Raw genomic sequence first — 144179 nt, 5'->3', positions numbered from 1 at the left:
AGAGACAGACGGACTGACTGACTGACGGACGGATAGATAGAGCGAGAGAGAGAAGTCATGGCGATGATGATTGATAGATGGATGGATGGATGGATGGATGAATGGATGGATGGATGGATTTAGAGATAAAGAAAGAGCGAGGGAAAGGAAAAGAGAGTAAAAAAAAAATCTGTTTTTAACAAATACAAGTCTATAAACAAAATTATTGCATGTCCGCTGGATCCCTTCCCAGTGTATCAAAGTCTTAAACTCTTTGGTTTATACGTCAATAGATTAAAACTCTTTGTTTTATAAGTCAATATATTAAAACTCTTTGGTTTTTAAGTCAATAGATTAAAACTCTTTGGTTTATTAGTCAATAGATTAAAACTCTTTGTTTTAGAAGTCAACAGATTAAAACTCTTTGGTTTATATGTCAATAGATTTAAACTCTTTGGTTTATTAGTCAATAGATTAAAACTCTTTGATTTAGAAGTCAATAGATTAAAACTCTTTGGTTTATTAGTCAATAAATTAAAGCTCTTTGATTTAGAAGTCAATAGATTAAAGCTCTTTGATTTAGAAGTCAATAGATTAAAACTCTTTGGTATAGAAGTCAATAGATTAAAACTCCTCTCCTAATTTCTTAGATATTCAAGAGTTAAGATTTTTTAACCCTAAACTTGGACTACACTCTATCAATGTATGCCGTTGTCTAGTATTTAGTGCTTTCTGTACTCAGTGTTTGAGTCTTTCACCCATTCGATCACTGGCCAGCGTTGACGCCTTCGACTTGACAAGGACGCCAAAAAAAAAGTGCGATGTCCACATGGTCAATGAGTCTTGAAATCCCATACTTGGGTCGAATTAGAAGCAGGAGAACCGAGTCTTGAAGTGACCATCGGTCAGAACCTGATTCAATTAAGTGTGTCCCCAGTGCTCACCATGGTGGCAGGAAGACCAAACGAAAAAAAGAAGGGTTTGGGGGAGGGGGAGAGACGAAAAGACGGAGAAAGTTAGCGTGAGTAAAGGAATGGATGAGAAAGTTTGGGGCACGACTTGGAGGGCGAGGAGGGTCTGCTTAGACGATATTTATAAAAAGATGAAGCATTTAATGTTTACGTTTGCTCATAAAAAAACAACGTATGTTTGGTGTGTATGCTTATAGTTGAGGTTGTATCTGTGTGTTGAAGGGTTGGAGAGAAGTCATTGCTCTACTCTGTTATGTGATTTTTTAAAATCTGAATTTAGTCACCTAGGCATTCCACTTTTGCACCTTTGTACCTCTCTGTGGTCGGTGAGACGGAATAGGCCCAAAAAATTTCTAGTTACCTGCATTTCTGAATAGGTGTCATGGTTGCCCTTTGGTCCTCTTAAGGTAGTAAGTAGTTGATAACACTTGGTGTATCTATAGTATTAATAGCGTTTCTAGGGTTTGTGTATTAAAATATTATAATCTCTTTTGATCAAACGTCTGTATTTATAAGAAAGTGACGCTGTCTTGTTGTAATTCATATTGTATGTGTATACATATAGATATTTTAATAATATAGTTGGCTGCTCATGTAGATCCGCGGCCTGATTTTTTAATTTTTTGCGTCTTATAGTATTTGTGTGAAAATGTGTAATTACATCTGACCCACAGTGGCAGCCCACGAGTTTGTGTGTACCACACACTCACTTTATTATCATATTGTTTTATTTCCTTCTCTTGATTGGACCAAAGAGCGTGACCCATCTACCCGCATCTCCATTCAAACTACTTCTCTCTCCTTTTTTTTTTTTTTATTGTTGCAAGGCCATCGGTCGTGACCTAAAAGGTTTTTCGGGAATTTCCAATGACTACTTAAACAAACATCCGGCGCGTGCCGGAGCAGACGTCTGGGAGGGTTACAGAGAGCCGATGTAACAATTTTCACAATGGTCCGAGAAACACTCCTGGAAAGCCCAAAAAGAAGTCTGAAAACACAAAGGCGTAACAAAGTTTGGTCTGGTCGCTCGTTGAAATGAGAACAAAGTTTAGACGTTTGTAGCTTTTCGGAATTGGGGGGGGGGGGGGGGTGTGAATTGATGAAATGACTTGACACTATAAAGATCAGTTTGTTGTGTTTTTGTTGCCTCTTGAGGCGTGTTTTCATTTCGCTAAACTAGTATTAGAACTGTTGGTGACGTAATTGGTTCATTACATTTAGTGACAGGGGCAAAACGAGTTAAACAGGAAAGCACTTCGTTGGACGAAATAGAAACATTTGCATTATTGAAGTCTGAAGTTGAAGCACAAGAATGAAATATCAATGGAATGTTCTTCAGAAAGATTACGAGATAAATACGTTTAACTTCAACTTGAGCATGAATTAAAAAACCTTAGATCTAGGTTTTTCTCTTGTTCTGTAAAACTAGATATTTCAACAGAAAAATACACAGTAGTGATTTTTTTTCTTACCAGCTTTTTTTTTGTTTTTGTTCATTGTGTTGATTGTCTACCAACGAAAAAAAAATTAATATCCAGAAATAATGCTCCAAATAATTCACAAAAAAACTGCAATGCTCCAAATAATTCACAAAAACTGTAATGATCCAAATAATTCACAAAAAGCTGCAATGCTCCAAATAATTAACAAAAAGCTGTAATGATCCAAATAATTCACGAAAAGCTGCAATGCTCCAAATAATTCACAAAAAACTGCAATACTCCAAATAATTCACAAAAAACTTAGGTAGCTTAGCAGCTTCTACCACTCAACCACGACCTATTTCAACTTTTGTTGTTCGTATGTACAATGTTTGTTATAAAATGGTTTTCATGTTTCGGATGTTCCTTCAGGGTTGAAGTTAATCTACTTCCTAGTCCAAACCACTTGCAGGACGACGGGGGATGGGAGCTGGCAGGGTATGAACCATCGAAATGACCGAACGTTAGTCCAGCGCACATATTGACCAGGCACTGAGCCTTTTTAACTGAATGTTTTGGTCATCCAGGCAAAGTCATTGCACCTTAGTGCTCTATGGTCACTGAGCTGTCTATACTTACAGAGACGTGATGGGCATAGAAAAGTTCTCCGTATATGCACTTCGGGGAATTCTCTAGAGATATGTTTTATCTAGTTTACACATGTTTACACAAATATATTTCAAAACAAGAAATACATTAAAAAAAATTTTTTTTAAAGCTAATAACCGATCTGTGAGATCGGGTCTCAAACAAGGAAATCCTATGCCGAACTGGGAGTCGAACACTTAGTGAGGTTATGACTGAGCGTCGGATGAGGTTTGCGGGACATGTTCTACGTCAAAATGAATTACGCACACCAAGAGTTGTGATAACATGGAAGCCAAAACGAGGAAAGCGCAAACAGGGACTTGGCGACACACCTTCATGGAGGACCTCAGAACAGTGGACACCAGATGGGAGGAGGCTTCAGACATTGCCAGTGACAGATCTTTATGGAGACAGCTTGCCGCCCAATGCGCCGAACGGCGCGGGAGGACCTAAGTCTAAGTAAGTAAGTCAAGCTAATACAATGTGTAATTGTATCAGTTAGTTTGGGTCAGTCGTACACATTTGTAATAGACAATAATAAATCTGTGAGATTTAAGAATATTTTTACAATTGTTTTTGTTTAGCGCTATTTCAGGTTTTTCTCCATATACTATGATCCTATCCACACCAGTTGAGACAAATGAGGGGGGGGGGAGTAAGTGATATCTGGCTGTATTTTATCGTAATTTATTTTTAAAAACATTTACAAAAGAAAAAAAAAAGTAAACGACCTGAATTCGAACTCGTGACCCTCGCCTCCTCGGACAGACGTAAAAAGCACCCTGTAATGAGGTACTTAAAACCGAAGACGATGGTATAGTTATATATTGTTTCTTTCAATTTAGAGCGGCGATCTGTTAAGGAGACTTATTCAGCTAATACCACCACTTTAGTCAAGTACTATTTCTTTACCTTGTTTGAGTTACTAAACAAAATAATTTATTGCCAGTAGTTAATTAACTGAGTGGTCTTTTTTTAAATTGATTATTGTGTAGTCAGGTAAAACGAAATAATTGTGTACATTTTCAGCTTGATCCGAGAGTGGGTAACGAAGAAATAACGTGTACAAACGTTTGGCCAGACAGACAGACAGACAGACAGAGTTTTTATAACCTTTGTAAAAAAAAAAATAATCGTTGTAATGCGAATATGTTTTCATGTTAAAATAAATCCGTTCCTCTTAAATGTACGCTATGTGTGATGTCATTGTCAGATGTTACTAAGGACCCATATACTTCCTAAGATACAAGTCCTATCTGTAAAATCTTAACATATGCACGCGCGCTCACTCATGCCACACGAGCCAGCAACATTCTGAAACAATGTGTAACAGACTATTGTCCCTCTTTAACTTTTCTAAATCCCTTTCCTTTTTTTCTTTTGCTTCCCCGTGCGTGTTGCCTCAGGCCAGCGTGAGTATTTTCCTGATCGGAACTCAAGGCTCACTCCGGTCTAGGGCGGGCATTATTCTCAAATCTTCTCTTTGATGTACAGGCATTTTTTCTTTTTCCTTTTCTTTTCCACGCACTGAAAGCGGAAATAAATTTCTGAGACCTGATGAATGCCCTTAAGAAACAAATCATCATTAAAAGATTTTTTCTTTCGTTGGGTATTAGGGGGAAAAAACAGTTAATTACGTAGAGAATAAATGTGAAGTAGAAAGTGGCGCTAAAACACGAGCAACTGAAATAGTTTGACTGTACACGTTTAGCTTGTTCAGAGAAAACAGTTCATACGACTGAAAGACTCAAATACCTAATTGTTATTCTAGATGACAAGTTAACAAGGAGTCCCTATGTTAACTCAATTCAAGCTAATATTCCTTCACCTCATCTATCTCGTAGTCTCGTTGGGGCACCACACAAGATCTGTTGACCGTCTTTCTCCATTCCTCTCTGTCTTTTGCCATGAACAAAATCTCCCTCAATGGCAAGCCTGTCCATATATATCATTATAGTTATATAGTTATAGCTATAGTTATAGACAATTATAGTTATAGACGGTTATATTTGTAGTTATAGTTATAGCTATAGTTATAGTTATTAGTTTTATTTAAAAGATAGAAAAAAATCCACCTTAAAAGCATAAGCAGTGTTCAACTGAATACTCAGAATGTGCGAATCGCTTCATTATGGAAAAGTTTGGTAAACACTAGTCTACGGAAACAAAAGCAACTCATGCACTAATGTAAACTGTTATATAGAGTCCATCCAGCTCTTAAGGGTATCAGGCATAAACAAATGTTATTCTCGGAGAGTTAACACCGTCAAGCAGTGATACTCAGCCTATGGCTCGCATGTAATATCGGGGCCGTTACACTGTGTTATCCGGACACTCAAAACTTCTGTCACAGCGCACAATAAAGCCGCAGAGGCTGCCTTCTAATAACCTCGACGATTTTTTTGGAGGCGATGCTTCCCATGACACGCCTTGTCGGAAATGTATAGTGCCCCCCCCCTCTCCTAATCCATAACAAAAAGTTGGGCATCACTGCTATAGACTAAAAGTTTGGAACCACTGTTCTAGACAAAATTTCGGATACACTGTTATAGGCAAACGTTGGGCACCACTGTAATAGACACATCAATTCCTCCTTTTGTGTGTGTGTGTTTCTCCAGTGGACAGTTCTATGTGATAACGACCCTTCCAGACCAACAATTTTTTTTTATGTTTAAAATATTCTTGGGGTGTTCTTGTTGACAATCGATGACTATTGTCATTTAAAATGGATTTAAAAACATGACTGCTAAATCAGGACAGAAGAAAAATAAACAACACAAAACGAATAAAAAAAAATTATTTTTTTTCACGAACACTTTAATGTCAGATTTAGCACGTTTTGAAGTTGGCAGGTCAGGACTTAAACTAACAGCTACTGTGACAAACAGGGAGACTTTGTTTGATTTTCTGACTTCCATGGGAAACCAAGAGAACCTCTGCCTCTTTCTCGATACGAGCAATTCTCTCACCCTCTCCCGCTCAGCCTTTATTTCAAGTTTTTTAGCCAAGAAACACATTTTCAGAATAGCGCAATTTATTTACCGAGATTGTTTTCGTGTGAATAGTCAGTTTAGAAGTGAGTTAGGAAGTAGGATATTATCAAACACAAAAGTTAGGCCTACTCTCAATTCCCTTGAACAAACGTTCGTTATCGTGACTTGTGATGTTGTTGTTATTTAGGCATGAAAGAGTTAAGTTTTATTTGTTTATGTATTACCAGGGTATAAATGGCAAACAACATCAACGTTGTGTGAAATGAATAGTATGAGTTATCTGAATGATAAGTCAAAGTTTTAAAGGTTTTTAGTGTTTTCCTGGAGTAAAATAAGACAGTCACTTAGCTGCAGCTGTGTTGTTGTTTTTTGTGTGGTTTTTTTTGTGTTTGTTTGTATTTAAAAATAAAGTTATTCTTTTCATGTGTATCATTAATCATTATATATTTATTTGTGATTTATCATTCTGGATCGTTGTCGGAATTTACATAAGACATTGGTTCTTTAAACCAGGTTTCTGGGAGCGCGGTGGTTGAGTGGTTAAGTGCTTGGTTTCCGAACCTTGGATCCTGGGTTCTAATCACGGTGAAGACTGGGATTTTGAATTTCGGGATTTTAAGGGCGCCTCTGAGTTTACCCAATTCTACTGGGTACCTGACTTAAGTTGGAGAAAGGCGTTAACCCTGGGCCAAAGAAACAGATGACCTTAACAGCATCTGCCCTATTGATCCCAAAGTCTGAAAGGGAAACTTCACTTTTTTTTTCTTTACTATACCAAATTTTTAATCTTTACTCCAGTGCTCATGTGGCCTGGTGACATATTCTCAATCGGAATATCTGAAGTAGATGTTGTCTTTATAGATCGACATCGTCAAGTTCTTTGAATCTTCTTGTTGAGCTGTATAAAGACACAGATCACTTAGATCCATTGTTGACTAAGTTTTTACAAACACTTAATTCTTATTTGCATTTATTCTGTAGACTAATCGACGCAACTAAAACGAGTTAGAGCGCGTAGAGAAAAAAAAAAGGAACATCTATTTATATAACTATCGCTTTGATTGCCACCATTATTCAGTGCAGACTCCATGTCACTTGAGCCTAACCAGCAGATGTTTAGGGAATTCCTGACAGCCCGTCCGCCCCACAAAGACGCATGTGCTCAAATTTAACCAAGGCACCTTTTTTTTTTCCTTCTGACATAACTATCAGCATGCCAAAAGGCGCGACCATCTGCCGTGAGGCGTGAGAATTCTTCCGGGAATCACACAAATATTTTTTTTTATTCTAATAGTTTTTAATTGATTTGTAGGATTCGGATATGAAATTGTGACAGTAATGAAATAATTGGTTGGAATAATTTCTGTACTGCGTTGAACGAACAATCAGTAAAATTAGAAACGTTATTTCCCTTGTTTTAGCAGTTGGTAGAGGATACTCACTCTACCAATAGCCCACTATGTATACCAGGAACACATGTGCTTCAGACTCTTATCTACCAACAGCCCACTATGTATACCAGGAACACATGTGCTTCAGACTCTTATCTACCAACAGCCCACTATGTACACCAGGAAGACATGTGCTTCAGACACTTATCTACCAACAGCCCACTATGTACACCAGGAACACATGTGCTTCAGACACTTATCTACCAACAGCCCACTATGTACACCAGGAAGACATGTGCTTCAGACACTTATCTACCAACAGCCCACTATGTACACCAGGAACACATGTGCTTCAGACACTTATCTACCAACAGCCCACTATGTACACCAGGAACACATGTGCTTCAGACACTTATCTACCAACAGCCCACTATGTACACCAGGAACACATGTGCTTCAGACACTTATCTACCAACAGCCCACTATGTACACCAGGAAGACATGTGCTTCAGACACTTATCTACCAACAGCCCACTATGTATACCAGGAAGACATGTGCTTCAGACACTTATCTACCAACAGCCCACTATGTATACCAGGAAGACATGTGCTTCAGACACTTATCTACCAACAGCCCACTATGTATACCAGGAAGACATGTGCTTCAGACACTTATCTACCAACAGCCCACTATGTATACCAGGAAGACATGTGCTTCAGACACTTATCTACCAACAGCCCACTATGTACACCAGGAAGACATGTGCTTCAGACACTTATCTACCAACAGCCCACTATGTACACCAGGAAGACATGTGCTTCAGACTCTTATCTTCCAACAGCCCACTATGTACACCAGGAAGACATGTGCTTCAGACTCTTATCTACCAACAGCCCACTATGTATACCAGGAAGACATGTGCTTCAGACTCTTATCTACCAACAGCCCACTATGTACACCAGGAAGACATGTGCTTCAGACTCTTATCTACCAACAGCCCACTATGTACACCAGGAAGACATGTGCTTCAGACTCTTATCTACCAACAGCCTACTATGTACACCAGGAACACATGTGCTTCAGCCTCTTATCTACCAACAGCCCACTATGTACACCAGGAAGACATGTGCTTCAGACACTTATCTACCAACAGCCCACTATGTACACCAGGAAGACATGTGCTTCAGACACTTATCTACCAACAGCCCACTATGTACACCAGGAACACATGTGCTTCAGACACTTATCTACCAACAGCCCACTATGTACACCAGGAACACATGTGCTTCAGACACTTATCTACCAACAGCCCACTATGTACACCAGGAACACATGTGCTTCAGACACTTATCTACCAACAGCCCACTATGTACACCAGGAAGACATGTGCTTCAGACACTTATCTACCAACAGCCCACTATGTACACCAGGAAGACATGTGCTTCAGACACTTATCTACCAACAGCCCACTATGTACACCAGGAAGACATGTGCTTCAGACACTTATCTACCAACAGCCCACTATGTACACCAGGAAGACATGTGCTTCAGACTCTTATCTACCAACAGCCCACTATGTATACCAGGAAGACATGTGCTTCAGACTCGTATCTACCAACAGCACACTATGTATACCAGGAAGACATGTGCTTCAGCCTCTTATCTACCAACAGCCCACTATGTATACCAGGAAGACATGTGCTTCAGACTCTTATCTACCAACAGCCCACTATGTACACCAGGAAGACATGTGCTTCAGACACTTATCTACCAACAGCCCACTATGTATACCAGGAAGACATGTGCTTCAGCCTCTTATCTACCAACAGCCCACTATGTATACCAGGAAGACATGTGCTTCAGACTCTTATCTACCAACAGCCCACTATGTATACCAGGAAGACATGTGCTTCAGCCTCTTATCTACCAACAGCCCACTATGTATACCAGGAAGACATGTGCTTCAGACTCTTATCTATCAACAGCCCACTATGTACACCAGGAAGACATGTGCTTCAGCCTCTTATCTACCAACAGCCCACTATGTATACCAGGAACACATGTGCTTCAGACTCTTATCTACCAACAGCCCACTATGTATACCAGGAAGACATGTGCTTCAGACACTTATCTACCAACAGCCCACTATGTACACCAGGAAGACATGTGCTTCAGACACTTATCTACCAACAGCCCACTATGTACACCAGGAAGACATGTGCTTCAGACACTTATCTACCAACAGCCCACTATGTACACCAGGAAGACATGTGCTTCAGACACTTATCTACCAACAGCCCACTATGTACACCAGGAAGACATGTGCTTCAGACTCTTATCTACCAACAGCCTACTATGTACACCAGGAAGACATGTGCTTCAGACTCTTATCTACCAACAGCCCACTATGTACACCAGGAAGACATGTACTTCAGACTCTTATCTACCAACAGCCCACTATGTACACCAGGAAGACATGTGCTTCAGACACTTATCTACCAACAGCCCACTATGTACACCAGGAAGACATGTGCTTCAGACACTTATCTACCAATAGCCCACTATGTACACCAGGAAGACATGTGCTTCAGACTCTTATCTACCAACAGCCCACTATGTATACCAGGAACACATGTGCTTCAGACTCTTATCTACCAACAGCCCACTATGTATACCAGGAAGACATGTGCTTCAGACACTTATCTACCAACAGCCCACTATGTACACCAGGAAGACATGTGCTTCAGACACTTATCTACCAACAGCCCTCTATGTACACCAGGAAGACATGTGCTTCAGACACTTATCTACCAACAGCCCACTATGTACACCAGGAAGACATGTGCTTCAGACACTTATCTACCAACAGCCCACTATGTACACCAGGAAGACATGTGCTTCAGACACTTATCTACCAACAGCCCACTATGTACACCAGGAAGACATGTGCTTCAGACACTTATCTACCAACAGCCCACTATGTACACCAGGAACACATGTGCTTCAGACACTTATCTACCAACAGCCCACTATGTATACCAGGAAGACATGTGCTTCAGACTCTTATCTACCAACAGCCCACTATGTACACCAGGAAGACATGTGCTTCAGACACTTATCTACCAACAGCCCACTATGTACACCAGGAAGACATGTGCTTCAGACTCTTATCTACCAACAGCCCACTATGTACACCAGGAAGACATGTGCTTCAGACTCTTATCTACCAACAGCCTACTATGTACACCAGGAACACATGTGCTTCAGCCTCTTATCTACCAACAGCCCACTATGATACCAGGAAGACATGTGCTTCAGACACTTATCTACCAACAGCCCACTATGTACACCAGGAAGACATGTGCTTCAGATACTTATCTACCAACAGCCCACTATGTACACCAGGAACACATGTGCTTCAGACACTTATCTACCAACAGCCCACTATGTACACCAGGAACACATGTGCTTCAGACACTTATCTACCAACAGCCCACTATGTACACCAGGAAGACATGTGCTTCAGACACTTATCTACCAACAGCCCACTATGTACACCAGGAAGACGTGTGCTTAAGACACTTATCTACCAACAGCCCACTATGTACACCAGGAACACATGTGCTTCAGACACTTATCTACCAACAGCCCACTATGTATACCAGGAACACATGTGCTTCAGACACTTATCTACCAACAGCCCACTATGTACACCAGGAACACATGTGCTTCAGACACTTATCTACCAACAGCCCACTATGTACACCAGGAAGACATGTGCTTCAGACTCTTATCTACCAACAGCCCACTATGTATACCAGGAACACATGTGCTTAAGACTCTTATTTACCAACAGCCCACTATGTATACCAGGAAGACATGTGCTTCAGACACTTATCTACCAACAGCCCACTATGTACACCAGGAAGACATGTGCTTCAGACACTTATCTACCAACAGCCCACTATGTACACCAGGAAGACATGTGCTTCAGACACTTATCTACCAACAGCCCACTATGTACACCAGGAAGACATGTGCTTCAGACACTTATCTACCAATAGCCCACTATGTACACCAGGAAGACATGTGCTTCAGACTCTTATCTACCAACAGCCCACTATGTACACCAGGAAGACATGTGCTTCAGACACTTATCTACCAACAGCCCACTATGTACACCAGGAAGACATGTGCTTCAGACACTTATCTACCAACAGCCCACTATGTACACCAGGAAGACATGTGCTTCAGACACTTATCTACCAACAGCCCACTATGTACACCAGGAAGACATGTGCTTCAGACTCTTATCTACCAACAGCCCACTATGTACACCAGGAAGACATGTGCTTCAGACACTTATCTACCAACAGCCCACTATGTACACCAGGAAGACATGTGCTTCAGACACTTATCTACCAACAGCCCACTATGTACACCAGGAAGACATGTGCTTCAGACACTTATCTACCAACAGCCCACTATGTACACCAGGAACACATGTACTTCAGACACTTATCTACCAACAGCCTACTATGTACACCAGGAAGACATGTACTTCAGACTCTTATCTACCAACAGCCCACTATGTACACCAGGAAGACATGTGCTTCAGACTCTTATCTACCAACAGCCCACTATGTACACCAGGAAGACATGTGCTTCAGACTCTTATCTACCAACAGCCCACTATGTACACCAGGAAGACATGTGCTTCAGACTCTTATCTACCAACAGCCCACTATGTACACCAGGAACACATGTACTTCAGACACTTATCTACCAACAGCCCACTATGTACACCAGGAAGACATGTGCATCAGACTCTTATCTGTGCGAGAGTAGGCCTCAATCTGAAGACTGTCTTTTTAGCTGTGTGTGTCGCTGTCGGTCTTTCTTTGTGTTTTAGAACCTAGCAGATTGCATTTTTTTGTACTCTGTTGTAAATGTTGTTGTGGACTTCTGATGAGTTTATGAACAGGAACCTCGCCGGAGAAATCTAAATGGAAAGATGTGTTTAAATTTGCATCTATCTATCTACCATCTATCTATCTGTATATCTACCTGTCTAGCCATCTATCTGTCTATCCATCTATCTGTCTATCCATCTGTCTATTTATCTATTCATTTATCTAAGTATTTATCTATCTATGAATCTTAGGATAAAGCTATAAATAGATCGTTCTATCTTTTTCGAAATTCAAATGTACTTTCTAAGTTTATTTATTTATAGCCTAAATAGAACAAAAAAATTTTTTCAAGTTTTATAATTACGACAAAAGTAAATGTCACGAGCTCATTAAAATAAAAAAGAGAAACGACACGTCACCACTAGACAAATGTTTGAATCAATGCGAAAGTCTTACCTACCCAGTGATTAAAGATTCATTGGACAACTTTAAGTACTCTCAAACATTAATAGTCTACACACTCACACACACATACACACACATGTTCAAGCAGAAAATGGATTTTTTCACCAAAATATCTTCTTATCTTGTCACTTGGCTTTTAATTACTCTAACAGTAAGGAGTTGAGGGGGGGGGGGAGAACGATGGAGAAACTGAGATGGAGAGAAGACTAAAAGAGAAAGAGAGAAAACAAGAGAAGTTGAGAGATAAGAGACAGAGATTTATAGCGAAATAAAGAGAATATAAGACTGAGAGAAAACGAGAGTATGAAAGAGACGGCAAGAAAGAGAGAGAGAGAGAATAATGACATTGAGAGAGAGAGAGAGAGCAATGACATTTGTGAGAGAGAGAGAGAAAGAAAAAAAGAAAGAAAAGAACACGAGAAAAGGAGAGAAAAAGAAACAGGGAGATATAAGAGAGAAAGAAAGAGAGAGAGAGAGAGAGACGGTCATTAAGTGGTCCGTGAAGGAAAAAATTTGAGAACTACGGATCTAGGGATTACCAACTACGCCCTAAACGCAGTTAAAATATGAACATGAAAAAAAAAATTATCGCAATTTGGCTTCATCATTTGAACATAGTTAATTCATTCATCTCACAGCACTAATAAAATTGTTATCGGTTCTGTTATTTATTTTTCAAAAGTACATTTAGTTACTTTAGACATATCACGTTAGACTTGTCACTAAAGACGTCGCTTTAGACTTGTCACTTTTGAATTGTCACTTTAGATTTGTTACTTTAAACTTTAGACTTTAGACATATTAGGACCTACCTCAGACCGTTGTGACGTTACCTCCATACCTACTCCCACTCCTTAACACACAAGTCACTTGAGCTACTGCGTTCATTTCAATAGTAAGAAACACAAAGACCTGCCAAATCCATGACCTCAAATGCAAGCAGTTGGGTCAGACGTTAAAACAAAATAACTTAAATAAGATTCAAAGCTCAGGTAAGGCTCGCCAATGAGTTGACAAACACACACACACATTTAAAACACGTTAAAAACAAAACCACGAACACAGAAATCAGAATTGAATAGATCTATAGTATTGAAGAAATTGATGAGATGAAGTAAAAAAAGAGACGCCTTCATTAGCTGTAATTTTGTTCCATTATTTACGTGGACGCGCTGGCCGTGATCGTATAGTGGTTAGTACTTCGCGTTGTGGCCGCGACAACCCAGGTTCGAATCCTGGTCACGGCATGTTGCTGTGTGGTCTCGCACTGCCAAGTTCACTTTATTTTTTATTTGTTTTGTTTAAATATTATATTTGTATATTTTAAGTTCTTTCTTTTTTTTTATTTATTAATTAAATTTATTAATTTATTACATTTATTACTTTTTTTACTCGCAAAAGTCGCCTGTTCGGCCAGTAGACCCTAATATAATTCCTTAACTTTTGAGTGGGGCCAACTTTTCTTTGTCCAGGGGAGGAAGACCTTCTATTCAGATCTTGCTGGACAAAAACACGGCTTGGATAGTTATCTAAAATTTTCATCGACCGACTATTGCCATCCAAAAACAAAACGATTGTCGCATAAAGTTTTTACAAAATCGGATTGATAGATCTAGAACCAATAAACTGCTGATAGTTTGTTTTTGTTTGTTTGTTTTTGTTGTAGTTTTTTTTTTTTTTTTTTTGCTAAGCTTTTATTAACTCTGTCTGTCTGGTAAATGTTTGTACACATTATTTCTCCCACAGCCATTCTGTCCGCCCGTTTGACTAGAAAATATATTGAAAATCAAAAGTTTTGAGGTCGAAATAATCAAACAAGAGGCTTGAAGTCCTATAAAAGAGACGTACGCACAAAAATGTTTTACAAAATTTACTAAATATATTTTTTAGGTGTAGAGTGGAACTTTATGTTATATTGATTTGTTTCTGTTATAACAAGAAGTTTATTGTTATTAATAATTGGTTTAAAAGAGAACGCATGCCATTTGTATCTATATATAAGTCTAAAGAATTTGTATCAACTTTTAACACTATTTTAAGCACTAATTACATTGTTATAAAGTATCAAATGCATACAGACTGGGGCCTTAAATGATCTGCTTTTACACAACCATCAATAAGATAATCTTTCTATAACATCAGTTACCCCAGGTTCACTCTAAACAGTATACCTATAACATACTGTTCATTGAATACATATGAATATTAACAATGTATTTAAAATAACGTAAATAAATCTATATACCGTCAGTCGACCTAACAAGTCACTAATATCGGCAACACTTTCGATAGGTAGGCTACTTCTGATTGTATTGTTGGAGGATGAAATGTGGTTGTTGAGAGTTTTTTTAGTTCATAGCTTCTGATATTCATGCAGAAAATATTGAGAGCTGCCTTTAAAGCGGCCTGAAAGTTTCCACACAAACTCCTTATGGTCTGTGTTTGTCCCCGGACATGGAGTCAGAATTGTGTATTTATGTTAATTAGATATATACTGGAATTGGGAATTTCAGACTAAAAGTTAATCACAATAATCTGCTCTTTATTTACACTTGATTTTTGAAGGTCCCGTTTACATTCTTTAAGCAATAAAATCCAGTAAGAAAAAAAAAGAGTAAAGGATATAAAGAAATGTGGTGGCAATATAATGGAAGCTAAGGAAAATGTAAGACAATAAATAGAGCAAGATTCGTAGAAAGTTAGAAAGAAATAGACAATTAAAAAAATGTCAAGTAGGGCATAATGAGATGTGACTGCTTAGAACTTACTACTAAGAATTAATTTGCATTACAAGTGAAAGAGATTTGTGTGTTCATTTTTCAGTGCTGAAAAGTTCAGAAATATTATTGTATCGCTGATTGAAACACTTCGCAAAGTTCACTTATTAAAACTTCTGTATTCTGTACACCTGGAGACACCAAAAAGAAATTGCTATTCTAGTATTTGCCTCCATTTATGAAAATTTTGAATCTTTCAAAACAGTGCTATTTTTTTTATAATTTATTTATGTTTATGTTTTGTTTGTTTTTTTCCAAATATTTCAGAGTTATGGATCCCTCACCCCACCTGGAAATAATGAAAACTTTATTTTTTTATTATAACTGCTACCCGTACACTTTTTATGAAGCAATAAATAAAAAAAAATATGGAATAATTTAAGATGTTATTATAAATATTTAAAAAATAAGTGAATAAAAAATTATGAGCTTGGCAGTGCGAGACCACACAGCAACATGCCGTGACCAGGATTCGAACCTGGGTTGTCGCGGCCACAACGCGAAGTACTAACCACTATACGATCACGGCCAGCGCGCTCACATTGACCATGCGAACAGAACGCCTAGATATGAATGTGTCTATTTATAGATCTATAAATTTTTTTTAAACACTTTTTTTTCACATTTATTTCACCTGTCCTGAAGATTACTTGACAATTGTGTTGGTCTACCTACCACAAAGTGATCTGCTGTCCGGCTTCCTCAATCCTTTTTTTTTCACTGTCCATTGTTTTGTCTTTTTCCGTGGCTGCAGTTCTTTCCATCCTAAATTTTAAAAACATTTTAACTCTTACAACACTGTTCCTAGAAAGGCCCTACAAATGCGAAGTATAACAGCATTTTTTACAAAGCTTATATCAGCTCACTTTGTCTGCCTGTGTGTCTGTATGGTAAAAAAGCTTGTACACGTTATTTCTCCGGCACCCAATCTCAGATCAATCTGAAATTTTGCACAATTATGTCTTTAACCTTACAACACAAGAATCAACAATTTAAAAAAAACACATTTAGTTAATTAACTATTGCCAATTTTTTTGTTTGGTATGTTGAACAAGGGAAAGAAATTGTACTTGAATGAATTGGTGGTATAAGCTGAATTAGTCCTCTTTATAGGTCAAGGTCGCTGCTCTAGATTGAAAGAAACCATATATAACTATACCATCGTCTCCGGTTACAAGTACCTCACTAGCAGAGTGGTTTGCACATCTGCTAGAGGAGGGGAGAGCCACGAGTTCAAATTCAGGCCATTCTTCGTTTTTTTTTTTAATTCTTTTAAAACCAATTACGGTAAAAAAAAAATCCACCCAGGTATTCCTTTCTCCCCCTCCTTAATTTTCAGAACTGGTCCAGATAAGTGATAGGATCATAGCGTATTGGGAATGCTATAATCATGAGACAGTGCTCATCAAAAACATTTGGTAAAAATATTATTAATCGCAGAGATTTATTATTGTTGATATAGAACTAGATCTATAACATATTTAATTACATGACTGATCCAAACTAACTGATACAATTACACTTCGTATACGCTTTTTTTTTTTTTAAAGTATTTTTATGTTTTTCTTGTTACAAAAACTGACTGAGTTTTGTGTTTGTGTCTGATCTCCTTTATGGAACGTTGTTGTTGTTTTTTAATTTGAAAAAAAAAACATTTTTTTTTTGTAATCGCAACGAATTTTGGAATTAATAAGGCAGATAGTCTTGGTTTTAGAGGGTGAAAAACAAAATGGCGTTCTTTGTTTTGTAAGACCTTTAACTAACTTTGCAATGACTCATGGTACTTAGCAGACGACCACTTTGACTCACAAGTCTCCTTCTCATCATATTAGACGCGCCTGAGACTTTAACGAGATTTGCTGCTGCATTGATTACACTTCGTCCGACTGTCTGTTGCAGACGATCTGTCGTGTCATGTTTTCTGGGCTATTGGCTTTGACCGTCCTGTCGTGACATTCATCGGTTGGTGATGAGCGACTGATGATTTGTATCTGGGCTGCGACTGATGATTTGTATCTGGGCTGTTTCTTAGTAAAGTCAGTCATCAATTCAAAATGGATATTGACTATATCATCACAAAGATGAATTCCGTCTTGTACAGTCGAGTGTGCGAACGCGCGGTCTCTTAAAACACAATCGCTTACTTACTGATGGCATGGCAATAAATAATAACTCTACAATTCTGTCACTTGTGTTCCTCATTTTGTGAGACGTTTATTTTAGACCTGTATAAACATAGTACTATAACATTTTTATAAAATTCTGTTCTATTATATATTAAAACTCTGTGACATTTGTATGCTGCCTATTTTTTCGAAGGCGTCACTTTTATCATTCAATACAAAATAGCACAATATGTGTCTGTCACTGTCACTGTCTCTCTCATTCTCTGATACATTACTTTACCTTTACCTATCCCTTAGTCTGTTGAACCGTTGGGGCAGCATGCATGATTCGTCGACCGTCTTTCTCCATTCCTCTCTGTCTTTCGCCTTAGTTAGAACCTCTTTCAATGAAAAGCCCGGCCATTCTTTTATGTTGTCCTCCTATCGATTTCTCTGTCTCTTCTTCTTTTTCCTGGTACTGTTCCCTGAAGGAAGGTCTTTGCGAGCCCCGAAGATCTTGTAATATGGCCATAGATTTTTAGCTTGCGTTTTTTTTTACGATAGCCAGCAGGTCATCATGGGGTCCAATCGCGGCAGTCTCCAATCTCTCGGCTTGTGCTGCGGTCTTTCAGATATTCATTTTTTTTTCTTTCTCGCTCAATCACGCTTTCCCTCTCCAAAATTTAATTTTCTCTCTCTCTCTCTCGCTCTTTCTCTCTCTCTCTCTTTCTCTCAATTATCTTTCGCCCTCCTACACACACGTAAATATATACAAACACATCGACGCTCGAGTCACAAATCACATGTCAGCCACGCCCTGACCCCCAGACTCACAAACAATATCACAAACACCCTCCCCACGTCTACCAACCACTCATCCCTCCGGGGGGTTTGAAAGGTTCCCCCTCAAGTGACCATCATCAACGCTGCCCGGCGCTTTGGCGCCCAACCAGCCCAGCACACAGTCGGGCGAGCGGACCTTTTAGTGACCTGTAGCCGTCACCTGAGCACACAATCACACGCGCGCGCACGTCATTGACCTGCCTAACATGACATCCACGCGCTGACATCTGTGAATTACCGTTGGACTACTTCAATGACCATTCCCTGACCACTGCCCTCTAACACTACTGGAGCCACACTGAATACATCAAATCTTCAAGATTAATTCCAGTTTGATGAGTTTAACTGACATTCATACTCAGCTGCTCTACGTCTCTCGGCGGGAAACACAAAATCAATATCACTGTTTTATTTCTACTTGTGTTCAACTTAAACACAAAGTCAGAACGGTCATACGATAAAAGAAATTCGAAGTAATTTATACATTTATTTAAAAAGTTGCTGATTTTATTCCGCTCTATGACTTTAGAGTAAATCCTCTGAGTTATTTATTGACATGCCAATGAGCTTTAAATAAATTAATCCAATACATATTATCATACATTTTTCTAACAGTTTATTTGTTGTTGTCTTAAATTTTTTAAATTTAAAAAAAATTGATTAATTTTTATTATAATAGCGTATTGGCTAAATGTTTACTGTTTGGGACAATTCCTTTATATTTAATTAGTTTGCTGATATTGATTAAAGAAATACATAATTGTGAAAATACTTAATCCAAGAAAAAATATACATGAAATTAAAATGAAATCTGTTTATTAAAATATGAAAAAGGCATTATGTTGTATTCCGAAGTGAAGGATGAATACAGTATTTCACACGATAACCCAGTTGCAACCTCCATCATTTTTTACATCTAATGCAGACAAAGCTATGGCTCTCTCTGGCGTAGAGGATAGAAGATAGACTCTAAAAGAAACAAATGGAGAGTTCTCACACAGGTAACGGGAAATATATTTCAGACCTAAAGACGAACCCTGCTGGTGAAACGAAACTTTTTAGTATAATAATATACCAAATAAACAATAAATTTTGTTACTGTAATCTACACATTTCCAGTAACACACCGTTTCCAATATGTGTTATAAATATGTTCTATGTATCTGTGGTAGGAACATTTCACATACTAAATATACAAATGTAATTCTGCATCTCTCCACTTTCTGTGGAGTACCAATAGGGAACTACATGTAGCACCCTAACCTTAACTTTAGAAATACAAAACCCTTCCTCTAGAAATACCCAACCATTCCTCTAGAAATACCCAACCATTCCTCTAGAAATACACAACCATTCCTCTAGAAATACACAACCATTCCTCTAGAAATACCCAACCATTCCTCTAGAAATACCCAACCCTTCCTCTAGAAATACCCAACCATTCCTCTAGAAATACCCAACCATTCCTCTAGAAATACACAACCATTCCTCTAGAAATACCCAACCATTCCTCTAGAAATACCCAACCATTCCTCTAGAAATACCCAACCATTCCTCTAGAAATACCCAACCATTCCTCTAGAAATACCCAACTATTCCTCTAGAAATACCCAACTATTCCTCTAGAAATACCCAACCATTCCTCTAGTAATACACAACCATTCCTCTAGAAATACCCAACCATTCCTCTAGAAATACACAACCTTTCCTCTAGAAATACACAAAAATTCCTCTAGAAATACACAACCATTCCTCTAGAAATACCCAACCATTCTTTAAAAATACAAAACTCGTCCTCTAGAAATGATTTCCACTTTTATCTTAGGAGGAAGTTAAAAAAACAGATTGTTCCCCTCCAAATCTGACTTCAGTATGAGTGCAAAGATCTTTAAATTGTTTAGATTTCAACTTAATCCTTTCAAGAGGCTAGTTCCGTCTGGAAACAGATTTCCTTTCAAGTCACTGGTTGACGTCTGCGGGATAGCCGGAGTGTAGGACCAAAGGGGAGGTAAGAATAGACCTCGTCTAGTGGCTCTTATTAATTCCCTTTTGATGACTCAGACTCGTGTATAAAATTAGAGATGTTTTGTGCGCTTCTTCGGGGGTGTGAGTGATAGTGATAGTGATATGTGCGCGTGTGTGTGAGTGAATGTGTGTGAATGAGTGAATCGAGTGGTGTGGTTGACAGCGCGGGGATACAGTAGGACTAAAGAAAAAGTTTGCAGTGATGGAGAAAAAAATGGTATGTGCGTGTGTGTGAAGGACGAGGAAGTGAGAAGGCTAGGGAGGGGTTGATGTGGAAGCGGTTCAAAAGAGAATATGGAGAGACGTCTGTTTAATATTCGACCTTGCCACGTCCTGACCAGTCGAATCTTCAACGGCTTCTAGACTTCTTACTAACGTCTCCGTTTGGCCATGTCTTTAGGTGGAGGAGGGGGGGGGGCGGCACACATGGAAAAAAAAGGAGGGGGGAGGAAATGAAAGAAAAACAGAGAGAGAGGTAAAGGGTTGGGGTGAAAAGTAGAACATTGACTGAACACAAAGGGAGCCTAGTCGAAGAAAGTAATAGACCGGAAGCTCGTCCATTCTCCAATTTACTTCATAGCAAGGGAATATCACCCAAACGATCCTAATCAAATATGTCGTCTGCTCCTGTGACTTCCCTTTTTGGCATATCACGTGATCATAATATGCTAATATAAAAAAAAATGCAAACTATATGAAACTAAGCAGTGCTGGACTAAGAGGTACATGATCGAAAATCTCTTGGACCAGAGTGGGAGGGGGAGGGTTATGCAGCGCATTGACCGGACGACTGACCCATTTACCTGACATTTATTACACGTAGATCTGACAAAGTAGTTAATTTTATACTTTATTACACACACACAGTGACACACACACACACACACACATGCACACAAATGCCCTAAGTTGAAATACAACTCCTGTATTCTTAATCCAAATAGGAAAGTACCATGGTTCAACAATGGGACATAATTGTTTTGTTTAATGGAGATAGGGGTGTAGCATTTCTGTTTTCTGCACAGAGCTGAACAATTTTTTTTTTTTTGGTCACATTGTGCTAATAAAATCCAAACAAATAGTTTTAAAGAAAAATTATCATTGACTTTATCCGTATGGCTGCACTTTTTTTTTTCTTTGCCCACTTTTAAGACTAAGACAAGACTAAGACTAAGACTGTCTTATTGAACCTTATTGGGGATTTGTTTACATAACTAGAACTGTAACTCCCCTTTCTAATGAAAAATTATGACAACATTCAACAAAAAGAGAACAGACAGAAGACACAGAGAAGCTCATACTGGGACCACACAAGACCGTCTTGACTTTGTTCATGTCCCCTGATCAAAGAGTTGCGCCGCAACGGTCTGACCGTTATAAAAAAGGATTAATTAGCATTTCAATAATTTATATTTCATTATATATTGCATATCAATAAATGCATCTCCATATATTTCAATAATACGAATGCATTTAATTGCATGTTGACTCATGAGATTACAATACAATAAATACATCACAATGAGGGTCCACTGCATTTCACTACCGTAAATTACCTTTGAATATATCCCTCTACATTTCATTTCATTTCAAACTATTCATCTCTTTACCTTACGTTCCAAAATCTGCATACTGAATGGGTTCTATGACATCTAATATAGGAAGCAGAAAGTATATAGTTGTATATTTGTAAAGACTACCTTCAAATTGAAGGCTTCAACATTCCAGCTGGTTCTAGAAGTGAATACTAGATACTATGTACCAAGGAAATTTTTAAAAAGTTGGCATCTTGAACTTAAAATATGTTTAGAACAGTAAAGTAACAACAATACAAGAAACAGAGAGAAATATTCGTTTCTGGTGGAATAAAAGATACATAACTATCGCGGATATTAGATCAGAGGTTCTCAAACTGTGGTACACGGACCCTCAGGGGTCCTCGACACTACCGTAGGGGGGTCCGCAGAAAGAAGAGAAAATTGTATATAAAAGCTTTTTTTGCTAAAAACCAGTTTATCCGGTCGATAATCTAAATAATAACCAGCTCGCCTCGCTCTATTGTTTCATATGTCTATTATTCATCTATGAACTAAAAATTCTTGTTTCAAAAATAGATTTCAATTTTATATCCAGCATTATGGGTACAGAAGTTGTTGATTGCTTTCGCGTCTTCTTATTAGCTGAAATGTGGATTTATAGCAGTCAGAAACCTTATCACAACTAAAAGAAACCGACTAGAAATGTGTTCTTTTTAAGATTTGCGGTCGCTAATTACAAACATTGTGCCGGACCTACATTCATAAACTTTTATCAACAATAACTTTTTAACTAATTCATTAATTTTTTATAATTTTATTTTAAACAAAAGTTATAATCTCATAATCACTCCTTCAAAAAATGTGTTGTTTTTTTTTTGTTTTTTGTTTTGTTTTGTTGTTTTTTTTTGTTTTTTTGTTTGTTTGTTTGTTTTTTTTTTTACATTTGTAATACATTTACTATATAAGGTCTTTTTCACTTATGGGTCCTTGGGAAAATGTAGACTATATAAAGGGGTACCCAAGTAAAAAAATGTTTGAGAACCTCTACATTAGGTGTACTGTAATAAGCAAATATTTCGAGCAGTTTAATTCAGCTCAAGTGCTAATTCTTCTCTAGTGCTATTAGAGCTTGGAATTGGTTGTCTGGATCAGCCAGGAGAACCAATGACTTGGAAGATTGAACTCACTGATTAACATGCATGACTAGATTGACACATGGATACGTGTGGGACGTAATTATCTTTTTTTTGAAGTAGCGCTTGGAATTTATAAGACAAGATAAGAGCCTTTTTTGTGTGTGGCTTACGGTACACGCTTTACGTATACGACTCACGTTATAAGCCTCCTAGTATGAGCCTTAGAGTGAGGGCCTCACGGTGTTGTCGTCACGGCGTTGGACTCATTGGGCCTCTGGGTATTAATCTTGCGATAAGGGTATCGAGTTACTTTGTATCACGTTTAAATCTTAGGTTTTAGAAATGTGGCTGCACACACACCCAGGACACAAACATAGATACATCGATTCACTAAGTTGCTCAGTCATTGCTCACTAGACCTTTTTTTTTTCTACTTTCAACTAGTATTTACTTTGAATCGGTGTATAACAGACGTGTCTCTGACTATATACAACTATCTTTATTGCATGTTCGATTGCTTCGCAATCTTCCACTTTTTTTCTGTTCACACATAAATGAATAAATGATGATATTCTTTTTATTTTCATAAATTAGCGTACATTAGAAATGCCCATAAAATATAATGATGAATATTTTCTTTCATCTAACAAACACTACATTTTTTAATGTTCTCTATCGAATTAAATTCTTTCAGGAAATTAATGCATTCGGCTATTAAAGCGAGTTGGGTTTTTTTTTAGTAAAAGGGAGGTAAATTAAATTTTGAAGTAGCGATATCAAATGAAGTATTAACCGGTGGTTCTTTCCCTTGTTCATGGGGGAAAAATTCTTTGATGAAGAGAAATGGAAGGGGGGGGGGGGAGTAATCAAAGGGCTGCTACTCAAGTCAAACGCTTTTTTTTTCTTTAATGGCGGCAGGAGACGTACATTGCCAGTTATTGAGGCTCAAGACAGAGGCGTTTTCAAGTGTGGCTTTTTACAGAGCTCCACTTTCTTGACCGAGGTGAAGCATAGAAAAAAAAAAGCGAGTGTGTGAAGATGGACAATTACTGACCTTTACCAATACAGCATCCTGCACGATGGATGGTAATTGCGACTAAAGAACAGCGCAAAGTTCAATATGGCCTTGCTTACCATGTCTAGTTGGGTTGAATGGGATAGAAACTGGAGATTTAAAAACCAACTTGAATCGACTCAAAGAGACGTTTATTTCTTAAGAAACACATCATTTTAAGTTGCTCAACTTTCACCAAACGCAATTATTTTTATTGAGAGAAACAATTATCATTGAGCGCAGCCATTTTCACTACGCAGTATGTTACAGGCTTTACTGATTTCTGTTGCGTTTTTTTGAGTTCAGTTGATGGAGCAGGAAGAAAGGATCGTCAGGAGAAACGCTGGCTGGACAATGTAAAAGAATGGACTGGCCTCTCACTTGATATCCTCCTGCTAAGCTGCTGACCGGAACAAAAATGGAGGGATTTGGTTACACGAACTGTCACAGCAACACTACGACGAAAGTTAAGGGACAGATGAGGATGATGATGCAGTGGCGTAGCTAGGGTGGGGGGTCCAAATTAGAAAGTCCCGCAAATAAACGTACTAATTTTTTTTTTTACTTTAAATATTAAATATAACGCCACTGCCATGTAATCTTGCTATTAGCGTGAAGTCAAAAATACTAGACAGTATTGATCTAGATGATGTTATAGATATCATTGCTGCACAGAAAGCACGACGTGAGGCGATATGAATTGAGATGTGTCCCTTGTGCATGACCTCGCCAATAAACAACGGTAGTATGCATTAAAAGAGTCTTAATGATTATTTTTTTGTTAAGTTTACTTATATACTGTAGTAATAGTAATTGAGACATATATTTATTAAGTACATTATCTCATGTCATGATGTCGAATGTCAGAATGCAGGGGGGGGGGCTAAAAAGGTAAAGTTCCCCTGGGCCCCAAATCTCTATCTACGCTACTGTGATGATAATTGATTCAAGAAGTATGTTCATTGTTAATTCCTCTGAACATTTTTGTTTGTGGTTGATTTCTGCGGTGTATTACTCTGTTATTGATATGTTCAGTGATTCTAACCTCACCAAAGTACATTGTGAAAAATTTTATGAAATTGTAATTAAATACAGAAATAAAATTAGGAGAGAAAAACACGATCACAGAATGTCAATGTATAAGGAAAAACATAATGGGTCTGACTTTACAGGGCAAATCAATAAAAACAAAATAATGCTGTTTTTTTAATTTTTTTTTTATTGTTTGTTTTTGTCTTTTGTTGTTGTCAGGGGCGGACTGGCTGTCAAAATCAGCCCGGGCATTTCTATACAATCTAGCCCACAAATTGTATATCATGTGATGGGCATCCATTTATAGGCCTACCTGTGCTCAAAATCATTATGTTTGATGATGTATCGATATGCATGCATAAAGTCAACTCTTTATCTTTATGAGAAAAATAGGCCTTATATTGCTTTTTAATCACTAGGTATGTAGGCCTTAAGCCCTAAAAGAATGAATACTACTAGTAGCACTGTCTACAAATGAAGGCTATTACATTATTTTGGAAAAAAATGTTTAATTAAAATAGTATTGCACTGTAGAGTCTGTGAAAGATGTGTAAACACGAAGGCCTTTTTATAAGAGAATATTATAAAACCTTTAATAATTTCATATGTGCCATAGTGACATCGCTGCGGCCATTTCGGTGGTCCTACCTGTCCATTTGGGTACCGGCCCACAGGGCATTTGCCCAAATGCCAATAAAGCCAGTCTGCCTCTGGTTACTGGGTGTTTATTTTTTGCCTTAAAATTAAGGCTATTTTTAAGTCAGTAGATATTTTTAGGTATTCGCGCTTAAAGATCAATAAATCTTAACCTTTTTTTTTAATGGAAGCCATACATTTTTATCTAACTGTTTATTGTCTGCGTATATCTTAATATGAAAATAAAATATTAAAAAATACGTTTTAAAAATCAAATCTTATCTGGCGGTCAGAACCGCAAAATCACAGCTATATCTCCCAATACTGCAAGGTTTAACTCCCTTTTCTATATTAAACAAAATTAATTAATTACCACTAATTGATAATTTCATTGGTTTTTTTTTTTATGAGTTCATGTTTTGTCATTGACAATAAATAAGTTACACAATTTCAATCATATCTTATAAAGGGAAGTGAGAAAAAAGGTATACACCATATATAAATGTACCAGACAGACAGTTGGAGTTAATATAAACTTTGTAAAGACAAAAACACAATCTCAAAAATACTTTGAATAGCGACATAATGAAACAAAGAAACAAAATGTCTCATGTCGTCCATGTGTTTCTTTTTATACTGTGTTAGTCAATAAGTCATTCTCAATCAGCTGAATATCTAATTAGATACACTCAACTGGTCATGCGGTATGCGCTCGGGACTGTGGTCTCGGTGATTCCGGGGTCGAAACCTGTCCGACGCCATCACATGCCATCCTGGGAGAGGTTTGGGCGATTGGGCTACGATTTAAAAAAAAAAATCAACTTCGAAGGATCATCCAGAGCTTGTAGGGCAAATACAAGAAGACTCTCTTACTTTTACAAACAAACATGATGAAACTAGAGGAAAGTGACGAGGACATTATGTAGAAAATAAAAATAATAAATAAATAAACAATATCAAACATTTGTAACTTCTATAAAACAACATTTTTCAGGACAAACATCAAAAGTTCTATTAATTTTTTTGGCTACATTATAAATATTTAATGTCAATTTGGCAACCTCATCTGGATTGTTTGATTTTTGTTTTTCCCATTTGCCAGGTTTCTTTCAAATTTGCAGCCTGTATTGCATTTTAATTAGCTTAATGCAATGCTTCCCAAACTGTGTTCCGCGAGGCCTGAACAGGTGTTAACAGACCACTGGAGTAATTAACTAATAGGTTACCACTATAATTAATCTCTCGAAAAAAAAAGCAAAGCATTTTAGGAAAAAGTTGAGAACCACTTGGATTTTTTCTTAACACAGTGATGCAATCGGAAAAGTGTGTGTGTTTGTGTGAGGTGAGAAAATAAAGAAATCTTAGATCAATAATGGAGAAGATTCATTCTATTTAAATTGTTTCACTTAACTCCTGAAGTCGTGAGTTCTATTTTGTCTTATCAATCAAGGTGTTAAATAGTAGTATAGTAAGAGGTACTGTATTTATAAATACATTATAATACATAGAACATTGACAGAAGAGCGAAAAGAAAGATTTTTTTTTAAAAAACGTGGTTCAACACTAATTTCATTTTTTGAGATGTTCGTGTGTACATTTATTTACATTAATTTAAAATAAATTTAACATATTAAAAAATAACGATTTATAAATTGAAACTGAGAAGGGAAGCAACTGATATAATTAATTTAAATGTTTTTGGAACAGGTGCTGTCCCTTGGACAATTTTTAAAGCTATCCCTAGCATTCCTGCAGCAAACAGCTCTAACATAAAATATTCAAAAATTCTGTATATTAAACTATAACATAATATGTTAAACAAGTTAGTATATCGTGATCCTGTTTCTAATCTCATTGCCTGTAATTGGGGGTCTTTGTAGGCAGGCCGGCCTTAGGCCACTGCAACCTATGCGGCCGCAGTGGGCCCCGCACTTTCATAGGCCCCGCGCTAAGTCTAGGTGTAAATTATTAAATGAAACCATTATAACTTTTAACAGGTTTCCCTCGGCCTCCTGATTCTCTAGGAGCTCTTGGAAATATGGAATTATTAAAATCTACTGGAAACTTATCAATCCTGAAATATTAACAATTTTGTCTATATTTCTGAAATATAGACAAAATTGTTATCTTTAAGGCATATTCTACAAAACACTACCAAAAAACCCGGTAAAAGTTTTAGCTCCACTAATCAAAGATCCATCAACTACTTTGTTGCAACTCGGAAAGTTTTTAACAATACTCGTCACTGTGACAACTGGTGAAAGAAGCTTCTCTCGCCTCAAACTATTAAAGAATTACTTGAGGTCAACAGCTCACGTAGATAGATTGAATACATTGGCTGTTCTTGCTATTGAGCGTGATCTATGTAGGAAACAGAATGTTGATGATTCACTGTATGACTTGGCTTCACGCGAGGCTTCTAAAGTAAAGTTAATTTGATCCTGATTTTGTACTTAGTAAAGAATGAATAAAATGTAAAGACGAATTTATTTTCTAGTACAAAAATCTTAATTTTCACTTATTATTCTTATTCCTATCCAGACTGGGGCCCGCTTTATCCGTTTCGCATAGGGCCCTGCAATCGTTAGGACCGGCCCTGTTTGTAGGCTATACCTAGGATCCTCCTATAGCATCTCAATTCTATTGCTAGGATGATGTAGGATCCTCCTCTCTAGATCTGCAGTCAGGGTCCGAGCATATAAGCAAGCCTATAAGAACGTCACAATAACGAAGGAGCGCGTGAGACTGGTTTTAATGGCGAGGACTACGTCTTTTTCTGTCTAGATTGTTTTGAACTGCTGCTGTGGACTGGGGCCTTTCTGTCTAGATTGTTTTGAACTGCTGCTGTGGACTGGGGCCAGTCTGTCTAGATTGTTTTGAACTGCTGCTGTGGACTGGGGCCTTTCTGTCTAGATTGTTTTGAACTGCTGCTGTGGCCAGTCTGGCCAGAAGTTCATCTGAGACGATAGCTCCGAGGTATTTAAAACTATTGACACGTGTCAGCTTTACGCCACTAATACTGATGTTCTATTTGAAGACCCTGTTGACTGTTGGTCATAGTTTGTGTTTCTTTTTCTCTGCATTGATTTGCATACACCATATACTACGGAAGTCTTTCCTATGCTCATCACTAGTTGGTTTAATCGTTCTTTTGTCCCTGCCAGACCATCTATGTCGTCCCGTTAATTATAAGTAGTAAAAAAGTCTACACCTCTAGACTCAAGCCTAATGGCATTATTATTTAGAAAAAAAAACGGTACACTACTTGCATTGGCATTTCTTTTAGTAAATGTACCGAATAGTACCGATACACAGACTACTCTATTTTTTGTCACACACTAAATGTGTCTTATTCGAAGGAGGGCCCAGCAACATATTCTTGAACCCGGGCCCAAGGGTACTTTGCTACGCCACTGTCTCTAGGCTATCTGATAGAGGGGAAAGGGGGGAAGATTTTTCATTCATCATGTTTCTCTAGAATTGATAGTTTTAGGTCACGCAAAATTGATTTTTTTTTAATGTTTAGTAAGGGAGGAAACTCAAGTTTTTTGTTACAGCTTTTATACGCTTTTTATTAATTTCTATTACCTCCCTTGGTGTGTTAGGCCTAGAATACAAATTAAAAACATAGGCCTAAACAGTAGTGAAAGATTGGCTAATAAATTACAACGACACCTTTGTTTGTTTGTTTTTTGTTGTTTTTTTAAGTGAAATAGAAGAAACGTCATGACTTTGCTAGTCACTATAGTTAGATTTATCCTTTGCGAGACCAGGCCTCAAAAATGTAAGTCTATAAGTTTAATTTTATTGTTTGAGAGAATCCCCCCCCCCCCCCCCCCTAAACTCGGAAGTTTTTCTGTTCTACAAACCTGATGTCTCTCTAATACTATCTTCAGAAAGAAGTTTATCTGTTCTACAAACCTGATGTTTCTCTAATACTATCTTCAGAAAGAAGTTTATCTGTTCTACAAACCTGATGTCTCTCTAATACTATCTTCAGAAAGAAGTTTATCTGTTCTACAAACCTGATGTCTCTCTAATACTATCTTCAGAAAGAAGTTTATCTGTTCTACAAACCTGATGTCTCTCTATTCAGAAAGAAGTTTATCTGTTCTACAAACCTGATGTCTCTCTATTCAGAAAGAAGTTTATCTGTTCTACAAACCTGATGTCTCTCTATTCAGAAAGAAGTTTATCTGTTCTACAAACCTGATGTCTCTCTATTAGGAAAGAAGTTTATCTGTTCTACAAACCTAATGTCTCTCTATTCAGAAAGAAGTTTATCTGTTCTACAAAACTGATGTCTCTCTATTCAGAAAGAAGTTTATCTGTTCTACAAAACTGATGTCTCTCTATTACTATCTTCAGAAAGAAGTTTTTCGGTTATACAAAACATTCTAAAATCATCTTCTGAACAGAAAAAAGACTTAACGTTTAGCGGGGTGCCAACTGCTGCACTGCCTCGGTGACTCTCAAACTTCGGATACGACAAGTCACAACCCTTTCTTTCATTTCACAGGTAGGAATGTTTCCATCACTGACATTAAGCCTGATTGTAATGGACCAAAATACACAGCCTATGCTATTGCTATCCATCCATCCGGCCAAGTGGCACTACAGCCAATGGAGGGGCCTAACCTGTTTCAACACATCTTTCCATTCAGATCTGTCCTGTGAACTCTTAACTGTTGGAGATCTGCTTCTACGTCATCAAGTCACCTGAGTCGTTGTTGACCTTTGGGCACCTGAGTTTTGGTTTCCTTAAGTCTATAAGTAAGCAATCTTTGATCCTGTGCCAGTCAATAATAATGTGAGACAACGGATATTTTAACTTTTTTTTTTAATTTATCAAATCTTATACAAACAAGACAAAATTATTAATTCTCTTTTCTCTTTGATGTCATCTTGGTTAATAACAAAGTTTACAAGAACGATAATGACATTCGTTTGATAGTTAAGAGCAAATAATTTATTAAAAGTTCTTTGTGTTTAAGTTGGGAAAGGTAGTTCCAAAATAAATTAAATTACTTCCCTTTGAAACAATAATTTTAGAATTCTGTGACATACAGTAGAATGCCATTTATATGGACGTCAGTTCTCTGAAACGTTAAATATTCGGACTGCTTTTTTTTTTTTACAGTAACGTATCTTGTTGATGTGCAGCAAAAGAGCAGGGATTTCAATAAGGGTAGACTACTATGTCGAACGCTTTGTTCTCCTGTTTATTTACTAGAATCTTATTGTAGGCTTATGTACGACACAATATTGTTGGGGGAATGAACCTTGTATAATATTCCGCATTCAGTTTTTCTGGACGATAGATTATCCAGACAGACCCTGTTCACATTTAATCCGGATAATCAACTTTCTACTGTAGGGCACTTTTCCTTAGTTTATAAAAACATCAGTTGCCCCTCCTTTAGGATAAGCAAATTTCTTAAGATATTCTGCAAAATTATTTGTTGTATATTTATATAATGGTGATAATAATCCTGTTCTTTAATCAGGGGTATAAGAGTTACCTAAAATATGCCATTTTTCCTCATTTCCACCAACCTATATATTCTTGTGTTCACCTGATTGCCAGTGACATGAGAACAAAGAAGGGAAAAAATGTATTGAAACATAAATTTTAAATTTAAAAAAAAGTTAAACAAAAAAGATATCTGAATAAATTTGAATAAATCATTTCTTTAATGCATAAATGTTGAACTGTTCATATGTTTATACATAAAAACAAATTAGGCAGGAATATCACTCAGTACTTTGTTCTAGATTGTAACTATAAGCTACAATTAGTGTTCTTGTACCAACATAACTAGACAATGTTCTAAATTCAAGCATACAAACAAAAGGACATTTGGTAAATGCATTCTATATCATAAAGGCAAACTCTACATACATCTTGAGTCCCAAAAACCCACTGAAATGGTTATGGTATAAAAGAAAAGGTTACTGCACAACTTAAATTAATATTTCACTACAGTAATAGCAAAAAAAAGATACATGAGTTTGGCTCAGACCAAAACAATCATGTCATATCTTTAAAAACAAAAACCTTTTTTTAATCTTATCTTATATAATACAGACGTTACTTCAAAAAAGAAGATGATTACGTCCTACGCGTCATGCATTTAGTCATGCATATTAACCAATGACTTAAATTCTGCCAAGTCACTGGTTTTCCTGGCTAGCTCAGGCAACCCATTCCATGCTCTAATAGCACTAGGGAAGAAGGAGTATTTGTACAAATTTGTCCTAGCATATGGGACGAGGAATGTGCCTTTATCTTTGTGTCTTTCAGAGTATTTTATTAAATTTTGTTTTTGTATTTGAAGATTATGGTTCAGTGTTTTATGTATTATTGCTAATTTACTTTTGAGCCTTCTGTCCTGAAGGCTTTCTAAATTTAGCGATTTTACTAAAGGTGTTACTCTAGTCAAATGTGAATATTCGTTTGTTATGAATCGCACTGCTCTATTTTGTGTTAATATGCTTTTAGAGTCATTCAACAGAACCAAAAACTATTTAGTTATAATGTTCGTTGTTCAAAAGAATGAAGGATCTTATTTTTATGTGTAGTGACAAGAGAAATAAAAACTTAGACCTAACACTGTAACACATTGTCTATTGAAACTTAGACCTAACTGTATAGCATTGTCTATTGAAACTATCTACTGAAATAACTGCATTAAACAAATCAAGTTAAAAGAATAAAATTTAGTTAGACAAATAGAACATTTTTACTGAAACACTGAAATACTCAAGTTGTTGTCCATGTATTAGATGTTTCTTCACAAATAAAGTTTATTACATCCTAGTCCAAACCTGCAGTAGGATGACAAGGTGTGATGGGTCAAAGTTCACAAAGTACACCACATGACTTAGAAATCAATCAAAATAAATATTTAAAATATTTGCACTGATTCTTATGGAAACAATTAATCATGGTAATTAGGTTGAAAACTGAGTTCTACATTTTATTTCAATTATGAAGTAATCTACATTTAATATCATATGCATATAAAAAAAAAAAAAAGGCTACCAAGTCAATACCAGCAAACATCTTTGAACACTATCCTACTAAAGCTACATTTCTTTTAACAATTGATTGCTAAATGAAATGTCTTCATTTACTGCTTCAAACATTGGCTTGCATTCATAAACAAAAGGTGTATTTTGGCTACTTTCTGTCTACACATTTTTACACTGAAATTGTATTAATTCAGCAGTTCATAGTTTATGTACATCACAAACCTTGTCAAGACACTTGATGAGATGAAACATTCAGCATGTTGTTTATGGGGGTGTAATGCTATGAAGTGTTCTTTTGTTCACCTCTCCAGATCCACTCAACTGGTTCAGTCATAGAGAATAGGAATATTGATTCAGTTAGGAAGTTCAGGGGAGGGAGCAAGAAGAGTAGCCCAAAGAAAAGCTGGTCAGTGGGGACCAATCTACTGCTGCTGACACTGAAAAGTGGAGAGATATAGTTATCTAAACTATCACTGCACCCCAGTGATGGAATTAAGGGACAGATGATGAAGAGATCACCTGAATAAATTTGACATCTTCCTCAATATTCAAAGAACAACAAAGCTTTATTTTATCATATTTAAATATTTCAATAAGAAAAAATTAAGACTATACCATGTATACAAAATCATTGGAGCCAAAAGTTCCAAGTTCAAATTTTTTGGTGAGATATGGATTTCATAAGACACTATTCCACTCTAAAGAGCACTTACAAACAATAGATAAAGAGAATAAAGGCAATACATTCATTGGAACATGCATACATGTAAACCAGCTAGCCAATTATATCATTGAGCTGTTCATGTTTAAAACAATATAAGCCTGTGAGTGAATAAAATATTCACACAAACTATGTCTTTCTACAATATCACAGGAGTAGATAGTCATATGTATATTAATAGGACAAGTCAGTAAGAGAGTCAATCGTACTTGAAGAAAAAAAAAAGAAAGTTTCACATGTAAACATATATACAAGTAGGAAGACAACACAAAAACTTACTGAGAAACAGTGAATAGTAGAAGTTGTAGAAAGAATTTACGCAGAGGTAATGTGACAGTCAAACGAGAAAATCTCAAAATGTATAAGTATCAGAAAGAAGATTTTAGCTTAACCTTCTTTTTCATTCATACATTAAATATCAATCTATTTCATATTTTCATTATAATTATTATAAATCTTGAGACACTGTCACATGAACGTTTGGGCTTCCGTAGTTTAATCACAGAATAGTGTATCCAATGGCAAGTTGTATCCATAATGAAATATTATTACTTTTAAGCTGCAGCATGTACAGCATTTAGCACATGAAAAATATTTTCAATTTAGAACTCATTAGTCTTAAGGCTCTGTAGGAATGATTGAGGACAAATAAGAGTTTATTACATCCCTAGCATTTAAATCCAGGTGATGTATGTTCTCTTGTGAATGACTAGAGGCGATGAAGGTGCTCGTTTTGGTCGACTTGACTTTGGGGTCATGTAAGAATGGTAGCTATTGTCACTGGCACTGTTAGAAATGTGTCCTGAGGAGGAGGTCATTGCAATGCTACTGTCATTCAATGACCTGGAATGCTGTCGGTGGTGGCTGTAGAGGCTGAAGTGACCAGAGTCACATGAAAGACTAGAAGACCGAGAGTGGTCAACGGTTCTCGGAAGAGACGACCGGCTGTTTAATGTGTCATGGCCGGTTAAGTCAAAGCTATTGAACTCATATTCACAATTGTAGTCTCTGAAATCATAGCCATAGCTATCAAGCATGCTGCTAGAGATGGATAGTCCATCACAGCCAATAGGTGACACCTCCATGAAATAATCTGGGCCAAGGTTTAACGAAGAACTAGTTCTGTGGGCCTCAAGAACAACTGTTGTTGTTTGAGGGGTCACTGCATCATTGTCTATGGACTGCAAAGGTCGCCTTTGCTCACCATCTTGCAGCTCTAAGTTCTCATAGTTGGGTGGTGAAAACTCTTTAAATGGATTCTCCTCACTGTAAGGTGGAAGAGTGGCGCCATATGGAGGATTATACTCTTCAAAGTCATTCAGGTGAGGAGCCATCATCTGTCTTCGCCACTGCAATTAAAAAATAATAAATATATGAAATGAAATGTAATGTACCCAGGGCAGGTAACTTTTAAAAAAAAGAATTAAAAAATAATTCAGTGCTTATTTCCCTTTCCTTTATTAAAAGTACATAGAAATTTACAATGTTTTTGGTCAAGATATCCTGAGATACTGGACAACATAAACATACTACTTGATCGTCATTATTTATTTATTTACATATCTAAAGACAATATGCTTTAGTGATATCTACTTACAGGTTTAAATAAATATTCGTATGTTCCTCTTCCTTCAGATAGTTCCTGATACTGTGAAACCACACAAGCAAAACAGTAACACTGTGGATCATAAATACAAAGATTATTCCAGTTGAACCTTAAACAATTAGAAAATATTGTTTGATGGCATTTGACAAATACAGACAATACTTTATTAATAATAAGTATTTTAAAAAATCTTACAATCAGCTAATTCTTTAAATATGTTATGTGCTAAGTGATAGAAAAGTGACAAAGCCAGCACTAACAATTGCGAAGCCCAATGGATTGCTCGAGGCCCAGTCTGGGTAGGGGTTTATACATAGATCATGCTGAAAATATTTGCTCAATATAACTTAATGAATTATTGACTAATAATTCTTGATTAGTTTGAGGCGCGAAAAGCTTCTTTCACCACATACCGCAATTACGGGTATTGTATAATGCCGTTTTTTTTATTGCGCGTAGGATTGGCATATTCCCATATTTCATATTGAATGACACCCCAAAATAAAAATTCTCTCTTTATTTCAGGAGACTTCAATGAATTTTCAGGAGATTTGCATGACATTTTCGTATATGTTGCAATTTCAGGAGATTTCCTGTTTAATTTAATATGTACACATAAAATTAGCGCAGGGCTAATAAAGTGCAGGGCCCACTGAGGTCGTATAGGTTGCAGTGACCTGAGGCCAGCCCTAAACAGTAATATAATGTTTACACGCAATTCACTATATTTATTTAACCAAAAAAAAAAAAAAAAGAACAACATTAACTTCTGAATATTATTTGTATTGCTTCTAAGTAATTACTAATCAGACTTTTTAAAGTTTCTGTCCATCAGAGAAAGACTTATGTAATACATTTTTTAAGATTGAGATGTAGTCTGCTGCCCATCCAGACCACTCTATTATGAGTTTCAGATAAACTGTTAAAATGCTCATATTAAAAACAGAAAAGTTTTTGTAAAACTTCTAAACATTTCAAACAAACAATAAACAAAACACTGTCATAGCCTAAAAGCGTGATGACATCAGAGAGCATTTCACAAACTTTCCTACAGAGCACAGCACCAGGCAAAAGAAACATTTAAAAATGAAAAGATGTATGGAAACATCAAAGAATGAACAATCTAATCAATAACTACAGCCACAGATAAAGAGTAAAAAAGAAGGATGAAGTTGTGAAAGAGTAGGCATCGATGTTCTGAAGACCCTCGCACTAGGTTTAGGTATAAAACCAAACAATCAAAAAATCAACCTGATTGTGACAAGATTATGATATGAACTAGAGATGTTACTAAAAACTTACATTTGCTATTAGCCTTAGGCAGTAGAATACCACAGCTACTATTTCCCATACATCCAGTGTCTGAGGATTAAAACAAAGAACATAATTCATAAGTATGTTGATATAATGTTGATTTAATGTTGATATAATAAGAAGAGATCAATTCTTAAATTAGAGGTTTCAATGTGAACAAAGTGCCCACACTGACATCATACAAAACACATACAAAATTATACATTTACACTTTAGCACTCACATACAAAATTATACATTTACACTTTAGCACTCACATATAAAATGATACATTTACACTTTTGCACTCACATATAAAATGATACATTTACACTTTAGCACTCACATATAAAATGATACATTTACACTTTAGCACTCACATATAAAATGATACATTTACACTTTTGCACTCACATATAAAATGATACATTTACACATTTGCACTCACATATAAAATGATACATTTACACATTTGCACTCACATATAAAATGATACATTTACACTTTTGCACTCACATATAAAATGATACATTTACACATTTGCACTCACATATAAAATGATACATTTACACATTTGCACTCACAAAATGATACATTTACACTTTTGCACTCACATATAAAATGATATATTTACACATTTGCACTCATAAAATGATACATTTACACTTTTGCACTCACATATACAATGATATATTTACACATTTGCACTCACATATAATTTCAATTTCTGAAGTAATTGAACATAATAATTTTAATTATGAACTACTTTATATGCAGTCTTTGTGTGTTTATAACTTGTGGAATCTATCAAAGTAAACATTTCCACTCGATCAATAATGAATGTTTGAAAGAAAATAACTGGATAGAAAGGGGAGTAATTCGGCTTAATCTCCGTGTTGCAATATTTCTCGGATTGAACAGAGTGGTGTTTGCTTGAGCTCGCTTCCATGGTAACGGCGACAAGAGACACCTGGGTGTTTTCGCAAGGTCAGATCTCGTAGATAGTTTGCACACTCACAGACACATGAGCAGACACACGTAGGAGCGCGCGAGAGAGGTGGGTAATTACGTGCTCGTAAAATCAATAAGTATCGTGGTTGAGGAGCTGACGTTAAACTTTCAACATGTCAGTGACACTCAAGTCTGATAATACTACAAGATCTACGGGTGAAGTGACAGGGGCGGCAGCAGCATAATGGGCTAGAATAAGCAAACTATCTTGGTTCTTCTCCCACACCCACTTTCCACGAACCATTTTGTTATAACACCCCCACACACACACACACACCTTTTTACTCTCTCTACCTCCCTTGTGTTCCTACCTCTGCTTCGTGTTCTTTCCTTAGCTCGTGTTGGTCACTCTCTCGGACTTTATCTCCCAAAGTCTTTCTACCCCTCCCCCTTTTTCTCTTTCCTCTCTACATCCCTCTACTTGTTCTCTTTCCTCTCTACATCCCTGTACTTGTTCTCTTTCCTCTCTACATCCCTCTACTTGTTCTCTTTCCTCTCTACATCCCTCTACTTGTTCTCTTTCCTCTCTACATCCCTCTACTTGTTCTCTTTCCTCTCTACATCCCTCTACTTGTTCTCTTTCCTCTCTACATCCCTCTACTTGTTCTCTTTCCTCTCTACATCCCTCTACTTGTTCTCTTTCCTCTCTACATCCCTCTACTTGTTCTCTTTCCTCTCTACATCCCTCTACTTGTTCTCTTTCCTCTCTACATCCCTGTACTTGTTCTCTTTCCTCTCTACATCCCTCTACTTGTTCTCTTTCCTCTCTACATCCCTCTACTTGTTCTCTTTCCTCTCTACATCCCTCTACTTGTTCTCTTTCCTCTCTACATCCCTCTACTTGTTCTCTTTCCTCTCTACATCCCTCTACTTGTTCTCTTTCCTCTCTACATCCCTGTACTTGTTCTCTTTCCTCTCTACATCCCTCTACTTGTTCTCTTTCCTCTCTACATCCCTCTACTTGTTCTCTTTCCTCTCTACATCCCTCTACTTGTTTCTTTCCTCTCTACATCCCTCTACTTGTTCTCTTTCCTCTCTACATCCCTCTACTTGTTCTCTTTCCTCTCTACATCCCTCTACTTGTTTCTTTCCTCTCTACATCCCTCTACTTGTTCTCTTTCCGTACGCTCAAAGAGTTTTTGTTCCTCCCTCCTCTCTCCTTCTCCACTTTCTCTTTTTTTTTTCTTTCTCCTTTCCACTCTGTCTCTCTTTCTGTCTCTATTTCTCTCACTTTCTCTTTCTCCCCTCTTTCAAGTTCTCTCTCTCTCTCTCTCTCTTCCTCTCTCTCTCTCTCTCTCTCTCTCTCTCTCTCACACACACACACTCACTTTCTCTTGTACACTTTTGGTAGCCCTTGAAAATCTCTTTCAGAAAACGAAGTATGCTTCAATGGTTAACCCAGGGACCAAGACGCCGCTGTTATTCAGCCACTTTATAACCTCTTCCCTTAGTGTAGAAGAAAGAGACTCGGGTTTCCTTGGACTTGACCAATTGTTTTAGCAGAGATACTGCTCATGGGTTTGGACATTCCTATGGCCGGAAACAAAAGGTCTGGCCCCACAGATTGAAGAACTCTTTGATGTTAGAAGGTGACTAACAAGCAAGGCGGCGATCTCAAGATTCTCGCTACTGATGACTTCATCAGTCTCACAAAGAGCAGAGTTGCGAAAAACAAGGCGGACACGTGTGAGTGTGTGTGTGTGTGTGCGTGTCTGTCTTGCTCTTTGTTCTAATGCCCAATTAACAAGACATCCATCAACGAAACTGGAGAGCAATGGAGCCCCACCAAGGTCTTTATTAGTGGGGGAGGGGGGGGTGCGCACATCTTGAAGATCGATCCAACCAAACGTTTCTTTGCTCACACTCGGATACACTTGGACGAATCGATCACATGATCACGTCACGTGACAAGAGACTCGGGAGGAGACCAGAGATTAAAATTAAGAACCGTCACTTGGTGGTGACTAGGGGGCGTGGCCCATTATGTATTTCATTCAAATGGTGACGTAATCGAAAAACAATAGTTGTGACCTTTGATGTCCTTGACCTTGGACCAACAACGCTACCCTAGAAAGTAACAACCGATAAGAGAACTATCTCTAGAACATGGTGAAACGCGGAAGGACGTTGCCCTACGACTTAAATCGTTGTGCTTTTAAAAAAATGTTGCCACCGAAGGAAAGTTTGTGGGCTGCACCTCGACAGTTTTTTTGGCATGTTAAAGGGGAGGGTGGGAGGAGGTCGATGAGTCCAGATAGACCCAGATCTTTGGGGCCCACAATTTGTCTGGAGGCGGGCCTATTTTTCTTTTTGAACCTTCTTTCTTCCCCGCTCTGCCCGTGCAATCCTTTTAAAATTGTAGAAATACTAATAGTGGTAATAATAGATCTCAATGAGTGGTTCTATCCTGGAAACTAGAGCACGCAGTGTATGATGGTGTCTGGAACTTAGGCACCGGATATTTAGGAATCGGATATTTAGGCACCCGGAAATTTAGGCACCGGATAATTATGCCCATTTTGACAAGGCGGAAAATTAAGCACCGGAAAATTAGGCACTCTTTAATTTTATACCTTGTCAAAAAGTGCCTAATTATTCGGTCCCTAAATTTCCTAAATTCGTGTATGATGAAGCCGAAGAGGGTTGGTTTAGTTAGACTTGAGAAGTTGTTTTTTTTTATTAAGGCTCGTGACACGTGAGTCTGAACTTAGTATGGTCTCCAGAATACAAAAGTGTATGCCCCATTGATCTAGAGCTAGGTTTATATGACTGATGAGCAGACACACGAGACCTGGAGATAATATTGTATAGGAACTAACATTTCATGGAATCAGTTTAGAATTGGCCAGTTGTATTGCGATGGATGACGCATCACTTTAGCATTGAAATGGAACATAATGTGTTTTTACAAATCAATAATACAACGCACAAATAACTCGCCTTGATGCTTGTTGTACATGTGGAAGATGGATTTGAATATATAACTAGAAAGAGAGAGGGCAGTGAAAGAGAGAGAGAGAGGGGGGAGTGAAAGAGAAGGGGTGAAAGAGGGAGAGGGGAGTGATAGAGAGAGGGTAGTGAAAGAGGGAGTGTGGAGGGAAAGAGGGAAAGGGGAGTGAAAGAGGGAAAGGGGAGTGATAGAGAGAGGGAAGTGATAGGGGAATGATAGAGAGAGAGAGGGGAGTGAAAGAGAAGGAGTGAAAGAGGGAGAGGGGAGTGATAGAGAGAGGGAAGTCATAGGGGAATAATAGAGAGAGAGAGGGGAGTGAAAGAAAGAGGGGGAGTGAAAGAGGGAGAGGGGAGTGAAAGAGGGAAAGGGGAGTGATAGAGAGAGGGAAGTGATAGGGGAATGATAGAGAGAGAGAGGGAAGTGATAGGGGAATGATAGAGAGAGAGAGGGAAGTGATAGGGGAATGATAGAGAGAGAGAGGGGAGTGAAAGAAAGAGGGGGGGTGAAAGAGGGAGAGGGGAGTGAAAGAGAGAGAGGGGAGTGAAAGAGAGAGAGGGGAGTGAAAGAGGGAGAGGGGAGTGAAAGAGAGAGAGAGGGGAGTGAAAGAGGGAGAGGGGAGTGAAAGAGAGAGAGGGGAGTGAAAGAGGGAGAGGGGAGTGAAAGAGAGCATTACACAAACTCACACAGCACAGGCACTCTCAAAGGCAAGCTCTTATTTTACACACACACACACTCGGCGAACAAACCTTTGCTGTGTGGACAAGGGCTTAGTGTACCCCCCCCCCCCAAACGGAAGTGCAATGGCAGATAACCAATAAATGGGAGAAATGTGAGAGAGAGAAAAAAAAAGGGGGGGGGGGAGGAGGATAGAAACAACAATACCGGTTGAACAAAGAGTAGTTAACTCACATGATCCTGTTCGAGATGGACCGTTGTGACAAGAGCTATCGCCCCTGTTTCATACAGCACTGTAATGACGAGAACGTAAATCCAGGGCAGTAACAAAAACCTGCGGTCCTGTGGAAAGAGATGACATCACTGGTCAACGTTAAGTAGCACGTGGAACATCTAGCATGTCATGTCCTACACAAGGAGGACCAGTTCAAATAAATAATGCATAGCTAGAACAGAGCGATCTTTTAAGTATGCGATTTGTTGGTTATTCTAAATTACTGTACATTTAGCCCTTTATGATCGCTTTACCATATTCTATCAACTGAACAATGTCAAGGACGTTAAATTGAATTACACAGACACAGACCTATATATATTAGACCTCGACTGGAAAACGGAAACAAATTCTTATCCAATAATGATCAGAACACAGACCTATATATAGTTATGTACGTAAGTCTTTTTTTCAAGCTGTAAGGGAAGTCGCCCCGAATCTAGAAAAATCGCTCTTTTCTGTCATAGAAAAGTAATGATTTTAAGTTTTCAAAGTTTATAAATAATGCAATACCATTTTTCGGATTTTTAAATAGAATAGGTCTATTAATCACAAAACTATATATTCACGCAAATCTATAAAATAAAGCCATTTCCTGATAGTTTCCATTGAGATTATGTTTCAAAATCCTAGATTGAAATAATTCAAGTATGTTGATTTCAATCATCTTAAGTACATTGAAATAGATTGATTACCTAGATCTTTCTAGATTGTGTATCTAAAGTCTAAATATTTTGATGATAAATTCGATGACAAAACATGTAAATGTTGTTGGAACTCTTTTTGTTGATGATGTTGATGATGGTGATGATGTTTTGGTTTGTTTGTTGTTTGTTTTGTTGCTGCTGTTGTTGTTGCTGATGATTTTGTCAATGATGTTTTTTTGTTTGTTTTTGTTGTTATTGTTGTATTTTCTTTGCATGATATTTTGGTTTGTTGATATTAATGTTGATAATGTTAATTTTGGCTATGTAGGTGTTCAATGAAAATAAAAACATCCCAAGGTATTGATCACGTGGTCAATTCAATGTGTTATATATCCTTCCCTTATCCATCTCTAAGGCATTATGCTAATCAATTGTAATCTGCTTATAACCGGTGCAATGAACAGTTTAACAGGCCTGATGTCTAGCGAATTGAATCACTTAAAGCTGACATTAAATAACATCAGTGACTCACCATGTAAACACCTGGCAGCAATATCAAGGAGACGCCGATTAGGAAGGAGTACAGCACAAAGCCAACATACACAATACCTTTCAATTCTGAAATACACAGATTACACAATGAACTCAAATCTTGACCACTCTTATATCAAGAACATAGGCTCTTCAAATATTCGGACTGCGCTTGTTGTGAGTGAAATAGTTATATAACTGGAAGAATACTCCATATAAATAAAATAATAAAACTATGAATTTCCTGAAAAATAGTTGGCATATAACATAAAAAGTATACACTTCATCCAGTAATATGAAATTAACACTTGACAATAGATATTATTGATTTAAAGTTTTTAAAAAATTATTTGATCTATACGATAAAATTTGTTGATATCAAGTTCCAGATTAGTGTCAGTTGTAAAGCTTGTCAGGGTTGAGAAGTCTTGACTCGTTGAGATCAAATGTTTCTACATTTCTCATCAAAACAATGTAAAAGTAAAGGTTTCCCTTTCAGACCTTTAAGTCTATAGAAGAGATGATTTGAAGGTCAACGGTTTCTAGGGCCGACGGTTAACGACCAACTACCTTTTACTTTTTCCAACTAATGACACGACATACTAAAAAAACAAAAATTCCAAATCACAGTCTTTACTGAGGTCGAACTTGAGGCCCCTAGGTGTTGGAAGCCAAGTGCTCTACCACTCAGCCACCATTTCCCCTGTCATTTAAATAAAATTCAAGATTATTCTCTAGTTCAGTAACTCCCGAGATTTGGAATCAAACTGAACCGCTATGGTGTCATGCTAAATTCATTCAATACTTGATGATCAATACAAATTAATGATTACAGTTGACTTATTCCATTGTACGACCTTCAAATTTCCCTTCTGTAGCAAGCAAACGTCAAACACACAAACGAATGCACTCAGGACTATGGCATGAATCACTCAATCAACTGTGGGGTGAATCAAACAATCAATACGACCCGGAAATAATCTGTAATTTTGCCAAGGTCAAATCATGTGCGACAAAGTCGTGGATGATGGTACCATAGAACGAACAAATGCCGTTGATTGTCCGGGCAAATCGCTTCAACAAACACACTTAATTTTATCTACATATGTTAACCAATCAAAGATGACACATTTAGAAATCACGTGGTCATACTCACCAATAGAATCTTTGAGATCATCCAGTGCAATGTATCTTAACATGTAGAGAGCCAAACAGACAACAGATATGATCTATTGAAAAAAAAAAAGTTTTATAAAAAATCATTTAAAAAAATTTCACATAAAATAAGAATAAAAGAAACAAAAAAAATAACAAGAAGTTGTGTAGAGCAATAATATAACCAATCTTTATTCAATGTAAATATGAGTCATTATTGAAAATTACAAAAATGAAAGCATGAAAGTATTTTTAGATTCGTAAGTTATTTTAAAAAAAAATACACAAATAGCATAAAAAAGGAGAATTCTAAAAATACTGAAATACAACTTTCTTTGTCCAATCTGACATTTACTTTCGTATTAAATGTGATTTGTCGTCTGCTGATTTTATCCAGCAGACGTCTTCAAAGCCTGTTATTTTTAACAACAAAACAACAAAACAATTTCGGCACAGCCCAAGATTCAAAAAGTCATTGTTTCTCTTTGGGCTTATCGTCTGACGCTCCCAGAAATCTGACGAATCGCCCGCCAACAGAAAGGGTTAGACGAAACAGGGCAAGGCGTTGTAGACATTTTTTAAAAAAATGTGGCGAGTGTTGAGATTTCAAAAATAAACTCTACATCAACGCCAACAGTTTGTGTCTTAATGTTTATGTTTTGTTTTTTTGTTTTGTTTTGTTTTTCTATTTTTGAGACTTGTGCCACTGTTTACAACAGACGAAAATATAATTTTTTTGACGCTCAATTCGTAAAAGCGTCTACAGAAAAAAAAAAAAGTATATTAGGTTACAATGACATCTGAGTTTGTGTGTGTGTGCGCGCGAGTGCTGAACATGAAACAGGCCTGTGAAAAGACTCCACAATATGAAGCATTGAAAAAAACAGCTAGTTATTTTGTTGTTCTAATCAAATGTTGACTCTGTAGTTTAGTTATAAATGATGAACAGCGGATAGGATTAGATTTTTGAAAGATTTAAACAAACAAATGCAGTCCTAGAAAAAAAATGTTTAATGCTGTTGGTATTTTTTTTTTTTTTTTGTTTTTGCTTTTTTTTTTCAAATGCAATTTATAAAAGTTCAAAAGACCACGTTGAACAAATAATTATCAAGTAATTATTAAGAAAAAAAACTGAAGGTATCCCTTTTAGGCCTTGCGATCTATGGGGCAGATGATGTAAAAGTCCTTTATTTCTGTGGCCAACGGTTCACGATGGTGTCGTATGGCCAGCACAACGACCAACACATAATTCTTAGAGTTGTCTGGAGTCATAGCGTGATAAAAAAATCCTGAAATTCAGAAGAATCTCAGTCTTCAGTAAGATTCAAGCCTCTCGGTTCAGAGACTAAGCTCTCTAGATATAAGGTACGACGCCCACATAAACTATTTGTGCTTTTATTCTTAAGCTTTCATTCGATTCTTCGATTCTTGAATATTTTTTGTCCTTTAATTGACGTTTATGTTTCGAATTTGTCTGTTATGTTTTCAAGGGGCCTTGAAATTGGTCAACAGCACTATATAAATTATGTTTGTTTTTTAATGACATTTAGCTAACTAATACTTATTGCTTTTATTACTACAAATCAGGTTGACAGACTTATGTACAATCACTATATGTGGCCCAACAAATGTCTGGGTATGAGATGTTAATCTGCAAAACTCGTGTTTCAGTGGGTGAGCAGTCGATGGTGTGTGAGTGAATTATGTACGACATAGCGACTCCCAGGGTGACTAGGGCGCAGGCGAGGGCTCTGTGGCGTCATGGAGGACGAGAGAAGAAGAAAGCACAAATTCAATTAAGATTAAGGGCGACCGAATGGCAGGATTCAAAGGCGACATGGGGCGCGCCCTAGTCGTGGGGCTTCTGGCATTAAGTGGAGAAATATTCACTAGTTCCTGTGTGTATCTCAAAAGTAGGAATCATTATTCATGCATCTCGCGAATGTATACTGTAGACCGTCTAGATCTAGATCTACATATGCAAGTGGGGGAAGATGAAGTGAAAGAACTGCACGAGACAAGGAAATAAAGAGACAAGGAAATAAAGAGACAAGTAAATAAGAGACAAGGAAATAAAGAGACAAGGAAATAAAGAGACAAGGAAATAAAGAGACAAGGAAATAAAGAGACAAGGAAATAAAAAGACAAGGAAATAAAGAGACAAAGAAATAAAGAGACAAGGAAATAAAGAGAGTGAAGTACAACATTGGATACTTTTATTTTGTTTTACTCAATCATTCCCGTACAATGGTTAGTTGTGACATTTTCACTGGGCCTGTTCATTCTTTTCTTAAATTAGAGAGCACGCGCGCAGGCACACACACACACAAGCACATTTCAGCAACTCGCCATTAGCCCCTCAAACACCCAGCCATTATCTATTTTTCCTTTCCCCCATTATCTCCCCCATTAATCATAATTTCAACGTCGCCCCCAAACTTAACGTGTCCAAGCTTGAGCACAGCCTGGAAACTTTTTTTTATATATCTCAGTGGCAATCACTCCATAGGATCAAATTAACACTCAGATCTAAGAGCAAAAAAAAAACAACAAAAAAACAAACAATGCAGCAGGAGGTAGATTCACACATTGGATGGTGGTTGTACATTAAGCTTGGCTTGTTGGTTAATGCAACTTTCAAAAGCTTTGTAATAAATGGGAGATTAGAAAAGTGTGTAATATTGATTGTATGACTATGAGATACAATGAACAGAGATGAAGATATGAGATCGTAGTGGCGGTCATGTGGTCATGTTGAGGCAATTTAACTGATAAAACAAACGCATGACATTTCCAAAATCAGTTTCGAAACCACTGACATCTGCTTTGAAATGCAGCTAGCCAGTGACATCTGTCTTGAAATGAAGTATACCACTGTAATATGCTTTGAAATGAAGCAGGACACTGCGAACTACATTTACACGACGAAGAAGAATAGACTACAACTACAACTATCTACAACTATATCTACTGCATCTACAACTATCTACAACTATATCTACTGCATCTACAACTATCTACAACTATATCTACATCTACAACTCCAAAGAACTAAAACTTTTGTTGCTAAATTTAGTAGATCATTTCATTGTCTTTCTACGTCGGATTATTAATGATTCAGACAAGCTTTTGTGTTTGTAAATTATCGTGTTGTCTTAAGTAATATGGAATTTAAAGCATTTAATTTGCATCAGGCCCTGTTCATCAAAGTGATTATCAAGCCATTTTATTTTACTAAATTAGATGCTGTCACCACTTGTTACACAGTCATTTTGAAAGTGAGTGTGTCCTGGTCACAGATGGTCGGAACAAATTTATCCACAGCCTTCTGGTGTCTTGCTGGTATGCAATGATCATTTACTTCATAACATACAAGAAACCTTTCGCCCCCTTTCCACTTTCTTAATCGATACAGATTTCAGTCGGCATTCTTTACACAAAGCATCATGTGTTCCAACATCATGTGTTCTACCTACATCATGTGTTCTACCTACATCATGTGTTCTACCTACATCATGTGTTCTACATCATGTGTTCTACCTACATCATGTGTTCTACCTACATCATGTGTTCTACATCATGTGTTCTACATCATGTGTTCTACCTACATCATGTGTTCTACATCATGTGTTCTACTTACATCATGTGTTCTACCTACATCATGTGTTCTACCTACATCATGTGTTCTACCTACATCATGTGTTCTACATCATGTGTTCTACTTACATAATGTGTTCTACCTACATCATGTGTTCTACCTACATCATGTGTTCTACATCATGTGTTCTACTTACATCATGTGTTCTACCTACATCATGTGTTCTACCTACATCATGTGTTCTACATCATGTGTTCTACCTACATCATGTGTTCTACCTACATCATGTGTTCTGCCTACATCATGTGTTCTACCTACATCATGTGTTCTACATCATGTGTTCTACCTACATCATGTGTTCTACTTACATCATGTGTTCTACCTACATCATGTGTTCTACTTACATCATGTGTTCTACCTACATCATGTGTTCTGCCTACATCATGTGTCCCTACATCCTGTGTTCCAACTGAGCCAACAAATAATAATTCAGGAGATTATTTCAGCGGGGAAAAGAATAGGGGGGGGGGGGGGGGAGGGGATACTTGCGTCGTTAAAGGAAAATGAAAAGATTTGCAGAAATGTTGACATAGAATCCCTTGACAAGAAATGTTCAATAGAAATATCTCAAAAAGAAATGTTTACTCAAAAGATCGAACTTTAAAAAATCGAAATACTAAATGCTAATATCGACAAGACATTTTGGAATTTTGTTGGAAATGCAAAGTTGTAGAAAGTAAACAATTACTATTGATGTAGTACTATGTACGTGGGTGTCACATACATTAAAATTGGGTCCTATCTTGAAGACAATAAACAAAGCAAACGAAAAACCAAATTGTTCTTGGAAAATGTCAATGAAAGGTCCTCAAATTGTGATTCTACTGTGTGTCTGTCTACTGCATGTTCTTCTCCACCGAGGACATTACTTCTTGCTAAAATAATCATTACCAATCACTTGTTGTTGCATTTATGATATTGCACCCTAAATACTTATGCTAGCTTTTATCCACCGGCTACGACCGGTATTTTAAAACTGAGTTATTACTATTCACTGCCTTGAAATTTCGAAACATTCCAAGATTCAAATCGCCAAAAAATTGGAAATAGAAAACAATGTCCACTCCACATACCCCCATCCCCAAAGTGAAATTAAAATTTTGTCAAAAAAAAATAAATAACGTGCTTGATGTATTTTGACATTGTCGAAAGGACTTCTTGTATTACGGTGGGCCAATGATGAAGAGGAAGGGGTGGGGGGACTGTGTTCATGAACATGATGCCAACCAGGCGACGATGACAGAGTGAGCCCAACTAAAGCTTGACAGATGACTTCAATCGACCTGGTTACTCAATGTCACCATTGCTCGCTGCTGTGTGACTGTTAGGAATATCAGGTTAAACTTCGTGTCTCAAGAGAAGGAAACTAACAGTTCGATATCTGAGTCTCTCTTGCTCTCGTGACTATCAATTCCTTTGATTTCCTCTGTCTGTCTCTATCTAGCTCTCTCTTAGATCTGCGGGAACTCTCATATATATGGAAAAAAGAAAGATAGAAATTCAGGGAGAAATCCAACTTCCCTGAAAATTATGAGGAACTGTGAATGCGACATCATTTAAAACTTTGTTCACAACTCAATCGTTCCATTGTGTTGTATCTTGTAATAAACTCTTGTCGACATGAAAATATGTGCATATGCAATGAATGTATGCAAAATCTTTCTGTAAAGATGAAGGACTGTCCAGCTAGGGAAAAAACTTGCGAGTCCTGGAGCAATCATAAAATATTTGCTTTCTATCCCGCTGGTAATTACTTTTTGAATGACCTATTGTCAGGGGATTGACCTTTCAACCTTTTCTTCTCCCCCTCCCACATCCACACATTTTTCTGGTTTTGTTAGGGCCAAGTCATTTATGTCCCTTTAGTGAGTCACTGGACCGTGACTGTGTCGTATTCCCCAAAGTTGTGGTATTTGTCAACTTGCTATGGGTCAACATTGGAGCTGGCCTCTCGTATGCTGTATCTCATCAAATGGGCACAAAGTCCTTGATCACCTCGGGGGTTCAGTTGTTACTGAGATTTATTTGACCTAGGGCCTTAATAGAAAGACTCATCTATAATCCAACATTGAACATGACAAGAAAGAAAAAAAAAAGGGGGGGGGGAGAGATGGGCGATGTTTGACAATAGCATGGATAAATACTTTAAATACAATATCGTTTTCTAGTAGTAGCTGTACGTGTGGGAAGGGGGTGAGAATGGTCGATGGGTTCTCTCTCTCTCTCTTTCCCATCAGTATAATAATTCTATACAGTTGTATACATCCATTAACATTGTAATATTCGTATTTTATTTTTTATTTGACTTTACTCGGACTTCGGACGTTTCACTAATTCATCACTGATCAAGAGTATTGGCCAAAGTTCACCCATCTTAAAAAGTTCCTCTTTAAGACCTTGTGGTCTAAAGGGCAGATGATGTAAAGGTAGTCTGTTTCTGTGGTCTACGGTTAACGAGGGTGTCATGTAGCCAGCACAACGACCAACCGCCTTTACTTTTACCCAACTAATGTCAGGTACCCATTAGAGCTGCGTGGACTAAGAGGCACCCAAAGATGTATAATTTATAGAACAATCATTTTTTGAATAATTATTTAAAGAATTAGATGATTTACAGAAATGGGAACCGAAATGGGGAATATCCAATTATCCAGAAAAATAAAAATTAATTTTAAAAAAATATAGAGAAAAAAATTAGAAGTCTCTAGATCTACTCTCTACTCTACCAGTGAAACCAATGACTTAACAAAGTGCATGTCTCATTACTATTAACGACAAGACACAGACTCGCTGAGCTCTTGGTGAGTAGTTTGCTAGGGACGTTAGTAAAGATAAGATTATATTTTAAACCAGAGATTATATTGTAAAACTGAACAGTTACTATTTCTACTTCATTATTAGCTCCTTTTTTTTTAAGACATTGACATTTCGACATGATGTATTTAACATTGTAAGCCGAGTGTTTGTTTTGTCTATAGGACAACATGTATATGCACGTATGTTGCTAAAGAAATATATATTTATATACACAGTAATATGACTTGAATCAATAATACACATCAGAAGGTGTGTCCCTAGGCTACACACCTGACCCTTCATACACCCCTTCCTATTAGTTTCACCAACACTTGGCTCAAAACGTTGACCGTCCAGGAATGCGGACTTAGTCAAAAGAGGCTAGAGAAGACGGGAGGGCACACAGGAGACTGGGAGAGGGGGGCACAGAGAAGCTATTAAAATGAGGGGGGGGGGCGTTTACAAGTAAAACATTTCTTTGAACAAAATCAGAGGTGGAAGTGAAAAAGAAGGGAGGGGGTCTATCTTGGGCGTGTCTAAGCCTTTGAAGTCTTTCTACGCATTTACCAAGAAGCTAACCAGAGATTGGCGGTATACTAACTCGTTTACTCGGCAAGTATTTTTAAAACACTCGAAACATCGCACACAAATACAGCGAAACAAAAAAAAAAAGAGTTCTTTCAGGCATATACACAAACCGTGTGGACAGTTAGATGCAGAAGTCTACTGGAAACAAAACAAATAATAATAAAAACCGAAAGAGTCCAGTTGTCTATGACCTATGAACTATGTGACAAGTTGAAATGTGGAGTTCCCCAAACTAACGGTCAAAATTGTCACATTATTGTACACATCCATCGAGCCGTGTGCCGAGTGACACTGATAGGTTCTTCCACCGTTTGTCACAGAGTAAATAACACTTTGTCAATAGCACGAAGAATGAGGACTTAAGGGACACGGGCTGCTGTACGATTTCATGTACATTGTAGAATTGTGGCGTCTCTTTTATTGGGCATTTATTTCACACACTTTAAAATATTCTGGACTAGAAAGTATTACAAAAAAAGTATTTTATAGACAACAATTGTAGTTATTATAATAGGAAGAAATTCGTGAGTATCAAAAGTTACCAACCAATTAAAACTATGTGAAGTTAAATTGTTTTTAAATCCTAGATTTTGGTCAAAAATAAAGATTTCAACAAAAAAAGTTATATTATTTTTTTGTTTGTTTTGTTTTTTGTTTTATCTTTTTGTATTCTTTAAGCAGACGTCTGCCATACAGACAAATTTGGGGTTATTAATATTACACAAAAGAAAACAATGTTTATTTGTAAAAGAAAAAATTCGTTAATAGATTTTCCACATTGCTATTGTTAACCTTGCTCCCTCGAGTTGAAAAGTTTACATTTAGCCTTTAAGTCTATAGTACTGATCAATATCATGCATATATTAATTGATACAATTGATCATTTTGTAATGTCTGATTTGTATTCTATATTTAAATATTTTCCTTATTGCTGCTATTGAGAAATGCGTAACAAAAAAAAAAAACTCCCAAGATGCCAAGAAAACGAATGAAAAGTGTCACATTGTCTAGCAAACTCTGACAGCTAACCGCCAATAAAGAAAGCATTTGGAGCTCCGTTCAGCAATGATCAATGGAATCCCTGGCCATGGTGTCCCGCTTTCTCTTCTTAGACCCCGCCTTATTCATCCGAGATTTGTTAAGGTACCTGGCAGATTTATGCTGTCATTATAATAATTGTCTGCCCCTGTCGAATGTCGTTCTTCGTCATCCAGTCCTAGTCCCTGGGACTTTAATAATTACTTACCACCCGAGCGTGTAATGTAACAATAGAGATGGGGTGCTTATGGACACGGGGAGAGAGAGAGCGTAGAGATGCGAGTTGAACTGAAAGTATAGAATAAAGGTTTGCTGTTCTCTTTTCAAGTGTTGTTTTTTTTTTTTTGGTTAAGTTACTTTGTCCTCCAACCGTCACTGTCTTTGTCTCAGCCACAACATGGTAGAGGTAGCCTAAGGCTAAAAAATAACAATAACCTTGACAAACTAAATGTATTTGTTGAAATCTATGAGCATGGATATCTAAGTAAAGTGATGTTTCAGACCTATAGGGCAGATGATGTTATGGTCAGGTTTTTTTTTGGCCAACTGTTAACGAGCAGGGTGTCATGTGGCCAGCACAACTACCTTTCTTTCCCCAACTAATGTCAGGTACCCATTAGAGTTGGGGGGGGGGGGGGACTCAAGGGCGCCCTCAAATTCCCAAATTTCAAAATCCGTCTCATCGAGCTTCGAACCCATGACCCCAGGTTCGAAACCAAGCACTTAATCACTCAGCCACCACACCTCCGGATATTTAAGTAATGTTGTGATGTATTATAAGAATTGTGTTTATGTATCAAGAACAAGAAAAAAAAAGTTTTCCGTACTAAAATTTTAAATATTTTTGAACCCAAATCTTACGTTACAAACTACCGCCATGCTTTAAGACTCAGATATTTTCTCTAGTAATAAAGACTTTATGGCGGATACCTACAAATTGCCTACTTTTGTTTTTATATACCTGCATGAAGAATGTTAGCCTAACAAGTGCTGGTGTGTGATGTAGTTTCAAAGTACTCGATACTTTGTTGCGCTGCAAAATCATAAGTCTTGAAAACTCCTTTGTGTGAATTACAAAGTAATATTCATTCTATGGAAGCAGTGGTGGGGCGCTCTAAGACAGTGTCACGATGAATACATGGAACGAAATGAGCAACTTACTGGCGGTAATAAGGCAGACTTGATACGAAGATCAACTGCTACTCTTGAGATATTGAGTTGGTAATAGCAATTTTTCGAATGCGTGTCCTTGACATTGCTTATTTTATTTTTCTTTAGGTTCCATTATATCGCCACCACATTTCACCATATCCCCTTCTCGTGTTCTATGTGTCTGTATCTTGTTGTTGCTCAAAGTATGTACGCAGTTGATTCACAGTGGATTTCAAATCCAAAATGGAAACTAAAAGCAGATAACTGTCTTTGACGGTGATAATCCATAATGGTAAATACGTCTTCTCTTGAGATAAACTAAACAGTGCTAGTAAAGTAAATGCTAATAATCTTTAACCATTGCTTTTGCCTGGTAGAGTGATGCAAATGTAGTCTTCGAATACAAAAAAGAAACCTAATAAACTACTCAGAAAGACACAAAGATAAAGGCACATTCCTCGTTCCATATGCTAGGACACATTTGTACAAATGCTCATTCTTCCCTAATGCTATTAGAGCAGTAAATGGGTTGCCTGAGCTAGCCAAGAAAACCAATGACTGGGCTGAATTTTAGTCGTTGGTTAACATGCATGACTAGATGGATGACGCGAAGAACGTAATCATCTTTTTTTTAAAGTGAAGTAACGTCTGGATTTTATAAGATAAGATAAGATTTTTTTTTTAATAGAAGCGATAACAAAATGCTCGTGGTTTCATTATGTAAGGCGAAGAAGAGCTCCTCAAAGTGGCATTAAGAAGGATGAGCATAATTAAACATATTTCTGTTTCATGTTCCGTCCTTCACCTTAAACTACGAAAAGAAATAGATTTGAGTTCGTAAACTGGCTTTATTGGATGAAACGAGATACTGGTAGTATAATATAGTACTTCAGCATAACCCTTTCCACGCGGGCGCATGCGTGACATGTCCGCTCTACCAATCACCTACTCTGGCAGAGAAATAAAAATCCATCAAGAACATGAACACGCAGTTAGGAATGTCAACTTTGACCCCTGCCAGTCCGCCCGAGAGGGTCACATTTTGAAACCTCCTATTGCACGGCCATAAACGTGACCCGAGAAGTGCAACCGCCTCTAACCCTAACCTTCTCTTTAAAAAATTCCTCCCCCATCTTAGCTACCTCTACTCAGTTTGTGACCAAAAAGAGAGAAAAGAAAAAAAAAACGAGAGTAAGGGAAGTAACCGTGGGAAGGTTTCATAAAAAAAAAGAAGCTTTCAGATTAGGCCGGGTATGTTTGCTAGTCCAAAGACCCGCCGCGTCATCTCGAGTGACCGTGACAGCAGCTCAAAAGAGAGTTATTCTGGGCTGTCCAAGACTCGAGGTACTGGTGAGAGTGGGGGGGGACGCCGGTCACTGGCTAGTTACTGTCCCTGCCACTCAGACTGCCATAAACATCTCCAATGGCTATTATCCGCGCGGCAAGTGGACACTCTTGACAAGTCGGCAATATCTCTTAATTCCTGACACTCAATTTAACATGGTAATGCACATTTCTTTTTGGGACCAAATGTGACGCCCTAACAAGAGGAATACATTTTTAAAACAGCGTTTCAACCTTTTGTTCAGGAAACACACAGAGAGAGTAGACAGGAAGGTTTGTGGAAGTGTGAATACCAGAGTTCCAAACTATTTATTCCACAAGCAATGGCGATAGTTAAAAACTATATATGTGAAAAAAAACAAAAACAAAATAAAACAATAGCTCAGACGAAACAAAATATCTAATTTTATATTTGTTGTGTATCATGCACGCTATAAGGATATATGGGTCAGTGCTCATCTGCATATTCTGAACGTATTGGTATAACAAGATGTTATGTTAGCCGATTTTAATTATAAGATTTACCATTTTAAACATGTAAGCAGCCAACTTTGAGTAAATCATCCTTTTTCTTCGTCAAATATTTCCCTTTAAAAAATTTGGATTCAATATGTTTCGTAGTTGCTAAAAGTCAAACATGCCCGTAATTGGAATCAAGGAAACTTCATGATTTTAGAAACCAACAAAGTCTCGTTCATTCCAGACTTTCTCCCAGTGTATTCCCATTGATTGCCTGTAAAACATCTCACTCTTATAGCTCAGATTATACCCATTGAGTAAAAACATAAAGACCTTTATCACAGTATATACTTATATACTCACTTCTAAATCACACTTTTTACTCACTGATTTCCAGAATCAGATATCGATTTAGGTAAAAATGTCGAGGTGGATAAAAAAATATAATGAAGCGGGATGGGAAGGGGGTGCAAAAACGATACCATCAAGATTGGCGGTATGGCTTCCTTAAACTATCAGAGAATGTACTTGTGGAATGAAAGATCATCTGAAATCGATTTCGTCATTAGCGTCATTACTTTTTCCCACTGAAACCGAGCTGTTGAAAAATAACATTTCAACCCATACCCCCCACCCCTAAATTTAAAAAAAATGGATTCAATAAGAAGACTTCTAACATAAAAATGTAAATAGTTAGAAAAGAAGTCAATTATAGTAAATTAATTAAGCGAATGTCCATAAAATATAATTCAGAGGTTGCTAACATTTAAAAACAAATATATAGATCTCAATGACCGCTCTATGGTATTACAGTATATGTCCATAAATGTGACATGAGCGGTCAACGATACATTTAGAACCAACGCTTTGATGTTTCAGACAGAAATTTTCTGTCCTTCAGCCCCATCCCAGCAAACTTGCTAAATTAAGTCACGTGCATGTTTCTCCTTAAGCTGATAGTCAGAGTTTATACTAATATGTAATTGAACATACATGTAGTTATTTAAATTCTATCAAAATGTAAGCGGCTTTTCAAAGCGAAATTTGGATTCCACAAGTATCTTCCCAGTTCATAAGAAACAAGATTGTGCTCAAAGTAACAATGTCGACTAGTTATTGAAATAAAGACGCCATTTTTTTACTTTGTGATAAATAGATAAACACATCACAAATAGCTTTAACATTAGATACAGGAATGGTAGTCTAGAAGTTAATGTTTATCTATCCAAATAAAAAAAGCACATAGATGCCCGTGTTACATTCTATTGGTGCCTATATGTCTTGTGATCGTTATTTCCCCAAACACACAACCAAATAATTAACTTAACTTCTCGTAGAACAAACTTAGACTTATCACTAAGCAGTGAAAGGAAACGTATAACACTTGGGCCTAGAAAGCAGCTAGAAGGTATAGTGTACATAACCAATACGTTAACTCACCAGAGTGTAATAGCCACAGACAGCAGTGCCTGTCCTTGTGTTTGACCAACACAGAAATGAGTTGATGATAGCCATGGTCAGCGATCCAAGTTAGATCCCAATAGACAACTGAGAAACTCCTGTAACAACCAGGCTTGGAAGCAATTGTATTACGTCCAGTGTCTGTGGATGTAAAAGTTCATAGCTAAGCGTTTCAATATATGAAATATTAATAAGTAATTTCAGAGTATACGAATAAATGTGAGAACTTAAATGTCAAATACTATCCAGAGCGTAGGAAATCTATGCATAGAAACAAACACTTTATTATGAACAGTAAAGTGTTCCTATTTTAACCAGCCAATGAGAGACGCTCTTTCTGTCATGAATGATTAGTTTTATCATTATTGGATTTCGCTTGTATTGTGTTAATTCAACAAAACTATATGGAGAACTGCCTAATCTGAAAACCACTACGCAGTTCATTTCAGATAGTGGAATAGTTATCTGAACCCTCCAACTTGATAATACAAACTAGTTTTACACCGATGTATCCCTATAACTTATCCATTCTTACTTTAATCTGGTGACCCTAAGAGGCATTATTTTCAAAAGTAGAGTTTGAAGTAGCGTGTGTCAAGTATGAGGATGACCCTTCACAGCAAAAATCTACCCCACCACATAAATGATGACTTACAAAAGCCATCTCCGTTGAAATGAGAATGCTATTGTCTATCCAAATCAGTCGAGTCACTGTTTCCTGTGTCGTAGTCGTTTAGTTACTCGATCTACAGGGAAAACTACAACAATGGAATGGAGGGGGGAGGCAGTCCATTTCAAAACTTGCCAACTCCAAGCTTTTCAGCCCACTCCTTAGTCTCTTCTCTCATGCACAGACTCGTGTGGGTTCACTTCTCCATTGTCTGGCTCTTTCAACGTCATCAACCTCTTTTTTTTTTCCCTCACGGAGAAATAATTGAAAGTGTTAAATAGCAAGCAAAGTTTGATGACGTCATATCTTATATAATACAGACGTTACTTCAAAAAAGATCATTTGCCAACAATGACGTATTGTTTATGCCACACTTTATAAAGGTCTAGTAATAAATTTTAAAAAGAGAGAGAGAAAGAGATCGAAAAGTCGTGTTTTAATGTAACACATTATTTAATAAAGTTTAGGGTTAACAGACAAGAATCACTAACTACTGAAATCGTACAATTTTGTAGCATCTGTAATTGAATAGAACAGTATAGATCTGAACGAGACGAAACGTAGAGACACGATTTTTGACTTTAGAGACTTTAGAGGAGACCAAGCTAACGCTTCGATTAAACTATTCCTTACACCACACATACACACAAAACAGAACTCAAAAGACGGGTTGGGGGGGGGGTTGTTAATCTAAGTCCGGAAGTCTTGTGCCGGCACTTGATCAGATCGTACACACAGAGAAGTGACCATGGTCCAGTAAAGGAAAACGCGTGCAATGTCCATCGGGGCTTAAAACCCTTTTCAACGAAACCGAATCTTCTAAGCCTGCTAAGAAGGGGCTAGTGAGATTCATCACTGTAGAGCTAGACGCAAGGTCCTGGTCATGTTACGTGTGGACCAGCTGGACAAATACAAATTTGCCCTGTGATTCAAGAGAAAGGGGAGGGGTGTTTATAAGTGGACTTAAAACTTGGCAGGGACGGGGGGGGGGGTGATCAATGATGTTGGGTACGTGGGTACTGTCATGAAAATTTAGACTCAAGTGATTTTAATGTAACTTTGTTGCCAGCATTAGTTTTGTTAATTTCAAGTTATCTCTCTCTCTCTAGACAAAGAAAACGTTCTTTAGTCAGGCCAAACGTGAATACAACACGAAACATTGGATGAATGAACAAATTAAAAAAAAAAAAAAACAGCGCAGTAATTTTAGTCGGGAACGTTAATCAACCTTAGAATTTCATAATCATTTCAGTTAAATAACCCAGTAAAAAAATGGAAGACTGCTGCCTTCGGGGTTCAACGCCATCTAAGTCCTTGGTCTTCTATCCTCGGAGAAACGAATGAAAACATAATCCCAATCCTAAATGCTATCCATCTGTTTGTGGCCTTCCCTTCATAAAGCACAAAGCTAATTGAATGAAAGGGGTTGTCGTTAACTACCAGCTCGTGGTGCGGCTACACTCTCGACGATCTTCACTTCACTGTAAACGCCATCACACATCTATATTAGTAGATATGAGCAAAGATCTAGATCTATAACCCTAAATGTCTTGTCTTTTAAACAAAGATTGGAGGGGTTGCAGATTTATCTCTTGGTCATAATGCCTAATTATCTTGACGAACCAAAAAAAAAAATGACCTTATGAAAATGACAACACATCAGCAAACTGAAAACAAGTTCATATCTAGAAAAGACTGACCAAACGTGTGTGTGTGTGCTATTGAAGAGTCAAAAAAAAAATTCTGGTTATGTATTATGGTGCGTTAAAGATATTGTATAGCCGCTGGACATATACTGGCCACACATCCACTGCTTCCTGTGTGCTAGGCTAGGGAGATAACAATGTGCATACATTACTATTTCTCACCTCCTATGCTGCTACACGGGTGTCCTGAAATGTGTAAAGCCGCGTCTCATAGAGCTTACACATTTGGCTGCTGTTTCCAGTTTATCATGGAAATATTGCTAGATCTTCCCTCCATGTTCTATACCAAAACATTTATCAATTCATTTTTTTTAACCCAATTCTTTTCAAATGGATCGAATTAAATTTAGTATTATATATTTAGTATTAATAATACATTTCATTAAACTGTGTAGGGAATAGTAAGTAGCTATCACAACATCTTTTATCATTCTTGGTTAAAACATTTATATGGTTTCTATGTATTTGTTTATAGTATAAATCCAGTACTAAACAGTCGTTCTTGTTTAGAGATTGCTTGCTGATATTTTGTCTTTCCCGCTCCAATTTAACTTGAAAGAGTTAAGTGTTCAAACACAATGAAATGAAGCCGATTGTTAAAGTACACATATTGGTCACTTTTGTTTGCTTTTTGTTTTCAAACACCCGAGTTAAGGTTTCATGTGTTTATGTAAGCGCAAAGGCAACGCTAATGACTTCGCGCCAAGAAATAATTCCATCATTGACGACATCCTTTCAAATCCTTGAACCTGTCACCTTCAAGTTTCATTCAACGCTCTTCTCGAGCTGTCCAAACAATGCCCTCTGTGTCACGTGGGTAGCCCTCCATTTTTCTCACCTTCAACTTGAAGCAAGTGGACAACATCAACAAATTCAAAGGCCCTATGAAGTCCAGAGGGTCGAAGAAACATTTACGCAATTGCCAGAAGCAAACATCTTTCCGGAAGTGCATCCGCCATTTTGTAATCCTCAGGCCATACAGATTAAAAGATGCACACACTTGAACTAATGCAACACACACACATACAGAGAGCGAAGAGAGTGAGTTTGAAATTTAAGGGAAAAAATGTTGAGCGGATATGACTTCATTTTGTACTTCCGAGGCCAGGCCATTGCGTTGCTTCAAGGACAAGGTTACTATGCTACACCAACTGACCCAGAGGCTAATACTTCTTATTACTTCCCAATAGTGCTTGCACCAAATGACTAGTGACACAATAATTGTTTAGCTCGTGACACAATAATCGTGAAGGTAGTCTACTGGACTCAATGACAGGATAATGGATATTAATGTTTTAAATAGCAGTAAAAGAAAATAAAGGGAAAACTAAGAGTGTGGGTAATTAATATATTCAAATAGTTGTGCCCAGTAATGTCCAGTCTGTTTCGGCCTGCCAGTAGATAGAAATTTCAGACACGGGCATAATATGGCCTGCGGACCATAGTTTGCACGTCACTAATAGCTCAATGACACTCCATGTTGATAGTGTAATGAGAAGCTTAGAAGTCGTAATAATATAGATCCAAGTAGAGCCTGTACTTGTTAGTAATAAGAAAGTAGTGGCTAGTTCTTTTAACGATGTGTGTCATGTGGTCAGCACAACGACCAACCGCTTTTACTTGTTTAATGTCATGGGGACTCGGTCTACTGTCACCTTTTCGTGTTAACCCTTACAGTCTCACGCTCAGACATTAACATCTGTCATTCTTACCGCAGTCACACACCAGATCTACTTGGACACTTAATACGTCATGTTGTCAAAACAGTTCGAGTTTGTTCTCCCGAGCTCAGGTTGAAGCCAACAAAATAATGGAGCATTTATAACGTTTTGTTGCAGTCGATGTATGAGAATACACCTCAAAGAGGAGAGATACGGGGGGGGGGCACATTGAGAGGACAGGAAACACGATGGAGTACACTTATTCTTTTGTTAGGCCATGCCCTGTACACCTGCACCCTGACTTCACAAACCTTCTTATAAGCTCAGATCCCTCCCCTTGACACGCATTAAAATGTACAGGTGTCGCCTAGTTTATTCATTGCCTTTGCTAAAAGCTAGATCTAGGTCAAAGCAGGTAGCAAGAGTTTTTTGAAACAACCGAATAGTTAGATGGTTATGAAAGAGGAGATGTGACAAGGGAAGAGAGAGAGAGAGAGAAGAGAGAGAGAGAAGGAGAGATTTATATGCAAGGGAACGGCGCTAAAGCATGTTAACAAGTGAGATACTAATCAATAATATTTTATTGGCTACATGTGATTATTGTTATACTCAATATGTAAAAGTCTTTAGTTTTTTACATAAAATATTTAATCTCTAGTTTATTCTGTACTATTAGATCGAACGCACCCAATTTATTTAAAACTAAACGTAATGTCTACCAATTCACTTTGGTCAAAATGATGGACATTTGTAGTGATTTTATTATTTGTATTTAAGGCCGAAGATAGGGGAGAGGGGCTAAATTTAGATTACAGACACACGAAACAATGTAAATGAAATAACCAAACGAAATTGAAAACAGTGATTGGAGATTGAACGGAATTACCGACATGCCAACTGTCCAATCGTATGATTAAAGCTAATTCACGTGGCTGAGAGGCCACAACAGCTTGGCTACGGCTCAGCCACCCAACAAGAGAGCTCGAGTTCGAACCCTGACTCGAGCTTAGTCCCCTCCTCCCACTGGTCCATAAAAGAGATTCCGTAGCCAGTGCTGTTATTTATAAACTATTAGGTGCCGGTACTCAGTGATGGATTGCCTAACTTGTAACTAAGAAATTAACAATAAACGTTAAAAAACAAGAAAAGTAATAGGTTTCCCCCATTGAAAAAGGTGCCGGTACGTCGTACCGCTGCGTATCGTCACAAAAAGCACTGTCCATAGCGCACTGAGCATGCTAAAAGTATGAAAGATACGCTATATGAAAGCATTTTTTAAAAAGCCTGAATACATCTTGGGTTCAAGTAAACTTTTGGCACTATCATGCAGACGTCATGAACAGAGCTTGGGTGAGACAAAGGATACCAAACTAAACTATTCACGGACATATAGAAGACTGCTAACTGCTAGAGTTCTAGGAGACCCAGCGAGATAGTGTCAATAAATAGCTGACCTGTTGACAACGTAACAGTTAGGACCCCATGCACATGTTTAGCCCTGTGTTCAGCTTATTTACCTAGCGGATCGCTGTGTGTACAAAGGGAGGGTGGGTCATCCTAACCGACCTGGCGTCAGGTAAGTCAAAAGGACAACGAAAGTCCCAATAGGCATCATCCAAACATTAAATGGACAGTCAATGGCCACTTGGTCAGACGAGTGTATTTTTTTTTTCTATTTTGTGACAGGTCGCCCTTCTGTGACCGTTTCAGACTTAAATGTTAATTGACCAACTGATGAAGTAGCCTGGGTGGTCACTAATCCAGCATTTCCTTCCTTCACACAACAATGCTTAATTATACCAGAAGTAACCCCCCGGGAAAAACAAAACAAAGGTGAAGCCTGGGAGGTCGGGACTCAAACATCTACGTATAGGACTTAAACGTGAACCTGTCTGACTGGCCTGTGGGAATGGCGTGTCTTGGCGTTGAGACACCTTTAATTAGCGCGTGTTCTGGGGGGGGGGGGCAAGGTGTGACGATCGGATGCAATAAGCTCTTTTGCTGTTAGTGTATGGAGGTCGTCGTCTAATTATCGTTCTATTGATTGATATGCGGCAAATAATACCCAGAGATAAGAATGGCGGTGTGCGTGTGTGTGCCTCGTGTTTTCAAGGCAATCACAGAAAGGCCAAAAATAAAAACGCAAGTCTAGTTAGGGAAACAAAACAAATCCCAGTGGCAAGGGATTTGGGGGCCCAGGGGGCTTAGCCTTTTTAGGGGACCCTACATTTTGACATTTATCATGACATGAGATAATGTACTTAATAAATATACAAGTCTAGTGTGTGGCATGCATGTAACATGATCACTAATTTACATAACAACATGGATAGCAAGATAATATGGCAATGGCTTATTTAATTTAAAAAAATAATTTGCACATTGATTTGGCCCCCCCCTTAAGTGGGGGACTGGGGGGTGGGGATTTCAAATTTGGACATCATCCCACCCCCACCCTACTAGCTACGCCACTGACAAATCCATTCATCGAATAAAAAAGTAGTTTTTATATTTGTGACTTTTTGTAAACAGAGGAACGAGACTCAATACCAGTGTCTGGAAAAGAAAATTGTTTCCCTATTTGTCCTAGAACACTTCATAGATCTAGATGTCTACTTTGTACAAATATACATTCATGAGATCATCATACAAAAATACATCTAGATCTTTTTTTTAGCTACGATTCAGACAATCATTTTCAGTGCAAATGGATCAAGATTTTAGATAAACAGAGAAAAAAAAACGCCACCCAATGCTTAGAGAAGACATTCATCAAAAATCTATATCTATAAGCTATTCTTTCGTTCTGATTATCAGTTTACCTTTAAGCCCACTAATGAATAACATTCAATGTCTATCAATGTAGACTTTTTAGCTCTTTTTATTCAGAAAATATCATCGTTAGGTATTTTGGATGCCTAGAGCCAGAGAACTAGTCTACTGTCCATTACAAATGTTTATACATGGCGGAAAAAAATTAGCTAGCTTTTTGGTGTCACTGGTATACAAACTAAAAGAAAAGCTAGATCTATATGTGCACTTGTTAACACTGCAGAATCAGATTTTCTAAGTGCTTCTGTTCATATACACAAAACAATTTCAATATGCAGGTAGCATCAGACTTTCACTCTATGACATACAACGTATTTAAAAACTAATGGGCGACACGGAGTATCAAGTAATAATAAAGAGGATTTAAATTTTGTTAAACTTATAGTTCAATTCTTTGTTATTTAGTTGGTAACAATAACGTTTAATATCTCGTCCTTAACATTGTTAAGTTTTTCGTAAAAATGTCCAATAGATCTATAGACTATTCTAGATTTAGGATTAGCAATTTATCATTTAGGGCTACTAACGATCCCCGCGAGTCGCCTTCCCATCTAAATAATAATAATAGAAAATAGAATATGCCTCTACTGTTTGGGACACCCCTCCCCCACCCCACCCCCAAGTCAAGAAAACATTAAGAAATTGGAACAGGCACGAAATAGATCATCTATTGTCTATTCTCAATTTATCTTAAGCACTTTTTGTCTTAGAATAGAGATGACCTAGAAATCTAGATCTATATTCTATACTTTATAAACTCAACTACTCCGGTAATCAAGACATTAGAGCTTGTATTTCCAGACTTTACATAATCACAACTAAATCAAGCTATATCTAGAATCTAGATTAGATCTAGACATTGTAAAAAAAAAAAGTTACATCTCGGAAATATTTATAATGCATGTAAATCTACTTTATAAATCAAGAATAGACCCAGAAATTAGTTACATACGTTTAAAATTATTAAACATTTCAACGGTAGATCTACCGTCTAGATCTAGATCTAAATTCTAGACTCTATATATAGATTCATTAGATAAGATTCCCAATCGAAACAATACCAATGTTTAACTTACAAGCAAGTGTTCCTGTCAGTTGACACAAGAGTGTCACCAGACTTTTACATCCAGTGACACACAAGACTTTCACAAACAGAGCCTGTCATAACATTGACATCATCCTTCAAACTGATTGATCGCCTCTGTATCTGCTACTCAGAACAACCAGTCCTATAGATGATAGGTTAGTCTAGAATTGTAGAGACGTCCTAGGCCAGGAAATTGTTGAAAATAAGTTTTCAGAATTCAACCAAACGCTGCATAGCAATGTCCCAGACGGCCACAAGTCAAAACAAGGCCTAGTAGATTATAGATGTAGATTGTAGATCTAGATCTAGGTCTAATGTTTTAAGACCGTTTTGCAGTTTGTAATTCTAGATCAAGATTCTCAATATAGGACTAATAGGAGTCTAGAGATCTACTTTACTAGAACCTAGATCTAGTTTTTTTTTATATTTCACAATATTTCACATAAAAACTATCCAGAAAACGTATCCAAGGTCCAGAAATAAACATTAACAGAATCCATTGGTTTTGTACGCTTATTTCAGCAGATAGATCTAGTCTGGGTTTGAAGACCACGTCCAGACAGGAACTTTTTCTAATAGCGAATGATCACTTAGAAAACTGGGTCAAACTGTCTGACTTTCTACTTTCAGACCTCGACACGGACGAATACCACTGTTGTACAGGAGTAGCGATAAGAATAATCTCCCCCTTGCAGCTCGGCGAATGACGAGTTTGGTGACTAGCGAGGCGCGCGCGCGAGAGAGAGAGGGTGAGGGTATGGTAGAGTGTCGGTCGGACGGAGGACATCTCGCCGAAGGGACAGCGTGTCAGTCTGGCAAGGGACACAACGTTTTTCTAGGCTAGGCTGAGATCTTGACATACCTGTAACATACCGCTGGGACATACCTGGTCAAGGCTACAAAACACCATTGAGCTGTTGCCTTGTTTTGAAAAAAATTAGCAGACGGCAAATACAAGTGTTTCTAGCTATGAGTGGCTGTGAACTTGAGGGACTAGACCAGACACGGACATACCGTTATTAAAAATAAAAATTAAAAAACAAAATATTTTTTTTTACAAAGCTCTGTCTGTCTGGTACAAATTTTCAACTCTTTTTTTTTCTCCCAATTCCCATTCTCGGTCAAGTTAAAACTTTCCACAATTATTCATTGGCATAGACAAGACATGAATCAATAAAAAAATGTGTTAATTAAATAGATGTACTTAATTTTGTTTGATAACAGGAGGTGAAAATAAATATTACAATATTGAGACATATGGATTTAGATGTGTTCTTCCCCTTTAATAATCCTCTCTTTTCTATTTACAAAGTTTATATCAACTCTGTCTGTCTGTCTGGCCAAAAGTTTGTAGGCCTACACGTTATTTCTCCGACACCCAATCTTAGATCAAGCTGAAATTTCGCACAATTATTTCTTTTACCTGACAACACAGTAATCAATTTTTTAAAATTAAAAAAATTAATTAATTATTTATTTGTAATAAATTACTTAGTTTTGGTATCTCAAACACGGAAAAGAAATAATACTTGACTAAAGTGGTGGTATATAAGCTGAATTAGCCTCCTTTGTAGATTGTCATCTGAGGCTTATTACAAATTAATTACATGATCCAAACTAATGGATACACAAAGCTTTGTTGTTGTTGTTGTTGTTGTTTTAAGATATTTTTTTTTTGTATTTTGCTTGTTTCAAAGTATTTTTGTTTAACCCTTTACCTACATAAACCGTAGACCATTAAATAATAATTTAAATAAAACCAAAAGCACAATGAAGCCAATTAGGGCCCGTCCTACAGGTTGCGGCGCCCTATGCGAAACATTTTGCGCGGGCCCTAATTTTGGTTGTGATAAGGATAATAAGTGAAAATTAAGATTTTGTATTAGAAAATAAATTCGTCTTTGCATTTTATTCATACTTTAGTGAGTAGGCCTACAAAATCACTGTCAAATTAACTTTACGAGCCATCTACAGTAGATTGTAGTTTTCCAACAAAAAGCCGATAAACATTCAGATCTGCCTTTTAGATTTACTATCGACTCGCAAAATATCGCTTTTGTTTTTTTTTATATAAGAGGTCAAGATAGATTTAGATTAATATTTGTATGCTAGTGACTATTAAAATAAATTAAGTATTTGAAGTTCTTGCTTTGGTTAAAATTCGGCTTATTTTATTAAATGAAAGCTGACAATGCCTTTTTTTTTAATCGCGAGTAGGATTAGCGTTTTCCATATATTGAAATGACAATTTTGTCTGTTTTAAGATTTGCATCAGTTTTCAGAAGATTTTAATAATCTCAGGACATTGTCATGACTTTTTCTTATATTTTATAATTTCAGGAGAATTCCAGTAACCCTTTAATAATAAGTTAAAATGGTTTAATTTAATAATTTACACCTAGAATTCGCATTGCGCGGGGCCTATGAAAGTGCGGGGCCCACAGCGGCCGCATAGGTTGCAGTGGCCTAAGACCGGCCCTGAAGCCAATCAGTTTCCAGTTTTAGAGTGACTGTGGACACGATACAGCGTGGAGTCGTTGACTTCCACATTTCCTATTATAGAGTGGGATAGTCGAGATACAATACACAGTACTACTGTAGTCTCCTGTTCAGGTGTTGGAATAGTCACAATACAGTATAGACTCATAGTGTGAGAACATTCATAATATAATATAGATTACACATTTTCTATTACAGTATTGGACTAGCCATAATACAAATCATTGGCGTACCAAGGGTACCAGAAGCCTGGGGCAGAAAGGCATGTCGCCCCCCTCCTCCTCTCCTTCCTTTCAACTCCCCTTACTGTACGTGATTCCTATTTGCATATGACGTCATAAAACTTACATCCAATAGAAACGAAGTTGAACGTAGCGACAAAGATCTGATATTTTCTGTATTGTTTGTGATACCTCTTTGGCCCCCCCCCCCGCCCATGCTCCAACGCGGTAGTCCCAACCTCCCTCCCCTCGGTACGCCTCTGATATTAGTTTCCTGACTTAATGTGAATAAATCATTTTTTTCCCTACACTTGCCAAAAAGATGTCTATTTTATTGAACTTAACAAACGTACCTTTTAAAACAAACGTTTGTGTTCTTATACAAACATTTACAAGCATGTTGGATTAGTTTTTCGTAATTTTTTTTTTTTAATTACAGTACTTCGTGAATTTTGAACTACCTATATCAAATTTTATCAAAACAAGACAGTCAAATTATGAACGAAATTTATGCAACTTACCTTGGTAAGCTAATACAAACAAAATGTCTGACTTACCTTCGTACTGACGTTGATTACCTACCAAAACAACTCTTTACAATAGATTTTAGTATCAAGTTGTAAGTTTTAAACATAAAATACTTCACCATGTAAAGACTTAATGTTTAAAAGACATAAATTTCAATATTACAGGACAGTTTTTACATAAATCGATCACGAGAAAAAAAAAGTCCAATCTGAATTATAACCACATACATAGGCCTATCATATTTTCAAAATTTTCAAAATTTTAAATCTTTTTTAATATTTAAAGAAAAAACAGTTAGTTGATTTTAAAAAGGAAAACGATTTAGCAAACAAATAAATGAATGGTCACATTTGACAAAAGCAATACATAAGGAAATTCACTAAATTTAGAGACAGTCCAGGAGGAAGAATAAGAAATTATTTAAAAAAAAAACACAAATAAAATCATAAAGATTAAATAATACATGACAAAAACAATTATCTAATAAAAAAAATATCAAGGATAACACACAATCTATTTTTGTTTTAATCTGTCTCCACGTGTTTGAACAAAGATTTAAGACTTTCAAGTGTCAGTGAATAATGATATTGATTTGTTTAAATTATTCAGGATACCTTCGACCTGACACAGTTTGAATCGTTAACTAACACGAAAGCTGTGATCAAGAAACAATAATAATCTACATATCATCTGGAAGATAAACGAAAAGAAACAGTTCACCGGAAACACAGACTAAACACCATACTCTATGTTTCTCTGCTCTCAGTATTACTCACTGATTCACTCGGGGATTTCCCTCATCTAATTATAGCTCGGACACAACCGAAGTTGATTATTGATCTACAGCGTGAGTAACGGTAGACATAGGGTGTTACACGTGTGTGAGTACTGTGTCCAGACATGAAGGTGCCGTAGAGGAGGTCAATTTAGTTGTCAATGTTATCACCTTAGATAGTCGCACGCCATTACATGACTTGTAGGGAGTGACGTACTCCATAGTAATTCCCTACACTGGCCTACAGGATAGGTAAGAGGGTAGACACCCGAGCAAAGCTTCTGTCTCATCGGGGCGCTTGGTTGGAAACGGTCGTAAGAAGAGACGACTAAGCCAACAGTAAAGAAAGACCTCCCGTTGGGGGGCCTAAGGGCCGAGTCCATTGCAATGGTGGGAATGGAAGAAAGTTCCAACAAACATTTCACTATCTCGGAAAGGGGGGGGGGGTATTGCGGACACCTGCAGTGTGAACGGCTGATGTGGTACAGAGAAGGAAATTGATGCTGTTTTCCCGGTACGCTCGGCATTAGGCCTCGCTTCTAACCCGAACGCTCTAGGATACGAGCCATCGTAATAAGATGATGTCATTTACATCTGCTTGGATTTTACCCAGACAGAAGTTTGTTCAGACAGGCAGATGAAGGCAAGCTTCCATAGGCCTAGCGTTCCAACAGTCTTAGACTCAACTGATAGGACAATTACAAAGATGGTAAACATCCAATAGACTCAAAGTAGCGCTCGGATGAAACAGTCGTTAGAGGAGACGATTATGCTAATAGGGAATCAAAACAAAGCCCCAGTCGGGGTGCCTAAAGACCAAGTCCATTGCACTAGCGGGGATGGAAGAAAGCCTTAACAAACGTTCCCCAGTGTGTCGTTTTTCTGTCCCATCCTCACACGGCTGATGTAATACAGCTAATTGGTACAATTGTTCCTTCTTCCCTAGTGTCATGAATCAGCCAGGAATACCAATGGCTTAGAATAGTTAAAGATTCTAATTAACATACTCGACTAGATTGACACATGTATACGCAGGGGCGTAACTAGGGATTTGGGGGCCCGGGGGGATTGACCTCTTTGGGGGCCCCTTGCATTTTGACATTCGACATATGACATGGGATAATGTACGCACAAATATATAAGCCCCAAAATCAAATTGGTTCAGTATATCAGTAAACTTAACAAAAAGTAATCAAGACTCTTTTAATGAATAATACCTTTGTTTATAAGTTAAATAATGCACAATTGACAAATCTAAATTGATATCGCTTCACGTCGTGCATTCTGTGCAGCAAAGCCATCTATAACAACAACTACATCGATACTTTCTAGTATTTGTGACTTCACTGACATTAAAGCCATGATAAGCCTTTCTTGTGTCATTGTGCTCCTGAGATAGCTTTTGATGAACTTGAGCTTTGAGAATGATCTCTCACATGACGTAATAGAAGTGGCCTGAGTTAGTAGTATTCGGAGGAGGTTGCAAAGTCTGAGCACACGTAATTACCATATGAAGCCTGTTTCCTCAATATGTATATTGGTGATTGTATTACTGGTTTGTTGATGAAAAGTGCTCGTGCATCAATGACATCATTGAAAAAGCGATTTGCCATTTATTTCATCATACAAACAGGAAAAGTAGCACAGTTTGTCATAAGCGGGTCTTAATCTAACATGTGTCTTGGTTCAAGAAGAAACCCAAAGGTATCCATTTTCTTTCCAGCCTTTGAAATCTGCCCTTCATCTCCATATGAAATCTGTCCAGCACTTCTGTCGCAACGTTTGAATTGCAGTTCTATTGACAGTCCTACATCAGAACTCAACTCCCCATCAAGTCTTTTCTTTTTTCTGGTTGTTTTGATTACAGGGAATCCATAGTATTCACTACCTTCTTTTGCTTTTTCGATGGATTGGGTTTTTGTCAGTTTCTCATCATTTTGCAGAAAGCATGAAAGGGTACTAATTTCTTTAGCAGCTTCCCGTATATGCAGTCCAGACTTTTGTAGTTTTTTCTGAACTATATAAATTGGACGCAAGAGGTTTGACCAGAATTCAAGATAGGCAAAAAATTCTTAATTTTCCACTGCATGAAGAAGATTGTGTGCTAATATTATATGGTATTATGTCATTGTTGGTTGTTTATGTTTTCTGCCAAGGAAAAGGATTCAGAGCATACATATCTCGTTATGCTCGAGTATAGAAATACTCCGATAAGCGGACTGCCGTATTCACCATCACAACTGCTGACGAGTAGAAGACTCGGGGAATTATTCCAACTGATCCCAAACTATTGAAACCATCGGTAGCTGAGGGACTGGTCACTACTACTGTGTCGCGAATGCATAGAATGCTGGGTTCGTGCTTCCTGGAGTGCTCCTGACACGTGACATCATAGATGCTACTGATTGACTTAAGTCCGTTTCAGCAGACAAATATAAAGTTTATTTGACAACAATAATAATAATACTGCACTCCTTGTTAGTTACACAAGTCTAGAAAATCCTATCCGCATAACAGAGGTATCAAATATATCCAATACGTTAAACTCTTTTGAGTTTATTACAAATCACGTCCGCATCTCAGCAAGTAACACTGTACAGAATAATACAGATTAACTCTTAGAAATACATGTCTCAAAAAGACCACTGGCATCAACTGGTTGAAAGATACTTCTTAACTCAGAGTTACAACTCGACTAAAACGCTACTACTAAAATCATATTTGACTGCCTCGTCCAGGATAACACTTGACTGACTTGACTGAACTCAAAGTCAACTTTATTCATTCTACTTCCTGTTTTCTTATCTTCTTCTTATCTTATATAATACAGACGTTACTTCAAAAAAGAAGATGATTACGTCCTACGCGTCATGCATTTAGTCATGTATATTAACCAATGACTTAAATTCTGCCGTCACTGGTTCTCCTGGCTAGCTCAGGCAACCCATTCCATGCTCTAATAGCACTAGGGAATATTTGTACAAATTTGTCCTAGCATATGGAACGAGGAATGTGCCTTTATCTTTGTGTCTTTCAGAGTATTTTATTAAATTTTGTTTTTGTATTTGAAGATTATGGTTCAATGTTTTATGTATGATTGCTACTTTACTTTTGAGCCTTCTGTCCTGAAGGCTTTCTAAATTTAGTGATTTTACTAAAGGTGTTACTCTAGTCAAATGTGAATATTCGTTTGTTATGAATCTCACTGCTCTATTTTGTGTCTGTTCCAGTTTCTTAATGTTTTCTTGAGTTGAGGGGTCCCAAACGGAGGATGCATATTCTATTATTGGCCTAACCAAGGTTAAATAACATTTTAGTTTTATGTTCTTATTTGATTTATAGAAATTTCTTTTAATAAATCCTAATGCTTTGTTTGATTTTTTTGTAGTTTCATCAATATGTGGATTCCATGATAGTTTTTCATTTATTACAACACCTACGTATTTTGCGTTTTTAGTCTGTGTTACTGGTTTGCCATGAATAAGATAAGTGGAATTAATTTGTTTTAGTTTTTTTGTTACTCTTAACAACTGACATTTTTCTGGGTGGAAAGACATGCTCCAATTTGATTCCCATTTCTGTAATTCATCTAATTCTCTTTGTAAAATATCTGTGTCTTGTGTTGTTTTTATTGTTCTATATATTATGCAATCGTCTGCAAATAATCTGACTTTTGTTCCTGAAGTAATGCAATTTGGTAAATCATTTATGTAAATTAAAAATAGTAGTGGACCCAAGACTGTTCCTTGAGGTACACCTGAGTTTACTGTTATCGGTGTTGATTTAGAGCCATTTATTATTACAGTTTGTTCTCTCCCTATCAGAAAATCTTTAATCCACTGATGCAGTTGACCATTAATGCCGAAATATTTTAATTTTTTAAACAAACTATGGATGTGAACTTTGTCAAAAGCCTTGGAAAAATCTAGTAAGATAGCATCTATTTGTTTACTATTATCTAAACCTTTAGAAAAATCATCAATTAGTCCTATTAGTTGTGTTTCACATGATCTATATTTCCTAAAGCCATGTTGGTATGGTGTGAGGACATTATGTTTGTCTAAGTGGTTTATGATGTTGCTACATATTATGTGTTCTAGGATTTTACATGTGATGCTGGTAAGTGATACTGGTCTGTAGTTTCCTGGGTCAGATTTTTCTCCTTTTTTAAATAGGGGGTTGACATTAGCTTCTTTCCAGTCCTTTGGTACTCTGCCCTGGTTAAGTGAAGCCTGAAAGAGTATTTTGAACACTAGGGCTAGCTCATTGCTTAGTTTTTTGAGTAATCTAGCTGGAATACCATCAGGTCCAGACGCTTTATTTGGTTTGGTGTTGGCTAATAGTTTTTGAATTCCATTTTCTTGTACTAGTATATCTTCTATGTTGTCTACTTGGTTCAAATTCAGTAATATGTCTTTGTCTCCTGGGGCTGAGAATGCTGATGCAAAGTATTTGTTTAGGATGTTTGCTTTAGTTTCATTATCATTATGTATTATGTTATGTTCATCTTTTAATGGCGCTATGCCTGTTGTTTCCATTTTATTAGACTTAATGTATGACCATAGGTTTTTGTTATCTTTAGATATTACATTGTTTATGTATTCACTCTGCAGCTGTCTGCTTACTTTTTGGGTTAAGTGTTTAATTTTTATATACTTTTTGTAAACTCTTTCTGCATTAGTTTCTTTAAATTTTCTATATAGTTTTTCCTTCTGTTTACAAAGCTTCTTTAGTCTATTATTAAACCAGCATTTATTTATTTTGTTTGATGTGTATTTAGTTGGTATATGATTTTCTATAATGCTTTTAAGATGGTTTTTAATGAAATTCCAGAGGTCATCGATTGGTTGGTTAATGTCTTTTTCTAATAAGAATGTTTGTTGAAAGTTTAATGCAGCTTGGTGTAGTTGTGTTAGGTTACATTTATTACAGAGTAAGATTTTTCTTTTGGGTTTTGTATTGGCTACTGCTTTTATCTGACTGTGTATTTTTATGATCTCATGGTCTGATAGACCAGGGATAATATCATAATCAACTACTAATCCAGGTCTGTTGGTTAAGAAGAGATCTAATGTGTTGTTTAATCTAGTTGGCTTTTTAATGATTTGATCTAAACTTAGGTTGTGTAAAGTTTCTATGAAAAGCTCATTTATGTCCTTAAGGTTTTGGTGTTTATCTATGGTTTGTGTTTTCCAATTTATATCAGGTAGGTTGAAATCACCCATAATCCAAAAAACTGCATTTTTATTTGTCTCTTTAAGTGTAGTAATCTGATTACATAGTTCCTGCATGTATTCTAAACTAGAATTTGGTGGTCTGTAAATGCTGCCTATTATTAGGAATGTTGAGGTGGTATTAATTTTACAAAATGTTGATTCTATATTTTTTGAGTTAGGTAAGGTAATTTCTTCTGCTATAAGAGTGTTTTTTATTGCTAAAAGAACTCCTCCATGATTATCAGCCCTATCTTTTCTAAAAATTTCATAATTACTATTGAAAATTTCTGCATTATAAATTTCAGGATGTAGCCAAGTTTCTGTTCCTGCAATTATGTCTGGTTTCTCACATTCTAATAAAATTTCCAAGTCTGATTTTTTGTTCCTAATGCTTTGAAAATTTATTACTAAGGTTTTAATGTATTTTGGTATTACTTCTTTAGTAGGTTTGTTTAGTGAGGCTGTTGTATTAATTTTAGTAGATTTAGGTTTAACAGGAGTGGATCTGACTAGTGATTGGCGAGTTTGGTTTGGGATGGTGTTTAGGATGTTGTATGGGTTAGAAGTGTCTGCATCAAAGGAATCAAAAAGTCCTGATGTAAACTGAGGTAACCCACACGGTACACAGTGCCATGATGCATCTTTGTTGCCTAAGGCATAATACACATGTGTATTCATATGGAGACATGATGCATGGTACCATTCATCGCAGGAATTCATAGATCTTTTAACCTCTTAATTGTGACTTAACATGACGTGAACATTAAATCAGGCAATGTCAACTGAGACGTTGACAATACGGGTAGGACGTAATTATCTTCTTCTAAGAAGGGATGTCTGTAAATTAAAAGATAAGTTAAAATGAATATTATAGGAAAGTATCCCTGGTGTGCTCGGCCTTTCCTACTAACTCGTGCGTCTTGGGATATGAGCCATTGGTAATATTGTGCAGTAAAAGAGTTAAGAGTTAATCAGACAGGCCAATAGAAATAAGCTTCCATCGGAACTAGAGTTTAATGAGTTCCAGTCTTCGACTCAACTGTTAGGACAAACACAAAATGATCGAAACATACACTGAAATTATCTTTTTTCCGACAAAAAAAATAGGATCACTCGGTTTGAAATTAAATTAAGTACTTCGATGTCAGGGTTACGGCCAAAGTCCAGGGTCTGGCCATTTCCCAAAAAAGTTGATCATTACGCATGTTGAGCTAAAATGTAACGAATACATAATTTAAATCTGGTAAGGACAGTGGCGTAGTTATGGTGGGGGGAGAAGGGAGGAGAAGTTGAAGATCCCCCGGCCCCCACTTGAGGGGGGCCTCCAAATGAATGTCCGAAATTTGTTTTTTAAATAAATTAAATAATACTTCACTGTCTCTGTAATCTTACTTTTCACGTTGCTAAATAAGTTAGTGACCCTGTAGCATGTCTTCCACACAGAGTAGTAACTCTTCCGTGCGAGGTTACTTTCAGTTTCAAGGAGTAGCGCTGACTAGTGCCGTGTTACTCTCAGGAAGTAACTTAGTTTATATTGTAGTTTATTTCATAATCCTTATCATTTAAAAAGAAACCTGATAAGAGCACTGAAAACAAAGGAGACCATGAACGTGTCAAAGAAAAGTATCGCTATTTAGATGATTCATACACAGATACAGCAGTCGAAGAACTAAAAATGTCTCCTGATGAAAGTAGTAGTACTGAAGAGACTCCAGGGGAATACCTTTTACCACAGTCAGAGAAAACATCTGAGAAAACATACAGATGATGAGTCAAGTGATGGTCTTCCAAAATCACTTTTTTCAGAAGTGGAAAAAGTTGTAATTAAGTACAAAGACTTCGAATACATTCAGCCTGGAATTTTATCTGATGACTGCAAGCAAAGTATGTGTTAAAGGGTAGCTTATTTTCAAAAACAAAGATGAACGATATCTGTTTCCAGTACAGTTTACCCAAATTAAATCACGAAATTTGACATAATCTTGGTTCACTAGAAAGCTTCCAACATGAGAATGCACAACCGATCTTGGCTCCTCTTCTCTCCACACTTTGGCTGTCTGTTCTGTTTTACATGTGTACTGTTTTCGAGGTATCATAGAAGACATCTAGTGCATTGAGCAAACCTGGAGTTGGTTTCACCAAATGGAAGAACCCTGAGAGACTGAAAGAACTTGAAGAAGGAGACCACCACAGACGAGCTCTTTTGAATTTTAAGTCAGAAGAAGAAAAGATTAAAGCAGAACCCTATGAACTGTCACATATGTTTTATGCGCAAATTTTGAAAAATCAGCAGTAGGCTATTGGAGAGATATTCTGAAGCGTGTAGTAGCAGCTATTAAGTACTTAGCAAAAACAAACTCAAGCTTACGTGGTCACGACGAAAAACTGAATTCACCCAATCCTGGGAATTGCCTAGCATCTTTGAAATGTCTTGCAGAATTTGATGAAGATTCGAAACACCGCTTACATAGAATTAAAATATTTGTCACCAGAAATTCAAAATGAGTTCATTAACTTGATGGGCTAAAAAGTTAGAGAATCAATAGTTGGGAAAGTCAATCAAGTTTGTTACTTTTCTCTGATGCTTGATTCCACTCCAAATATTTTTTTATCAAGAACAGGTATCCCTAAGAGTTCGTTACTTGGATGTTGATAATTTCGAAATTAAAGAGTCATTCATTTGTTACTTTGAAATTTTGAAACCTGAACATTGTGAAGAACTTGTTCTGAAAATTCTTAAAGACGTTGGACTGGACTTTGATCTGAGCAGAGGTCAAACTTATGATAACGCAACCACAATGAATGGCCGTCTGTGTGGACAGCATAGGCGTCTCTTAAACATAAATACAATTCTAGTTTTAATAATTTCAAAACGGACACTTATGTATTTTTTATTACGATTATTCTAAACCAAGTTGATATTATCTTAAATTTTAACTTTCTATTATTTATATGTCTTTAAATGTAACAATATCTCCTTTTTGGCTTTCAATAAGTTTAGAAATGTTTTTAATTTTATAGTGAACTAGAAGAATAATGTTTAGAAAAAAAGATTTAAAACGTAGGCCCTACACTGGCTGGAATCTGAATTTCAAAAGAGAAATTGGAAAACCAATATCTAAAAATATTCCTACAACTTTTCCTACAATTTTTATATATCTTTGGGAATAAAGTTAATAACTAATTATGAAGAATTCTTCTACAATTTAAAATTTGCACTTTACCAGGATTTTAATAATTTTACAAATGTACCAATTTCTGCTTTTTTGGCTTTCACAAAGTTTAGAAATTTGACAGACGTAAGAAGCCTCGTCAATAGGTTACATTGTGACAATTGACTGATTTCGGCTGTATAGTCGATGGTCGCCGTTACATTCATCTACAGGTTCAAATCCTGTTAGCCTCTGGCGCTACATTCTCTCTTTTTTTTTTTTCAATTTTGTCAAATTTAAAAAGTTTTTAATTAAAAAAAATTAATAAGTGAACTCAAGTATTTTTCATTGCTAAGTATTTTAAATAAAAAAGGGTTCCAATTTTTAATTAGTATACAAAATTAAATACCATTCAGTTAAAACATGGATAAAAAATAAACATTCACGGACATTCCGAGCATCTCTTTTTTAATGTCCTATTAAATTCCTCTTTTTAGCTAGCAAACTTTTTATAGGTGGAGAAAATATAATTATTTGTGTACACTACACTGTATTCAATGTTTGCGAACACTCTTTAAAAAGTTTTTTGATCTTTATTATTAAGACATGTGAGAAATAATAAATAAGAATAATAGTGAAAGGGGAAGTATAATAAATAACAATAATAGTGAAAGGGGAAGTGTCCGTAAAAGTTAATCACTTTTGGTAAATGGAAGGGAGACAGCTCTTGCCTTACTAGCTGAAGGGCAAAAAAAAACTTTCTTTTAAGTGATAAAGTGCACAAATGATATCCTTTTTCTAAAAGTACCAAACACATATTCACTTTCAAAAAAAGTTCTACTTTGCGTAACGCATGTTACGGAGAATCTTTTGCTTGTCAATGATCTTATGTCAATAAATACAAAAGATACAAAACCATTTTTAGTATCGAAAATTTCTAGATCGCGCCGATTACCCCTCACAATTGCTTTTCACTCTGGCTTCACTGCACAACGTCAAAACCCCTCGCCTTTTACTAGGAGTTTCCGTGCAGTGGAGCATTATAATGAGTCTAAATCTCAAATTTTTTCAGCCCTACTCTGTAGGGTTATATAATCTTAAGAGCATTAATGGCAGATAAACAAAATTCTACACACTAACATGACATTCCTTTGATTACATTTCCACCTACTATCTTTCGAATCCTTCGTGGGTTTAAAACGTAGGCCCTACACTGGCTGGAATCTGAATTTCGGAAGAGTAATTGGAAAACCAATATCTAAAGATATTCCTACAAATTTGTCAATTTTTCTATATCTTTGGGAATAAAGTTACCAACTAATTGGCCACACAGTGAAAACTCTGGTTCGACCGTTATCATTTTTCAAAATAATATCATCTTGAAATTAAAATTGGCAATTTTGAACACGTTTTCAGTCGGTATATGGAAACTCAGGATTGACTTTTATATATATTTAAAAATAATTTTATATTGACAATTTTTATAAGGACACTTAAGTATTTTGCATCACTAAATATTATAAAGAAATCTTGTACAATTTAAAATTTGCACTTTACCAGGATTTTAATAATTTTACAAATGTACCAATTTCTGCTTTTTTTGGCTTTCACAAAGTTTAGAAATTTGTTAAATTTTTTGTAGTGAACTAAAAGAATAATGTTTAAAAAAATGATTGACAGAGACGTGAGAAGCCTGGTCAAGAGACAATTGACTGATTTCGGCTGTATAGTCGATGGTCGCCGTTACATTCATCTACAGGTTCAAATCCTGTTAGCCTCTGGCGCTACCTTCTCACATTCTTCTTTTTTTTTAAACTTTATAAAATTTTAAATAATTCTAAAAATATAATAATTTTAAAACGGACACTTATGTATTTTTTTTTACAATTTTTCTAAATTAGATCAGAACTATTTTAAATGTTAACTTTCTATTTTTTAAATATTTTTAAATGTAACAATATCTGCTTTTTGGCTTTCACTAAGTTTAGAAATTTGTTAAATTTGTGTAGTGAACTAGAAGAATAATGTTTAGAAAAAATGTTTGACAGACGTGAGAAGCCTGGTCAAGAGGTTACTTTGTGACAATTGACTGATTTCGGCTGTATAGTCGATGGTCGCCGTTACATTCATCTACAGGTTCAAATCCTGTTAGCCTCTGGCGCTACCTTCTCACATTCTTCTTTTTTTTTAACTTTATAAAATTTTAAATAATTCTAAAAATATAATAATTTTAAAACGGACACTTATGTATTTTTTATTACAATTTTTCTAAATTAGATCAGAACTATTTTAAATGTTAACTTTCTATTATTTAAATATTTTTAAATGTAACAATATCTGCTTTTTGGCTTTCACAAAGTTTAGAAATTTGTTAAATTTGTGTAGTGAACTAGAAGAATAATGTTTAGAAAAAATGTTTGACAGAAGTAAGAAGCCTCGTCAATAGGTTACATTGTGACAATTGACTGATTTCGGCTGTATAGTCGATGGTCGCCGTTACATTCATCTACAGGTTCAAATCCTGTTAGCCTCTGGCGCTACATTCTCTTTTTTTTTTTTTCAATTTTGTCAAATTTAAAAAGTTTTTAATTAAAAAAAATTAATAAGTGAACTCAAGTATTTTTCATTGCTAAGTATTTTAAATAAAAAAGGGTTCCAATTTTTAATTAGTATACAAAATTAAATACCATTCAGTTAAAACATGGATAAAAAATAAACATTGACAGACATTCCGGGCATCTCTTTTTTAATGTCCTTTTTAAAATTCCTCTTTTTAGCTTGCAAACTTTTTATGGGTGGAGAAAATATAATTATTTGTGTACACTACACTGTATTCAATGTTTGCGAACACTCTTTAAAAAGTTTTTTTATCTTTATTATTAAGACATGTGAGAAATAATAAATAAGAATAATAGTGAAAGGGGAAGTATAATAAATAACAATAATAGTGAAAGGGGAAGTATCCGCAAAAGTTAATCACTTTTGGTAAATGGAAGGGAGACACCTCTTGCCTTACTAGCTGAAGGGCAAAAAAACACTTTCTTTTAAGTAATAAAGTGCACAAATAATATCCTTTTTCTAAAAGTACCAAACACATATTCACTTTCAAAAAAAGTTCTACTTTGCGTAACGCATGTTACGGAGAATCTTTTGCTTGTCAATGATCTTATGTCAATAAATACAAAAGATACAAAACCATTTTTTGTATCGAAAATTTTTAGATCGCGCCGATTACCCCTCACAATTGCTTTTCACTCTGGCTGCACTGCACAACGTCAAAACCCCTCGCCTTTTACTAGGGGTTTCCGTGCAGAGGAGCATTATAATGAGTCTAAATCTCAAATTTTTTCAGCCCTACTCTGTAGGGTTATATAATCTTAAGAGCATTAATGGCAGATAAACAAAATTCTACACACTAACATGACATTCCTTTGATTACATTTCCACCTACTATCTTTCGAATCCTTCGTGGGTTTAAAACGTAGGCCCTACACTGGCTGGAATCTGAATTTCGGAAGAGTAATTGGAAAACCAATATCTAAAGATATTCCTACAAATTTGTCAATTTTTCTATATCTTTGGGAATAAAGTTACCAACTAATTGGCCACACAGTGAAAACTCTGGTTCGACCGTTATCATTTTTCAAAATAATATCATCTTAAAATTCAAATTGGCAATTTTGAACACGTTTTCAGTCGGTATATGGAAACTCAGGATTGACTTTTATATATATTTAAAAATAATTTTATATTGAAAATTTTTATAAGGACACTTAAGTATTTTGCATCACTAAATATTATAAAGAAATCTTGTACAATTTAAAATTTGCACTTTACCAGGATTTTAATAATTTTACAAATGTACCAATTTCTGCTTTTTTTGGCTTTCACAAAGTTTAGAAATTTATTAAATTTTTTGTAGTGAACTAAAAGAATAATGTTTAAAAAAAATGATTGACAGAGACGTGAGAAGCCTGGTCAAGAGGTTACTTTAAGACAATTGACTGATTTCGGCTGTATAGTCGATGGTCGCCGTTACATTCATCTACAGGTTCAAATCCTGTTAGCCTCTGGCGCTACCTTCTCACATTCTCTTTTTTTTTTTTTCAATTTTGTCAAATTTGAAAAAGTTTTTAATTAAAAAAAATTAATAAGTGAACTCAAGTATTTTTCATTGCTAAGTATTTTAAATAAAAAAGGGTTCCAATTTTTAATTAGTATACAAAATTAAATACCATTCAGTTAAAACATGGATAAAAAATAAACATTCACGAACGTTCCGAGCATCTATTTTTTAATGTCCTATTAAATTCCTCTTTTTAGCTGGCAAACTTTTTATAGGTGGAGAAAATATAATTATTTGTGTACACTACACTGTATTCAATGTTTGCGAACACTCTTTAAAAAGTTTTTTGATCTTTATTATTAAGACATGTGAGAAATAATAAATAAGAATAATAGTGAAAGGGGAAGTATAATAAATAACAATAATAGTGAAAGGGGAAGTGTCCGTAAAAGTTAATCACTTTTGGTAAATGGAAGGGAGACAGCTCTTGCCTTACTAGCTGAAGGGCAAAAAAAAAACTTTCTTTTAAGTGATAAAGTGCACAAATGATATCCTTTTTCTAAAAGTACCAAACACATATTCACTTTCAAAAAAAGTTCTACTTTGCGTAACGCATGTTACGGAGAATCTTTTGCTTGTCAATGATCTTATGTCAATAAATACAAAAGATACAAAACCATTTTTGGTATCGAAAATTTCTAGATCGCGCCGATTACCCCTCACAATTGCTTTTCACTCTGGCTTCACTGCACAACGTCAAAACCACTCGCCTTTTACTAGGAGTTTCCGTGCAGAGGAGCATTATAATGAGTCTAAATCTCAAATTTTTTCAGCCCTACTCTGTAGGGTTATATAATCTTAAGAGCATTAATGGCAGATAAACAAAATTCTACACACTAACATGACATTCCTTTGATTACATTTCCACCTACTATCTTTCGAATCCTTCGTGGGTTTAAAACGTAGGCCCTACATTGGCTGGAATCTGAATTTCGGAAGAGTAATTGGAAAACCAATATCTAAAGATATTCCTACAAATTTGTCAATTTTTCTATATCTTTGGGAATAAAGTTACCAACTAATTGGCCACACAGTGAAAACTCTGGTTCGACCGTTATCATTTTTTAAAATAATATCATCTTAAAATTAAAATTGGCAATTTTGAACACGTTTTCAGTCGGTATATGGAAACTCAGGATTGACTTTTATATATATTTAAAAATAATTTTATATTGAAAATTTTTATAAGGACACTTAAGTATTTTGCATCACTAAATATTATAAAGAAATCTTGTACAATTTAAAATTTGCACTTTACCAGGATTTTAATAATTTTACAAATGTACCAATTTCTGCTTTTTTTGGCTTTCACAAAGTTTAGAAATTTGTTAAATTTTTTGTAGTGAACTAAAAGAATAATGTTTTAAAAAAATGATTGACAGAGACGTGAGAAGCCTGGTCAAGAGGTTACTTTGTGACAATTGACTGATTTCGGCTGTATAGTCGATGGTCGCCGTTACATTCATCTACAGGTTCAAATCCTGTTAGCCTCTGGCGCTACATTCTCTTTTTTTTTTTTTTTTTTCAATTTTGTCAAATTTAAAAAGTTTTTAATTAAAAAAAATTAATAAGTGAACTCAAGTATTTTTCTTTACTAAGTATTTTAAATAAAAAAGAGTTCCAATTTTTAATTTGTATACAAAATTAAATACCATTCAGATAAAACATGGATAAAAAATAAACATTCACAGTCATTACGGATGTCTCTTTTTTAATGTCCTTTTTAAAATTTCTCTTTTTAGCTTGCAAACTTTTTATGGGTGGAGAAAATATAATTATTTGTGTACACTACACTGTATTCAATGTTTGCGAACACTCTTTAAAAAGTTTTTTGATCTTTATTATTAAGACATGTGAGAAATAATAAATAAGAATAATAGTGAAAGGGGAAGTATAATAAATAACAATAATAGTGAAAGGGGAAGTATCCGCAAAAGTTAATCACTTTTGGTAAATGGAAGGGAGACAGCTCTTGCCTTACTAGCTGTAGGGCAAAAAAAAACTTTCTTTTAAGTGATAAAGTGCACAAATAATATCCTTTTTCTAAAAGTACCAAACACATATTCACTTTCAAAAAAAGTTCTACTTTGCGTAACGCATGTTACGGAGAATCTTTTGCTTGTCAATGATCTTATGTCAATAAATACAAAAGATACAAAACCATTTTTGGTATCGAAAATTTCTAGATCGCGCCGATTACCCCTCACAATTGCTTTTCACTCTGGCTTCACTGCACAACGTCAAAACCCCTCGCCTTTTACTAGGGGTTTCCGTGCAGAGGAGCATTATAATGAGTCTAAATCTCAAATTTTTTCAGCCCTACTCTGTAGGGTTATATAATCTTAAGAGCATTAATGGCAGATAAACAAAATTCTACACACTAACATGACATTCCTTTGATTACATTTCCACCTACTATCTTTCGAATCCTTCGTGGGTTTAAAACGTAGGCCCTACACTGGCTGGAATCTGAATTTCGGAAGAGTAATTGGAAAACCAATATCTAAAGATATTCCTACAAATTTGTCAATTTTTCTATATCTTTGGGAATAAAGTTACCAACTAATTGGCCACACAGTGAAAACTCTGGTTCGACCGTTATCATTTTTCAAAATAATATCATCTTAAAATTAAAATTGGCAATTTTGAACACGTTTTCAGTCGGTATATGGAAACTCAGGATTGACTTTTATATATATTTAAAAATAATTTTATATTGACAATTTTTATAAGGACACTTAAGTATTTTGCATCACTAAATATTATAAAGAAATCTTGTACAATTTAAAATTTGCACTTTACCAGGATTTTAATAATTTTACAAATGTACCAATTTCTGCTTTTTTTGGCTTTCACAAAGTTTAGAAATTTGTTAAATTTTTTGTAATGAACTAAAAGAATAATGTTTAAAAAAAATGATTGACAGAGACGTGAGAAGCCTGGTCAAGAGGTTACTTTGTGACAATTGACTGATTTCGGCTGTATAGTCGATGGTCGCCGTTACATTCATCTACAGGTTCAAATCCTGTTAGCCTCTGGCGCTACCTTCTCACATTCTTCTTTTTTTTTAACTTTATAAAATTTTAAATAATTCTAAAAATATAATAATTTTAAAACGGACACTTATGTATTTTTTATTACAATTTTTCTAAATTAGATCAGAACTATTTTAAATGTTAACTTTCTATTATTTAAATATTTTTAAATGTAACAATATCTGCTTTTTGGCTTTCACTAAGTTTAGAAATTTGTTAAATTTGTGTAGTGAACTAGAAGAATAATGTTTAGAAAAAATGTTTGACAGACGTGAGAAGCCTGGTCAAGAGGTTACTTTGTGACAATTGACTGATTTCGGCTGTATAGTCGATGGTCGCCGTTACATTCATCTACAGGTTCAAATCCTGTTAGCCTCTGGCGCTACCTTCTCACATTTTTTTTTTTTCAATTTGATCAAATTTGAAAAAGTTTTTAATTGAAAAAATTAATAAGTGAACTCAAGTATTTTTCATTGCTAAGTATTTTAAATAAAAAAGGGTTCCAATTTTTAATTAGTATACAAAATTAAATACCATTCAGTTAAAACATGGATAAAAAATAAACATTGACAGACATTCCGGGCATCTCTTTTTTAATGTCCTTTTTAAAATTCCTCTTTTTAGCTTGCAAACTTTTTATGGGTGGAGAAAATATAATTATTTGTGTACACTACACTGTATTCAATGTTTGCGAACACTCTTTAAAAAGTTTTTTGATCTTTATTATTAAGACATGTGAGAAATAATAAATAAGAATAATAGTGAAAGGGGAAGTATAATAAATAACAATAATAGTGAAAGGGGAAGTATCCGCAAAAGTTAATCACTTTTGGTAAATGGAAGGGAGACAGCTCTTGCGTTACTAGCTGAAGGGCAAAAAAAAACTTTCTTTTAAGTGATAAAGTGCACAAATGATATCCTTTTTCTAAAAGAATGAAACACATATTCACTTTCAAAAAAAGTTCTACTTTGCGTAACGCATGTTACGGAGAATCTTTTGCTTGTCAATGATCTGTTTGATTCCTTTGATGCGGACACTTCTAACCCATACAACATCCTAAACACCATCCCGAACCAAACTCACCAACCACTAGCCAGATCCACTCCTGTTAAACCTAAATCTACTAAAACTAATACAACAGCCTCACTAAACAAACCTACTAAACAAGTATTACCAAAATACCTTAAAACCTTAGTTATAAATTTTCAAAGCATTAGGAACAAAACAGCAGACTTAGAAATTTTATTAGAATGTGAGAAACCAGACATAATTGCAGGAACAGAAACTTGGCTGCATCCTGAAATTTATAATGCAGAAATTTTCAATAGTAATTATGAAATTTTTAGAAAAGATAGGGCTGATAATCATGGAGGAGTTCTTTTAGCAATAAAAAACACTCTTATAGCAGAAGAAATTACCTTACCTAACTCAAAAAATGTAGAATCAACATTTTGTAAAATTAATACCACCTCAACATCCCTAATAATAGGCAGCATTTACAGACCACCAAATTCTAGTTTAGAATACATGCAGGAACTATGTAATCAGATTACTACACTTAAAGAGACAAATAAAAATGCAGTTTTTTGGATTATGGGTGATTTCAACCTACCTGATATAAATTGGAAAACACTAACCATAGATAAACACCAAAACCTTAAGGACATAAATGAGCTTTTCATAGAAACTTTACACAACCTAAGTTTAGATCAAATCATTAAAAAGCCAACTAGATTAAACAACACATTAGATCTCTTCTTAACCAACAGACCTGGATTAGTAGTTGATTATGAAATTATCCCTGGTCTATCAGACCATGAGATCATAAAAATACACAGTCAGATAAAAGCAGTAGCCAATACAAAACCCAAAAGAAAAATCTTACTCTGGAATAAATGTAACCTAACACAACTACACCAAGCTGCACTAAACTTTCAACAAACATTCTTATTAGAAAAAGACATTAACCAACCAGTCGATGACCTCTGGAATTTCATTAAAAACCATCTTAAAAGCATAATAGAAAATCATATACCAACTAAATACACATCAAACAAAATAAATAAATGCTGGTTTAATAATAGACTAAAGAAGCTTTGTAAACAGAAGGAAAACCTCTATAGAAAATTTAAAGAAACTAATGCAGAAAGAGTTTACAAAAAGTATATAAAAATTAAACACTTAACCCAAAAAGTAAACAGACAGCTGCAGAGTGAATACATAAACAATGTAATATCTAAAGATAACAACAAAAACCTATGGTCATACATTAAGTCTAAGAAAATGGAAACAACAGGCGTAGCGCCATTAAAAGATGAACATAACATAATACATAATGATAATGAAACTAAAGCAAACATTCTAAACAAATACTTTGCATCAGCATTCTCAGCCCCAGGAGACAAAGACATATTACTGAATTTGAACCAAGTAGACAACATAGAAGATATAGTAGTACAAGAAAATGGAATTCAAAAACTATTAGCCAACACCAAACCAAATAAAGCTTCTGGACCTGATGGTATTCCAGCTAGATTACTCAAAGAACTAAGTAATGAGCTAGCCCCAGTGTTCAAAATACTCTTTCAGGCTTCACTTAACCAGGGCAGAGTACCAAAGGACTGGAAAGAAGCTAATGTCACCCCCCTATTTAAAAAAGGAGAAAAATCTGACCCAGGGAACTACAGACCAGTATCACTTACCAGCATCACATGTAAAATCCTAGAACACATAATATGTAGCAACATCATAAACCACTTAGACAAACATAATGTCCTCACACCATACCAACATGGCTTTAGGAAATATAGATCATGTGAAACACAACTAATAGGACTAATTGATGATTTTTCAAAAGGTTTAGATAATAGTGAACAAATAGATGCTATCTTACTAGATTTTTCTAAGGCTTTTGACAAAGTTCACCACCATAGTTTGCTTAAAAAATTAAAATATTTCGGCATTAATGGTCCACTGCATCAGTGGATTAAAGACTTTCTGATAGGGAGAGAACAAACTGTAATAATAAATGGCTCTAAATCAACACCGATAACAGTAAACTCAGGTGTACCTCAAGGTACAGTCTTGGGTCCACTACTATTTTTAATTTACATAAATGATTTACCAAATTGCATTAGTTCAGGAACAAAAGTCAGATTATTTGCAGACGATTGCATAATATATAGAACAATAAAAACAACACAAGACACAGATATTTTACAAAGAGAATTAGATGAATTACAGAAATGGGAATCAAATTGGAGCATGTCTTTCCACCCAGAAAAATGTCAGTTGTTAAGAGTAACAAAAAAACTAAAACAAATTAATTCCACTTATCTTATTCATGGCAAACCAGTATCACAGACTAAAAACGCAAAATACCTAGGTGTTATAATAAATGAAAAACTATCATGGAATCCACATATTGATGAAACTACAAAAAAATCAAACAAAGCATTAGGATTTATTAAAAGAAATTTCTATAAATCAAATAAGAACATAAAACTAAAATGTTACTTAACCCTGGTTAGGCCAATAATAGAATATGCATCCTCCGTTTGGGACCCCTCAACTCAAGAAAACATTAAGAAACTGGAACAGACACAAAATAGAGCAGTGAGATTCATAACAAACGAATATTCACATTTGACTAGAGTAACACCTTTAGTAAAATCACTAAATTTAGAAAGCCTTCAGGACAGAAGGCTCAAAAGTAAAGTAGCAATCATACATAAAACACTGAACCATAATCTTCAAATAAAAAAACAAAAATTAATAAAATACTCTGAAAGACACAAAGATAAAGGCACATTCCTCGTCCCATATGCTAGGACAAATTTGTACAAATACTCCTTCTTCCCTAGTGCTATTAGAGCATGGAATGGGTTGCCTGAGCTAGCCAGGAAAACCAGTGACTTGGCAGAATTTAAGTCATTGGTTAATATGCATGACTAAATGCATGACGCGTAGGACGTAATCATCTTCTTTTTTGAAGTAACGTCTGTATTATATAAGATAAGATAAGATCTTATGTCAATAAATACAAAAGATACAAAACCATTTTTTGTATCGAAAATTTTTAGATCGCGCCGATTACCCCTCACAATTGCTTTTCACTCTGGCTTCACTGCACAACGTCAAAACCCCTCGCCTTTTACTAGGGGTTTCCGTGCAGAGGAGCATTATAATAAGTCTAAATCTCAAATTTTTTCAGCCCTACTCTGTAGGGTTATATAATCTTAAGAGCATGAATGGCAGATAAACAAAATTCTACACACTAACCTGACATTCCTTTGATTACATTTCCACCTACTATCTTTCGAATCCTTCGTGGGTTTAAAACGTAGGCCCTACACTGGCTGGAATCTGAATTTCGGAAGAGTAATTGGAAAACCAATATCTAAAGATATTCCTACAAATTTGTCAATTTTTCTATATCTTTGGGAATAAAGTTACCAACTACTTGGCCACACAGTGAAAACTCTGGTTCGACCGTTATGATTTTTCAAAATAATATCATCTTAAAATTAAAATTGGCAATTTTGAACACGTTTTCAGTCGGTATATGGAAACTCAGGATTGACTTTTATATATATTTAAAAATAATTTTATATTGAAAATTTTTATAAGGACACTTAAGTATTTTGCATCACTAAATATTATAAAGAAATCTTGTACAATTTAAAATTTGCACTTTACCAGGATTTTAATAATTTTACAAATGTACCAATTTCTGCTTTTTTTGGCTTTCACAAAGTTTAGAAATTTGTTAAATTTTTTGTAGTGAACTAAAAGAATAATGTTTAAAAAAAATGATTGACAGAGACGTGAGAAGCCTGGTCAAGAGGTTACTTTGTGACAATTGACTGATTTCGGCTGTATAGTCGATGGTCGCCGTTACATTCATCTACAGGTTCAAATCCTGTTAGCCTCTGGCGCTACCTTCTCACATTCTTCTTTTTTTTTTAACTTTATAAAATTTTAAATAATTCTAAAAATATAATAATTTTAAAACGGACACTTATGTATTTTTTATTACAATTTTTCTAAATTAGATCAGAACTATTTTAAATGTTAACTTTCTATTATTTAAATATTTTTAAATGTAACAATATCTGCTTTTTGGCTTTCACTAAGTTTAGAAATTTGTTAAATTTGTGTAGTGAACTAGAAGAATAATGTTTAGAAAAAATGTTTGACAGACATGAGAAGCCTGGTCAAGAGGTTACTTTGTGACAATTGACTGATTTCGGCTGTATAGTCGATGGTCGCCGTTACATTCATCTACAGGTTCAAATCCTGTTAGCCTCTGGCGCTACCTTCTCACATTTTTTTTTTTCAATTTAATCAAATTTGAAAAAGTTTTTAATTGAAAAAATTAATAAGTGAACTCAAGTATTTTTCATTGCTAAGTATTTTAAATAAAAAAGGGTTCCAATTTTTAATTAGTATACAAAATTAAATACCATTCAGTTAAAACATGGATAAAAAATAAACATTGACAGACATTCTGTGAATCTCTTTTTTAATGTCCTTTTTAAAATTCCTCTTTTTAGCTTGCAAACTTTTTATGGGTGGAGAAAATATAATTATTTGTGTACACTACACTGTATTCAATGTTTGCGAACACTCTTTAAAAAGTTTTTTGATCTTTATTATTAAGACATGTGAGAAATAATAAATAAGAATAATAGTGAAAGGGGAAGTATAATAAATAACAATAATAGTGAAAGGGGAAGTATCCGCAAAAGTTAATCTCTTTTGGTAAATGGAAGGGAGACAGCTCTTTCGTTACTAGCTGAAGGGCAAAAAAAAACTTTCTTTTAAGTGATAAAGTGCACAAATGATATCCTTTTTCTAAAAGTACCAAACACATATTCACTTTCAAAAAAAGTTCTACTTTGCGTAACGCATGTTACGGAGAATCTTTTGCTTGTCAATGATCTTATGTCAATAAATACAAAAGATACAAAACCATTTTTTGTATCGAAAATTTTTAGATCGCGCCGATTACCCCTCACAATTGCTTTTCACTCTGGCTTCACTGCACAACGTCAAAACCCCTCGCCTTTTACTAGGAGTTTCCGTGCAGAGGAGCATTATAATGAGTCTAAATCTCAATTTTTTTCAGCCCTACTCTGTAGGGTTATATAATCTTAAGAGCATGAATGGCAGATAAACAAAATTCTACACACTAACATGACATTCCTTTGATTACATTTCCACCTACTATCTTTCGAATCCTTCGTGGGTTTAAAACGTAGGCCCTACACTAACTGGAATCTGAATTTCGGAAGAGTAATTGGAAAACCAATATCTAAAGATATTCCTACAAATTTGTCAATTTTTCTATATCTTTGGGAATAAAGTTACCAACTAATTGGCCACACAGTGAAAACTCTTGTTCGACCGTTATCATTTTTTAAAATAATATCATCTTAAAATTAAAATTGGCAATTTTGAACACGTTTTCAGTCGGTATATGGAAACTCAGGATTGACTTTTATATATATTTAAAAATAATTTTATATTGAAAATTTTTATAAGGACACTTAAGTATTTTGCATCACTAAATATTATAAAGAAATCTTGTACAATTTAAAATTTGCACTTTACCAGGATTTTAATAATTTTACAAATGTACCAATTTCTGCTTTTTTTGGCTTTCACAAAGTTTAGAAATTTGTTAAATTTTTTGTAGTGAACTAAAAGAATAATGTTTAAAAAAAATGATTGACAGAGACGTGAGAAGCCTGGTCAAGAGGTTACTTTGTGACAATTGACTGATTTCGGCTGTATAGTCGATGGTCGCCGTTACATTCATCTACAGGTTCAAATCCTGTTAGCCTCTGGCGCTACCTTCTCACATTCTTCTTTTTTTTTAACTTTATAAAATTTTAAATAATTCTAAAAATATAATAATTTTAAAACGGACACTTATGTATTTTTTATTACAATTTTTCTAAATTAGATCAGAACTATTTTAAATGTTAACTTTCTATTATTTAAATATTTTTAAATGTAACAATATCTGCTTTTTGGCTTTCACTAAGTTTAGAAATTTGTTAAATTTGTGTAGTGAACTAGAAGAATAATGTTTAGAAAAAATGTTTGACAGACATGAGAAGCCTGGTCAAGAGGTTACTTTGTGACAATTGACTGATTTCGGCTGTATAGTCGATGGTCGCCGTTACATTCATCTACAGGTTCAAATCCTGTTAGCCTCTGGCGCTACCTTCTCACATTTTTTTTTTTCAATTTAATCAAATTTGAAAAAGTTTTTAATTGAAAAAATTAATAAGTGAACTCAAGTATTTTTCATTGCTAAGTATTTTAAATAAAAAAGGGTTCCAATTTTTAATTAGTATAGAAAATTAAATACCATTCAGTTAAAACATGGATAAAAAATAAACATTGACAGACATTCTGTGAATCTCTTTTTTAATGTCCTTTTTAAAATTCCTCTTTTTAGCTTGCAAACTTTTTATGGGTGGAGAAAATATAATTATTTGTGTACACTACACTGTATTCAATGTTTGCGAACACTCTTTAAAAAGTTTTTTGATCTTTATTATTAAGACATGTGAGAAATAATAAATAAGAATAATAGTGAAAGGGGAAGTATAATAAATAACAATAATAGTGAAAGGGGAAGTATCCGCAAAAGTTAATCTCTTTTGGTAAATGGAAGGGAGACAGCTCTTTCGTTACTAGCTGAAGGGCAAAAAAAAACTTTCTTTTAAGTTATAAAGTGCACAAATGATATCCTTTTTCTAAAAGTACCAAACACATATTCACTTTCAAAAAAAGTTCTACTTTGCGAAACGCATGTTACGGAGAATCTTTTGCTTGTCAATGATCTTATGTCAATAATACAAAAGATACAAAACCATTTTTTGTATCGAAAATTTTTAGATCGCGCCGATTACCCCTCACAATTGCTTTTCACTCTGGCTTCACTGCACAACGTCAAAACCCCTCGCCTTTTACTAGGAGTTTCCGTGCAGAGGAGCATTATAATGAGACTAAATCTCAAATTTTTTCAGCCCTACTCTGTAGGGTTATATAATCTTAAGAGCATGAATGGCAGATAAACAAAATTCTACACACTAACATGACATTCCTTTGATTACATTTCCACCTACTATCTTTCGAATCCTTCGTGGGTTTAAAACGTAGGCCCTACACTAACTGGAATCTGAATTTCGGAAGAGTAATTGGAAAACCAATATCTAAAGATATTCCTACAAATTTGTCAATTTTTCTATATCTTTGGGAATAAAGTTACCAACTAATTGGCCACACAGTGAAAACTCTTGTTCGACCGTTATCATTTTTTAAAATAATATCATCTTAAAATTAAAATTGGCAATTTTGAACACGTTTTCAGTCGGTATATGGAAACTCAGGATTGACTTTTATATATATTTAAAAATAATTTTATATTGAAAATTTTTATAAGGACACTTAAGTATTTTGCATCACTAAATATTATAAAGAAATCTTGTACAATTTAAAATTTGCACTTTACCAGGATTTTAATAATTTTACAAATGTACCAATTTCTGCTTTTTTTGGCTTTCACAAAGTTTAGAAATTTGTTAAATTTTTTGTAGTGAACTAAAAGAATAATGTTTAAAAAAAATGATTGACAGAGACGTGAGAAGCCTGGTCAAGAGGTTACTTTGTGACAATTGACTGATTTCGGCTGTATAGTCGATGGTCGCCGTTACATTCATCTACAGGTTCAAATCCTGTTAGCCTCTGGCGCTACCTTCTCACATTCTTCTTTTTTTTTAACTTTATAAAATTTTAAATAATTCTAAAAATATAATAATTTTAAAACGGACACTTATGTATTTTTTATTACAATTTTTCTAAATTAGATCAGAACTATTTTAAATGTTAACTTTCTATTATTTAAATATTTTTAAATGTAACAATATCTGCTTTTTGGCTTTCACTAAGTTTAGAAATTTGTTAAATTTGTGTAGTGAACTAGAAGAATAATGTTTAGAAAAAATGTTTGACAGACATGAGAAGCCTGGTCAAGAGGTTACTTTGTGACAATTGACTGATTTCGGCTGTATAGTCGATGGTCGCCGTTACATTCATCTACAGGTTCAAATCCTGTTAGCCTCTGGCGCTACCTTCTCACATTTTTTTTTTTCAATTTAATCAAATTTGAAAAAGTTTTTAATTGAAAAAATTAATAAGTGAACTCAAGTATTTTTCATTGCTAAGTATTTTAAATAAAAAAGGGTTCCAATTTTTAATTAGTATAGAAAATTAAATACCATTCAGTTAAAACATGGATAAAAAATAAACATTGACAGACATTCTGTGAATCTCTTTTTTAATGTCCTTTTTAAAATTCCTCTTTTTAGCTTGCAAACTTTTTATGGGTGGAGAAAATATAATTATTTGTGTACACTACACTGTATTCAATGTTTGCGAACACTCTTTAAAAAGTTTTTTGATCTTTATTATTAAGACATGTGAGAAATAATAAATAAGAATAATAGTGAAAGGGGAAGTATAATAAATAACAATAATAGTGAAAGGGGAAGTATCCGCAAAAGTTAATCTCTTTTGGTAAATGGAAGGGAGACAGCTCTTTCGTTACTAGCTGAAGGGCAAAAAAAAACTTTCTTTTAAGTTATAAAGTGCACAAATGATATCCTTTTTCTAAAAGTACCAAACACATATTCACTTTCAAAAAAAGTTCTACTTTGCGAAACGCATGTTACGGAGAATCTTTTGCTTGTCAATGATCTTATGTCAATAATACAAAAGATACAAAACCATTTTTTGTATCGAAAATTTTTAGATCGCGCCGATTACCCCTCACAATTGCTTTTCACTCTGGCTTCACTGCACAACGTCAAAACCCCTCGCCTTTTACTAGGAGTTTCCGTGCAGAGGAGCATTATAATGAGACTAAATCTCAAATTTTTTCAGCCCTACTCTGTAGGGTTATATAATCTTAAGAGCATGAATGGCAGATAAACAAAATTCTACACACTAACATGACATTCCTTTGATTACATTTCCACCTACTATCTTTCGAATCCTTCGTGGGTTTAAAACGTAGGCCCTACACTAACTGGAATCTGAATTTCGGAAGAGTAATTGGAAAACCAATATCTAAAGATATTCCTACAAATTTGTCAATTTTTCTATATCTTTGGGAATAAAGTTACCAACTAATTGGCCACACAGTGAAAACTCTTGTTCGACCGTTATCATTTTTTAAAATAATATCATCTTAAAATTAAAATTGGCAATTTTGAACACGTTTTCAGTCGGTATATGGAAACTCAGGATTGACTTTTATATATATTTAAAAATAATTTTATATTGAAAATTTTTATAAGGACACTTAAGTATTTTGCATCACTAAATATTATAAAGAAATCTTGTACAATTTAAAATTTGCACTTTACCAGGATTTTAATAATTTTACAAATGTACCAATTTCTGCTTTTTTTGGCTTTCACAAAGTTTAGAAATTTGTTAAATTTTTTGTAGTGAACTAAAAGAATAATGTTTAAAAAAAATGATTGACAGAGACGTGAGAAGCCTGGTCAAGAGGTTACTTTGTGACAATTGACTGATTTCGGCTGTATAGTCGATGGTCGCCGTTACATTCATCTACAGGTTCAAATCCTGTTAGCCTCTGGCGCTACCTTCTCACATTCTTCTTTTTTTTTTAACTTTATAAAATTTTAAATAATTCTAAAAATATAATAATTTTAAAACGGACACTTATGTATTTTTTATTACAATTTTTCTAAATTAGATCAGAACTATTTTAAATGTTAAATTTCTATTATTTAAATATTTTTAAATGTAACAATATCTGCTTTTTGGCTTTCACTAAGTTTAGAAATTTGTTAAATTTGTGTAGTGAACTAGAAGAATAATGTTTAGAAAAAATGTTTGACAGACGTGAGAAGCCTGGTCAAGAGGTTACTTTGTGACCATTGACTGATTTCGGCTGTATAGTCGATGGTCGCCGTTACATTCATCTACAGGTTCAAATCCTGTTAGCCTCTGGCGCTACCTTCTCACATTTTTTTTTTTTTCAATTTCATCAAATTTGAAAAAGTTTTTAATTGAAAAAATTAATAAGTGAACTCAAGTATTTTTCATTGCTAAGTATTTTAAATAAAAAAGGGTTCCAATTTTTAATTAGTATACAAAATTAAATACCATTCAGTTAAAACATGGATAAAAAATAAACATTGACAGACATTCCGAGCATCTCTTTTTTAATGTCCTTTTTAAAATTCCTCTTTTTAGCTTGCAAACTTTTTATGGGTGGAGAAAATATAATTATTTGTGTACACTACACTGTATTCAATGTTTGCGAACACTCTTTAAAAAGTTTTTTGATCTTTATTATTAAGACATGTGAGAAATAATAAATAAGAATAATAGTGAAAGGGGAAGTATAATAAATAACAATAATAGTGAAAGGGGAAGTATCCGCAAAAGTTAATCACTTTTGGTAAATGGAAGGGAGACAGCTCTTGCGTTACTAGCTGAAGGGCAAAAAAAAAAATTTCTTTTAAGTGATAAAGTGCACAAATGATATCCTTTTTCTAAAAGTACCAAACACATATTCACTTTCAAAAAAAGTTCTACTTTGCGTAACGCATGTTACGGAGAATCTTTTTCTTGTCAATGATCTTATGTCAATAAATACAAAAGATACAAAACCATTTTTTGTATCGAAAATTTTTAGATCGCGCCGATTACCCCTCACAATTGCTTTTCACTCTGGCTTCACTGCACAACGTCAAAACCCCTCGCCTTTTACTAGGGGTTTCCGTGCAGAGGATTATTATAATGAGTCTAAATCTCAAATTTTTTCAGCCCTACTCTGTAGGGTTATATAATCTTAAGAGCATGAATGGCAGATAAACAAAATTCTACACACTAACATGACATTCCTTTGATTACATTTCCACCTACTATCTTTCGAATCCTTCGTGGGTTTAAAACGTAGGCCCTACACTGGCTGGAATCTGAATTTCGGAAGAGTAATTGGAAAACCAATATCTAAAGATATTCCTACAAATTTGTCAATTTTTCTATATCTTTGGGAATAAAGTTACCAACTAATTGGCCACACAGTGAAAACTCTAGTTCGACCGTTATCATTTTTCAAAATAATATCATCTTAAAATTAAAATTGGCAATTTTGAACACGTTTTCAGTCGGTATATGGAAACTCAGGATTGACTTTTATATATATTTAAAAATAATTTTATATTGAAAATTTTTATAAGGACACTTAAGTATTTTGCATCACTAAATATTATAAAGAAATCTTGTACAATTTAAAATTTGCACTTTACCAGGATTTTAATAATTTTACAAATGTACCAATTTCTGCTTTTTTTGGCTTTCACAAAGTTTAGAAATTTGTTAAATTTTTTGTAGTGAACTAAAAGAATAATGTTTAAAAAAAATGATTGACAGAGACGTGAGAAGCCTGGTCAAGAGGTTACTTTGTGACAATTGACTGATTTCGGCTGTATAGTCGATGGTCGCCGTTACATTCATCTACAGGTTCAAATCCTGTTAGCCTCTGGCGCTACCTTCTCACATTCTTCTTTTTTTTTTAACTTTATAAAATTTTAAATAATTCTAAAAATATAATAATTTTAAAACGGACACTTATGTATTTTTTATTACAATTTTTCTAAATTAGATCAGAACTATTTTAAATGTTAACTTTCTATTATTTAAATATTTTTAAATGTAACAATATCTGCTTTTTGGCTTTCACTAAGTTTAGAAATTTGTTAAATTTGTGTAGTGAACTAGAAGAATAATGTTTAGAAAAAATGTTTGACAGACGTGAGAAGCCTGGTCAAGAGGTTACTTTGTGACAATTGACTGATTTCGGCTGTATAGTCGATGGTCGCCGTTACATTCATCTACAGGTTCAAATCCTGTTAGCCTCTGGCGCTACCTTCTCACATTTTTTTTTTTTCAATTTGATCAAATTTGAAAAAGTTTTTAATTGAAAAAATTAATAAGTGAACTCAAGTATTTTTCATTGCTAAGTATTTTAAATAAAAAAGGGTTCCAATTTTTAATTAGTATACAAAATTAAATACCATTCAGTTAAAACATGGATAAAAAATAAACATTGACAGACATTCCGAGCATCTCTTTTTTAATGTCCTTTTTAAAATTCCTCTTTTTAGCTTGCAAACTTTTTATGGGTGGAGAAAATATAATTATTTGTGTACACTACACTGTATTCAATGTTTGCGAACACTCTTTAAAAAGTTTTTTGATCTTTATTATTAAGACATGTGAGAAATAATAAATAAGAATAATAGTGAAAGGGGAAGTATAATAAATAACAATAATAGTGAAAGGGGAAGTATCCGCAAAAGTTAATCACTTTTGGTAAATGGAAGGGAGACAGCTCTTGCGTTACTAGCTGAAGGGCAAAAAAAAAAATTTCTTTTAAGTGATAAAGTGCACAAATGATATCCTTTTTCTAAAAGTACCAAACACATATTCACTTTCAAAAAAAGTTCTACTTTGCGTAACGCATGTTACGGAGAATCTTTTTCTTGTCAATGATCTTATGTCAATAAATACAAAAGATACAAAACCATTTTTTGTATCGAAAATTTTTAGATCGCGCCGATTACCCCTCACAATTGCTTTTCACTCTGGCTTCACTGCACAACGTCAAAACCCCTCGCCTTTTACTAGGGGTTTCCGTGCAGAGGATTATTATAATGAGTCTAAATCTCAAATTTTTTCAGCCCTACTCTGTAGGGTTATATAATCTTAAGAGCATGAATGGCAGATAAACAAAATTCTACACACTAACATGACATTCCTTTGATTACATTTCCACCTACTATCTTTCGAATCCTTCGTGGGTTTAAAACGTAGGCCCTACACTGGCTGGAATCTGAATTTCGGAAGAGTAATTGGAAAACCAATATCTAAAGATATTCCTACAAATTTGTCAATTTTTCTATATCTTTGGGAATAAAGTTACCAACTAATTGGCCACACAGTGAAAACTCTAGTTCGACCGTTATCATTTTTCAAAATAATATCATCTTAAAATTAAAATTGGCAATTTTGAACACGTTTTCAGTCGGTATATGGAAACTCAGGATTGACTTTTATATATATTTAAAAATAATTTTATATGGAAAATTTTTATAAGGACACTTAAGTATTTTGCATCACTAAATATTATAAAGAAATCTTGTACAATTTAAAATTTGCACTTTACCAGGATTTTAATAATTTTACAAATGTACCAATTTCTGCTTTTTTTGGCTTTCACAAAGTTTAGAAATTTGTTAAATTTTTTGTAGTGAACTAAAAGAATAATGTTTAAAAAAAATGATTGACAGAGACGTGAGAAGCCTGGTCAAGAGGTTACTTTGTGACAATTGACTGATTTCGGCTGTATAGTCGATGGTCGCCGTTACATTCATCTACAGGTTCAAATCCTGTTAGCCTCTGGCGCTACCTTCTCACATTCTTCTTTTTTTTTTAACTTTATAAAATTTTAAATAATTCTAAAAATATAATAATTTTAAAACGGACACTTATGTATTTTTTATTACAATTTTTCTAAATTAGATCAGAACTATTTTAAATGTTAACTTTCTATTATTTAAATATTTTTAAATGTAACAATATCTGCTTTTTGGCTTTCACTAAGTTTAGAAATTTGTTAAATTTGTGTAGTGAACTAGAAGAATAATGTTTAGAAAAAATGTTTGACAGACGTGAGAAGCCTGGTCAAGAGGTTACTTTGTGACAATTGACTGATTTCGGCTGTATAGTCGATGGTCGCCGTTACATTCATCTACAGGTTCAAATCCTGTTAGCCTCTGGCGCTACCTTCTCACATTTTTTTTTTTTCAATTTCATCAAATTTGAAAAAGTTTTTAATTGAAAAAATTAATAAGTGAACTCAAGTATTTTTCATTGCTAAGTATTTTAAATAAAAAAGGGTTCCAATTTTTAATTAGTATACAAAATTAAATACCATTCAGTTAAAACATGGATAAAAAATAAACATTGACAGACATTCCGAGCATCTCTTTTTTAATGTCCTTTTTAAAATTCCTCTTTTTAGCTTGCAAACTTTTTATGGGTGGAGAAAATATAATTATTTGTGTACACTACACTGTATTCAATGTTTGCGAACACTCTTTAAAAAGTTTTTTGATCTTTATTATTAAGACATGTGAGAAATAATAAATAAGAATAATAGTGAAAGGGGAAGTATAATAAATAACAATAATAGTGAAAGGGGAAGTATCCGCAAAAGTTAATCACTTTTGGTAAATGGAAGGGAGACAGCTCTTGCGTTACTAGCTGAAGGGCAAAAAAAAAAATTTCTTTTAAGTGATAAAGTGCACAAATGATATCCTTTTTCTAAAAGTACCAAACACATATTCACTTTCAAAAAAAGTTCTACTTTGCGTAACGCATGTTACGGAGAATCTTTTTCTTGTCAATGATCTTATGTCAATAAATACAAAAGATACAAAACCATTTTTTGTATCGAAAATTTTTAGATCGCGCCGATTACCCCTCACAATTGCTTTTCACCCTGGCTTCACTGCACAACGTCAAAACCCCTCGCCTTTTACTAGGGGTTTCCGTGCAGAGGATTATTATAATGAGTCTAAATCTCAAATTTTTTCAGCCCTACTCTGTAGGGTTATATAATCTTAAGAGCATGAATGGCAGATAAACAAAATTCTACACACTAACATGACATTCCTTTGATTACATTTCCACCTACTATCTTTCGAATCCTTCGTGGGTTTAAAACGTAGGCCCTACACTGGCTGGAATCTGAATTTCGGAAGAGTAATTGGAAAACCAATATCTAAAGATATTCCTACAAATTTGTCAATTTTTCTATATCTTTGGGAATAAAGTTACCAACTAATTGGCCACACAGTGAAAACTCTAGTTCGACCGTTATCATTTTTCAAAATAATATCATCTTAAAATTAAAATTGGCAATTTTGAACACGTTTTCAGTCGGTATATGGAAACTCAGGATTGACTTTTATATATATTTAAAAATAATTTTATATGGAAAATTTTTATAAGGACACTTAAGTATTTTGCATCACTAAATATTATAAAGAAATCTTGTACAATTTAAAATTTGCACTTTACCAGGATTTTAATAATTTTACAAATGTACCAATTTCTGCTTTTTTTGGCTTTCACAAAGTTTAGAAATTTGTTAAATTTTTTGTAGTGAACTAAAAGAATAATGTTTAAAAAAAATGATTGACAGAGACGTGAGAAGCCTGGTCAAGAGGTTACTTTGTGACAATTGACTGATTTCGGCTGTATAGTCGATGGTCGCCGTTACATTCATCTACAGGTTCAAATCCTGTTAGCCTCTGGCGCTACCTTCTCACATTCTTCTTTTTTTTTTAACTTTATAAAATTTTAAATAATTCTAAAAATATAATAATTTTAAAACGGACACTTATGTATTTTTTATTACAATTTTTCTAAATTAGATCAGAACTATTTTAAATGTTAACTTTCTATTATTTAAATATTTTTAAATGTAACAATATCTGCTTTTTGGCTTTCACTAAGTTTAGAAATTTGTTAAATTTGTGTAGTGAACTAGAAGAATAATGTTTAGAAAAAATGTTTGACAGACGTGAGAAGCCTGGTCAAGAGGTTACTTTGTGACAATTGACTGATTTCGGCTGTATAGTCGATGGTCGCCGTTACATTCATCTACAGGTTCAAATCCTGTTAGCCTCTGGCGCTACCTTCTCACATTTTTTTTTTTTCAATTTGATCAAATTTGAAAAAGTTTTTAATTGAAAAAATTAATAAGTGAACTCAAGTATTTTTCATTGCTAAGTATTTTAAATAAAAAAGGGTTCCAATTTTTAATTAGTATACAAAATTAAATACCATTCAGTTAAAACATGGATAAAAAATAAACATTGACAGACATTCCGAGCATCTCTTTTTTAATGTCCTATTAAATTTCTCTTTTTAGCTTGCAAACTTTTTATGGGTGGAGAAAATATAATTATTTGTGTACACTACACTGTATTCAATGTTTGCGAACACTCTTTAAAAAGTTTTTTGATCTTTATTATTAAGACATGTGAGAAATAATAAATAAGAATAATAGTGAAAGGGGAAGTATAATAAATAACAATAATAGTGAAAGGGGAAGTATCCGCAAAAGTTAATCACTTTTGGTAAATGGAAGGGAGACAGCTCTTGCGTTACTAGCTGAAGGGCAAAAAAAAAAATTTCTTTTAAGTGATAAAGTGCACAAATGATATCCTTTTTCTAAAAGTACCAAACACATATTCACTTTCAAAAAAAGTTCTACTTTGCGTAACGCATGTTACGGAGAATCTTTTTCTTGTCAATGATCTTATGTCAATAAATACAAAAGATACAAAACCATTTTTTGTATCGAAAATTTTTAGATCGCGCCGATTACCCCTCACAATTGCTTTTCACTCTGGCTTCACTGCACAACGTCAAAACCCCTCGCCTTTTACTAGGAGTTTCCGTGCAGAGGAGCATTATAATGAGTCTAAATCTCAAATTTTTTCAGCCCTACTCTGTAGGGTTATATAATCTTAAGAGCATGAATGGCAGATAAACAAAATTCTACACACTAACATGACATTCCTTTGATTACATTTCCACCTACTATCTTTCGAATCCTTCGTGGGTTTAAAACGTAGGCCCTACACTGGCTGGAATCTGAATTTCGGAAGAGTAATTGGAAAACCAATATCTAAAGATATTCCTACAAATTTGTCAATTTTTCTATATCTTTGGGAATAAAGTTACCAACTAATTGGCCACACAGTGAAAACTCTGGTTCGACCGTTATCATTTTTCAAAATAATATCATCTTAAAATTAAAATTGGCAATTTTGAACACGTTTTCAGTCGGTATATGGAAACTCAGGATTGACTTTTATATATATTTAAAAATAATTTTATATTGAAAATTTTTATAAGGACACTTAAGTATTTTGCATCACTAAATATTATAAAGAAATCTTGTACAATTTAAAATTTGCACTTTACCAGGATTTTAATAATTTTACAAATGTACCAATTTCTGCTTTTTTTGGCTTTCACAAAGTTTAGAAATTTGTTAAATTTTTTGTAGTGAACTAAAAGAATAATGTTTAAAAAAAATGATTGACAGAGACGTGAGAAGCCTGGTCAAGAGGTTACTTTGTGACAATTGACTGATTTCGGCTGTATAGTCGATGGTCGCCGTTACATTCATCTACAGGTTCAAATCCTGTTAGCCTCTGGCGCTACCTTCTCACATTCTTCTTTTTTTTTTAACTTTATAAAATTTTAAATAATTCTAAAAATATAATAATTTTAAAACGGACACTTATGTATTTTTTATTACAATTTTTCTAAATTAGATCAGAACTATTTTAAATGTTAACTTTCTATTATATAAATATTTTTAAATGTAACAATATCTGCTTTTTGGCTTTCACTAAGTTTAGAAATTTGTTAAATTTTGTGTAGTGAACTAGAAGAATAATGTTTAGAAAAAATGTTTGACAGACGTGAGAAGCCTGGTCAAGAGGTTACTTTGTGACAATTGACTGATTTCGGCTGTATAGTCGATGGTCGCCGTTACATTCATCTACAGGTTCAAATCCTGTTAGCCTCTGGCGCTACCTTCTCACATTTTTTTTTTTTCAATTTCATCAAATTTGAAAAAGTTTTTAATTGAAAAAATTAATAAGTGAACTCAAGTATTGTTAAAAAAAGTATTTTAAATAAAAAAGGGTTCCAATTTTTTTAATTAGTATACAAAATTAAATACCATTCAGTTAAAACATGGATAAAAAATAAACATTGACAGACATTCCGTGCATCTCTTTTTTAATGTCCTTTTTAAAATTCCTCTTTTTAGCTTGCAAACTTTTTATGGGTGGAGAAAATATAATTATTTGTGTACACTACACTGTATTCAATGTTTGCGAACACTCTTTAAAAAGTTTTTTGATCTTTATTATTAAGACATGTGAGAAATAATAAATAAGAATAATAGTGAAAGGGGAAGTATCCGCAAAAGTTAATCACTTTTGGTAAATGGAAGGGAGACAGCTCTTGCGTTACTAGCTGAAGGGCAAAAAAAAAATTTCTTTTAAGTGATAAAGTGCACAAATGATATCCTTTTTCTAAAAGTACCAAACACATATTCACTTTCAAAAAAAGTTCAACTTTGCGTAACGCATGTTACGGAGAATCTTTTGCTTGTCAATGATCTTATGTCAATAAATACAAAAGATACAAAACCATTTAGAAATTAGTTAAATTTTTTGTATTGAACTAAAAGAATAATGTTTAAAAAGACCGATACATGCTAGGTAGAGACGTGAGAAGCCTGGTCAAGAGGTTACTTTGTGACAATTGACTGATTTCGGCTGTATAGTCGATGTGGAAACTTCAAAAACCTTGGTGGGTGGACGCTATTAACGAAAACGGCTGTAATTTTTTTTTTTAGAAATTTTATAGTTTCTAGAATTACTAGCTCTTTGGCGACACTGGGGAAACTTGAGTGTGGCGGATATAATGTTTGAAAGCAAAAAAAAAAATATATTTAAATTTAGCTAGAGAACAAGAAAATATTTCTGGTGAGCGGTTTATACGCGTCTTTTCCGCATGTAGATATTATAGTATTCAAGATTTTTATAAAATAATGTTCAGGAACATTTAGCACATCGCCTTTTAAATGTAGATCTAAATGACTTTTTTTTCGAATATTATAATGTCTAGTAGATCTAATAATTCGATTAACCACGATTTTTTCTCGATAGGATTTAGGATGCAGGGAAATTTCTTCTTCTTTTTTTTTTTTTATCTAAAGTTTAATAGTTATTAACAGCAAAATGATCGATCTATCAGATGTATAAAGTTGTATTATCTTTTTATTTAAAAGTTTGGAGTTAGAATTTACATTCTATAGTGGCCAGTCCTTTATATCTGTTTGCTATTCTCTGTCTGTTAATATTTTTTAAAAAATATCTGTCTCCGTCTTTTATATCTGTCTGCTAATCCGTCTTTTATATTTATCTATCTTTTATTGCTATTGTGTATTTTAAATTTCTCTGTCTTTTACAACTTCGAGCTATTATATGTCCTACTCGTGTCTCTGTCAGAATAACTATTGAATAGCTACAGAATTGCCAAATATCTTTAATATATATATCTAACAACGCCAATTGTTTTTTACCAATGCGTCTTTTACATGTTTGTGTTATCGGACCCCATGAAGACCTGTTAACTATAGTAAAAAAAAACGCAAGCTTAAAATATATGGCCATATAACAAGATCTTCGGGGCTCGCAAAGACCTTCCTTCAGGGAACAGTACCAGGAAAAAGAAGAAGAGGCAGACAGAGTAAGCGATGGGAGGACAACATAAAAGAATGGACGTGCCTGCCATTGAAAGAGGTTTTAAACAAGGCAAAAGACAGGGAGGAATGGAGAAAGACGATAGTCGAGTTTTGCTTGGTGCCCCAATGGTCCAACAGACTAAGAGATAGATAAAGGTAAAGATAATTGTTTGTTTATTATTTATTAGAATTGTATAGGCTTACCTTGAAGAAAAAGGGAGATAATCATCTTATCTGCACCATACTTTTCTTTCGACATATATTCTTTTATTCCTTCCCTTAAAATAAAATCCTCGACACACTAGCATTAATTATCTCATATCTGCTGGGTCAGAATTATTATTGTATTTTATAAATGAGCTAATGATCATTCTCTGGTACTGCCAGGGTCGAAATTCGTGAAAAGAAAAGATTATAGTCTTTTTCAAAGTGTCCAATTCAGATTTTTGTTTTGTTTTTGTACAAATGAATTGTGGTTCCCTTACTTCTGACAAGAATCTTCAACAAGCTTTTCGTAGAGGTCTGCGAGGTCTCTCGTCACCACCACTTCCTGCAGATTTTGTATAATTGTAACTTTTTCACTGTGTTTTTATTTTTCTTCTTGTTTATCAGGTAGACTTATCTTACAGAATGTGATATTAAATATAATAGGTAATGGGCTACATTTTTAAAGAGAAATAACTCCATACGTCACAAATGACGAGTTTAATTTTCTTACTTGTCTCCCTTTCGTTGACTTGCGTTCTAGTCCAATCTGGAAACTAGATTGGACTGTTTTATCTCTCACGTTCTGTTGGAGATTTGAAAATTCATCGCTTCCTTCGAAGAAATATGTCAGATTAAAGTCGAAATGTATAATTTTAAGACAAATAAATGTTTGAATAACTTTTAGATTCAATATTCTTTTCAAAATAAAAAAAAAAAATCCTTAAACAAAATGTATTTTGGTCTCGAAATTTTTCAGGAATCGTTTGAGCATGCGCGATTTTCAGAGACAAAAATAGATATTTTGTTTCAGTACATTGATTATTTACTTTTTAAAAAATATATATTTAAGATTATTAAAATTCTATTTAAATATATACATATATAAATTTATTAGTTTGGGGAATTTTCGAGAAGGGTGGGGGCGAGTTTTCCCACTGCCCACGAGTGTTTCCTGTCTTTTCACTCGCGCCTTGACTGTCATGTTCGTTGCTCGGTCTGTTGGTCAGCAAAAGGAAGTGTAGCAGGGTCTGGGGGGTAGCCTCTTCTTTGTTCAGCCCTTGTTAAAAGTGGCTCTCCCATTCACACTTGCGAGGTTCTAGGCACCGGTCAGGTCCTGGAGTCTGTAGTCTAGGTGTCAGTTTTACAAGAGTTGTATTTTGTTCATTGTAAGTGGTGGGGCGAGGGCTTGGCGTATTCACTGGGCCATCCCCGTCACAGGCTTTCAATAACTTATCAAACAATGTGGGTGTTTTTTTTTTAAACCACTTCTGTTTCCAAAGTCATTGAACTGTGACACGTTTTTAGTTGTATACCCAAAAAAAAAAATGTTGCATAAATTGAAAATTTCACTGACTTTTAGCTATAAATATGAGCATATATCCTTTTTTTTTCTTCCCGATTTATACAAATGATTATCTAAATTATTCCTTTCCTGTAGGAATTGTACCGTATACACATTTCTTCAAAGAGCTTAAAGCTCAGCTCTGAAAAGCGGGTTGGGTGATACACTTTTCTTTACAATACATGTTAAACTATAAAAGAACATTTCCTAGCATATGTAGTTAGAGTGATCTTGTCTTAGCCTTTGTTAAAAAGACATAGAAGGATGTGGTATGAAGAGGAAGCACCCAGTTGTGAATCCTGGAGGCTAAATACAGAGAGGAGGATGCTGGCCCCTGAATTGAGATGCTGTATAAAAGGATAATAGGTATCACCTACACAAAATAAAACGCATCACAAATGAGGGACTTCCCAACTGGATCACAATGGCATTGGGTCCCAAGATGACCTGCTGACCACAGTCAGAAAACGCATATCTCCGTTGCTTCCAAAGATCTTCATGCAGACTTAGCTAATAGATTACAGACGTTACTTCCAAAGATCTTCATGCAGACTTAGCTAATAGATTACAGACGTTACTTCCAAAGATCTTCAGGCAGACTTAGCTAATAGATGACAGACGTGACTTCCAAAGATCTTCAGGCAGACTTAGCTAATAGATTACAGACGTGACTTCCAAAGATCTTCATGCAGACTTAGCTAATAGATTACAGACGTGACTTCCAAAGATCCTCATGCAGACTTAGCTAATAGATGACAGACGTGACTTCCAAAGAGAAGATAATTACGTCCTATGTATGTAGTGCGTCAATCTAGTCATGCAAGTTAATCAGTGACTTGAACTCTGTTAAGTTGTTGGTTTTCATGGCGGATTCAGACAACCCATTCCATGCTCTAGAGCATTTGTAGGACTTTGGAACAAATGAAACAAGAAATATACTTTTATCTTTGTGCCTTTCTGAGTAATTTATTAGGATTTTGTATTCGTAAATTATGATTCAGTATTTTTTAAGCATTAGTGTTACTTTACTTTTTCTTTGTCTGTCCTAAAGTGTCACTAAATGTAGTGATTTGACTAATGGTGTTACTCTTATCAAATGTGAATATTCGTTTGTTACACATTGCACGGCTCTAATATGCGTCTGTTCTAGTTTCTTTATTCTTATTAAGTTAAGTCCCAAACAGAGGCATAGTCTAATATTGGCCAAACTAAGGTTACATAGTTACATAGCATTTTACATTTTCGTTCCTGTTTGATCGTGTGTCGAGACCCAACGGTCCAACAGACTAGGGGACAGTTTGAACTTAGATTCTCATCCTATGTAAAGTATTGATGTTGGTAGTCAACTAATCATTGTAGCTTCCGGCAGTCAGTCCAACTAATCATTGTAGCTTCAAACAGTCAGTCCAATTTTTGCATAGAAATTACCAATGAAAAGACAAGATGCCGAACGATTTAACTCTTTCTCTCCTAATTGACGATAGCGTTGATTTTACCCCATTAAATTAAATTAACTTTTGATTTGTAAACTTTAATTTGTATTGTTTAAAAAGAGCATGCATTACCCTATAAGTCTATACCGAATAATTAAAAAAAGGTTATTGAAGTTTAATGGGAGAGTGAAATACAAATGAGCAAAATGATTCCACTAGAGCATGGAAAATAATTACGGAGAGAAAGAGTTAAAACTACATTTGAACTCACTTCAGAACTTCTGCTTTTCATACAAAAACCCAGATTTCATGCAATAAACCCAGATTTCAACTCCATTTTCAGCTCCCTTTAAGTCCCTTTCATGAGATGGTGTACACGAGATGTAAACATAATGGCGAGTTTAAATGTTAGTTTCTATGCAACCTCTTGACATGACCTATAGAGCATGTGATGTAATTGACAAAGTTGGTAGATTTTTGTAAAAGTAAAAGACCTTTTGGACAAATATTTGTGGTGTCTGCACAGATGGTGCTCTAGGCATGCCAAGACGTCGGTCTGCATTCCAATGTTTGGTACAGAATGAGTCACCATAAGAATTCCTCGTACCTCACTGTATTAATCAACCCCATATATAAGCAACGCAAACACTGCCACAAGCATTACATCAGTAACAATTCAGTTCAATAGGATTTCTCTTTAATGTCAGTTACACTAGTCTGGATCAAGTGTTTGCAGTCATTCGGTTCTAGCTGAGATTTTGTTTCGACTTCCTCTTCCATTCCCAACCACACATCTTTGCCTGTTAGGTATCTCATTGGCCTACTAAATACAGAAATAAACTTGATACGGAAGATGTGAATTCCTAATCTAGTGAAATAAAAAAGAAGCTCAATCTTTGCACTAACAATGGCGTGTTTGAAAATACTGACGCTACAATTTTGTAGAAATATAGTTTACAGTATCATAGACAACGTTTTCCTTGCCTAGCAATACTTTTTAAATTGTCAGTTATGAATGCAAAATGATTTATATGAACACGCAAAGGAAAAGTACATACATGAAAGTAAAAAGATACATTTTATATTGAATTGAAGCAAACATTTATTTTACAGTAAATAAAGTTTTTGCTATGTTCAGTTTCTAACAATGGAATTAACCTCATGGGTATCAGATATATAGTTTTGATAACGATTTTATAACACTATCTAAATCACACTTATCTAGGCCTATGAACGAAACATTTTTTTATGGATGGGGGTCGCAACCTAGTGGAAAATTGTATTAGGGGTCGCGGAGCTAAAAAGGTTGAGTCGATTGGCTAGTGACGTAATAGGGAAAATGTATTCAAATTGTGTAGATGAATTTACAAACCCACTGACCAGTGTCGTGTTTCCTTGGGGGAAAAAAAGGGAGGCGGGTATGAGAGCGAACACAAAAACATACTATGTATAATTATATACGTCACCCAACCGTGCGGCACACGCAGACATGCCGACTCTCTAGCCCTCGATGAAAAAGTCATGGAAAGATAACTCTTTTAACAACTGTTTTATTTCTGCAAGTAAGACTAGAGTTACCCCTCGTAACTTTCGCGGCGACAGAGAGCGCGGCTCAGAAATATATAGCCTACTTCTCTTTAATAAATAGAGGCGTATGCTACGCCGCGGGTTGGCTATATCTTGTATAATTTAAATGTAATTATTGACTACTTGAAGGATGCGCGGTGGCTGAGCTGTTAAGCGCTTGACTTCAGAACCGGGTTCTCGGGTTCGAATCCTGGTGAAGGCTGGAAATTGTAATCTCGGGATCGTTGGGTGGCTCTAAATCCACGCAGCTGACAATAGTTGAGGAAACTAAAAGCGGTTGGTCGTTGTGCTGGTCACATGACACCCTCGTTAACCGTGGGCCACAGAAATAGATGACATTTACATCCTATGCCCTATATATCACAAGGTCTAAAAGGGATGAACTTTTAAAAACTTTATTGATATATCTACCTGACAACTTGAAGTCTGTAGGAATCTGATCACCATCTAGATTTAAACAATCCACGTAAAAAGTATTTGACAGATAGAAAGTCAAGCAGAACTGCTAATAGATCAAACCTTCGTCTACCTAACTAATAGGTACCTGACATAGGTTGTGAGAGTAAAGGTAGTTGGTCGTTGTGCTAGCCACATGACACCCTCGTTACCGGTCGGCCATTGAGAAAGTGAAAGGTTTGGAGTTGGGATGAGGCACCGTACCTTTATAAAATTATATCCGGTTCTGTTGATATTTGAACTTACAGTTGTTACCAGGCTTTAAATAATTTTCTTAATTAGAGTTTTTGACTTCTTGAATGCATGTCATATTTTTAATAAGAACATCAGAAATACACGGCGCCACTCGTGTTTAATCCAAGCGTTATTTAACCAAGCCAGTACCTGGGAAGAAAAAAAATTGTTTAGGTTTCTCGAGGTGGTGTCGGAGGTGTTAATATATTTTATGACCTCCTCAATGGTCTAAGGCAGGGGTGGACAACATTTTTATTTCGAGGGCGCATTTTAAAAAATTGGGGAATGGGAGGGGGGCCGCATGTACTTACGAATTAGAAAAAATTCGCTAGCTAACTGTTTATGTCTTTTAATTCACATTTATACTGTATTATACATTTACATTTCATTTTTTTTTACACTACCAATAGAGGAATTGCAATAAGAGCGAACGATATCTGAAACTCATTTTACGAATATTTTTATTTTATCATTGTCTTTTTACAACGTTACACAGTATCACACATCTCCAGCTGGTTGTAGTTAATATAAAGTATTTCACTGTTTACACTACGTTATGTTTTTATATTATATCTTTGAGTCCGAAAATTAAAGAGGAATGCAGTAATCACAGTGGATACATAGCTCCAGCTGTGACCTACATATTTTGCCACACCCAGCGCAGGCATAACCATTGCCCACATGTGGTCATTTTAGATTTTCTTTTCGCCGTTTTATATATTACATTAAGTAATAAGCTACCAAAAGTTTTGTTCACGGTGGGGGGAGGGGTACTTCCCATTACCTCACTCCCCGCCCCCACACTCTGTCCAGCCTGCTCAAGTACACATAGAACTACACCATTCTCTTACTCACTCTTACTCATCGTATTCAGATTTAAGAAACGCCGAGATAAAATAAAAATCTTATCAAAGAATACATTCTCGCGCTGGCCACCGGCCACATCAAACCACTTCATCTCTAGTACACGATTCATTAATTCATTCTGTAACTCCTGGACAAGTAGCTTCACAAAACAACAGAGAAGTATACCCCCCCACACACACACACACATGACCCTCTTACCCCCCCCCCCCCCCCACTAACATCAGAATAATGTATAAGCCAAGCACTAAACTCAGACGACTTACTCATTTAAGGAAAAACGCCTGCAATGTAAAAAAAAAAAAAACTAACTAAAACCTGGTACTCCACAACTGATCCAATGATTAAAGACCCATCAAGTGGGGGCCGGCCTACATTCCAAGGGAGCCGCGCCTTGTGTAATGTAACAGCGCTTAGCGGACGAACTTATCGGCAGCCGTCAATAGTGACTTCTTATCATTCTTTAGACCTGGAGATGAACATTAATGAATAGAAAGACTTGTTGCCCGGATCATTAACACCTTTAAACAGTCGACCACGTCCGATAGTCCAACATTTGTTTGATCTCAAACACCGCAGAACGTTACCATTGATTGAGCTTCTAGGCCACGCAAGAGATATAAGAAAACTACGATTTTTTTTTTACAAAGATTCCTTTTTGAGCATTGAGAATTGGCCATTGATGGACTAGCCATTGATGTAACGGATTGGATGGTACAGGATGGTCAAAGTCGTCAGTGATAAGACCACAGTCTAGCAAGTGATTTAGAAAGAAAGAGTTTGTCGACACAGACAAAAAAGAAAAGGACAAGAGAACAGTGGAAAGAATACAAATTCTGATCTAGATTGTTTTGTGACTAGCGTCGTCCCGGAAAACATTCATTACAGACTTAAAGGCTCAAGAACAAAGAAATGAACGAGCCTATAGAAAAGTATAGATCAATTCAGTTGAAAACATTTCATTTATTCAATTCTATATTTTTTTTTTTGCTGTATAAATGAAAATTTGTCTACGCTATTTAAATATTATTTTAATTTTACATGTACTTCAACAGAATAGACTTTCTAAAGATACAATTCGTGAATGATATATTAGCCTAATATTCGGGTGTCCCACGGAAAAGTGGCCCGCTTTAGAAACGTTACGTTTACAGTTGACCAGCGGCTTGTGTTCTGTGTAGCCACAGCTTTTTTTTTTTTAAAACCTGGCAGTCAATGTTTCAGTAGGAAACCCTGAGGAATGCAAGTGCATTGAAATAAACTGGGCTAGGGTTGTATGCTGGAAGTTGTACGACATGCTGAAACAGCTGATTTCGAAATGACGATCGATAGATTTTTTTTTCCAAAACAAAACTCGATTATCGCTTTATTAAAACAAAGCATGGGCGTAGACAGGGGGGGGGGTTGGGGGTTCAAACCTCCCCCCGAAATGAAATTCCCCCCCCCCCCCCGAAGGGGGGGAGTCGGAATTTAGTGACTGATTTTTTGCTTTGATTTTGTTTATTTTAGTTGAGATTTTAATACTAAACCATCATTTGCCCCAGCACAACCAAAGGGGTTTTGAGTTTCAAACCCCCTACCAGGGGGTTTTGAGTTTAAAACCCCCTACCAAGGGGGTTCGAGTTTAAAAACCCCTACCAGAGGGGCAAATTACGCACTCAAAATGCTATGAGCGTTGCCAAAATGGGTTTTGAGATTAGACCACCCATTCAGAGGGGTTTGCTGCTAAAAATACAGCTTCAATATAAAAAAAAAAGCAAATTACACACTAAAATTATTTGAGCGTAGCCAATCCAATCGGGGGTTTTTGAGTTTAAACCCCTCTTCTACAGATGGCTTTTTTTTTAAAGTTTAAAACCCCTCCAGATGGTTTTGAGTTTCAGATCCCCCTACAGAGCATTTTGAGGTGGAAAACCCCCAACAGATGATTTTGACGATAAAACTTCTCTTTTCGATAATAAATCTAAAGCAAACTACAGTCACTTAATTCCAAGAGCGTATTCAAGAGAGGTTACACATTTTTACCAGTGGCTGGGCTCCATTAATAAACTGCAGTGAATAGTCATCTGCCGTAATTGAAAAACACTAAATGTGGCTCAACAAAGATGGCTAAGACAGATTTTAGGAGTCAGTTATAGAGATCGGGTCTAAATCAAGGAAATCCTATGCCGAACTGGCAGTCGACCCCTTAGTAAGATTGTGAGAGAGAGACACATGAGGTTTACGCATAAGAAGAGTTGCAATGATATCCTAGTACAATTTAGCGCCACACTTTCATGGAGGTCTTCAGAGCAGGTGCCAGTGACAGATTGTTGTGGAAACATCTTGCCGCCAAATACGCCGAACGGCGCGGGAGGGTCTAAGTCAGTAAGAATAGCAGATTAGGTTTTTGAAATAGCTGAAGATACCTCAGAATATGCATTTTGTTAGCTTTCAATACAGGAAATAGTGCTTGGCGGCGGGGCTATGCCATTCATCACATCCTCCATACCACTACACATCCTTTAGACATCCTCTCTCTACTTCCTCCTCTAGCGATGTATATCTCCCTGTGTGACTCTTGGACGTTTCAAGCACTAAAAAAAAAAAAAAAGAAACAAGCAAAGTAAAAAAAAAAATACTTTACAAAGAAAAAGTTATATAAGGGAAAGAATATAGATATATGTATGTATACACACACACGCATATATATAGAAATATATTGCATGATTTGCCTCCCTTTTCTATCCCTATAAAACACAATTAATTAGTTGACAGTAATTAGTTGACAGTAGTGTATTGACTAGTTGGTTTGATGTTCTATTGACTAGTTGGTTGGATGTTCTATTGACTATTTGGTGGATGTTCTATTGACTAGTTGGTTGGATGTTCTATTGACTATTTGGTGGATGTTCTATTGACTAGTTGGTTGGATGTTCTATTGACTAGTTGGTTGGATGTTCTATTGACTAGTTGGTTGGATGTTCTATTGACTAGTTGGTGGATGTTCTATTGACTAGTTGGTTGGATGTTCTATTGACTAGTTGGTTGGATGTTCTATTGACTAGTTGGTTGGATGTTCTATTGACTAGTTGGTTGGATGTTCTATTGACTGTGTGTAATGTCTTGGATGTTCTATTGACTGTATGTAATGTCTTGGATGTTCTATTGACTGTGTGTCATGTCTTGGATGTTCTATTGACTGTGTGTAATGTCTTGGATTTTCTATTGACTGTGTGTCATGTCTTGGATGTTCTATTGACTATATGTAATGTCTTGGATGTTCTATTGACTGTATGTAATGTCTTGGATGTTCTATTGACTGTGTGTAATGTCTTGGATGTTCTATTGACTGTGTGTCATGTCTTGGATGTTCTATTGACTGTGTGTCATGTCTTGGATGTTCTATTGACTGTGTGTAATGTCTTGGATGTTCTATTGACTGTATGTAATGTCTTGGATGTTCTATTGACTGTGTGTAATGTCTTGGATGTTCTATTGACTGTGTGTCATGTCTTGGATGTTCTATTGACTGTGTGTAATGTCTTGGATGTTCTATTGACTGTGTGTCATGTCTTGGATGTTCTATTGACTGTGTGTAATGTCTTGGATGTTCTATTGACTGTGTGTCATGTCTTGGATGTTCTATTGACTGTGTGTCATGTCTTGGATGTTCTATTGACTGTGTGTAATGTCTTGGATGTTCTATTGACTGTGTGTAATGTCTTGGATGTTCTATTGACTGTGTGTAATGTCTTGGATGTTCTATTGACTGTGTGTAATGTCTTGGATGTTCTATTGACTGTGTGTAATGTCTTGGATGTTCTATTGACTGTGTGTAATGTCTTGGATGTTCTATTGACTGTGTGTCATGTCTTGGATGTTCTATTGACTGTGTGTAATGTCTTGGATGTTCTATTGACTGTGTGTAATGTCTTGGATGTTCTATTGGCTGTGTGTAATGTCTTGGATGTTTTATTGACTGTATGTAATGTCTTGGATGTTCTATTGACTGTGTGTAATGTCTTGGATGTTCTATTGACTGTGTGTAATGTCTTGGATGTTCTACTGACTGTATGTAATGTCTTGGATGTTCTATTGACTGTGTGTAATGTCTTGGATGTTCTATTGACTGTGTGTCATGTCTTGGATGTTCTATTGACTGTGTGTCATGTCTTGGATGTTCTATTTACTGTGTGTAATGTCTTGGATGTTCTATTGACTGTGTGTAATGTCTTGGATGTTCTATTGACTGTGTGTCATGTCTTGGATGTTCTATTGACTATGTGTAATGTCTTGGATGTTCTATTGACTGTGTGTCATGTCTTGGATGTTCTATTGACTGTGTGTCATGTCTTGGGTGTTCTATTGACTGTATGTAATGTCTTGGATGTTCTATTGACTGTGTGTCATGTCTTGGATGTTCTATTGACTGTGTGTCATGTCTTGGATGTTCTATTGACTGTGTGTCATGTCTTGGACAAGGAAGAAACGTTTTGGGCCCTTTTGTTTCAAGAATAGGAGGCGGGGGGGAGAGAGGACGTGTACACGATTTGGTACCAGACTGAGTACGTTGATCTAAGTTGGTGTAAGCTGATCTAAGTTGGTGTAAGCTGATCTAAGTTGATGTAAGTTAATCTAAGTTGGTGTAAGTTGATCTAAGTTGGTGTAAGTTGATATAAATTGATATAAGTTGATCTAAGTTGATCTTGGTTTATGTAAGCTGATGTAAGTTGATCTAAGTTGATCTAAGTTGGTGTAAGCCGATGTAAGTTGATATAAGTTGATATAAGTTGATATAAATCGATATAAGTTGATCTAAGTTGATCTTGGTTGATGTAAGTTGATGTAAGTTGATCTAAGATGATGTAAGTTGATCTAAGTTTATGTAAGTTGATATAAGTTGAGCTAAGTTGGTGTAAGTTGATCTAAGTTAATCTACGTTGATCTAAGTTGATCTAAGCTGATCTAAGTTGATCTAAGTTGATGTAAGTTGATGTAATTTGATGTTAGTTGATGTAAGTTCATATTAGTTGATCTAATTCGATATCATCTTTGTAAAAAGAATAAAGATTATTGTAGAGAGAAGACATAGAAGCTACCAAGAAGGAATAGAATGTAGGTACCTCCTCCCCCCACCTTTTCAAGGTCTATTGATGCCAAGAGGATTTCTCCTTACTCTTTGTTTTCACGCATGAGTAAATCTATTGTACTTTGTATACCTTTTTCAAAAAGATAGACTGAAAGTTTACGTCTAACACCTGGCTGTTGTAAAGCGTGAATACAAATCCACAATAAGTCCATTTCACTGTAAATAAATAAGATTTCTGTTTCTTCCAGACAAGTTGTTTCAAATCCTCCTTAGATGATTCCCTCAAGCCTTTCCTTCAGTCATTCCCTGAAGTCATTCCCAGGAATAGAATATCGGTTCAACTCTAATTTATGACTAATGTCGATAACACTAAAATGATACTTTCCAAGAAATTAGAATCTTTTGAGGCGGCGTTGTGTGTGACATGCAATTTGATGCAATGCATAAATCTATAAATCTAGGATGGCTGCCTGGTCGTGGGTAGGTGAATTACTTTCAACTTGGAAGGAACATCCTAAATATGTAAAACATTTTATAAATCACATTTTAATCTTACTCTTCGGCAGCGCTGACATAAAACCTTTTATTGTGTTATCTTGTAGTTTATAAAAGATTTTGCAAATTTTGCTTTGTATATTTATTTTCTACTTTTGTCAAGTACCAAGCCGGGACCGGTTACTAAACATTGTTTGTCTAATGTTTTGTTTTTGAATTTAAAAACGATATGACAGAAATCGAACACCAAATGTTTCAGAATAAAAATAAAGTAGAGAAAAAAAATACTAGTCATCCACGGCGGGATTCGAACCCGCGACCTCTGGATTAGAAGTCCAGCGCGCTATCCCCTGCGCTACGCGGACGATTGTTGTGTAGTTAGTCAGAGGAGGAAAACTATTCGGTAGTGAAGGGCATTTCCATGCTAGTTCCTTTGAAATCCTTATCTTATCGGTGACATGCAAGAAAAGTTTATTGCGTTACCTAAGTATAGTCTATTAATACTATTATGTATGTTACTTATATTAGTTAGCAAGTTGGCACCGATGTAAGCATTCCTCGCCCTACCTCTAGTACAGTACCATATCGGGACTATATCCCTACACACACACACACACACACACACACACACTTTATTCTTTCTCTTGCTTCGCCTTGCAGCATTCATTGGATTTCTTAGAAATGAATCATAGACAAACTTTTTAAAAATTTAAAGCATTATTTAAAATCTTAAATAGAGCGGTGATTGAGTGTCAAAGCGCTTGGCTTTCGGTTCAAATCTAGATGAAAAACTTGTATTTTTAATTTCGGAGTTCTTAGGGCGCCTATTACATTAGTAGGGGAAAAGTAAAAGTGGTGGGTCGTTGTGCTGGCCACATGACAGCCTATTTAACCATTGGCCACAGAAACAGATGGCCTTTACATCATCTGCCCTATAGACCTCGTGGTCTGAAGGTGGTACTTTAGTTAGCCCCTCTCTTCATTTGACGCAAACAAAGACTTAACATTCTGATTACTGTCTCTACACTGTCTCTCTTCTGTCTCTCTTCTGTCTCTACACTGTCTCTCTTCTGTCTCTCTTCTGTCTCTACACTGTCTCTCTTCTGTCTCTCTTCTGTCTCTCTTCTGTCTCTCTCTCTCCCCACACCCTTTTCATGCACTGTCCCTGCAATTGCGTGAGTTGACTTAGTTTTCCTAGACACCTCAAACCGCTTTCAAAATACAGTGAAAACAGTGAGGCGTCCTTGCTGGTATTTGTCCTGGGACTAAGAGAAAAGTTGTACAACCTTACCTACTCACTCCACCACCCAATTCGATTATGCCCCTTTACGTTTTAGACATTTCTGCAAGTTTTCAGGTTATTGAATATCTGGTAGTTCAGGTTGTCATTATTTTGTAATAAAGAAACATTTATGAGTTTGATAGTTGGTTGAGGAAACGTTTAGGATTAGAGACAATCATGGAAGGGTTTATAAAAGTTAGAAAAGGTTACAAAAGATTTAGGAAAGGTTTGGGAAAGGTTTAGGAAAGGTATCTGATTGCTAGTCTGTGGTTCAGATTGTTTGCACTAAACATTGTGATAGTGGAGCTCATTGTTTTCTAGTCCAGACTTTCTGGGCCATAAAATTTGTAATCTTTCTATTTTGTTTTTCCTTGTTTAAACTTTTTTAAATGAATAAGAAAGAAATGTATTTAAAAAATGAAAAGAAAATGAAACATATTTGTTTTTACATCAAGTACAATAAATTGAATGCAATTGTGACTCCTGGGACACAAGGACTTACACACACACACACACACACACATCTACTGCATGAGTCTCATTGTTTAATAAATATGAAGTCACTACATCAAATACAAGAATGGTTTAAGATTGTTACTAGCAACAAAGTAATCACTTCACAACATGTAGAAGAACTATTTGGTTTATTTGCTCTGTCTTTTTTTTCCTATTCTTATCTTATAAATAGAAGATAATTACTTTATTCACGTACCCATAGTCATGCATGTACATTAGAAACTAAAAATCTACCACGTCATTGTTTTTCTTGACTGATTCATGCAACCGGTCCCAGACACTAATATTACTAGAGCACAAAAAGGAGCACTTTAAACAATTCTTAACAAGAAATGTGTCTTTCTCTCTTTGTCTTCCTGCTTCTTCATTTTCCCCTTTCAATGTGAAGCAATACGTGAGTAAGATTCTCATTTACTAGAGTTACTCAGACACAGGAACATGACGAGACTCAGCCTAAGAGTTCGTTGATATCTTCTAGCAAAGCGAATATCTCGGGAGAGCCGGGTTAAGATTACTTAAATATTATGGGGTGGTCATTGTTCCAATATCAACAAATGATAACAGAGCGCTGGACAGGACCCACAACAAAGTGTTGTTCACCATGTTCCAATATGTAGGGTGTACCAATTGTGTACTGGTTGCCTCTATGTACACGTCCAGTCAGTTTGGTCATGGACTTGTAACATTGGAATTGGTCAACAATTGTAAGGGCTTTCAACTTTGTTTTCCCAGCAAACATCTCAACGGCAAAGTTTGTTTTCAACACTTGTAAGCCAAACGCCTTCTCCCCCCTCATCCTCTCCACCACTATACTTCCTCGGTTGGGAAAAAAAAAAGGTACAGTTGTATATCTACGCCATCATTTTAGACTTTGCCTTCACACAGTTGGCAATGGACAGTTGTACAATTGAGAACACCACCCCCGCGCTTCCCTCCCGCTGACAGGGTCCGTTTATCTAAGCACTTTACAAAAGTGTCCAAATATTTCCATGTGTATTTCCGTGGGCTCGTTTCTGGGGTAGTTAAAAGTTGACTTAATGCCTAGCTTCGCCTATGACTTGGAAACTCTTACCCAACCAGAAGGGGAAGTAATCACATGCGTGTGTGAGTGTTGACATAAGTTGCTCCCCCCTTTTTTAATTCTCTCCATTTTTTTTTTCATGTCACCCCATGTGGTTTGATGAATGCCGGGTGAAAGAATGTGCTGGATTTTGCAAGAAATATAAAAATTCCATTTGTTTAATTTGATTATTCGTTCAAGATCAATATTTTGAAGAAAATACATATGTAGAAAGAAGAATTACCCTGTATGTCTACCAGTCGGTATAGAACACTAGGTGTCACCACTAATCACTTCTTTCAACTTTAGTCAGTGGCGTGACACCCATTTGGGAGCAAAAGCCTGACACATCCAAAAAAGAAATATCTCTAGATATATAGCCAAACATGCCAAGGCACATCTATTTGAGTAATCTAAAATATATATTTTAGGCCTAATTCAATTCTATGTCCAGATGTCCAAAATGTTTCATGGGGGATGCAAAGGTGGTCTTTCTTTTAAAAACGAAAAAATTCGTTGCATTTGCAATGTAGTTTTTTTTTATATTTTAGTAGAAAACAGGTCAATGACATCACAGGCTACTGGATAGCGCGAGATTGAAATGAGAACAGTTTTATGGAGAAGAGATAACAATTGTCACTAAACAGTGTCTATCCATCCATGCATCCATCCATCTTTCTATCTTTCTATCTTTCTATCTTTCTATCTTTCTATCTGTCAGTCTGTCTGTCTGTCCATTCATCTATCTATCTATCTATCTATCTATCTATCTATCTATCTATCTATCTATCTATCTATCTATCTATCTATCTATCTATTAATCTATCTATCTATCTATCTATCTATCTATCTATCTATCTATCTATCTATCTATCTATCTATCTATCTATCTATCTATCTGTCTGTCTGTCTGTCTGTCTGTCTGTCTGTCTGTCTGTCTGTCTGTCTGTCTGTCTATCTGTCTGTCTGTCTGTCTGTCTGTCTGCCTGTCTGTCTGTCTGTCTGTCTGTCTGCCTTCCTTTCTTTCTTTCTTTCCGTCTGTTATTTTGTTTATTTTGTTTGAATGTCGATCTATTAATTTTTCTGGGTTCAAATCTTCTAGATTCTAAATATAAATATTTTTTAAAAAGTGACAAAATCATTGCAATCAAATGTGTACTTTTAGAGTAGATTACAAAAGGACAAACAGGATCTTTACATGTTTAAAAACATGTACGTTTCGCTTGAGCTTGTACTGGCTGTGGAATTAACTTTTACATTTTAATCAGGTTCAACTTATGCCTTCTGTTTAAGAAAGAACAATGACAATGACATCCGTTATAAAAGTACTATTACCGCAGTATATGTCAAACGACTTTATAATTTCAATTATTTTGATGGTAAAACAAGATAATTTAAAAAAACAATTATTTAAAAAAAACAATATATCTTTTATACAACCTACATTATTTTGCTCTTAATAACTGAAGAATGTTAGATTAGAAAAAAAAAGAAACTTATTTTACCCCGATCCACCCCCACCCCCCACCCCGAACAAATAATCCTGGTTAACGAGCTAGTAATTCTTTTTTAGCGAGATGAATTACTGTTATATTTCTAGGAAAATCGTTAGAGACGTTTTTGAGATCAGTGCCCACCCGCCTAGGTTTTTGAAGTTTCCACGAAGTTACGAGTTGAATAGAGGTATTGTAGTAAGACGAAAGTTTTTCCCTTACAAGTAATCATATCTCTGAAATTCCGTCTGGGGCATAGGCCACCAATCGGCTACCTCCAGGCGTGTCGGTCCTGAGCGAGTCTATTCCCACGTTTTATTTCAAATCTACATCCAACAGGAAAGAAGTGTTACAGTGAAATAATGTAGTTACTCAAAAGGATCAGTTGTATCTATGTCAGTGCACTACGCCCATTATGTGTTGTATTTCTGTTAGCTCACGCCATCAAATATATTCCGCCTCCCCCCCCCCCCTTTTTTTTTTCTTTTTTTCTTACCTCAATCTAAAAAAAAAAAAAAAGATCAGCATAGCAGTGGCGTAGCAAGAGATTTAGGGGCCCCTACATTTTGAAATTCGACATCATGACATTATGACGTAATATTTAATCTAAAAATAAAATTCTGACACTCGTTAGGGGATCCCACTCTGGGGGATGTTGAAATTTGGACCCTCCTCCCCCCACCCAATCTACGCCACTGCAGAATGGTGTTGTTGTTTTTTATTGCAATGTCAGATCTAGATCTATTTCACAGTGTGAATCACGAACGTACTGTAATACACGAGTGTCAGTACAAACTTAGCAGCTGTATCTAAAAGTCTATTTTTTCGCGGTTATCTCCCTTGATGTCAGGATGCTATTCCTTTTAGAATCCACGTTCTTTTAAATTATTACAAAGATTATATTAACTCACTCCATCTGTCAGCCTGTCTGTCTGAGTGTAATCTTCAACATGTTATTTCTCCCATTTCCCATTCTTAGATCAAGTTGTAATGTTTCACAATTATTCAGTGTCAATGGCAACACATGAATCAATCAAAACATTAATCAGTTAGTCGATTAATTAGTCGTCATGTACTAAAGCTAAGGGGGAATAAGCTTTGTCACACTTTGTGTAAAAAATAAAGTTGTTCGCTACAAACTTCTTACTAACAATAGACTATAAAACCTATTTTTATAAATACTCAAATAACTCAGTGGCAAATACTATCGGTCTTCTGTCGTGGAGGCAAGAATTTGACTTTAGACTCGAGCAATTTTTTTTTTTAAATTGCTTTTGAAAGGCAGCACAGAAACCTTCTCCCAGGTACCCCCCCCCATTTTCCCCGCCTACCCCCCCCCCCCTCCAATCAAACTGATGCACTAAAGTGTTTGGACCATAGCGCACTGAAGAGACTGAATATGCTATAAGCATGAAAGTTGTGCTAAATAAAAATAATTAAACTATATCTCCAATCACACAAATTAATTATCGTTAGTCTAGATTACTCTAGTTCTATCGGAAATTTATTAACACGATTGATTCAAAATAACTGAAGCAATTTTACATATTTTTTTTTAAGTGTAGTGGGTTTTTTTTATTATTATTTGTCCCCACCGATCTCCACGCTATCCATCTTCCATTTCAGTATGTGGAGGCCCTAGGTCTAACCAACATGACCTAGATGGCTTCAACGACTAATCCCGAGATAACAGTATCATAACACACCAGTAAAAACTATACCACTGGTGTCCCAAATCTCTAAAACTATGAGATTAACTTATGTTAAAAGATTGTTTGAGATGTGTATTAAAACATTCTCTTTCTCATTTAAAAGTCACTCCTTTTCTCTCTCTCTCTCTCTCTCTCTCTCTCTCTCTTTCTGTCTCCCTCTCTCTCTCTCTCTCTTTTCATTTTTTATCTGTAATTATAAAACCTTTTTGAAATAGAGAAACGCATTAAAAGATCTTCCTACTGAGACAACCAACTTTGTTGAAGAGTAATCCGATGATCTTGAAACCATTCTTCCAGAAACCTAACTAAAGCTCAGAAAATTAACTACATCTCCGTAACCTCTGACTCGTTCAGAAACTAGACTGTAACGTCTGAATCTACCATGTACGTTGTCATTGATAATTTGCATATAAGTTACTTTTTCTTTTCATAAATAATTTTGTGGATGCAACTATTCTCATGACAATACAAATTATTTTATAGTTGTGTTTTTTTTTTTTGCTTTCCGCATTCTCTTGGAGTCCCTGACCTTAATAAAACCTCGTCTGTTAACACGCGGTAAGATCAGTCCTCTCCCCCACCCCACTTCTCTTAACACCCCCCTCCCCCATTCACCGAGATCTAAACAATGGAGGCGAATTGTGTCAACATATCGTCCCGCTGTTTGACTTTCTGGCCCAGTCATCCGTTGCGCGATCCAGTGACCCATGAACTGACCCGTCGCGTGCGCCCATGTCTACCCGGATCCATCCCCTTCCCCTCTTGTTCGCTATCTCCCCTTCTCAATCATTGCACTCCTGCGCTGTCCCCAAACCCTCCGGTCACCGTGATCCTAGGTGGCTGATCAAAAAGAAAAACTCCCCCCTCCCTTTCTTTGAGCCAAGGCAATTAGACGTCCAGACTACCATGCAATGCCCTCCCTTAAAGCCAGTAAATAGAAGCCCCCCCCTCCATTTTTTTTTCTCCTCACACGTTAAATCAAAATATCTCCCAACCGTATCGCCTACAGTCACATATCTATCTCCTCCATTGGTCATCTAATGGTCATTACCCCTATTCTTTGCCGAAGTCGCCAACAGTTCTGACGAAATAGTGCGTGCCCCATTCGCTCACTTCTAAAGCTACCTATAGAGTCGAACTAAAGCCCATTTGGTGACCCGGGTCATGGAGTATATTTTGTTGCCATTATCATCGTATGTTGATTGAACTATAGGACAACAAATAAAAGAGAGACATGATTGTAATACAGTTTCCCTCAACTAGAGTTATATCTCTAACAAATGTCACATGTAATGGCAGTCCTACAGCACTATGGTTCGTACTATTGCACTCTCTCAGTAACAATTGTATCCAACAATTGTATTATATGTTGCCAGTGGCGTAGCTAGGAATGCCATCATCGGGGGGGGGGGGCTTGATCTCTTTGGGGGGCCCTGCATTTTTGTAATATTTAATGTAAAAAACACTCATTTGGTGGCCCTTCTCCAGTTGGGAGCCGGGGGATTTTCAAATTCTTCCCCTCCCCCTCCCCTAGCTACGCTTCTGTATGTAGCATCTCCTGTGTATTCATCATTTGTTGCAGCACTAGAGCTTCAGGCTCCACTTCTACTAAGGGAGGTAAACAAATATGTTGCAGGTGAGAAAAACGAATCAATAAAAGATAAAACGATAGTATGATATAAAGTGTGTGTCAACACTAATTCAGTACTGGACTTCCTAAAGTCATTGAAAGATAATACACATCTTGAACTGTCTAGATAAGCTATTAACAAGCCTATTTTTCCATCATTAGCAATTGTACCCTAATGCTGCTGCTTATTTTATATGTGTCTCATTACTAAGTTTCAAACTATTGAGAGATATAAATATGTTATAAACATGTTATAATCCACACGTGAATCGAGATATAAAGATTTAATATTTTTTTTTTGCAGTTAGTTTCGTTGTTTTGTTGGGGGTTTTTTTAAAGACAAAAGCTAATGAATGATTGGACAATTGTTAACCTCACTCCAATGACTGGGATTTTAAATGTCGGGATTTCAGGGCGCCTCAGAGTTCACGCAGCTCTAATGGGTACCTGACATTATTTGGGGAAAAGTAAAGCGGTTGGCCGTTGTGCTGGCCACTGGACACCTTGTTAATCCTGGGCCACATTAACAGACGACCTAAACATCATCTGCCCCATAGATTGCAAGGTCTGAAAAGGGGAACTTTACTTACTTTACATGAATTCGAATTGGTTGGTCACTTCTCTTCACGTTAAGTTTTTCTACTTTTCTTTAACACGCCAGTTGAAATAATTTTTTGTTGTACTGGAAACATACTAAGGAAATATGCGTCCTATGTTTATGACATCAACTCAAGAAAACAAAGAAACTAAACTGACGCTAAGTGAAGTCTTGGAGATTTATAACAATCTATTGTTCATACTTGACTAGTGTAACTCCATTAGTAACATCACTACATTTAGAGACACTTCATGACAGAAAACTAAATAGTAAAGCAGCAGTGATAGGAGGCGTTGTGGGTTAGTTGTAAAGCGCTTGGCTTCTGAACCTGGGTCTTGGATCCGAATCTTGGTAAAGATTAGTATTTTGAATTTCAGGATCATTAGGGCACCTCTGAGTCTAGCCAGTTCTAATCGCTACATTAGTTAGGGAAAAGTAAAGGCGGTTGGTCTTTGTGCTGGCTACATGACATCCTTGTAAACCGTAGGCCTTAGAAACAGATGGCAGAACATAACTTAACTTTTAATAATACATGTAACACTGAACCATAACTTACAAATACAAAGACAACTTAATAAAAATACTTCGAAAGATTTTTACATACGCTTGGGAAAATTCCTACAATCGCTCCTGGTGCCATTAGAGCATTGAATGGGCTGTCTGAATCAGCTGGGAAAACCAATGACTTAGTAGAGCTAAAAGTCTCTAAAATAACATGCACAGCGTAATTATCATCTCATTTATAGAGACGTCTATAATTTAGGGTATAATCGCTATCGAGACTAATGATCCCATTAACGATTGTACTCTTTTGCTCAGGGCCGGTCTTAGGCCACTGCAACCTATGCGCCGCAGTGGGCCCGCACTGTCATAGGCCTCGCGCGATGCGAATTCTAGGTGTAAATTATTAAATTAAGCCATTTTAACTTATTATTAAAGGGTTCCTGGAATTCTCCTGAAATTATAAAATATAAGAAAAAGTCGTGAAAATCTCCAGAAATTATTACAAAATCTTTTGAAAACTGATGCGAATCTCCTTAAAACAAACAAAATTGTCATTTCGGGGTGTCATTCAATATGGAAAACGCCAATCCTACGCGCAATAAAAAAAAAATGGCATTGTCAACTTTCATTTAATAAAAATGTAATAATAAGCCGAATTTTAACCAAAACAAGAAGTTCAAATACTTATTTAACTTAAATAGTCACTGGCATACAAATATAGATCTAAATCTATCTCGACCTCTTAAAAAAAAACAAAAGCAATATTTTGCGAGTCGATAGTAAATCTAAAAGGCAGATCTGAATGTTTATCGGCTTTTTGTTGGAAAACTACAATCTACTGTAGATGGCTCGTAAAGTTAATTTGACAGTGATTTTGTACTTAGTAAAGTATGAATAAAATGCAAAGACGAATTTATTTTCTAATACAAAAATCTTAATTTTCACTTATTATCCTTATCACAACCCAAATTAGGCCTCCCGCAATCCGTTTCGCATAGGGCCCCGCAACCAGTAGGACCGGCCCTGCTTGTGCTACTGTTATATGTCACAAGTCATATTTATTTGTTATTTGTCTCAGACTAAAAGCTTCCAATTACACTTAAACTTACACTTACACTTTAAAAAATTGGGGAAGTCTTTTTAAAAACGTTATAATTATGAAAATATTTAAGAAAAAAGATAAAGGATGAAACTAGTGTCTGGCGAAGACATATATGTCGTGAACATTAAAGTGCACTTGAATTGGTTGATTAGCATCTCTTTACATTGGAGAGTTCTGTTTGTCTTAACATGCCGCTTGAAAGATAATATTTTTGTTGTACTGCCAAGGGACATAACCGGAACAATACGTATTTGTGCTGTCGAGGTGTCCAGTCGTCTTATTCAATGCTTGCTGATTCTCTCCCTTGCTATTCAGAGCTACCATAGGCACCCCACGTGGTTGATATAATACCGCTGGCCTCGGTAATTTTGTATCCCTTATTCCTGGCTGTTCCTGAATTTCAAGCTTGATGAAATAAGATACAAATTTGACTAAGACAAACTTTTGTGTTCATTCCGATGCATTAATATTTTATGTTCATTCCGATACATTAATATTTTATGTTCATTCCGATACATTAATATTTTGAGCACACATAGAACTAGAATTTAGTGCTAATTTCTATCTCTAGTCATTGAATATAACAAGCAGTGGCGCAACTAGGATAAATGATGACCGGTGCGGCAGCTTCTATTGATGCCATTAAAAAACGAAATAAAACACCGAAAAGAAGTTTTTTGAGTGATTTTTTTAAAATAATAGGTATTTATTTTCATAATTATTTCCAAGATACAAAAATAATCATTAAAAAAAAAACCTACAAATTAGTCGTGTATCGCAGGCAAAGTGGAGGGGGGGGGGATAGGAATGTTAGCGCTGTGACTGTTTTAATTTATCGCTGCACTAAATGTATTTAGGCCTACCTCCAAAATGCATCACTACTGCATTCGATTTGACAAATTTGTTAAAGTGCACTCTGTTTTTAATGTAAAGTGAAATGTCTAATTTATTTACATGAATCTTGTTATTACTGTAAGACTCCTGTTATTTTCTATGTGGGAAAAAAAAGAACAAATATCTTCCACTAACACAACACTTTTTCTTTCCTTGCACAGCAAGTCAGGATTGAAGACATGCAAGACTGTGCACCTACACAGGGCCTCACACTTAAAGTGGCCTCCACATATTTATTTATTCATTTATATACAAAATACGCAAATTAAATATAAGAAAATAAGTAAAATAACATTTTTTCTTCACTAATATGACATGATATATTATTAATATTAAATGCATTTCTATTGAAGTTTGAAGAGGGTAGCACCTAAAAATGTCCAGGGCTTTGAATTACTAAAATCCGGCACTGTTTCTCTCACAAAAACACACACAAACCTATACACAAAAACAGTGTGTTTAAAATTATAATCGGAAAATTCATGTTCAATTTTATGACTCTGTTATTTTTTATTTATCTTTTTCAATACCGATAAAAGCGTAGAAAATACTAAGTTTCAGAAGAAAAAAAAACATTAAATCTTTCCAATTTCCCTAATTGTTTTGTCTTTATAAACGTTCATTTGAAAAAAAAAAAAGGTCATTAGAATGGGGCTATTTGAGGATTTTGAGAAAGTCGTAAAGTTTTTCTATGGTGTCTGTACATGCGGTACATGCGAACTGCTTTGGTTCGGGGCAACGGAGATAGGGCGATGTAACAGTCCAGGGTCAACAAGTCTCATGAAGGAAGACATAAGGTTCTTCTACCCCCAACAACATCCCGTATCGCTAACAAATACAGCAAGAGGGCGAAGACAATGGAAGAGACACATGTGAACCTGTTGAAACCCATGTTCTCTGCGCCACATTATCACTGGCGCCCATCTTTTTGCCTGGGGCTAAGCGAAGACGATAACAGTCTGGTTAGATAGTAACCCAGAGTTTGTGTCTGTCTGGACACACGGCGTCCACGGAGCAACACTTCAAAGTTAACCTAGCAAAACAGAAAGACAAAACATTTTAAAGAAGACATTTTTCAGTTTAAAAAAAAGTGAATCTTCTAATAGTTGTCTGGACATCATTACATGACAATAAAACCTCCATTGGTTTAATTGTTTTAGTTTCTTACTTAAGAAATGAACTAAGTACGTCCTAACAAAACCTCCATTGGTTTAATTGTTTTAGTTTCTTACTTAAGAAATTAACTAAGTACGTCCTAACAAAACCTCCATTGGTTTAATTGTTTTAGTTTCTTACTTAAGAAATGAACTTAGTACGTCCTAACAAAACCTTCCATGCTGTGGTGGTTGAGTGGTAAAGAGCTTGGCTTCCTAAACGTGGGGTCTCGTTTTAAAATCCCGGTGAAGACTGAGATTTTCAATTTCAACAAAAGGTCCCCCTCCCACCCCAGCTCTAATGGGTACCTGACAATAGTTGGGGAGTAATAAAGGCGGTTGGTCGTTGTGCTGGCCCCACGACATTTTCATTAACCGTAGGACATAGAAACATATGACCTTTCCATCATCTGCTCTATAGATCGCAAGGTTTGATATGAAAATTCCACTGTACACTTTACTACAAAAACTTCCTGGCGACGGATAGGATTCAAACTTCGGAACCTCGTGGCGATGGTCTGAAGCGCATAAATTTGAGACATGGACTATAAAGAAAAAATGTAAAAAAAAAAAAAAAAAAAAAAAAAAAAAAAAAAAAAAAGAAGAAGAAGAAGAAGAATATTTGCAATTCTAAATACACATAAATTCTTTCTTTTGAATTATGTATTAAAACCAGTTGAAGAGAAGAAAGTGAATTGTCCCTACGTAAGCTACTCTTCCGCAATAAAATAGTGAATAGTGATCATCAGAAATATTGTTTTTTTTTTCATTTTGCAGTTAATAGATCCAATGAACAATTAGTCCTGATGTTACTTTGTCAGTCTTTCTACAAACTACAAAATTGAAATTTCACAAATATTGCTGCCTATATTTAGCCTTCACCTTTTCCTTTGTAAAATTCCAAACCGTCAATTGTTTTTATGGCTTTGGGTTCTCAAAACGAACAAAAAATTAAGTTACAAATAATGAATTATGTTAATTAGATGCCTTATTTTTAGCCACCATGCAGACTTTATTTAACCAATGTCTCTTACTATTAACTATTCTACTTTTAGAATCAGGACTAACTACCTAATAGATAGAATTGTTTATAATGCAGTAGTATTCCGAAGTATTAACTTTCTAAAGCTTTCAGTTTGGGAAAATGTTCGTATGTGCAAAACTGTATCATGAACCTGATTGATATTTGCAGTTACATGTGTCCAAGAATTTTTTAAACAAAAGCGTGCCACGAGTCCATTAGTTTGACTGACAGGAAGAGTTAAAGAAGTCCAATCCGATAAAAAAAAACAACAAATTACTGAAAACTAAAGGGGCCCACCAGCCACAACCATTTGGCAAGTCCGTGTGAATAGATCTGCGCTTTCCAGCGTCTCTTAGTCCATGACGTCACAAGCAGACACGGCTAGTATGAGATCTAGTTCCTGGAGATCGTAACGTCGCGGACTCGAGAGATCTCGCACAGGTCCGTCAAGCGTTTGGTCCTCGTGCGACGCGAGGCCGCGAGCCACTCAGCCTGCGCTTTGATGTTTGATCTCCATGATTGTAAAAAAAAAAAAAAGGTCACCACATTCTTTCGAAATGTGGGGGGCACTCGCTAACTAGATCAGATCGTTGATGGTGCGGTCAAAATACTAGATGGAGATCTAATGTTGATTATCTAGTCCAGCCCTTTTATATGTATCTGTAACAAGTGTCGAACGGTGATCTATTCTGTCACCTAGATCTAGATCTTTGGTTGTACTGGAAGAGTCGTCACAGTGCTGTGCAATGTCTTAACGTAAAATTACACCAGACGTGATACCTCTGTCTTGTTACAGCCAGCACACAATTCACAAAGAATTATGCTTCAAAATAGAATTCATATTGACTAGCTTTTGTAGCTGAACCTGATTGTGATTGTAGCAAAAATAACCTTTTATTTCATAGTGATCCCAGATAGTGAAGTGCACGGACACAGTCTAAGCGTCTCGAGTTTGAATCTCTGTGTTTAAAGAAACATTTTTCAAACGTCCATGACTCGGAAAAATTTTTTAAATTCTCAAATAACTTGCGGAAAGTAGACGTGTTTGGCCGTTGTAATGGTCATATAGCACCCTCGTTAGCCAATCGCCAGGGAAGAAGGTGAAATGTATGTCCCAAAACAACGCTAACTCTCAACAGGAAAAATAAAAGCTTTTTTTTTTCTTTTTAGACTCTTACTCATTTTATAGATAATTTTGTCCAATGACCTTATGCCCTAGTATTTTTTAAAATAATTTTCCATCATGCGGCAAAGACTGGTGTTTCTATCCCGACCTAACACTTAACTCGTATCAAAATATTAAATCGATCCATTGCTTTATTTCCATAAATAAATTTAAATTTTATATCCATCTGCTACACACACACACACTCATCATTGTATCAGCGATATTATTTCTTGTCAATACATTTAAGCGTTTTTATTTCTTAACTGCCAGCACATTTCTAACAGTTTCTTCTACATGACACTGTGCCAAAATATCTAGGTCAAAGTATTTAATACAAAGGAAGCGCCCTCTCTTCATGTTCGGTCTCTAAGATAACACCATATTATTTATTTTGAAATACTTATGTAATGTTGCCGTCTAAAACATATGTTCCGAAAGAAAGAGGTTAGAAAATAAGGTGTGTGTATTGATATGTATATTTGCATTTAAATATTGTATTATAAATGTAAAGACTAGGAAGATTATTGTTAACAGTAGGGTACCACAGCAGAGGAAAACTATTCCAATTCTGTGAACACTGTAAAGGGAAAAGAATAAGTCGTTTTCCTTAGACAAATTTCCATTCGGGCAATACCATATACATTATCAGGTGTCCATTAGCTTAGGATGTTATAAGGATGACAAAAGAGACATGGAGACAATTGTCTGTCTACAGTGTCTTCAATGAATGTAGCTTTTGTCTATTCCATTCAAACTGTAAATGTTTTTTTTATTATTATTATTTTATCTAGGACTATGGGTTAACGTTATTAAAAATAAGTAGGCTACGGCACATTCTAAACCTTGTCTGTTTGCACCATACTATCGTCCGCGTAGCGCAGGGGATAGCGCGCTGGACTTCTAATCCAGAGGTCGCGGGTTCGAATCCCGCCGTGGATGTCTTTGTATTTTTTTTTCTTTCTTATGGTTCTATTTATGGGTGTCTTTTAAGTGATTTTACTAAACTTACTATGAGATATAGAGGATTTTTTTACCTTTTATTTAGGTATATGAAGTAATCGTGTTCACAACACTTTTAGGCGAATCACTCTTAAATTCTACTTGACAAACTAGGTTACCTTTCTTAACATGAGTAAGTTAACATTAATCATAATTTCCCAATACTTAAAAGTAAAACACACATCTAAATGGATTTGACATTCTGACGCAAACAATAAAATAAATGTTTTAAAATATTATAAGTCAATAATTATTTCGAATGTACGTCCTCATTGCTAGAATTTGCAGACGACAAGTAGCTTGCCCTATATATATATATACAAGATTCCTATTGCTATGTGTTGTAAACTGGGTCATGTGGGGGAGGTGTTTTTCTTTCTCTAAAAGCTTGCAAATTGTTGTTGGTAACCCACTGTAGCCACGTATCACAATTACAATTGTATAAGGTCTATCGATCTAGTGACTTTATTCGATTTACAAACATTCTTAACTTCAGTCGTTAAAGTGTGCCAACCTGTTGAGCTCTCCATTGTGGGTTACCGTGTGGTCCAGTGTAGCCCCTGTGCTTTGTATTTTTCAAACTTGGCTAACACCTGTTGCTGATGGCGGACTTGTGCCGATCCACCTGTCGGAGTTAGTGGTTGGAAATAGGAGAGCCTGTTTCATTCACCTGTAAACTGAAACTGAACCTCGTGGGTTACCGAGACGGTGTGAATCGCGTGTCTATTGGTACGATCAAATGAATGTTATAGATTTTTTTAAAAATCTGGATCTATGTACACGGCAAAAGGGAAAATGGCTTATTGCAAAAATAAACAAACAAAAAAAAGAAATGTAATTATGTGTGTTGATGAAACAATATACCCTTATTGTTCTGTAAACGCACTTCTGCCCATGGATTAAGTTGGCCTTTTTTTTTTGTCCCCATCTCAAACAAAAACAAATAATAACAAACCATGCACCTAATGTGTAGGTCAACATATGCGTCGTGACATAATCAAACATAGTCTGAACTATAACAATGCTCAGCTAGTCTTTGAGGTGTGTAAGGTGAATACAGTGTCACCAAACTATGCCCGTGGGTAGGGTGGGGCCATAAATAGATATATACATGGAAGCGCCATAAGGGTACAGGACTTTAATTATTTTAAGAGTTGAAACAGAAAACAAGAGAAGAAAATATCGCAGCTAATTTTAATCACCAGTTTCAGTATCTCCACAAGGCCCTGATACCAGCATATGTTACTTTCTTCGCTAAAATGTATATTGATTTATATTTCATTCTTTCTTACAGTAGGCCCTATTTTAGATCAATGTAGAAATTGAAATATAGATCTGCAGGGGGGAATTTTGTTTTGTAAATTACAACTAATTCGTCACAAGACCACTTTGTCTGACTAAACCGATATAGGCCAGTCAGACAGTCGGTCAGTAGTCGGTCATCATATGTTTAAAACCACCCCAACACCTGTTGAGCGCCATGGCGCGCGACCAGTGGGCCACCTGTTGTCGTCTGCGCTCAGCAGGACCATGTTGACCTAACAAATAACCATTAAGTGCTAGACTGTGAATAGGAAAGTATACTTACAAACGTACATGTTTTTCTACAAAGTCAATTTACGAGTTACACGTGCAGGGGCGTCACCAATTATTAGAGGGAGGGCTGTGAAGAAGTGAGACAGGCACAAATCTTATTTCTTTAATTACTTTAATTGGAATCATTGTGGGAAAGGGACAGACCTTAGTTGTACCGATGTGTAGCTTGTTCATCATGTACATTTGTGAGGCAAACTGGTGGATTTCTCAATTCATATATATGAATATATATAATAAGGATCGTCATATATATATATATGGGTGGCCTCCTGGTCGTGTGGTATGGGCTTCGGACTGTCGTCTTGATAGTTCCAAGTTCGAACCATCTCTTGCCGTCTTGTTAGAGGTTTGGGTTTGACATAACAAACTTTGTTTGTGTCGGAACCTCTGAAAGACATAAAACAAACATCTGTTTAGGTCTATCTATAAACACATGTATTTAATATATCTAGAGAGAGAGAGACGGACAATGACTAAGACATATATTCTAATAGTTGCCCCCCCCCCACACACACACAAAACAATTAAAAACCAAATTTTCAAAAGAAAGTCTTTGTTGTGGTATTGAGGGAGAATTGATACTTACCCCCACCCCTTTCTTTTTTTTTTACCTGTGACGTGGTCACTCACTCACTAAAACTGTATTTCTGTACCTTAATTGAAATATGTTTCAATAGTGATCCCACACCCCTCTTGCCAAATCAAATTATTATAAAGAGCCGTATCAGCTTCGGTCTTGGGTAATCGGAGGCTCTAGGCAAAGTTAATTTGGTGGCCCTAATTGAAATTTAAGCAATTTAAAAAGAAATAGCGAAAATCTAAAATCATACAATGTATTTAAAAAAAAAAACAACCTGCCTGTTTCTAAATCGACAAAGAACTGAAATTCATGTCTCGCAATGTTGCAAACATTGAGTCATAGAGCTCTACTATGTTTGAAGTCTGATCCAAGTTTCGCCCTTTTTTTTAGTACTGTGCGAGGCCCCCACCAGTCTGAAACTCAAAGGGTCTATTCTAATCTTGAATTATCCCTCTAGCGTTAACCAAAGAAGTGTAGACTTAAAAATAATAATGTATATTTGTGTGAGAGACAGAGAGAACTTCAGGCCATTTGCTGCCTGTTTGTCAATCACTGTATCGGCGTGATCATAAGATATACTGCACTCTTCATTTCTTTTCGGATTATTTTTGCTTTTGTATAAATATCTATAAAACTATATATCTATATATGTATGTACTTAGAGAAAAGAATCACAAAATTCTGTATGTAGTTATGTCATATGAACTGAAGACGTAATTTAGTCACGTGATCGACTTACGAAATCACACAGTGGTGTTTTAGAGAAGTATCGTGGGAATGAAGACGGTGAGGTAGAGTGGTAATAGAGCTACTACGGTCAAGAGGTAGAGTGGGACCCCTCATTCTTTTAGGTCTAAAACCTTTTCGCCTAAAGGAATTCCCGGTAGGTCGCTGTAACATTTGTATCAAGGATCCTCAAATTGGACGCCCAGGTATAGCGTTTTCTCTTAAAAAAAAAAGAAATTGGCTGTGCTAATAAAAGTCGAGTGATCTGAAGCAATGTAACATTTTTTTTTAGACTTTTCAATCAATGTTAAATGAAGAACAAAAAATGAACATTACTAAAAGTAGGGTCCAGCCGATAAGACTGAATATCTAATAGGTATAGTGCTACTATAGCCTACCACAAAATATTTTTAATGACTTTGGATCACGGACGTCTTTTATCTTAAGGTTACTGCAAGTGTTTAAAAAATATTTTACACGCATGCCCATTTGAGAACCAGTGTTTTAACCTTGTCCAGAATTGAGTCTTTAGGCGAATGTTGGTAAACCTATCTTAGTGTTAAGCCCCCTCTATCTGAATATAAATTTGCATATGTGACAAGGCGTCCATGCCCCTGACCCAACAAGTCTAGATAGAGTAGATTGGAACAATAATGAATGTTGCGAGACAGGGGAGAGTACCAAGTAGTCATTAACAAGATATCGCCTCGGTCATCTCCCTGGCAGTAATGGGTTAATAGGATCTAAATTAGGCGCTTGGGGAAAGGCGGAATTAGCGTTAAAACAGTTTGATATCACTGTCACTAGTGGCTATATACTTAAAACAGTTTGATATCACTGTCACTAGTGGCTATATACTTAAAACAGTTTGATATCACTGTCACTAGTGGCTATATACTTAAAACAGTTTGATATCACTGTCACTAGTGGATATATACTTACAGTGGGCTGGAGCACAAGGCGTGCAATAACTCAACACGATTTGAATGTGTTTCTAGAGAGATGCCTAAATGTCAGAACGATGGCACATATTTTTATTTTTTTACATGTTTCGGACGTTTCTTTCAATGTGTAGATTATTACGTCCAAGCCCAAAACTCTCACAGGGGAGTGGCAGCGGGTAGGGTTCGAGCCCGGCACGACGAGAACACATTCCAAAGCGCACACCACACGTCCAGATTAGCTGTCAGCCACAGCTCTCTGTTATTTATATTTCATTTACATGTAGGATATTTATTTTCTATTTTGCTTGTTTGTTTGTTTTCAGAAGTGAAGAGGCCTAGCGGTTGAGTGGTAAAGCGCTTGGCTTCCAAAATCTCGGTGAAGTCTGGGATTTGGAATTTCGGGATTTTCAGGACGCTCCTGTTGTTAGTTGGGGGAAAGTAAAGTCGGGCGGTTGGTCATTGTGCTGGCCACATGACACCATTGTTAACCGTCGACAAGAGAAGCAGATGACCTTTACATCATCTCCCCTATAGAGCGCAAGGTCTGAAAGGGAAACTTTAATTTACTTCAGAATTGAAGAGTATTGATTAAGGATGGCCAGCGCGATCAGGTACATGATTGCTGATGAAGAGTGATAGAGGTCAATAGTCTGGTTCTCTTGGTTCAACCATGAATTCTTTTTTTTTTTTTTTTTTTTCCTTTTTTAATTTTATGCATGTTGCAGTGTTCACTTTTACAATTAAAAATTAATTTTATTGTTTTGATTACAAAATTTCTGTTACAAAATAAGTTGACATTTTAAAATGTTTTAGATTATTATTTTAGGTTAAAAAAATGATTTATTTTTAAGGAGGCAAGCGGGTTTGGTGGAATTAGCAAAGCACACTATTTCTAAATTTAGATAGGGTCGTCTCAGAATCAGCCACTCGGCGCCAGCCGAAGTGAAGAGTTATTAAGAGAACGAGTTCGTCTCCCTTGGCTAATAAAGGCAGTCATTGGACGCATCATTGCCAATTAGATAACATTTCTTTGTTTCATTATTAGTGTCATGGTTGAGATCCAGTCCGCATTCTCCTGAAATCTTGGTACCCTGTCTGAGTCTATCGTGACCTCGGAGGTGACATTAATTGTTCAGATTAATTCGCACGTCAAAATAAATAAGCCTTACATTGTAGATCTAGTGATAGTTGACGGTATTATTAAATTGAAAGGACTGACTGTGAGATTCAAACTGAATGACGTGAATACTAAGTGGATAGTCAATATAACATTGAGATACACACACAAAAAAAGAAAGAAAAGGAAGAAATGGGGATGTTTACATGCATGCTAAAAAAGAGATCTATAAATCTATATTTAAAGCAAAAAAAAAAAATTATTTAAAAACAAAGAAACGTGAAAGGCTGTATGACTATTTCATCACTAAGAATGCAAATAAATGCATTCATAATGACAAATGAAAGGAAATAAAAGAGATAAAAAAAGAAATGAATTTTTAAAAAAGCAGAAAGATATAGGTTCAATTATAAGTGAAATATGAATCAATGTGCCTCGTTTTGATGTGTTTGTTAACTCAGAAAATAACAGAAAGAGAAAAAAAAAAAAGAGAGCATTGCGAGAGAAGAGAAGAAAGAAGTGAACAGAAGAGAAAAGAAAAGGGATGTAGAGCGGAGAGAATGACAGAAAAGAAAGAAGAAGAGATGATAACAGGAAAGAAATAAGAGATGATAACAGAAAAAGAATGAAGAAGAGATGATAACAAAAAAGAAAGAAGAGATGATAACAGAAAAAGAAAGAAGAGATGATAACATAAAAGAAAGAAGAGATGATAACAGAAAAAGAAAGAAAGAAGAGATGATAACAGAAAAAGAAAGATGATAACAGAAAAAAAAAGAAGAAGAGATGATAACAGAAAAAGAAAGAAGAAGAGATGATAACAGAAAAAGAAAGAAGAGATGATAACAGAAAAGAAGAAGAGATGATAACAGAAAAAGAAAGAAAGAAGATATGATAACAGAAAAAGAAAGAAGAGATGATAACAGAAAAAGAAAGAAAAAGAGATGATAACAGAAAAAGAAAGAAGAAGAGATGATAACAGAAAAAGAAAGAAGAAGAGATGATAACAGAAAAAGAAAGAAAAAGAGACAACAGAAAAGAAAGAAGAAGAGATGATAACAGAAAAAGAAAGAAGAAGAGATGATAACAGAAAAAGAAAGAAAAAGAGACAACAGAAAAGAAAGAAGAAGAGATGATAACAGAAAAAGAAAGAAGAAGAGATGATAACAGAAAAAGAAAGAAGAAGAGGTGATAACAGAAAGAAAGAAGAAGAGATGATAACAGAAAAAGAAAGAAGAAGAGATGATAACAGAAAAAGAAAGAAGAAGAGATGATAACAGAAAAAGAAAGAAAAAGAGACAACAGAAAAGAAAGAAAAAGAGATGTTAACAGAAAAGAAAGAAAAAGGGATGATAACAGAAAAGAAAGAAGAAGAGATAACAGAAAAAGAAAGAAGAAGAGATGATAACAGAAAAAGAAAGAAGAAGAGATGATAACAGAAAAAGAAAGAAGAAGAGATGATAACAGAAAAAGAAAGAAGAAGAGATGATAACAGGAAAAGAAAGAAGAGATGATAACAGAAAAAGAAAGAAGAAGAGATGATAACAGAAAAGAAAGAAGAAGAGATGATAACAGAAAAGAAAGAAGAAGAGATAGCAGAAAAGAAAGAAAAAGAGATGATAACAGAAAAGAAAGAAGAAGAGATGATAACAGAAAAAGAATAGAAAAACAGAGAAAAGAAAAAGGAAGGTGGAAAAAAGGAAAGAGAAAAACAAAGATCAAAGTTATGATGAGAGCTGTGTTTCTAAGCTCTGGGGGGGGGGGGGGATGAGGGAGACCACATAATCAGACAAGAAGGGATAACTAGCCCTCTAGTCAGCTCGTCAATCTTCTTATCTTTCTCGTGTCAATGAAAATGGTTGCTCGCCATCGGGGCCCGTCTAGTCCCGCCTGCACGTCTCTCACCCCATCCATTGAGTAGTTTTATTTGGGTGACCAGTCTGCAGCGGCAATCTTGGAGGAACACCCCCACCCCTTTTTTTTTTCTTCTTTTCTCCATTGTTCACTTTTTTTTTTTTTAACTCTTCCTAATATCCTGCGATTGGGGCGACACTTGTTAATCATTCGATAAGATACCAACGCTGAGCGAGGTTCGAAAGAGAGAGCGGGGTGGGGGGGGGGTGCGGGAGTTGTTTTTTTTTTTTAAAGGATTTAAGACTCACGGCAACATTTGTCCGAGGTGTGCAAGGTCGTGACCCTAAATGACACATTATAGTCTCCCCTGACAAACAGAGCAGTGTGGTGTGTAGATGCGATAAAGTCAAGACAACCTTTTTTTCCCTTTGGTTAACTACAAAAAAAAAAAAAGGTGGTGGGGAGGGGGGGTCATAAAACTTGCTTTATTGTCTGGTTATTGGACAATCGGTAGCCTTACATAATTGTAGATAGGAAAGTCAGAACAATTTATTTAATATGCTCGCGGGGCCTAACGTACGACACAGGCCTTGACACAAGGAAGCATCCAAGTTTAAACGTTAAAAGCTTTTTGTAAAGAAATAAGTTATATGATGTATCTATCTATGTATCTATCTGTCTGTCTGTCTGTCTGTCTGTCCTACAAATTCAAGCCCCGAGTCCTGGATTGTTTATCATTTGACTTTTTGATGTAGCTCATACTTTTCAAAGATTACTAATTGGTCTTTTTTTCCCCTTATATTGCACAGCGTAGGGTAAACAACATTGTTAGTAGAAAGTAGCAGTTTACGGCACCGGAAGTCTACTATGTGTTTTCATAAAAATGGATGGTTGCCTGGTCGTGTGGTATGCACTCTGGACTGCTGTCTCGGTGTACCAGGATTTGAACCCTGCCCGCTGCCGATTCCCGCCGTTTTGAGGAAGGTTTGGCTAAGATCTAATTATCTTCAATTCTGAAGGAACATAGGGAGCGAGTAAAACTAACTAATAAACAAATGGAGTGAAATTATTTTTAGTATTTTGAATCTTATCATGTAATTAATTAATTTAATAGATCTAGAATAAACCTAGATTCTAGACTAACAATAATAAATGTGTACCATTGAAAATATTTGTATAAATTGTTTTTGTTTACGCTACGTTCATGCATATAACTAGCTTAGTGCGCTATGGCCCAATCACTTTTGTGGACCAGTGGGGATGGGAAGGAGTATCTGGGAGAAGGTTTCCGCGCTGGCTTTTCAAAAACATTATTTTTTTAGTTGCTCTGATTCTGAATTCGATTTCGAGCTTCCACGATGGAGGGCCGGATTGTTAGCCACTAAGCTATTCAAGAAGTCATAAAAGAAAAAGGTTTATAGTTCATTGTTAACTTAATTTTTTGGGGGTAACGACCTAATTTTCTACACAAGGCTTATCTTCCCTGGGCTTAGTAAGCCTTACTGTTTCAATATATAACAAAATAATTAATTTCGACTAATTGATTTACTAACTGGTTCTCTTTTTATTTATTTTTTTTGTCATTGAATCATGTGTTGTCATTGACAATGAATAATTTTACAAAGTTTTAACTCGGTCCAAGATAAGGAAGTAGGAGAAGTAAGGTGGACAAGATTCCACGCAGACAGACAGAGACAGACAGACAGATTGAGTTGATATAAGTTTTGTAATTACTTTGTGCTACAAGCGATATTCGATTCCATTGTGTTAAAAATGCAAAAAAAAAAATACAAAAAAATACATGGTTTATTAACTAGGCTACTTCGCGTAGTAATACATTGTACTTCCGTATTACGTAGCCAACACCAGATTCGCCAAAAAGTTTACTTCTTGTGGGTTTTCCTTCACATATGAAAATGCCTTTAAGAAATATCGATAGTTAAGCAGAAATGTACATCTCGCAGTTTTAAATCGTCTCCTAGCGCAATACTTGTACACCGCTCAGTGACTGAATGAAGAGAGTGTGACCTGTGACAGGACTCAGTGTGACAGTGAGTGACGGCAGATGTAACTGTCAGATTTACAGGGAGGACCAGTTCGTGGGGGAACGGCGGTTAAGGGAGATAATAAGAACAGCAATGTTGACCATTGAGACAGCAGTTTGCATTGTTAACACACACAAAAACGATCCACGCGACCATCTGGTGCTCTTCGTCCCTGTTCCCTGCAGCCCTGCGTTCACCCATAAATTCAAGGCTTGCATGTTGTGTTTCAGACAGGCTTTTAATATTTTAAAACTGTTTATTGTATTATGTAGTTTATAGTACACCTAATATGTATCTTCAGGATAGAAGAGTAAAAAGTAAAGTAGTAATTATACATAGAACACTGAACCATAATCTTCAAATACAAAAAAAATCTAATAAACTACTCAGTAAAAGACACAAAGGTAAAGGTACATTCCTCGTTCCATATTCTATGACAAATTTGTACAAATGATCCTTCTTCCCTAATGCTATTAGAGCATGGAATGGGTTGCCTGAGCCAGCCAGTAAAACCAGTGACTTTGCAGAATTTTAGTCATTGGTTAACACCCATGACGTGTAGGACGTAATCATGTTCTTTTTTGAAGTAACGTCTGTATTTTATTCCGTAAGATAAGATATGTATGGCGGATCCGCTTGGTCCCAGCACAGTTCTTTTACTTTTTGTTTGGTTGTAAAGCCTTTGAATAAATTGTATAAATGAGTTACTTTTACTATGTCTATATTTTTACGTCAGCACAATGGGATATGTTGATCTAGATATATAACCATAATAATAACCTTACCCATATTTTATTGAATTATATGAAAATTTAGTAATATAAATATTACAATTGTTTTTAGGCCTTTTTTGCCTATTCTTTTTCTTTTTTAAGTTTATGAATTGTAAACATATCGTTCAATCATACATAGATTCAATCAACGTATCGATAGAATGCAAACACCTGCAAGCTTTATCATGTCAATCATTGTTGCAGTTAAAACAATCAAATCGATCATTTCAAAGCTCATTGGAGATGCAAAGGGGAAAAATAAGTAGGGGGGAGGGGGGAGAGACAAAACACTGTCACACCCACGCTCTTTGGAACGAAAACCTCGGGGGCTGCCAACAGTGAACACACACATTCTCCTAGTGACCCCAGGGCGCCCCGGGCGTAGCATTACGAACAGCACTGTCCCGCAGTGCAGCACATGGGTGAAGGGGGGCAGGCGGGGGTTAATTTCTCCCTTTCGTGTTCTTAACGCCTTTCTCTTGCGTTAGCCGAGGGAGAAAACCGACTGGTCAGTGGTTGTATAACCCGGCTCCGAACACCCTACTCCCCTCCCTTGCCCCCCTCTTTCCTGAACTGAAATCATTTTTGGCATGTCAGTATCCAGGGGTAGGTTGGCGCCCTCGACTTTTAGCCCCCTGCGGTTTTTAAAGTAAACGGCGGACGCACCTAAAAAAAAAATACAAACACACACAAGTACATATAATAAATACAGTGGAACGGGGTGTGTGTCTCGTGTTTGTTATATAAGTAAATAGTGGTCGTCAAAATGTAATGTATGTTAACATTAGAGTCTGGCTAGAACTTCAGGCAGACTGACGTGCTCACCCCTTACCGAATCCTTACGCAGTATGAAAAAAAGTTTTGTTAAGCGATACGCCGATAGAGTAGCTCACTTGCAGGACCACGTGTACAATTAGCCAAAAAAAGAGTTATAGGCTGAGAGAAAAGAAGTACACTGACCACGTGACCAGCACGGCAACATGCAAATAGCTTAAACTTTACGTAAACTTATAACAACCAGCTGAATCCAATAAACTTTCAAATTGCACGTTAGTGGTAGTCCTTCACGTAGCGATGGTCAGCGAGGGCCATTCATAAGACTGGTAACCATCGTGGATACTTTCGAACAGTTCTTCCCTTGTCCCAAAAGAAGGGGGAACAATCTTCAAAAAGCCGCAGATCTTCTCGACCTTTGAGAATCTCTCGGGGAATATTACAAGAGATTGGAGGCTACCAGAGAGATGAGGGGCTACAAAGCAAAGCCCGAATAGAAATTCCCACAGGTGATGCAACGGATTACTGCCCCCGAGTCTTTCAAGGGCTTTAATTACTAGCTGTCAGGAGGGCGTGACTTAGAAGGTGTTCTTTTTAGAAGTCGTAAAGCCGTAACCAATTTCTGTTTCTTAACAAGAATTAGCATAATCTGAAATCAAGAAACAAATAATAGGGATTACTTAACAAACGAAGTGGACACTGAACAGAATATCTGGCTTGTAGACTAGTTGTACTAGGAACTTAAAGTAATGCAAACGGTGTATAAACAATCTGATTGTAAAGTTTCCAACGCTCTAGAATTAAGTTCCATTGTCCAACTCTGCGGAGTCAAGGGTAACCACTTTGCTGTTCGTGGGTGTTAAAATAGACCAGTGAGTGACCTCAAGGACATTGACTATACACCTTATACAGGGAACAATCTAGGGTCTTTTTATTATTGTCGTCTGTTTTTGTTAGATTTTTTTTCCATTGGCTGTTTTACTGTGGAAAAATGCAGCAGTATAAATTTAATTCTAGCCAAATCTCATATTTGCAATATTCTTAAATTATACCACATCGACATGAACACCAATATTACAAATCGACTACGCTCGTTGATTCTTTCCCAGGCTATATATTGTTTTGGCCGGACTTCTCTGCTTTTGTTTTTACTTACAATAAAATAGCCCGCAAATTAACACCACCCCATTCGAAAATACTTTTTAGCCATATTCTAGTATCTGTTACATTAAATTATAACGACCTGCTCTTTCTCTCTTTCTGCCTCATTCTCTCTCTCTCTCCCTCTCTATATTTCATTCTGTCTCTCATTCTCTCTCCCATCCTCTCATTATTTCTCCTTCTTTCTCTCTCTCTCTCTCTCTCTCTCTCGTTCTCTCTATCTCTCGCCTTCTCTCTTCTTTGTCTCTCTCGGTCCCTTCCGTTTTTTCTTTGCACCCTTTAAATAACAAAAAATAAATTGAATGCATTTATTTTTCGTTTTATTTCGCAAATAGTATTTTATCCTTATTATTAAATTGATTTTTTTCTCAGGAAACAATCAAAAGAAATGACACATAAAGTCGTTTTTTTTATATACTTAATTTGAACTTGATGCCAAATAAACGGAACTGACAGACAATCAATCTTGTCCACTCTAAATTTGTAAGATATATGCTGATTCAATCTGGCAGACGCTTGAACATACCAAGTTTAATTTCTTTGCAATTTGCAGGAAATTGAAACAAATATCTAAGTGACAGACGACAGAGCAGAGGATAACTTTATTTCTTTTCATTTCTTTTTGGACCACTTTTGGGAGTTCTCCTTCTTATTTCTCATTTGACATTTCGGAGGGTTCAGATCAGTAATCCTATATTTCTCCTTCTTTCTCTCTCTCTCTCTCTCTCTCTCTCTCTCTCTCTCTCTCTCTCGTTCTCTCTATCTCTCGCCTTCTCTCTTCTTTGTCTCTCTCGGTCCCTTCCGTTTTTTCTTTGCACCCTTTAAATAACAAAAAATAAATTGAATGCATTTATTTTTCGTTTTATTTCGCAAATAGTATTTTATCCTTATTATTAAATTGATTTTTTTCTCAGGAAACAATCAAAAGAAATGACACATAAAGTCGTTTTTTTTTATATACTTAATTTGAACTTGATGCCAAATAAACGGAACTGACAGACAATCAATCTTGTCCACTCTAAATTTGTAAGATTTATGCTGATTCAATCTGGCAGACGCTTGAACATACCAAGTTTAATTTCTTTGCAATTTGCAGGAAATTGAAACAAATATCTAAGTGACAGACGACAGAGCAGAGGATAACTTTATTTCTTTTCATTTCTTTTTGGACCACTTTTGGGAGTTCTCCTTCTTATTTCTCATTTGACATTTCGGAGGGTTCAGATCAGTAATCCTATATTTCTCCTTCTTTCTCTCTCTCTCTCTCTCTCTCTCTCTCTCTCTCGTTCTCTCTATCTCTCGCCTTCTCTCTTCTTTGTCTCTCTCGGTCCCTTCCGTTTTTTCTTTGCACCCTTTAAATAACAAAAAATAAATTGAATGCATTTATTTTTCGTTTTATTTCGCAAATAGTATTTTATCCTTATTATTAAATTGATTTTTTTCTCAGGAAACAATCAAAAGAAATGACACATAAAGTCGTTTTTTTTAA

At 35.7% G+C, this 144179-nt stretch overlaps 1 protein-coding gene, 1 long non-coding RNA gene and 16 other non-coding genes across 18 annotated transcripts; 15 read left to right on the top strand and 3 right to left on the bottom strand.

The window, feature by feature from the left end:
• The first annotated feature begins 13957 nt into the window (after positions 1-13957).
• Trnah-gug (transfer RNA histidin (anticodon GUG)) lies at positions 13958-14029 on the top strand. The gene has a single exon. It is a non-coding gene; the product is annotated as a tRNA-His (tRNA).
• Positions 14030-16016: 1987 nt separating this feature from the next.
• On the bottom strand, positions 16017-16088 carry Trnah-gug (transfer RNA histidin (anticodon GUG)). Its single transcript has one exon. It is a non-coding gene; the product is annotated as a tRNA-His (tRNA).
• A 15511-nt stretch (positions 16089-31599) lies between these two features.
• LOC106054651 (uncharacterized) lies at positions 31600-64992 on the bottom strand. The gene is made up of 8 exons (XM_056039217.1): positions 64268-64992; positions 56302-56463; positions 43828-43900; positions 42673-42758; positions 41454-41561; positions 36593-36652; positions 35282-35362; positions 31600-35033 (listed from the first exon to the last, which is right to left on the bottom strand). The coding sequence occupies exons 2-8, from the start codon at positions 56374-56376 to the stop codon at positions 34359-34361; spliced, it is 1158 nt and encodes a 385-aa protein (XP_055895192.1). The 5' UTR covers positions 56377-56463; positions 64268-64992; the 3' UTR covers positions 31600-34358.
• A 12648-nt stretch (positions 64993-77640) lies between these two features.
• Positions 77641-77757, top strand: LOC129927919 (U5 spliceosomal RNA). Its single transcript, XR_008779576.1, has one exon. It is a non-coding gene; the product is annotated as a U5 spliceosomal RNA (small nuclear RNA).
• A 2163-nt stretch (positions 77758-79920) lies between these two features.
• LOC129927920 (U5 spliceosomal RNA) lies at positions 79921-80037 on the top strand. The gene has a single exon (XR_008779577.1). It is a non-coding gene; the product is annotated as a U5 spliceosomal RNA (small nuclear RNA).
• Positions 80038-81467: 1430 nt separating this feature from the next.
• On the top strand, positions 81468-81584 carry LOC129927931 (U5 spliceosomal RNA). Its single transcript, XR_008779587.1, has one exon. It is a non-coding gene; the product is annotated as a U5 spliceosomal RNA (small nuclear RNA).
• A 1427-nt stretch (positions 81585-83011) lies between these two features.
• Positions 83012-83128, top strand: LOC129927918 (U5 spliceosomal RNA). The gene has a single exon (XR_008779575.1). It is a non-coding gene; the product is annotated as a U5 spliceosomal RNA (small nuclear RNA).
• Positions 83129-87943: 4815 nt separating this feature from the next.
• Positions 87944-88060, top strand: LOC129927921 (U5 spliceosomal RNA). The gene has a single exon (XR_008779578.1). It is a non-coding gene; the product is annotated as a U5 spliceosomal RNA (small nuclear RNA).
• Positions 88061-89860: 1800 nt separating this feature from the next.
• Positions 89861-89979, top strand: LOC129927923 (U5 spliceosomal RNA). Its single transcript, XR_008779580.1, has one exon. It is a non-coding gene; the product is annotated as a U5 spliceosomal RNA (small nuclear RNA).
• Positions 89980-91775: 1796 nt separating this feature from the next.
• Positions 91776-91892, top strand: LOC129927927 (U5 spliceosomal RNA). Its single transcript, XR_008779584.1, has one exon. It is a non-coding gene; the product is annotated as a U5 spliceosomal RNA (small nuclear RNA).
• A 1798-nt stretch (positions 91893-93690) lies between these two features.
• Positions 93691-93807, top strand: LOC129927926 (U5 spliceosomal RNA). Its single transcript, XR_008779583.1, has one exon. It is a non-coding gene; the product is annotated as a U5 spliceosomal RNA (small nuclear RNA).
• A 1803-nt stretch (positions 93808-95610) lies between these two features.
• On the top strand, positions 95611-95727 carry LOC129927925 (U5 spliceosomal RNA). The gene has a single exon (XR_008779582.1). It is a non-coding gene; the product is annotated as a U5 spliceosomal RNA (small nuclear RNA).
• Positions 95728-97529: 1802 nt separating this feature from the next.
• On the top strand, positions 97530-97646 carry LOC129927924 (U5 spliceosomal RNA). The gene has a single exon (XR_008779581.1). It is a non-coding gene; the product is annotated as a U5 spliceosomal RNA (small nuclear RNA).
• Positions 97647-99448: 1802 nt separating this feature from the next.
• Positions 99449-99565, top strand: LOC129927929 (U5 spliceosomal RNA). Its single transcript, XR_008779586.1, has one exon. It is a non-coding gene; the product is annotated as a U5 spliceosomal RNA (small nuclear RNA).
• A 1800-nt stretch (positions 99566-101365) lies between these two features.
• On the top strand, positions 101366-101482 carry LOC129927922 (U5 spliceosomal RNA). Its single transcript, XR_008779579.1, has one exon. It is a non-coding gene; the product is annotated as a U5 spliceosomal RNA (small nuclear RNA).
• A 14794-nt stretch (positions 101483-116276) lies between these two features.
• Trnar-ucu (transfer RNA arginine (anticodon UCU)) lies at positions 116277-116349 on the bottom strand. Its single transcript has one exon. It is a non-coding gene; the product is annotated as a tRNA-Arg (tRNA).
• Positions 116350-130465: 14116 nt separating this feature from the next.
• On the top strand, positions 130466-139085 carry LOC129927809 (uncharacterized). The gene is made up of 3 exons (XR_008779494.1): positions 130466-130578; positions 135290-135577; positions 138747-139085. It is a non-coding gene; the product is annotated as an uncharacterized LOC129927809 (long non-coding RNA).
• Positions 130988-131060, top strand: Trnar-ucu (transfer RNA arginine (anticodon UCU)). Its single transcript has one exon. It is a non-coding gene; the product is annotated as a tRNA-Arg (tRNA).
• Positions 139086-144179: the final 5094 nt, after the last annotated feature.

This window comes from Biomphalaria glabrata, chromosome 8 (assembly GCF_947242115.1).
Source record: "Biomphalaria glabrata chromosome 8, xgBioGlab47.1, whole genome shotgun sequence".
In the NCBI taxonomy this organism is placed as follows: domain Eukaryota; kingdom Metazoa; phylum Mollusca; class Gastropoda; family Planorbidae; genus Biomphalaria; species Biomphalaria glabrata.
Note: the sequence above shows the minus strand (reverse complement) of the source record. Positions and strands in the feature narration are given on the sequence as shown.

Coding starts and splice junctions, on each gene's coding strand:
- LOC106054651 (XM_056039217.1), bottom strand. CDS start 56,376: ATGGCTATCATCAACTCATTTCTGTGTTGGTCAAACACAAGGACAGGC. Junction 43,901..56,301: donor TCTGTGGCTATTACACTCTG/GTGAGTTAACGT, acceptor TTTTTTCAATAG/ATCATATCTGTTGTCTGTTT. Junction 35,363..36,592: donor GCCTAAGGCTAATAGCAAAT/GTAAGTTTTTAG, acceptor TATGATCCACAG/TGTTACTGTTTTGCTTGTGT.